Genomic DNA, 144,179 nt, shown 5'->3' with positions numbered 1-144,179 from the left:
CCTGCCCTTCACTTCTTGGGTAAAGGTAATTGGGTGATTAGGGTAATCACCGGGTAATCAAGGATGTTTGCAAGCTTCTGCCCACAAAGAAAGCCACCGTAGGGAGTAATGGAAATGGTGGGAGTGGTGGATGAAGCTGGTCTCAGACAATCAGGTATCTCCATCAGGCTTGAAGAGCAAGACAACCTTCCTCATTACCCCATACTTGGCAATGCTTCTCCTACTTACCTGCTGAGAACAAGAAAGAACCAGAGCAGGCCAGGACACACAGAAGGTTACAAATTCCTGGAATCCCTGGCTCCTGCCTGTGTTGCTACAACAGTGGGCTGCAGTTTCCTCATCTCTAAAATTCATAGAGCCAGACCAGAGGTACTCTAGACCTGGCCCCACTCTGGCAGTCTGGGGTTGTGAGTTTCCGAGCCCCTGGCCTCTACTCTCACTCTGAAACTGTAGGTGCAGGGCAGTGTCATTTGTCTCTAACCCAGTGAACATGCAGCTTAGCCCCAAGGAGCCCTTAAAGCCACATAAGAATGTCAGTAAGCAGCATGGTATTTCTGCTTGTCCTCATCACAGATGGAACATGAAAGAAACTAATGCTGATAGAAATGTCTGACTTTTTTTAGAAAATTAACGGTTCTGGATAAATTATTGACTCTGTTTCAGGAGTGGTGAGGTGACAAGAACGAGTGGCTCATTTGCATGATCTCCGGCTGCAATGGCAACCACACTCAAGTGGGAGTCCTGACTCTTCCACTGACTGCCTGTGTGACCTTGGAGAAGGTACTTAGCCTCTCTGAGTTGCTGGATTCTCATCTCTAAAACTGGATTTAAAAAAATCTACTATCAACCTCACCTATGCTGGCTAGAAAAAGGCAGCACATTTCTCACCTATGCTGCAACCTCACCTATGCTGCAACCTCACCTATGCTGGCTAGAAAAAGGCAGCAGGATTTTCAAACTTAGAAGAAATCTTATGTAGAATTTAAGCACACAGAAACATGCAGACACTTATAGGTTAAAAAAAAAAAAGAGGGAAAATACATTGATAAATAAATTGGGGTGAAGGAGCAGACCAAAGGTGGTCCTTGCAGTGAGAGATGATTGTACATGGCCCTGCTGGAATGTGGCAGGAGCTTGGCTGCAATGTGGCCAGGGGAGCCATTTCCACTGCTCCTGAGGGTGGGGCAGGATGAGCGAGAAGAGAGGCTGAGTAAGGGTGGAAGAGAAGAGCCCATGAAGGCTGGGGAGAAACACTCACCGTGTGTCAGGAACTAAGAAGCTTTTTAACTTGCTGGCAATAAGGTGTGGATGTGGTCTCTTTTCAGGACCTCAGTGTTTTCAGTAAGTTCAGCTGTTGGTGTGATGGACCAGGCAAGTATGTGTGATTATTTATTGGCTTATTTCTTTCTTTATTATGTGGAAAATGGGAAAAGGGGAGTTTCCATCGACTCAATGGGGTGGTGATGGCCCCCCTCAATGTGAAGTGGTGACGGCCCCAGGATCCCACAGCAGGGGAAGCTCTGGGAATTCCCAGAACCTGGGAGGAGCTGCTGGTTTCACCAAGCTGTGCAGCTGGGGGCTTGAGACGCCTCAGCTGGATGTCTTGAAAGGGTGTTGCTCCGCCTGGCCATGGGCAGATGGGCTTCGTGAGCTCCCCGGGACGCCGTCTGTCACTTTCTCCAGCAACTCCGGCTTCTTTGGAGTTGACAGCTGGCCTGGCCGTGGCAAACGCTCCCGTGCCTGAGGCCAAGTCCCTCTCATTGCCATCCCTGCTTGGATGGATTCCTGTGGCTGCAGTGGGAGGGGGTGCAGGATGGCTAACGAGACCATGGAGAACTCCTGTCCTCTACATGGAGGGACAGGCCTCTCTCCACAGACTCCAGGGCCTGGGAGCGAGACCTGGAAGGCCAGAGGTCCCAGCTGGAGTGTGCAGGTGTGTGCATGTGCATGACGTGTATCTGCTGGGGAGTGAGTTGAGAATTACAGGTGTCCCTCTTTCGAGAAGTTCAGTTTCCTCATCCTCTCCTCTGAATCCCTCAGGGAGAGAGAAAATACCCGGCCTCCTTTCCTGGTGCTGGAATTCTCTCCCACTCAGGGCTTCCTAGATCTGGTCCCCAGATGCCTCTTGGAATATCTTAGTGGGAAAATGTATGATGAATGTCCCCAGGCCTGGAAGAACCGTGGAGCCTCAGAGCCACAGGTGAGAGGCAGCCTGATTCTGAGACAGGCCATAGACTTCAGAAACATCCTGCCCAGGGGTCAGTCCCAGCTCCAACTCTCACTTGCTCTGTGACCTTGGGCATGTCACTTAACGTCCCTCAGTTCTTGTTTCCTCCTCTGTAAAAACCTGATAGGTTGTGACGATGAAATTAACACGTGACAAAATGCCCTGTGAATTGCAGGTCCTGAAATGCTGGTTTTGTATCTGTTGCAGGTTAGGTTCTCAGGGAAGTAAATCTGAGACAGAGTTTAACACTCTGGTAGAGTTAATTAGGGAGCGCCCTTGGGGTCAACAGCAGTGAGAAGGAGGGAAGGAGGCTGCTGCAGTGGGCAGAAGGGGAGGTTATCTGTGAGGCAGGCCCAATCACAGCCTTGCTTGATTCCCAGGGAGGTCTGGAGCCAAAATGGTCTTTTGCACCCTGTGCTGGACCTCCCCACGACAACACCTGGGTTCAGTGATTAGCTAAGAGGACTCACAGGACTCAGCATATAGTGGCACTCATGGCCATGACTTGTTACAGTCAGAGGATACAAAATGAAGTCAGCAAAGGGAAAAGTCACAAGAGAAGTCCAGAGGAAACCAGGCACTAACTCCCGGGAGTGCTCTCCGAGCGGAGTCACGCAGGAAAGCATCATTCCTCCAGCAACAAGCTGTGCCTGCACGTGTTGAATGTTGCCAGTTCACTAGAGACTCAGGGCTTAGGGCTTTTGTCAGGACAGCGAAGGGCCAGGAACACAGGCACCCTCTGCCTGCCATGTACCTAAATTCCAGGCTCCCAGAAGGAAAGCAGGTGCTCAGCACACGTGGTATTGTCTGGACAGTATAGGCACAGTGAGACATTCTTATCAGGGAATGGTGGGAAACCTCCCCAAATCCAGGTTCCCAGATGCCAGCCAAGGGCCAACCTGGCCAGCAGGACTTTCTAAGGAGAGCAGTCTCATGTGGCTTTGCTAACACGTTTCTGCACACTCCTCCACCTTGATCATTGGTCACTGGATGTGGTCCTCCTTGGGGAGAGGTGTGACCTTGGGTGTGGCTGCCCAGTACAGCTGAGGCCATCCCTGCAGGGGCTGACCACAAAGCTGCCTGCTCCCAGCTCTGCCAGCAAGATCTTCCTCTAAGGGGGACTCTGCATTTAAGTCTGCACCCCAGGCAGAGATGAATATGGCTGTAGAATGACAAGGATCCCTGCTTTTGGAAATCTGGCCACTCTAGGCCATATCACCTCATGTGGACCCTGGAAAACTAAGCCACAAGGAAGCCACCTGAGAGGGGAGGGAATCCCTGACATTGTTCATCCATGAATCATTTATAGAACGTGCATAGGGTAGAGAGCTTGACTTTCAGAGTGGGCAGTGAGATAGTGCTAGGGAGACAGCTTGTCGGTAAACACAGATAATTGTACTGGAGGATAATAGACTGAGAGGGAAGACATATTTGCTGAATTGAATTGATCCCACTGACTGCCTTCCCCACTCTTAGTGCTGTGGGTTTAGAACCACAAATGGGGCTTGATTTCTGCCCTTTGGTGCTCACTGGGCAGGCAGGGAGGGTGAGCTGTAATCAGAAAGATGTGATGATTGGAAAAAGTCAACCAGGGAGCAGGAGGTGGGGAGGGCCTGGGAGACCCCATGTCTAGTGGGAATGGACTGAGAGTTAACCAAGTGGACAAGGAGAGAAAGGGGATTTCAGAAATGGCCAACACAACAGACCTTCGGTAACTTGAAACCCATGGAGACTGTGATCCGTGGTGTCGCTCTTTTAAGTAGTTTCTTCTAGATCAGGAAAATTTCCTGGAGTCATAGAATCTCAAATTAGAGAGAAACTTAAAAGACCCCCCTTAGCTGAGTGTGCAAGTCATTGGAAAGTATCCGTTTGCATCACTCTGATGACAGGGAGCTCACTACCTACTGAGACCATGCATTTGTGTGGGTCGCTCAACATGTTAGCAAAGTCTTCCGCAGAGCTGGGATCGATTTCCTCGTTTCTCCCACTCATCGATCCTGATTTTATTCTTTGGATTCACCAAGAACAAGGGTAACTTTTTATGGAATCAAGAGGGTCTGTAGGTTTCCTATTGTTGTTCTCTAAGCAGCTAGTCCTTCTGTCCAGTCTCATGAAGCAAGGCAGAGGCTGAGCTGTTCTGCAGGGAGATTCTATGATATAATGAAGAGATGCAGATTGAGACTCTGGAGCTAGATTGCCCGCACTGGAGTCTCACCCATGCCCCTTACTGTATGACCTTGGCAGGTAACCTCTCTGTGCCTCATTTTCTTCATTGGCACAATGAGGGTAAGCATGGTAACCTACCTGATTGGGTGATGGTGAGGATTAATTGACTTAATACTTGGGAAGTGCTCAGAACAGTGCCAGCATATAGCTGGTACTCAGCAATGTAAGAGCTTCAGTTACTATTAAGAAACAACTTTAATTGCCTCCAGGACAAGTGCCACAGACCTACTACCTAAAATGAGATGGAAATGGCCTACATGGATGGATGAGGATGGGGCTTTTGCTTGTGAATCAAAGCCGCCAACCTCATTCATACGTATGGTCTCCACTATTATCCCTGCTTTTGTAACCTGTATGTCAGCCACTTGGCTGTCCCCACGCTCTCCTGTCATGGAGTCACCCTTTCCTATTTAATAAAAGTGCTGCACGTCCCCATTTCATGAATAACGGGAAACTTACAGTCTGATCCCCTCTACCACTGAGGCCCTAAAGCAACCACAGCTTTACGCTGTCACATGTTCTGCTGATGACAGGTGGATCATGGAGTGTATATTTGTGTTATGGCATGGCAGAGGGAACTTCAAATTAAATGTCACTCATTGGTCCCTAAAGATCCTGGCCACACCTTCCTTGGGAAAATTTCCCCCAGGCCTCTGGATCTCCCAGCTCCTCACTCTCCCTGGACCTCACATTTCTCCCTTTCTTTGTTTTCTCGGCCCTTCTACCTCTCTCCCATGGGCTGCCTTCCTGAAGCTCAGGTTTCCTTCGCTTTCTTTAGCAGAGCAGCTTTTAGCTCTCCACATCTACTACTTGGGCTGGGACCTATTTTTGTACATCAAAATCACAGGCTGGACCCAGCAGAGGCCTGACATGCCAATCTTCCCTTTACAATGATCAGTTTCTCCAGTGCGGCCACCCTCCCCCACCAGACTCCGCCAGTGAAAGGCATCTGGGCCACGATGTAGTCTTTCTCTGATATAAATTATTCCACATCCCTGCCCCCTTTAAAGGCAGATGGAGTTACTGTCTTTTACTTTTTAAAGCAATTTAAAATCTTGCCTGCTAAGCCTGGAAGGTCTTCTTTTCTTCTCCCTGGCTCCTCAAATTCTGCCTGTCTCCCTGTAGGAATGAGCTCAGAATCTTCCTCCTCTAGGCAGCTTCCCTGATCGAGTGGCTTTGAATCTTGTGGCAAGGCCCCCATTTGGCCATGACCTACCTGCCACCTGAAGTTAATATCATTCCCAAGCTTTGTTGCCCCAATTATTGTAGAATGCCCTTTCCCAGAAGTCTCAGGAGACTTAAAGTTCACTGGAGGGTGGCCTGGGTGCAGGAGGAGCAAGGCATCAGAGAGGCCTGCATTTATTCCTGCCTTCCCTGTCTGCTGGCTGTGTGGCCCTCCCTCAGTTACTTAACTTCTCTGAACTCAGTGTTCCCATCTGGAAAAGGGGAAAAGAATGCCTGCATCATACCATTGCTGTGAGAATTAAAAGAGGTCAAGTGTGTCAAATGCCCCGCAGAATCTGGTACATGGGAGGGGCTTGATCAATGTTGAATTCTTTCCTTCCTCTAGAAGAACCCACAGGATAAAGGGGCAGGGAGAACAGGAAACTGGCTTCAGATGGTGCCCTAGGGGGACTAAAAACTGAAGGGAAGATGTGCTTACTGAAAAAATGGGATGGTTGGGTAAATGGGTGAGAATAAGACACACTGGATCCGGAAGGCCACCTGACAAAGCCTGTGGGGCCCCTGCAGGGAGCTGAATGCGGCAGAAAAGATCGCAGCTGGCTTCCTTTCTCCTTTGTGGCCCAAATCGAAGAGGACTCTGGATTCCTCTGATGGAGTTCTGCTCCCTAGAGCTGATGCTGCAGATGCTGCTCTCAGGGTCCTTGGGCTTGCCCCCAGCCAATGGGAAAGAGAGGTCAAGACTGTGCTCAGCTTGGTGGACCTGAGACATCGAGGATCCTTCTGAAAGGATGGCTTGAGGCTTGGAGCGTCAGAGGAAGTCTGGGGCCAACTCTGCCTCTCTGAGCTTCAGTTTTCTCTTCTCTGCAACAAGAGCATTGGGCTGTATAATCCCTAGAAGGAGACCCTTCTGCTCAGTAAGCTCAGTTTAGCTCTGTGTGCGTGCGTGTGTCTGTGTGCGTGTGTGTGTCTGTGTGTGTGTGTGTGCATGTGTGTGTCCTTTGAGGTCCCTGAGCACTCAAATGTAGCTAATTCAGACTCCATTGATTCTGAACGTATAATTTTTTTGACTTGGACTAGGCTGGAGGCTACTTTTGCATAATTCACACACAAAAAAACTTGATACGCTCATGAATAGTGTTGCTGTGATGATGGAAGAATCATTTCCGTGACACCGGGCTGCCTCTCATCAAATGCCTTTCAGATTCAAGCAATAAAGATGGAGCTCCCTCTTCCTGCCAGGCACCTCCCCGGCCCTACAACCCCTAGACTCTCTTGAGCCTTTCCGTTTGTGTCCTAGGAGACTTTCCTGAGCTCCACCGTCCAACTCACTAATTGGATCTTCACTGTGCTCATTCCTTTATGCAGTCTGTCCATTATGATTTTAATTCTTATAAGCATATTTTAAAGTTTGAGAATCGTGGCTTTGCATTGCAACTTGTGATTCTTTATTTGTGTATCATCATCGTGAATCTTTCTGAGAATATTCGTTATTATTTTTACTTCGTTGTCTGTTTCCTCTGCTGATGCTCTTCCCTTGGGTGTTCATCCTTTGCGTGAGCTCAGGGATTACGTTGCTGGTTTTTCTAATGCTTGGTGATTCTTCATCGTCTATTCACATTTTTCAATTTGTACTTGAGAATCCCTGTTTGTTCCTCCTGCAACTCCTCACGTCTTGGGCTGTGATTTTTCTCTGTTTTTGTTCCTCTGTCAGCTCAGTTCCTACTGCTTTCTATCTTCCAGGAATTCCTCAATATTTCTGGTCTGCTTAGCTCCACTTCCTCTCCCTCCCTGCCCCTTGTTCCCTCCCCACCTCCCCTGTCCCTGCTTCCTTCCTCTTTGCAGTGCTGGCAATAGACAGATTCTTTTCTTTCCTTCCTTCCTTCCTTCCTTCCTTTTCTTTCTTTCTCTCTTTCTTTCTCCTCCTCCTCCTTTTCTTTCCTCTTCTTCCCTTTCCCCCTCCCCTTCACCTTCCTCTTCTTCTTCTTCTCCTCCTCCTCTTCCTTCCCCTCCTCTTCTTCCTTCTGTTGTTTTTCCTCCTCATCCTTCAAAATGCATGATTTCAGTAATTGCAGGAGACTTTGTCTGGAGGAGGAAGACATGGCCATGCTCATTCTGAATCTCTCTGGCTAAGCTCTTTTATGTCTCTTTTCACATTCCTTAGAATAATCCACAAGATGGTTATCATTTCCCGCTTTTTATGGATAAAGAAACAGAGGGTTTGGATGACTTCCTTGGAAGGTGACGAGAGTAGGCAACAGCTTGGAATCAGCTCCTCAGGATCCCAGCTGAGTCTTTTTTTTTTTCCCTTCTTCCACCTTTCTGAAATCCCAGACATCTTTTAACCTGCTCCCAGTGGTAGGAGAGCCTGGTTAGAATCAGTGGTCAGTGTGCATCTGGGTGCAAAAGAGCAACAGGACGCCATGTGTTCTCTGTGGAAGCTGCCCAGGAAGATCCTCCTGTGCTGTTTTGGTAGCAGAGAGAGGGCTCAGGTTTGCACCTGCTACAAACCTCCTTTTACTTAGAACTAGGCCAAGGTTTAGATTATTCAACAACTCGTACAGACTTTATCCCCCAATAAACTTTAACTCCTGATGATTGGACTAAATTGTCTGGCTTATTAAACTATTTATTGATTTTTTCCAGGCAGTAGTTCTTAATAAAGTAAATTCCTAATTAAGTAAAAAAAGTTGTATAGTCAAGATGTGGGGTACAATCTGGAAATCACTTTTCAGAAATGCTGGGGCACAGGAGCAGCCATTTCTACTCTGGAACCCAGACTTTCAAACAAATGAGGGGAGTTAGAATATGTCCAGGGGGCCAGGAGGCAGTGACTGGGACCCCTGAAGGCTGGGACCTGAGAAGTAGGAGAGAATCAACTCCCTGACACCCTGGGTTGCGCCCAGTTTAGGTTTCTCACCAGTCAGTGGGTACATTTTTCAAAGGGCACTTTGAGCCTTGTGTGAGGCCCTTGTCCTAAGTTCCTAGGAAAGTGGCCTGGGGAGTAGTACACGGGCCCTTGAAATAAGCCGTAGTCACCGGGAAGCATCTGGTCCAAGGGTGGTGGAAAGAGGCACAGCTGCCTGGGAGGATGATAGCAGAGGGGCTGGGGAGAGTGTAAGCTGGAGAAACAGATTTCTGTCATATTGTGGTGGCAACAGGGCCCTGGCCTTCAGGAAGGGTGGGACTTGGGACCTAGAGCCCAGGAAGGGAGCTGGGTGGGGTACAAATCCAGAAACCTGTGGTTCATACCCAAGTCACTGCTGGTGCTGTGGCTGGTAGGGTCTGGGAATCTGGCATCACGAGAGACAGAAGTGTGAAGAAGCAGAAGCCTACTCCATTTGTCCCCTTGGCGTCTCCCCACCATCTGCTCTATGGCTCCTGAGAAGAGGGCTGGATGCCATCTCCATGGCTGCCTGTGGGAAACTGATCATGGTCCCTCCTCTCCTGGACTCGCCAGCTACCAGGGCCACTTGCCTGGGATAAGAGGGTTGTTGTGTCGGGCCTGGATATGAGGCCCCAGTGTCCTGCCCTACAGAGACTGGCTTTTCTGTGGACCCACACACAAAGTCTTCATGGGCTAGGCTGAATCAGGTGCCAGGTGCAGGCAGAGGCATGTAGGCAACAGGTGTGCTCTGAGGTGGGTTACAAAGTTCAAAGAAAATCATCACTATTCATAGCCATTCAAAAAAGGAATGATGCCAGGGCAAGGCGCTGTAGGGCAGATGTACACATGTGTGGGCACCACCTCCTGGGATCTAACTCTATGCTGGAGTGGGGACTTCAGGGATGATATTGTCCCATGAGGTCAAGGGCCAGCCCCTGCCCCAACCTCTATCCTCTATCCTCTCTATCAGTCTGGAGGGTCCCCAAGGGCAGGTGCTGTCTGTCTCCCCTCTCTCCATCTGACAGGCATTTTGGGCTTTTCCAAGGGCATAGTCAGTGTCTTCTCCACAAGACCGGGAGCTTCAGAAGGTCATATGTCTTCAACAAATTGGAGAGCTTCCCAAGGGTGGGAAGTGCTCTCTTCCCTGGGAATTTTCCCGAAATAAGGACAGTGTCTTTCCAACAAAGCAGGTGCCACTGAGTCCCAGTGCCACATTTTTCACTGTTTCCTAGTGTCCAGGACTGATCCCTGCACACAGCGGATCCTCAGAGCTTACTGTCGACTGCCTGGGACCCCTGCAGGGGGCTTGGTGCTGAATTGGAGATGCTCCTGCCCTTTGGTCACCTGATGCAGGTGCTTTCCTCAGATCTACCTCCCTCAATAACCTTGACCTTCCACCTCCATGGGTTCTTCAGAGTGCAAATGTTCTCAGGAAAAAGGACAGTGCTCAGAGCTTGTCAAGAGAATTACACATATGGTTTTAACTTAATCTTCTTCGAATGAAAGTGTGTGTTCCAGGACCTTACCTTAGCCCTGGGAATTACTGAGCAGCCATTATATAATTCATTAGTTTGCTAACAACCTCTCAAGAGCTCCCCACCTGTGACGCTGTGACTGATGCTCTGACAAGTCACCCCAGAGCCTATTTAATTTATTCTGAAAGGCTGTGTATGTGTGCATGTGCGTGGTCTTCAAGGTAATGACAGACACAGGCAGTGGAAGGGAGGCAGGAATAACTGAGTGTCAGGAAGCAGGATTCCAGTCCCACTAGTTGTGTGATCTTGGACAAGGTACTTTGTCCATTTTGGCCCCAGTGAGTTTACAGCCTGGAAACAAACCAACCAGCCTTCTGATCAGCCTTTCTTTTAACAGACTTTTCCTCACCTTTACCTTAATCAGAGAAAATGGAAAGCAAAAATGACTGTTTTCCTTTCTTCCTTCCCTCCCTCCCTCCCTACCTTCCTTCCCTCCCTCCCTCCCTACCTTCCTTCCCTCCCTCCCTCCCTACCTTCCTTCCTTCCCTCCCTCCCTCCCTTCCTTCTTTCCTTCCTTCCATCCTTCTTCCCTTCCTTCCTTCCCTCCTTCCTTCTTTCTTTCCTCCCTTCCTTTTTTCCTTCCTTCCTTCCTTCTTTCCTCCCTCCCTCCCTCCCTCCCTCCCTCCCTCCCTTCCTCCCTCCCTCCCTCCTTCCTTCCCTCCCTCCTTCCTTTTTGGAAGAGGGAGAGGAAATTAAGCTCTCCAGGTCTTGGTCCCTAATTTTCCTCTGATAAAAAGCAGAGGGGAAGATGTTTGAGATGAGAAAGCCAATGCAAGTGTCTGGTGCAGGTCCTCATGGTGGCGCTGGCACTCAAGCCTGGATAAAGTTGCTTATTCCATTCGGGCCAGATCACACAAGGTCCAGGGAGTGAGGGCCACCTGTTACGACATCCAGAGTTGACCACACATTGAATCTGAAAGACTTAGACTCTGAGTCCCAGGACAAGGTGGAAGCACAGCGTCTCCTGTCCTGTTTTGGCTCGTTACTGATTGAGCTCCCCAAGGTCCGTTTGTCTCTCCCAAGCTCTGCTTCAGTGTCCACAGCTCACCGTGCTGGTCAGTGCCTCACATGGGGGTGCCAATGCCCGCTGGCTGAGGGAACAGGCAGATTTGAGTTTGAATCTCAGCTCTGCATTTAGTGTTTGATCCTTTACTATTTATTCAAGCTTTCTGAGCCACAGTTTCCTCACCTGTTTATCACTAGGTGTCCAGTGGGGACTGAATGGAAACTTTAAGCTGGAAGAAATATCATTTTAGAGACACTAAGCCATCTGCCTCCTAGAGTGGGCACTGTGCGGGCCGCTTTAAGCCAGGGCCACTGGCACTCAGCGATCACAGGGTGCTTCCAGCTGGCATTAAGTGTTCTTTTCTGTATCTCCCTTGGCGTGGAGCTGCTGTCCCATGGAGTTAAAGAAAACCATGCCCCTCTAAATTTGAGGAAGTGTGTTCCCTACGTAGAAGTTATTATTTATCTTAGGGATGTGTTTGATGGTGTTTGGGTGTATGTATGGAGCATGTGTGTGTGAGTGTGTGTCTCCATGTGTGAGTGTGTTTGTGTGTTTGTGTCTGAGTGTGTCTGTGTAGGTGGCTGTGTGTGTCTGTGTGTCCGTGTGTGTGTCTGTGTGTGTGGTGTATCTGTGTGTCTGTGTGTGTCTGTGAGTGTGTGTTTATGTGACTGTGTGAGTGTGTTTGTGTGTGCCTGTGTGGCTGTGTCTATGTCCGTGTGTGTGTGTCATGTGTCTGTGTGTTGTGTGCCTGTGTGTGTCTGTATGTGTCAGTGTATGTCTCTGTGTGTGTGTCTGAGTGTGTCTGTGTGAGTGTGTGTGAGTGTGTGTGTCTGTGTGTCTGTATCTGTGTGTGTCTGTTCTTGTCTGCACTTTTGTTCCCAGGAGATGTGAGGTGAAGACCTCACCAAAGTAGGAGTGGCGTGTGGGCCGGGCTTTGGCCCTTCGTGCTGGAAGTGATGGAGAGGCATGGCCTGGCTTGGCACAGCTCTGCCTTGCCTGTGCTGCCAGCCTCTTGTGAGAGATGCCATGTGGAAGGGATTTGGGACAATGCACAGTGTACTCTTCTGAGTGTCTTGTCTGGGCTAAAACTCTGCAGAGTGTAGCTGTGGCTCTGAAACAAATAGAGGCTGGCCTTGTCAATTGTTTTGGGGTGAAGTTAATCCGGGGTAAGAGTCAGAGGCAGTCTAGAAGGCAGGGCATAAACTAGCCAGATGAAGGCCTTGGCTGGGAGTTGGGTTTATACCCCTAGGCCTAAGGAGTAGCCACTGCTAACAACAGTTGTAGTTTTTCCTCTGGGTTGCAATTCTCTTCTCTTGCCTCCAAGCCTCCACTCAGGTAACCTGGCAGTGGGGAAATTGAGAGGCGCAGTGTCCACTCACTAATGCTGAAGGTGAGATGTGGATGCATGGAGCACATTTTGGAAAAGCCCTGGCCTTTTATAAGGACCTGGGCCTTCCAGTATTTTCCTTGCCATCTCACCACCTGCTAACACATGCTGTGCACATAGGAGGTGCCAGGAAAATGTGTGTTATTTGAATGGAACTGAGAAACCGTTCTAGTCTAAACCCTGGGGCCCCCTGGCTTGCCCCCCCCACCATGCCCATCTAGTTTTCAATGCCAAGCTCTCACGTCAGGGTTTTTCATCTCCATCTTCCTGTTGTTCACTTTAGGGGAAGGGTCCTGCTTGGACTATTGCAGTAGCCTCCAAGTAGCTTGAACTTTGCTCAGACTCTCCCCTCCCCCATCTGCTCAGCAGATTGTTGACAAGATTCTCTGCAGTTTGCTGCTTTGATGATGTCCCTCTCCATCTCCAAATTGTTACTGGCTTTCCATTGACTACAGGTAAAATGCAGACTTCTCAGACTGATCTTCCACAATCTGATGTCAGCCTACCTCCTCATCCTGCCTGGGGCTGGAGGCATGCCAGCCAATTCAGACCACTTGCCATTTTTCTTTTTCTCCTCTGCATCTGGAATTGCTGTCAGTGAAACCTTCTCTTCCCCTCAAGGAGCACCTTGAATGCTGGCTCCTCCACATCACCTTCCTGACCCTCTCAGCTCAGAGAGGTTTCTCTGCATCTGAACTCCATGTGTTCCAGTCTCTGGGTCCTTACCATGCACTGCTGGGGCATGCTGTGTGCTGGCCGCCGTCCCTCCTCATGCTCAGAAGCAGAGCCTATGACTTAGTCACTTTGTTCTCCCCAGCGCCCAGAGCAGATATTTGCACAGAAGAGGAGCTCAATAAATGTTTGTTTAATGAATGAATATATAATTCTAACCCAATGCCCTGCTTTCTTACAGTGACATTCAAGTCATCCTAGGCCAAAAAAAAAATGCCTATTTACCTTCCAAAATTACCTCTCATATTGGTCAAAATTAAAATAAACACTTGGCGGATTAAGACCTGGCCTTGTCATATTGTATCTGACACCATTAAGAACCAAGGTTGGGGTGCCTCACAGTTGACTTCCACTGATCTAAGATGTCAACAACAATGTCACCTGCCTGATAGGGTGACATCTGAGCTCCAAGGCATGCACTCCTGTCCTTTGGGTGCTCACCCCTGGCTTCATGCACCCTGTGCCCTGGGTCAGTGCCTGCCTCTCTGATTCAAGCCTTCTTCTGGGCGACTGGGCCTTTGATCTTGGGTTATGTTCCTGTTTTGCTTTCACTTTCCAGCTCTTATCTGCTAGAGTGCTTTGGGTGTAAGCAACAGGAAGTCCTGTGGCTAATGTAGGCATTAAGGAGTTTATTGGAAGCATGTAGCAGAGCCCATGAAACTGAATGGAGGGCAGAGAACCAACTCAGAGCAATTAGAATTGGGATCACAAACAGGGTGGGGTGTGGGTCTCAGAAACAGGAGCTGTTGATAAAAGAACTGTTTTTTTGTTTTTGTTTTTTTTTTTTTTGAGACAGTCTCGCTCTGTCACTCAGGCTGAAATGCAGTGGCGTGATCTCAGCTCACTGCAACCTCCATCTCCCGGGTTCAAGCAATTCTCATGCCTCAGCCTCCTGAGTAGCTGGGATTACAGGTGTACGCCACCATGCCTGGCTAATTTTTGTATTTTTAGTAGAGATGGGGAGCTTTGCCATGTTGGCCAGGCTGGTCTCAATCTCTTGGCCTCAAGTGATCCGCTTGCCTCGGCCTCCCAAAGTGCTCGGGAGGCTGAGGCAGGAGAATGGCATGAACCCAGGAAGCGGAGCTTGCAGTGAGCCGAGATTGCTCCGCTGCACTCCAGCCTGGGCGACAGAGCAAGATTCCATCTCAAAAAAACAAACAAACAAAAAAAAACACTGCTGGGATTACAGGTGTGAGGCACCACGCCTGGCCTGAAAGGACAGGTTCTTAAGGGGTTGCCATTGCTGCTCCTACTGCCAGGGCTAATGAGTGTCAACCATTTTGTCTTTTTGCCACTCTGCTCCAGATTCAAACTCCAGGGAGAATCCAAGTGGGCCTAGCATGTGCTTCTGTTTCACCATCTGCTGCTCTATCCCTGTTATTCTTTCCTGGTTTTTGCCCATCCCTCACAGTCCCATCCATCACCCAATACTCACGCAGACATGCATAGAGCACTCCACAAGGGGTTTCCAGGGTTGCCTCCATGAGGGTGCTAGATTTCTGCCTAGCCCAGGTAACACATCCTTCCGAGCAGTGATACAAGCAGCAGCCGGACAATTAGCCACCAAGGGAATTGTCCTCTGCTTACCCATCATTGTAGAAAGTAAGCGGTTCCCTTGCTTAGCTGAAATTACAGGTCTTTAGTGACCAATACATAAAGCAAATTTGGGCTGGGATTCAATGAGTGACTTTAAATCACAAACCTTATGTTTTCTTTCCCATGGCATGAAATGCATAGGACAATTCTCAAAGCTCAGTGACTAGTTCTTGTACTAGAAATGCAAACTTGAGGACGATTTACTCATAAGCTAATTACTTGTCCTTCCCGGGCATTAGCAATGGGATCTGCAGGCACAATAGACATATTCACATTGTTGATCCCAGTTGTTCCAAGACCCACATAAGCTTCCTGGGAAACGGATTTGAGCAGAAGTCAAAAACACAGTATTCTTCATTTCTACCCATTGGACTTGTGGGTTCACTTAATGCTAGCTTTCTCCCTAATGAAAGGCAAGGGAAATATCAGCTAGAAATTTCATAATCAGAGTGTTTGCCTCATTTGCTATTTTTAAACACCACAGACTTTGGAACTAAGGATGTGCATTAGTCTGGCAAATGCTGCTGGTGGATGTGGACTGAAGCTCCTGTCTGCAAAGGTACAATTGAGAGGACAAAGAGCGGGCATAAATAATGGATTAAGAGTGGCTCCGATGAGAGCCTATTCGTCCTGCAGCCTCAAAATGAAAGCACGCAGCCGATGACTCATTGGATAATAGTAAATATGATGGGCTCATAAAACCACTGGTTCCCACGGGGGCTGTTCGGCAGGCTTTGTCTGGTCTTGAGCTTGTTATGTGCGGAAGCTACCAATTTAAGCTGCCCTTCCCCCAGCAAAGACGTGGCTCCTGGGCAGAGAGTTATTTGGGTGATTTGCAAAGTGTGGGTGGCACAGGGAGAGGCGGATTTTCCCCCAAGGGATGTTCCTCTGCACCCCTGCATGTGCCCTGGCCTGATGCCAGTTCCAGGCAGGTCCCCATCTGGGGAGATCTGGATGCTATATGGACTTCATTAAGGGGAAGGCAGAGACCTCAGCCCCAGGGAGCCAGAAATGGAAAGGAGACATGGCCTTAACATAAAGTAAGGGTTCTGACTCCAACCTGGGAGACGAATAAAGAACATAAACATGTCTTTCCTCCACCACGCTAAGCAGTTCAAGCCAGAGTAGGACTGATAATAACAGAAAGACCTACATTCTGTAGGGATATTGTTGTAGTGAAAGTGTTTGTCTTCAAATAGGGGGAGGCCATGTGGGCAGAGGCATTGAACTGGTTCTCTGAGGTCTCTCGACACCTCACTAGGACCCACAAGGAGAAGGCAGAAGCAGAGTGAGTTGGGAACATTTTCTCAACGTTGATGTTATCTGAAAATGTCACAGAGTTTCCTATCACTGGAGGTGTGCGGGAATATACTCGTTCATTCACTGTGTAAGTTTCCAGCCACCTAACATCCCTTGATGCCCCAGGCATAGATTCGACATCAACCTGTGATAAGAAATAGAGGCACTGGGTGCTGACTTCTCTGCAATTGGGTTGGATGCCCTAAGAGGTAGGTTCTTAACTCAAATATCTCAAGTGCAGGAATACCTGATAAAGAGGGAATTAGCCTCAGCTCTGCCCACAGACTGCACAGGCAAAGGGATGGAGGTGTGAAGATTAGAATGCATTGAGTTTATGAGGTATTGCAGGTATTGGGCTCGACACTTATTATAAGAACTCTGGACCAGGAGTTAGGGATTCAGTGACTGTGTTACCTTGGGTAAGTCACTTACCCTCTCTGGTCTTCAGTTTCCTTAGCAGTCAAAGTGTTACTGGTGGAGAGTGTCCAGGTTCTTGGTGTCTTGAACAAAGAATTGGACAAAACACATGAACAAATCAAGGAAAGAATGAAGTAACAAAAGCAGAGATTTATTGAAAAGGAAAGCACACTCCACAGTGTGGGAGTGGGCCTGAGCATAGGGGCTCAAGGGCCCCCATGACAGATTTTTTTGGGGGGTTAAATACCCTCTAGAGGTTTCCATTGGTTATTTGGCATACACCCTATGTAAATGGAGAGGATGAAGTAAAGTAACAAAGTCATTTACTCGGTGAATGCCCTATGTAAATGGAGAGGATATTTCCTGTCATAGCTGGTGTGAATCAGTCTTATGTTCCTGCCTCCAGACCCTATTTTCCTGCCTCAAAATAGCAATAACACCTACCCTTACTCCCTCCAAAGGGCTATAATGAAATGATGAATCAATGAATTAACCAAGTAACTAATTTATGTATCCATCCAACAAACACTTTTCCATGGCACCTTGGTGGCAGGCATCGTGCTCAGTGCTGATGAAAAAAAACTGGGACCAGGCTCACCTTCGAGTGGCCTGCAGCTTCACGTGGGAGGAATGTGCAAATAGGACAGTGTGGCAGGTGATATCCACTAAAGCGGAATGAGCAAGGACTCAGAGCATGCAGGACATGCTTCTGATGGAAGGTGGGAGAGGGTAGGAGACACATTGCAGCTTTCTATGTCTGGGGGAAGTTGAAGAGAAGAGTAACTTTTAACATCATTGTTGTAAGAACAGACTACAGAATGCAGAAGACCCCTGTAAATAGGAGAGAGATGTCCTGAATCTGTGCAAAGCCCCAGAGTCATGAATATCACCACAGCACTGACAAGGGCCTTTTTTCCTGGGTCATTTTCCAAAAGGAAGCAAACTCTGGATCACTTTCCAATGGTCATTGCAACTGATGAGGAGAGAACAAGAAATGGGAACTGAGAGGCACCTGAACCAGGCTCTCGCTCACGCCTGCTCAATGGTCTCTTCCCCCACACCAGCTTTTCAGAGCCTGGGATTTACATGCAGACCTGCAACTGATTACAGACCGTGGGATCTGGGGGTTGCTAGCAAACAGTCAAAACCAAAAATAGTAAATCTGCAAATAACAAGGGTCAATTATCCTCTAAGGATGCATCTGCCTATGTGACACACAATATTTATGTTGTAAATTCCTAGGGGGCTGGGTGGAGAGTTTTTCTCCCCCCAATCTGGCTCCTGCTCATTGAACCTTATGCACTGTGGATACTTCAGAAGTGCAGATGGTGTGACAAAGCAATGGTTTTTCCTTTGCAGACACCTAACTGGATAATTTGGTGGTCAATGACACTGGGGACTCTGGAGGTCAGCAAAACTGGGTAAAAATCCCAGTTCTGCACCTGACTAGCTGTGTGAACTTGGGCGAGAAATATAATCTCTTCATGTCTCAGTTTGTTCATCTGCAAAATAAGGTAACAACACCACTAACCTCATAGGTAAGGAATGAATGAGATAGTGCATGCACCCTGAGCCAACAGTGAGAGCTCAATAAATGGTTACTAGCAGCAGCATCTTATCGTTTCCATCTTCATCTTGACCACCATCATTCTTGACTCCTGAAGGCCAGGAGTAGGGGGGAGGATGGCCGAGGCCCCCACAGGGTCTTCTGCATGGCTCCTCAGCTCCTGGACTCTCACCTTAGCACAGACACTGGCCCTAGAACCAGTTTTCCTGTTAGTTCAGTGCCTCGCAAACTTGAGTGTGCAGCAGAATCAACGGAAGCACTTGTTAAAACACAGGCGCTGCCCCACTTGCCGGGTTTCTGATTCAGTAGGTCTGGGGTGGCTCTGGTCTGATCATTTGCATTTCAAAGGACTCCTCAGGTGATGCTGTTGCTGCTCGTCCAAGAATTACAGTTTGAGAACCGCTGCTCTAGTTTAGTCCTGGGGCCCCGCCCAAGTGTATCCTATCATCAGCTCCTCTGAATGCCATTTGCCCAACAGCTGAACTGGCTCTCAAAAGTTGGCTGTTCTTACCAATAGGGAAAAGCCATGTGGTCACTTCTGAAAATTTTCCTTTTTTTTATCTAAGATTATTAATCCAAATTCTTGAGCTCCCAAAACACTAAGTGATATGGTTTTGCTGTGTCTCCACCCAAATATCATCTTGAATTGAAATCCCCATAATCCTCATGTATCGAGGGAGGGACCTGGTAGGAGGTGATTGGATCATGGGGGCGGCCTCCTCCATGCTGTTCTCCTGATAGTGAGTGGGTTCTCATGAGGCTTTATAAACGGCAGTTTCCCCTGAGCTTTCCTCTCTCTTTCCTGCTGCCTTGTGAAGAAGGTACTTGCTGCCTCTTCACCTTCCACCATGATTGTAAGTTTCCTGAGGCCTCCCCAGCCATATGGAACCGTGAGTCAATTAAGCCTTTTTCTTTTATAAATTGTTCAGTCTTGGGTAGTGTCTCTATAGCAGTGTGAAAACGGACTAACACACTAAATAAGAGGTAGCTCAGGCTTCCTGGGTGATAAGGCCCATGAGGGCAGGGACTGGTATGCCTGCTTCTCCACTGCCTCTCCAGGATGCAGGGCATTTTTATCAAGTGAAATAAATTGTGGTGGCAGGTGCCTCAGGCAGAAGGGTTTGCTCATGATTGATGCCCATGTCTCTGATGCCTGAGGAGGCCTAAGGTACTTTATGGTGGAGTTGGTACACTTCCCTTTATTTGGTACCCTAGTGGATAGTCCAGCCCTGGAAGCTCTTCTAATATTTAATGCACTGGAAATTGCATGAGCAGCTTTTTATATCTGGAGCCTGTGCATGGTGCTGAGGGCCCCATGGTGAGTCCTACCATGAACATTACCCCATTGTCACCGCCTTCAGGAAGTCTTCCCTGAATGCCCCTCCCCTGTTGGGCATGGTGTTCTTTCTCAGTACTTCAACGAGAGCCTGTGTGTCCTCCTTCACCATCCCACTTATCCCACTGTGTTACATGTTATCCTGTTTGCTTCACAGTCTCTCTTCTGAGAGTTTTTGAGGACAGGAACTGTGTTTTATTGGCATTCAATGACTGTTTGTTGACTGACTGACTTGACTGAATGAATATGGAATCAGCTGAAGTTACATGCCCAATAAGCACATATTCAGCAAATGCTGCTGAAAGATCACAAGCATCTCCTTATCCTCTCCCTGCCTGCAGCTCCCTCAGTCCCTCCTGGGATCCCCACAGGTGGCTCCTGTATGTAAGAGCTGTGAGCTCAGGGAGTGAAGGAGCCTTTAGAGGGTGGTGGTCTTATGACTCTAAAACCTGCCCCCATTCTGCAAGCGAAGCTTTGCCCCACTCACTCCCTCCAGGCTCCAGCCTCCAGGTCTGGCACCCTAGTGGCTGGTAGGGTGGGGTGAGGTCTTGAAGGAGCCCTCCATGGTAACTGGGGGCCGGCCCTGACCTTGTGCCTGGGACAGGGAGTGATGAAAAGCAGTGATCTGAAATATACCTCCACCTCCTCAGACTGAGGGCTGCTTACCTACCTCTCTGAGCCCCAGCTTCTCCTCTGTAAGATGGGAATGATAAAAGTACCAGCCCTGTAACATTGCTGTGAGGATTAAATGGGATATTTGTAAAGTGCTTGGAATACTGTCTGGCATATAAGAAGTGTTCAACAGGTAACATTAGCTATCTGTTGATGATGACCACGACGACGAAACACAGGACACTGTGTTACTCCCTTATGTCCTGTCAACCTGTCTGGAACCTGAACTCCTCTGAGACCAGGGTTCGCCTGTCTCCCGAGACCTCTCCTGCAGGGATCACATCCTGCCTGGGGCCCACACCTGCTGTTTCACCTCCGCTATGCTGGCTTCTGGGATCTTAGCGTCCTACCTGCTCCCGGTACCCCTACCTGCTGGGACACTGCCCTGGCACCTACCTCCCTGACTTGACTGTGTATATGTGACAAGCCACTACCACCTGCTGCCACTCCGACCTGGGGTTCCACCTGCTTGGTTCACTGCCCCTTATTACCAACATCTGATTTCATCCCTAAGCACTTACTCCTGGCTGACCTTGCCTCCACATCCCTCCCCAGACAAAAAACCTAACCAAATGTGGTATGCTGCTGCATTTTACTCCTCCAGACTTTATTTTGTCTTGGGAGGAGCTTCCAGGAGACCCTCCACACCCATACCCATCCTTACCTTCTCCTGGAAAGTGCCACGTGGAGTCCCTGACCTCCAGTGATGCTGGAGGGCCGATTGTTTGGTTCTTGTTCGTTGTATGTACATTGCTATACAACAGTGAACACTGGAGAAGAGATGCAAATCCATCACTTTCTGGGTCCATCTAGGATCCCTTTCCACCAAATCCAGGGAAGAAGGGAGTCTGCAGAAAGTTTGATCTTAATCAATGGTTTTACAAAGCTCACCCCCAACCCCCACAGGGCTGGTTCAAAGACCATATGCCATGAGGCTGAGTTTGGGGAGCAGAGAAATACATTGTTGCTATTATGGATGAAGCAATTATTGCAAATCTATTTTTAATCTCTTCTTCCTTTTAAAATAATCGAGGCTGTCTTTTCATAAGAGGAAGAATCCAGGCTTTGATATGAGGAAAGGTGCAAAAAGCTCCCCTTCTTTTAGCTGAAAATGCTAATTGAGCAGCCACTTATTTTTTTTTTAACCTTCATTAACTACATTAGCCTGCATTAACACCTTTTAAAACCTCTTTTAAATTGTGTTCAATTCACTTTCTTTAATCTCTGCTTTTCCAAGAGTGTGGGATCATTTTGATCCTCATCTTCATCTTTTCTTTGATGACAACTTTGGGTTTAATTTGTATCTGGGAATTGAAATGCAGATTTGCAATTACCCACCATCCCCTTCTCCTCATGCTCTGCTGGAGTGCTGGGAGGCACATTAATGCAGATGCTGTGTGTCCCTGGCCAGAGCACCCTTTCAGGCCTTCCCAGGTCCCATGGGTGGTTGGGGAAGAGTTTACTCTGCTCCTGTAGGTTCTGGGCACTTGAAACAAGTTGTATAAAGTGTTCAGTGCTCTATCTATACGTTATAAGCCTTCACCTAGGAGTAGAAACTGTTTGCTTTTCAAAAATTTTTAAGGAGATTCTCTCTTGTCTCCTGAACATTGTATTTCTTTGTCCTTTGCCAGACTGTCTTACAATAGTGGGGGAATGTTGTGGACATTTTCAAGAGAAGAAATATATAAAACTATTTTGCTGGCTCATTAAGTTAAACATAGAGCTACCATATGATCCAGGAATCCACTCCTGGTGTATACTCAAAAGAACTGAAAGCAGGTGTTCAAAAATACCCTGTGCATGATGTGCATAGCAGCACTATTCCCAACGGCCAAAAGGTGGAAACAGCCCAAATGTCTATCAACTGATGAACGGATAAACACATGTGGAATCTTCATGCAGCAGAATATTATTCAGCCTTCAAAAGGAAGGAAGAACTGGTACACACTGTAACATGAACAAACCTCAAAAACGTTATTCTAAGTGAAAGAAGCCAGGCATGAAAGTCCACATGTTATGTGACTCCATTTGTATGAAATGCCCAGAGTGAGCAAATCCATAGAGACAGAAGGCAGATTGTGTTCAACCTCCAGCTGGTGAGACTTCACTCTGCCCCTGCTAGCACCTGATAACCTTGTTTTCCTTTTTAATCTACTAGGGAAGAGAATCTGAGTGGCCCAGATTGGGGTGTGTGTGTGTGTGTGTATTGTGTGTGTGTGTGTGTGTGTGTGTGTGATCCTTACCCAGGGCAGGGCTTAGGGCATCATCACGATTCTTGGCCCTAGCCCAGTATCCATCAAGGGCTCTTCCCAGAGAATGAGAGTCCAGGGGTAGTCACTCCACTGGTGCCCATGACACTGTCCCTCAGCTGGTGCCAGGCAGGGATGAAATGAGCCAGGACATGCAGAGGAGTGAAGGAGCAGCCCCGGGACCAAGCCTGACCATCCCCTGGCCAGCATCACCTTCTCTTTCTCTCCTCTAACTGGAAGCTGCAGCTTTAAGCATCTTGAGAGTGCAGCACCTTGGCCCACCTGGTTCTCCTTTCACTTTTCGCCTCAATCTAAGACTGACAAAACTTCTCATGCTCAATTCTAATCTCACCTCATCCTTGAAGCCTTCCTTGGTTAGCCCCAACCTGAACTAAGTTTTACGTCCCTCCTCTGTGTTTCTCTTTCCCTGTATCATGCACATGGCTCTGAGCACAGATTCCCAACTGACGCCTCTAGAGTGCAACTTCTCAGTGTGTGTGTGTGTGTGTGTGTGTATGTGTGTTCTCTGCAATCGTGCTGTGTGGGCCAGTCATTTGTAGCCTTCTAGCACTAGCACAGTGCTTAGTGGTGTGGAGGGGTGATTAGGAGTCCATGGTGGCAACTGCCTAAAGGTCACAGACAAGATCTGGATGGAAAGTGGATGGAAAAGGACCCCGCTGCCCAGTGAGTCCCCATCTGTCCTGGCCAAGGCCACAGAAAGCGGGTTGCCCTGCAGAGCTGTGGGCTCAGGCCACTGGGGGTCTATGTGCATGAAGACTAGAAGGACCTCATGGGAAGATCTCATTCTAAGGGGAAAAAGGCAGGGGGCGGAGAGGGCGCACAAGCGTGACCCTTCTCGGAACACAGGGGCAATTTTAAGTGTACTGCATGCTGTTCACTGCTCAGACTCAAAAGGAAAAGCCACTCCTTGACTCCACTGAGTTTAGGGTCCCCACTGGAGAGATAAGACTTCCATGAGGCAGCTTAACTGTGTTTGAATCTCAGATGTTCCATTGACTGGCTGAGAGCCAGCCTTTTAACCTCAGTTTTCTCTTCAGCAAAATGGGCATGAAAGCGCCTATTTTGCAGGATGGTTGAGATGATGAAAGAGAATGGATTCAAAACACTTCACTGCACAGCAGATAATGACTGCTCAGCGAGTAGAAGTGACTGATATGACTTAGGGCTAGAGGGCGTGGTCGGGAACTCCTAGAGTTTAGAGGAGTCTGGAGGAGCCCATGAGTAACTGGGAAGGCCTTGGGGCTCTGGGGCCCTGCCTGGCAGCTGGCTTCTGTTGGCTCCTTTGGGTGTGGTGAACATCTCCCAGGAGGCAGGGGGAGCCCAAAAACCCTGTTTGCTCTGAGGTGATGGCACAGAGACGCATTTGCAGAAGGCAGCCTCCCCTGTGTCCCGCCTGGCTCGTCTGTCCAGGCATGAACAGAGGCTGGCAAGCGAGGAAAGGCAAACCTTATCAGCAAGGGGACCTCTCCCGCTTGTGTCCACAAGTTGTCTGCTCCTATTCTGACCTGAGAAATGACAAAGACTCAGCCAGGCGCGGTGGCTCACACCTATAATCCTGGCACTTTGGGAAGCCAAGGCAGACGGATCATTTGAGGTCAGGAGTTTGAGACCAGCCTGGCCAACACGGTGAAACCCTGTCTCTACTAAAAACTACAAAAATTAGCTGGACATGGTGGTGGGCGCCTGTCATCCCAGCTACTTGGGAGGCTGTGGTAGGAGAATTGCTTGAACCTAGGAGACAGAGGTTGCAGTGAGCCAAGATCATACCACTGTATTCCAGCCTGGGAGACAGAGCGAGACTGTCTAAAAAAAAAAAAAGGAAAAATAAATGATAAAGACCCGTGGTTGTTAAGATGCTTGTGGCTGGGGGCACATCATCCTTGGGTGACTTCCCTGACCCTCAGTGCTCTTGAACCTCAGCAGTGGAGGGACAGGTAGGGTGTTTTTTCCTGGAGACTTTGAGGGGTGCAGGAGGGTTGGAAGTCAAGTGCACCAATTACAACTCTTGCAGACCTTTTAGCAGGAATGAGCGAACTGCAGGGGCCTAGTGTAAGGAACTCACATTCAGTGAAAGACACTAGGCTTAGAAAGGACTGGTTTAAGATGCTAATTGGGGGCCTGGGGGTAGGGGGAGAAAGACAGACTGGAGTAAAAGTCCCTGGGAAGCTGTGAGGGAGGAGAGAAGTCTGTGTTGGAGAAAGGCTTGGGAGGGGGTGCCTAACCAGGAATGGAGGACGCATTCTCATTTTCATGCTTGCTCTGTTTCTGTCTCCTCTTCTCTGCCTCTTTTCGTCATGTCCTAGAGAAACTCCTCTATGAACCTGAGGTCATCAACTCCACCATGTGCGCCCCTGCCTGGGGCAGACTCCCTGGGCAGAGCTGGGGGAAGGGGGTTTGCTGGTAAAGCTGGTTCCCAGTTAGGGCAGTGCTGCAGACCAGACTTTCCAGGAAGCCTCTCCTCTCTGGCGCGTGTGTACACAGGCAAGTGCATGCTATGTGCCTGTGGGCATGCAGGGTGGGGTGGCAGGAGCGGGCACAGGTGGAAGCGTCTGGGTGGGAATCTGGGTGTGCTCCTGTGCTCATGCATTTGTGGGTGTGTGTGTGCACGCATGACTGTCCCCGAGTGCGTCTTTGTGAGTATGGGTGTGTGCACAGGTACACACCACAGGACAGTTGGAATTCGGTATGTTTTTCACAGATATGGCTAGGGACTTGGCCTTATTGCTCCAAGTCACACAGACTCAATGATTTTGCTGCTTCAGTTGTGTATGGCATCTCCTCTTTTTCAACTTATGGGTGGAGAAGTTGCTGCCCGAGAGAAGACTAGATAGAGCAGGGAGTCTTCCAAGCGCTCCACAGATCCCTTGGTGCAGGCCACCTGCTGGCAATGGAGCCTCTGCAGCTCTTGGCCTTTGGTGGCTTCCCTTGTCCTCCTGCTGCCACTTCCAGCCTGAGCTCACTCTAGGTGCTCTGAGGGTGGCCAAGACAGTCCGGCCTTGGAGAAGACTGTGAGGGGCCAGGGGTAAACAGAGTCGGAACCAAGAGAACTGCATGGAGTTTATCCAGTGTGGAAATTCAAGCTGTTTCACTCAAACAGAGGGCAGCTGTTAAAGGACACAGCATATTATTTTCCAGGTGAGGCTCACCAAAGCCTCAACAAATGTGCAAACTGCATGACCAGCATCAGCACATTGCTTTACTGAGCGTTTACTACTGACTTGCAAATATGTGACTGGGGATTGGATGAGTCCCACATTTTTTGGAGGGGTCAGCACATTTTAAAATTGTTGAATTCATTGCCCACTTTTGAAAATTCCATGTAAAATCCGTATTTCTGGCTTCTCTTGAAAATTGAAAGATTTAGCAACATTGGTCCTGCATCCTTCTCATGAGGCAACAATTGGTCAAAACTGGGTGGAGAGAACCCTCTTTATTTATTTATATTTATTTATTTTTGGAGACAGAGTCTCACTTTGTCACCTAGGCTGGAGTGCAGTGGCATGATCTCAGCTCACTGCAACCTCCACCTCTCAGGCTTAAGCGATCCTCCCACCTCAGCCTCCTGAGTAGCTGAGACTACAGGCATGCACCACCATGCCCAGCTAATTTGTGTGTGTGTGTGTGTGTGTATATATATATATATATATATTTTTTTTTTTTTTTTTTTGTAGAGATGGTGTTTTGCCATGTTGCCCAAGCTGGTCTTGAACTCCTGGGCTCAAGTGATCCACCCGCTTTGGCCTCCCAAAGTGCTGGGATTATAGGTGTGAGTCACCACGCCCAGCCTGTTTAAGTTCTTTATAATGAACTTATTTTTTTAAAATGATACTTATACAGTGAGTTTTTTTTTCCGTTTGTTTGTTTTAAAGTTGAAAACCCTGAAAACAACTATACCAAGGAGTTAACAGTGTTTAATTCTGGGTCTTGGGAATGGGATTCTTTCCTTTTTAAAAAATTTTTGTATTGCTGTTAAACAAACTAGATATTTTTCAAGGCAGTATTTTTTCTGTATTTTTCAAATTTTTAGAAATGAAAACTTATTAATTTAATAAGATGACATAAATAAAGAAGAAGCAGGCATTTTGCAGGAGGCACACTTAGAAGGGAAACAAGCTATCTTAATTCTTGGTGTTGACTGAGTCTTTGGAAGTGCTAGGAGCAGAGCTGGACAATGATGTAGAATCCAATGGGTGAGACTAGGAATTTAAAGTCCAACCTGTGAGCAGTCACAGACAGAGCCTGAGAATGCTTTGATGCAGAAAGGTGACCATTTCAGCAAAGATTAGCATGGGATTATATATAAATAGTGTACTAGTCTGTTTTCACACTGCTGATAAAGACATACCGGAGACTGGGTAATTTATAAAGAAAAAGAGGCTTAATGGGCTCACAGTTCCATGTGGCTGGGGAGGCCTCACAATCATGGTGGAAGGCAAAAGGCACATCTTACATGACAGCAGGCGAGACAGAATGAGAATCAAGCGAAAGGAGAACTCCCTTATAAAATCATCAGATCTTCTGAGACTTATTCACTACCACAAGAAACCACCCCCATGATTCAATTATCTCCCACTGGGTCCCTCCCACACCACGTCGGAATTATGGAAGCTACAGTTCAAGATGGGATTTGGGTGGGGACATAGCCAAACCATATCAGATATAGATGATAGATAGGTAGATATAGATGATAGGTAGACAGATATACATAGAGATAATAGGTAGATATAGATGACAGGTAGATACATAGATAAAGAGAAGGAAGCTAGATGGATAGACAGAATGGGATCCAGAGGCAGATCCTGGATGAAAAGGAGACAGATGAAGAATAAGAGTGTGGACTGCAGCTGTTCTTCCCCTGGATACATTTGACAAAGGGGTTCTCAATTTTCCATGTATTTAATGTGGAGTATCTGATAAGACACTGGATTATAAAATCAAGTTGGAGCTGGAAAACTGCCCTGGGGACCTGCAAACATTTGCAGCAATCTAGGATGCAGATTGGAATTCATCATTTTGGCAGTCCCACTTGGTGAGGTCTTTAAGTCGAGGCAGTAGATACCTGCCCATTTTTCTTGAGGAATCTCTGAAACGTCAGTGAAGCGCCCTGGAAGCAGAGGCTGCAGCCTGCGGTGTTCAGTGTCTGTTTAGAACGTACCTAGTGTGTTAGCAGAGCCTGATCTTGTGGCATCAGAGTCCTGCTTACCTCCAACATCTAGATTCACAATAGTTCATGTTGGAAAATTACTGTTTGTCCGCTAGGCTGTTTTCATCCTCGTTTCTTGAATTTTCTCTGGGGAGATCTGAAGCCAAGACTGAACTAGGCCAAAAGAGGTGAGCGAGCTGCATTCTCTCTTCCTCTCAGATGACTGTGCACGGGACTGGGATTGGGTGTTTCTTGTACTTCCCTTATTCAATAGGGTGACCCCTAAAACCAGGAGTCATTTTGATCGTTGGGACTGGGTCCAGGTGGTCAGACCACACCTTGTGGAAGCCTACAATTTCTCCTGAAGGAAAGGGATGTCCTGGGGCATGGAAGGAGGCAGGTCTTGCCTGGGGAGGGGAGGCTTTTCTTCTCTCTCTGGGGCCAAAAGAATGGACGGTGGGGTGTGGTGGCTCCTGGAGACAGAGCTGCTCCCCTCCATATGGAGCCTGCTGGGAGCTGGGCAAACATTCTGAGGTCAGGTTTTTTGATGATGAGCTCTGAGACTAGTAACTTCTAGCAGCAGTTGTAAATTAACCTCCATGTTGTACATAAATCATGCCTAAACCTTCAGTAAAATTGTGTTAACATACTGGTTTGGTCTTAGCTGAGTTTGAGGGTGGAGACACTGGCTCGCATCCAGGACTGAGATGAAACAGTCAGGGAGTGATGCATGCCGTGACCTGGAGAATCAAATTATGAGATGGCAGGAGGTGACCCCCATGCAGCGCAGGTGCAGCCTGGGAACAAATAGCTGGGGGTGGAGGTAATAAGGAACAATCAGTGTCCTGTTGATCCTATTGAACATGTTCGGAGCCCATGAGGAGGGCCAGAAATCCCAGGGAACACTGGCCTCCCTGCTGCCATATGAGATGGCTGCTTGGATGGCAGTGATTGGGTTATTAGAGGAAAGGTGACCCTTGAAATCCAGAGGGCTGAAGGCATTTGGGTTACTTGTATGAGCACTTAGGTAGAGAATGTATCTGTCAGTTCTCATTTCACAGGCAGTGCTCAGCCCTTTGCACTTGATCATTTGGGGGGCACTCTAAAACTCTGCATTTAAAGGCACTTTCTGTCATTGCTAGACAGAGGGCCCTGTGCCGATTGCAGCCAATGACAAAGGCAGTCAAGGTTCCCGAGCAGGGGCTGGGTAGTGAGGATCCCTTAGAGCGTAGGGCTGGGTGAAGTGTGTGCCCCCTTGCTCGCACAGGACCTGGCCAGGCTGCTATCCCACCGCGGTTTGCACTTCTCTGCCCCAACTAGACTTTCCTAGGTCAACCTTATTTTTTGGACAAAGTAGACAGGAGTCGTTCTGGAAACGAATTTTCCCATTCTCCACTTTGTGCCCTGGAATGTAGTTTGTGGAAAATTGATTTTTTTCCCCTCATTCTTCGCCCCACCTCTCCCCACTCTGCACCTCTGTCATTTTTGTTTTTCTGTTAAAAAAAAAAAAGTTATCTTGTTTCTTTTTCTAGCATAACTAATATATGCCACTGATCCCTTTTAATTTGGGGGAGTACAAGCTTGCATTAGCCTGCTAGGTATCGCAATTGAGCTGCTTTGTCTTTGTGTGGCTCAACAAAGGGCCACGGGCTGCTGTGTCCAGGAAAAATCTTCAGTGTTGGAGCCACTATGCTGTGTGTGCCATTTACTTGGGGCCAGCAGAGCAGAGGTGCGGCCACTGTGGGGTGCTCAAGTCTCTGGGCTGCACTGACAGTGGTAGTGGCCTGACTTGGCAGGAAGAGGGTGCTGTAGAGCCAAGGATGGAGTACATAATTTTGGGTAGGGCCAGCCCTACCTTCAAGGATTCACCTGGGACGACCACCTGGTTTGCTGCCAACTCTGAAGGGTGCCCCACCAGCAAATTCTTTTTTAAAATTTCAGCTATTATTTTGAATTCAGGGGTTACATGTGCAGATTTCTTACCCGAGTATATTGCATGTTGCCAAGGTTTGGGATATGAATGACCCTGTCACCCAGATAATAAGCATGGTATCCAATAGGTAGTTTTTCAGCCCCTGCCCCTCTCCCTCTCTCCCCACTCTGGTGGTCCCCAGTGTCTGTTCTCATCTTTATGTCCATGTGTTTATGGACATGTGTTTATGTGTCCATGTTTAGCTTTCACTTATAAGTGAGAACATGCAGTATTTGGTTTTCTATTTCTGCATTAATTTGCTTAAGATGATGGCCTCTGGCTGCATCCATGTTGCTGCAAAGGACATGATTTCATTCTTTTTTATGGCTGCATAGTATTCCATGGTGTATATGTACCACATTTTCTTTATCCAATGCACTGCTGATGGGCACCTGGGTTGATTTAATATCTTTGCTATTGTGAACAGTGCTGTGAGGAATACGCGACTGCATGTGTCTTTTTGGCAGAACAATTTATATTCCTTTGGGTATATACCCACTAATGAGCTTGCTGGGTTGAATAATAGTTCTATTTTCAGTTCTTTGAGAAATCTCCAAACTGCTTTTCACAGTGGCTGAACTAATTTACATTCCCACCAACAGTGTATAAGTGTTCCTTTCTCTCCACAGCTTTGCCAGCATCTGTTATTTTTTGACTTTTAAATAATAGCCATTCTGACTGGTGTGAGATGGTGTCTCATTGTGGTTTTGATTTGCATTTCTTGGATGATTAGTGATATTGAACATTTTTTTCATACGTTTGTGAGACACTTGTGTGTCTTCTTTTGAGAAGTGTCTGTTTATGTCCTTTGACCACTTTTTAATGAGGTTATTTGTTTTTTTGCTTGTTTAATTGTTTAAGTTTCTTATAGATTCTGGATATTAGACCTTTGTTGGATGCATAGTTTGTGAATATTTTCTCCCATTCTGTAGGTTGTCTGTTTACCCTGTTGATAGTTTCTTTTGCTGTGCAGAAGTTCCTTAATTATGTCCCATTTGTCAATTTTTGTTTTTGTTGTAATTGCTTTTGAGGACTTAGTCATAAATTCTTTGACAAGGCTGATGTCCAGAATGGTATTTCCCAGGTTTTCTTCTAGGATTTTTATAGTTTTAGGTCTTACATTTAAGTCTTTAATCCATCTTGAGTTAAGTTTTGTATATGGTGAAATGCAGGGGTCCAGTTTAATTCTTCTGCATATAGCTGGTCAGTTATCCCAGCATCAAATATTTATTGAATAGGGATTTCTTTTCCTATTGCTTATTTTTGTTGACTTTGTCAAAGATCAAATGGTTGTAAGTGTTCCATATGAATTTTTTTCTAATTCTGTGAAAAATGATGTTGGTAGTTTGATAGGAATAGCATTAAATCTGTAGATTGCTTTGGGCAGTATGACCATTATAACAGTATTGATTCTTCCAGTCCACGAACATGGAACATTTTTCCATTTGTTTGTGTTACCTATGATTTCTTTCAGTATTTCAGTAGTGTTTTGTAGTGTTCTGTTTAGAGATCTTTCACTTCCTTGGTTGGATGTATTCCTAGGTATTTTTTTTTTTTTGAGTGGCTATTGTAAATGGGATTGAGTTCTTGATGTGGCTCTCAGCTTGAATATTATTGGTTTATAAAAATGCTGCTGGTTTTTGTATATTAACTTTGTATCCTGAAACTTTACTGAAGTTGTTTATCAGTTCTAGGAGCCTTTTGGCAGAGTCTTTAGGGCTTTCTAGGTATAGAATCATATCGTCAGTGAAGAGAGATAATTTGATTTCTTTTCCTACTTGGAAGCTTTTTGTTTCTTTGTCTTGCCTAATTGCTCTGGCTAGGACTTCCAGTACTATGTTGAATAGGAGTGGTGGGAGTGGGCATCCTTGTCTTATTCCTGTTCTTAAGGGGAATGCTTCCAGCTTTTGCCCATTCTGTATGATATTGGCTGTGGGTTTGTTGTAGATGGTTCTTAGTCTTTTGAAGTATGTTCTTTTGATGCCTAGTTTGTTGAGGGTTTTTTTTTTTTATCATAAAGAGATGTTGGATTTTATTGAAAGCTTTTTCTGCATCTATTGACATGATCATATGATTTTTGCTTTTAAGTTTGTTTATGAGGGGCGAATAACATTTATTGACTTGTGTATGTTAAACCAACCGTGCATTCCAGGAATAAAGTCTACTTGATGGTGGTGAATTGACTTTTTTGTGTGCTGTTGGATTTGGTTTGCTAGTATTTTGTTGAAGATTTTTGCATCTATGTTCATCAAGGATGTTGGCCTATAGTTTTCTTTTTTTACTGTGCCTTTGCCAGATTTTGGTATCAGGATGGTGCCGGCTTCATAGAACGAGTTAAGGAAGGGTCCTCCTTGATTTTTTTCTACCAGCAAATTCTACCATCTTTTGGACTCTCATTATGAGCAGGTCACTGAGCAGGACACTGGGTAGGGTGCCTTAAAAGCAGGATCACATTGTATCTTCACATTAACCCTACAAGAGGGATGTTATTATTCCTATTTTACAGGTAAGAGCAAACTGAGGCTTAGGAGGGATAAGGAACTTGTTCAAGGTCAAGATTATCTAGCTAGCAAGGAGTGGAGTTGAGACTCTCAGCTCACACAACTAACCCCAAGGCCCAAGCCAGAGACCGCTCCTCTGTGCTGCTCCCAGAGCTGGGCTGGGGAGGCACCACACTTCCCACAGGGGAGGAGAGGGAAGGTTTAGTCACAGAAGCTGGAAGCTCCCCAGTCCTGCCCACGTGTAGGTTGCTCAGGGACCTGTTATTTCACAGTGTCACTCTGGTTCTGTCTGAGAGGCATGTGACTGGCTAGGATGTGGAGACTTATCTTCAGGTCACACCTGGCTGGGGATGCTGGTGTGCAGGGCATAGTGTGCAGCCTGTGGGGTACAACTGCTCACCCTGGACGTTCCTGGGCCTAAGCCAGTGACACCAGGGCTGTGAGTGCTGCTTGCTTACTCAGGGCTGCTCTAGGCGTGGGTGCTCCTGGCTTGTTTGCCGGGTGGGGTGGGAGCTGTGCTGAGTCTCCACTGTAGAGGAAGGTGAAGCCTCACATCCAGGAAGGCTCACTCACATGTACTTGGAGGATCCTCTGTCCAAAGCACAGCAACAAGAGACTGATTTGAAATGAGGATGTAGGGTTGGGGGTGCCCTATGAGGAAGCCCTGGGCAAGTCTTGTCAACCTGAGCTTCTTGGGATACCTCCATGGCCAACAGAACAACTTCTTAGAACTAGAAGTACAGACCAAATGAGCCAAAAGAGGAACTTGCAGATCACTTGGTCTGATGTCCTCATTTTATGGATGAGGAAACTGAGGTTTGAGGGAAGCTGTGACTCATCTAAAGTGACAAAACCAATGAGAGATGGAGGCGAGCAATCTCCTGATTCCTTGCCACACCTGCAGGCCACTCAAGGCCTTCCTTGTAGTGATAAAATCTTTTTTCATCTTATTGTCAGCTAAGTCCATCCTCCTGTTGGACTTCCTACACCAGCTCCTCCTGGGCCAAACCAGACAGTCCCTTTCACTGCCCAAGTTGTTCATTCCTCTATCTGGGTGTTTGCCCACATTGTCACTCTGCCTGGACCTGCAGTAGCTGCTCATTTGTCACAGTGGCTTGTCTGCTGAACTCCTCCTTATCCTTTACAACTGGGATCAAAGATCTCTTCCAGGAAGCAGCCCCCTCTACTGCCCCACTGGAAATGGTCCCTTCCCCCTCTTTTCCTGAACCCATTGTTTGGGCTTCTCTGTAGGATGAGTTATCTACTTTCTTTTTATCACAACAGTTTACAACCTGTGCACATGTTCCTCAGGACACTGGAAGAAGAGAGGGGTGGGTATTGTAACCTCTGGCTTGGATGTGAGAAATCTGAGACTCAAGAATGTTAGATGACTAATGAGTGGCGGAGCAGACTCAGACACCCAGGCCTCCTGACTCCCACGCCATTTGGACAGGAGCCAGAATGCATCTCTGGGAATGGTTCCCCCAAAGTTGTGCAGTGCGCAGCCTGTGAGGCTGTATTTGGCGGTCGCACCTCTGTGCCTGGTACAGTGCCCTAAATAAGGCAGATGCTCAGTAAGTGTGGGTGGATTCAGTGGAACCACAGTGCAGAGGCAGCTCTCTTTTCTCTTCTTCCTTCCCTGTTTCCTTCTCAAATCTGTTTTTTTCTCCCCTCTTTAACTCCCTGCATTTTCCACTGAATTTTTCATTGGGAAGAAGCACATTTAGAGATGTGAAGCACACACTTTGCTGGGCTTCAGCTTTGATGAATCTTTGATGCTGACACTGGGGAGGCAGATGCTGCAGCAGATTGGGGGTGGGGAGGGAGGGGTTGGGGAGGGGCCTCTAAGGGCATGATTTCCCCCTCCCCTGCCCCTTCCAGAGGGAGCTCAAAGCTGCCACTTGCCTTGCCCAACTGTGCTCTACAGCATGAATTGTGTGTGAGTGCTGGGGCATGAGGTGGGTGAGAGAGTGCATGCTGGAAGTGGGAGGGGCCAGATGAGGGGGAGGGCAGTTGCAAGTCACCAGTACCTCTGACATCACCCACACTAACCTTAGCTCCCTCCACTTCCCCTCACTTCTCCATGAATGTGGAGGTCATATCAATTTCTAGCTGTGTGACTTGGTGAGGCACTTAATCTTTTTGAGTCTTAGTTCCTCAATAGTCCATTGGAGATGCTAATACCTTCCTCCTAAGGCCACTGTGAGTAAACAAGACACCCTATTTGCTGTGCCTGACTCATACTACATGGTAAATATTTATTTATTCATTCCATTCACGTGTCCCTCTGTTGAAATTCACTTTTAAGAGCCTGGTGAGGCAAGGTTTGTTCAACGCGAGTGGTTATCTGTGAGGCCCTGGGTGAGCCCTGCCTTGGAGAGCTGTTACTCATCTTTTCCTTTTCTTTTCTTCTTCTTTTTTTTTTTTTTTTGAGACAGGGTCTCATCTTGACACCTAGGCTGGAGTGCAGTGGCACAATCACAGCTCACTGCAACCTCAACCTCCTAGGCTCAGTAGACCCTCCCACCCCAGCCTCCTGAGTTGCTGGGACTACAGGTGTGTGCCACCACACCCTGCTAATTTTTTGTGTGTGCCTGTATTTTTTGTAGAGGTGGGGTTTCTCCTTGTTGCCCAGGCTGGTCTTGAACTCCTGGGCTCAAGTGATTCACCCACCTTGGCCTCCCAAAGTGTTGGGATTGCAGGCATGAGCTACGGCGCCCAGCCTGATACTCATCTTTGCACAGTCTACACAACAGTAGTGGATAACGGACAGATGGAGACCCATCCTGGCATGGAGGTTCTGAGCTTCAGTTTTCACCTGACCTGGTGGTTGGACATGTGGCTCCAGTAACCCCTTCTGGGGGAGAGACTCTGCTTGAGTCACACTGGGTGCCCCTCAGTGCCGAGCACAGGTATCTGGCCCAGAGCACTGCTGGGCAACAGACCAAGGAGGATGGTGCTGGAGGACATTTGGGTGTGGTGAGAGGCTATCCCTTCCCCCCGATTTGCCGCTCTATACCGCCTCTGTCAGGGTTGTAGGACCCTTACCAGGCAGGGAGAGATGGTGGTTGTTTTGTGGTCATTCCCCTGTAATTTGCTTCATATCATCTTTGCATGATTTGTAACTGCCCATCAGGTTCATCTTGCCTGCTGTCTAGACAGAGCCAATTTATCAAGATAGGGGAATTGCAATAGAGAAAGAGTTCAATTCATGTAGAGCCGGCTGTACGGGAGACTGGAGTTTTATTATTACTTAAATCAGTCTCCCTGAGAATTCAGGGATCGGTGTTTTTAAGAATAATTTAGTGGGTAGGAGGCCAGTGAGTCAGGAGTGCTGATTGGTTGGCTTGGGGATGAAATCATAAGGAGTCAAAGCTGTCCTCTTATGCTGAGGCGGTTCCTGGGTGGGGGCCACAGAAGTGGTTGGCAGGTCCAGCTGGGGCCATCAGGTTGCCAGACATGCAAAAAACTGAAAAGTTATCTCAAAAGGCCAATGTTAGGTTCTACAACAGTGATGTTATCTTCAAGAGTAATTGGAGAAGTTGTAAATCTTATGACCTCCAGAACAATAGCTGATAATATTTAGAATTCAAGCCCCTCTTATCCTAACTTGGTGGCCTTTTATTTGTTTTACAAGAACACGTTAGCTTTTGGGAAGAGCTGTTATTTAAACTATAAATGTCTCCCAAAGTTAGCTTGGCCCAAGCCCAGGAATGAGCAAAGAGAGCCAACCTGTGAGGCTTGAGACAAGATGGAGTCAGCCCTGTCAGGTTTCTCTCACTGTCATAATTTCCTTAGTTATGATTTTTGCAAAGGCGGTTTCAGATTTGCCTTTTACTAAAACACACAGGCTTGCACTTCATCTTGAGTGAGTGTGTGTGCATCTCTGGCTGGTCCTCTAGAGCTGGGTCCAGCAGGCCAATCCCTGTGCCCCTCTGGAGTTTCTCCAAGGCCACCCTGGGCATTTCCAGTAGGATATTGTTGCTTCACATCAGGGCTCCTGCCAGCAGCGTAGCTGTGCTCCACACAGAAGTCCCTCAGCTGGTGACCACAGAATAATGAATGCCAATCTGGATGTTAGTTTGCACACATTTGCATACCCCAGGGGTCTGCCTGGCCTGTGAGGTCTTTCTGACTCTGAGCAGCTATGATGCTGTGATTAACCTCACAAATGCATAATGGATCTTGAGGTCCTTTCCCGGCAGAGATGTTGGGGAACTAATGCAACCCCCTGCCTTTTCTCTTAAGCTGCCTTCAGGGCTGATATCATGGGTTGGTCAACTGCCTGAGATTTCTTCCTCTATCTGGGGTTAGCAAGACACCTAAAAGGTAATCCTCCCCACCTCTCCCCACCCCCATAGTGCTATTAGTCAGCTACACCTGAGTGTGAATTACTTTAGTCAGATTTCTTTCCCATTAATATCCTCAAGGGAAGGGGATTTTAATAGAAGTAGAGTGAGTGCCTAAATTACTCACGGAGCCCTGGGCAGGTTCTGCCTTTCAGCATGACTCATCTTTGTGTGGTCTGCACAAACAGCCAAGTATAAAGGATAAGAAGGGAGCTGCCCCTGGCACCAGAAGCCCTTGTCTGGGCAGATGGAAGTGTTATGGGGAGGGAAGGCCCCAGAAGAATTGGGGAGAGGGGTATCCCTCATGGACTTTGCTCTCACATGGGGTGTAGTTGGCCATTCAATCACCTCTGGTCTGCTGCCCACTGCCCGTCTTGCTGTCTGGATGTCTAAGACAACCCTAAGATGCCTGGATGTCAGAGCCTGTGGTGCAAACATTTGGCTGCCAGCAAGGGTCACTGTTCTGGTTTTCAAGGCCAAATCAGAGTGGGTTTTTCTGGGGTTTGGGAGCAGCTGGAGCTAGAAGGTATAGGGCTGACACCTTGTTAGGGGTGGGTGGTGTTCACTCCCACCAGGAATTCTTTTGCAGCCAAATAACAGAGAAGCTTCAGGCTTGAATTTGGCCCACAAATCTGAGCCTTCATAATGGAGATGTGGGAGTCCCTAAGCCCCCGTGTTGGGGTGCCGTGGGAGTGCCCCTCAGACGCCCCCGTGCCGCAGGTGGGCAGATGGACCCAGCGGGCCGCTCCCCTCTGCAGTCTCAGCTCCTCCTCATGGGCACCTGTGGGGCACCACATGCAGCTGAAATGTCGGGGCCTGGGACTGCCTCGCCAGGGGGCGCTGGGTAGCTCATGCCCCCTCGTCTGTGCAGTGAGAGGTTCCCTGAGGAACATTCTGGAGCTGGCGTCTTAGCTCCGCCGCTCGTCACCAGGCAGTACCCCGAGGTTCAGGTGCTGGCATCGGGGGAGGAGCTTCTGCAGGTCACACCGGACGGACGTTGGGCTCTGTTGAGCCCAGAGCCTCTCAGGAGCTGGCAGAGTGTGCAGCTGGTGGAGGAAGCTCAGTGCTTCCTGTCCCCAGGCGCTCCCTTGATGACTGCCAGGAACCTTGAGGTTAGAGGGTGCTGATCTGGCTTTCAGGAGATTCCCCCACCCCCACATTGACACAGCCCTGGGAAGAAGCAGCACTTCAGCTGCCCTCAGTGACACTGGGATTACAAAGAAGAAAGGCCCCAGGACACAGCGTGGCATTCATGGGAACAAGACGGGGTGGAGAGGGGAGGCCACCTCAAAGACACATTCCTCCCTGGTCCTGATGTCCTCCCTCTACATGCAGAGCTTCACTGATTCCACCTGGAGCTCACAGTCACTTTGGGGAGGGGTGTTGCTGGCATAAGGCTCTTCTCCTGTCTCACAGATGGGAACACTGAGGCTCATGGTGACTTGCCCAAGACCACAGAGCTGAGATTCAGCAGAGCCAGGCCTTGTGGCTGTGAGTAAGGCACAGCTGGCCCGGGGCCCTAAGTAGACCCGGGGGAATTTAGGGGAACTCTTACAAGTTTTGGGAACCACGTGGCCACTTCAGGGTCAGCCCCTATCCCAGCTGTCTTGGAGGCAGTGTTCCCTGCTGGGGTTCAAGGCTTTAGGGGATGGGCTTTTGGTGCTGAGGGAAGAAACCCCGAGAGCTGCAGGCTGGGCCCAGCTGTGAGGTTTCAGAAATAGAAGTGTTTTCAAAGGTTGACAAAGACAACTCCACCCTCTGTTTACAGCAGAAGCAACTGAGGCCCAGAGGAGCAAAGGCCCCCAAGCAAGGTCTCCAGCAGGCTGGGAGCACGGTGGAAATGGAGCCCGCTCCCCTGTCTTCCACTGCCTGTTTAGGAGAAGAGCAGCCGCGAGGCCCTGGGCTGGTCTCGGGGGTGAGCTCTGCTGTGGATACCCGCCATGGCTTGTCTTCCCCACCCACAGATAAATGCAACCTTTCTCTTCTATGCTGTCCCTGGGCGGCTGCGTTTGTACCCCTCTCTCTATTCTCTGCCCTCCCACTTCACTGCCTGCTTCAACATTTGTTCCTTCATGCATTCATTCATTCAGCTGTTTATGGGTGTCTCCTTGTGCCAGGCTCTGTGCTGGGCAGAGACCGGGTCCCTGCACACTCTAGAAAAGGGACAGAAGCTTCACCTGGTTAACCCCCCATATGTAGAATGACAGGCTGTGATTTGTGGTGTGAAGAAAAGGGACAGGGTGCGAGGAAAGGGTGTGATCAAGTCCTGGCCCCAGGCCAGGGAGCCAGGGGACTCTGGTAGGAAGCTTCTTGCAGGAAGTGACATTATTCTAACCCCTTCCTTCACACCATCAGCTCCCCTGAGACAGGAGCCTCAGCATCCAGCACTCTGCTGTCTGCAGAGAGCACAGAAGGCGCACAGTGAGCGCTCTGCCCAGCTTGGGGGGCGGTTTGGGGAGTGGAAATGGCTTACTTTCTGGCCTGTGATGGTCTTGCTGCATGAAACATGGGTCGACTTCGGTTCTTTAACCTCCTTGGGCCTCAGTTTCTACATTTGAATACTGAGGATGTAAAGGCCCACTCTGAAAGTGGTGACAAATAGAAGGCCCCTTCTCTCCTTCCATGTGACACTGTGAGAATCAGTGTCTCAAGTTTTCTTGCCTATTACTTTTGACTAGTTTCTTTTTCACCTTGTGATGTAAATATGTAAATGAATGTCAGAAAGACTGACATGAGTATGGCTGATATGCAGTGGTTGTTATTGTTGGCAAGGGTGCTCGCTTTGGAATCAGAAGACCGGGGTTCAAGTGCTGCTTCTACCCAAGTAGCTGTGTGGACCTGGACAAGTTGTTCTCTGGACCTTATTTTCCTCATCTGTTAAATGATCTGTTACCTATCTCTCAGATGCTAGAAGTGGCAGGTGCCAGTGCCTGTCATTATTGAGCATTGAGACCTCTCTAGAAGGTTCTTCTGCCCAGAAAAAAATGCTACGTGGAGGAGGCAGTAGGTGGAGGGACTGGTGTGGGCACAGGTGGGATGGGGGTCTGACCAGCCCGCCACGGTAACCTGGCCGGGCAGCCCAGCCCTGGCCATTAGCCGTCAGTGAGATCTGTGGCTCTTACACTGTGAGCTTCAGTTGAAACAAACAAGCATGGCGTGGATGGAGGGGGTGGCAGCAGGGAGGGAGGGCCCAGCTGGTTGCCAGATGCAGCATGGCTACTGCAGGAGGGGACCCAGGGGGTCTCATTACCGGCTCGGCCTCCACTGCTCCAGATCTGGGAAGCACCGTCCTTCCTGCGGGGCCATCAGACATTCAGGGCAGAAGATGGTGGAGCTGCTGGGAGAGAGAGAGCAGCCCCTCCTGGCGTACAGGTTGGCCAGCCCCTCGTGAGGTTGGTGTGGGCACTGGTGCATGGGGACCCTGGAAGCCCCCTCCACTTCAATTCCTTTTCTTTTCTAGGCACCCTCTTTCTTGCTTACCGGTTTTTCTTCTTTTTCCTTTTTCCATGCACTTCCATCAGGACTTGCTCTTCCCATATCAGTGGCCCGCTCTTCCCATAATTCATTCAGCAACTGAACTGACCACCTCCTCCTGACTTGGCCCAGGGTCTAGGCAGATGTCCAGGGCAGTTGGTGGAGTGGTGGTTTTGCAGGAGCTGATTTTGTCTCAAGTGAGAACACCCATGGGGCCCCAATACCGTATCAAACAGACCAGAGAGAGTTGTGCCATCTCAGCCTTGCCCTCCTGGGCCCGTGGGTATGGAGGTGTCACCAAGTAGCACAATTTGAAATCTACAGCTTTGGTCCAACCTTCTTGTTTTATTCAAAGAAGAGCTGGACCCAGAGCGGAGAAGTGGCTCAGACTTGGGGCTGGCGCCCACGGGCCCTGACTCCCGGTCTGGGGCCTCTTCTTCCCTGACTACCCAGGTCCTTTCTGGTGTTCGCTGTCACTTCTCATACAAGCCCATCTTGGTATCTGCACAGAGAGCTGAACCTTTCCTGCAGCTAGGAGGCTTATGCTGGAACATTTCATGGGCTTTCTGCAGGTGAATTGAGGCCAATTGATGACCCAAGATGCAGGACATTCAGGTAAAATGGACACTGAAGACAGGGCAGCCACGAAAGAGGAAGAAGCCCCTGGAGGGTAGCAACTGTGGGCACTGGGGGAGGAAGTAGAGGGGCAGCCCAACCCCTGCCCCTTGATCAGAAGCGTTACCGTAATAATAGATTCCAGATGATCTCAAACAATACCTCAGGCACATTCATTATTATTTAATCCATGTTGACAACACGGCAGGTAGTTTTATTGTCCCCATTTTTCTGAAGAGGAAGCTAAGGCTCAGAGAGGTTAAGTGACTTGTTTGAGGTCACACAGCCTGTGGCAGAGCTGGGATCTGAAACCAGTCTGGCTCCAGAGCCAGGTTTGGGTGACTCTGGGCTATTTATGTGTGGGAGCCTCATGCTCTTGAAGCACCAACAAGTGATGAGGCTCCTTCTCCTCCCTCTGCCCAATCCCCACCCTACCACCCCTAGACACTATATACCACCAGGCCTGAGGAGTCTGTGGGAGCACGACCACTCTGACTGGCCAGTCCGGGTGAGGGGGTGGGTTCTAGGCATAGAGGGCAGGCATGTGGGTGCCTGGGCATCCTCTCAGTGGGAGACGATGGGTGCCTCTATTCGCCTGCTGCCCCCATGCCCTGGAACCCTCCTACCTACCCCACCACCCCCACAAGGAACTGTTTCTTACAAGTTTTTATAAAGGGCTGTTTGTCTGATCGTGGAAGCCACATCTACACGGGCAGATTCAGGGGTTTTTTTTCTTTTTTTCTTTTTTTAAAAAATTTCAATAGAGACAGTGTCTGGCTGTGTTGCCCAGGCTGGTCTCGAACTCCTAGGCTCAGGAGCCTCCCACCTCAGCCTCCCACAGTGCTAGGATTACAGGGGGTGAGCCACTGTGCCTGGGCAGATTCAGGCTTTCTGATGCACATTGTCAAGACGTTTGGCCTGAGGAACGGTCGCAGGGCCAGTCAGAGGAGGCTGCTGGTGCCTCTGACGTCTGGGGACTCTCCAAGTCTTTATACGCATGTCCATGTCCTTTCCCTTGAAATGGGGATGGCGTCTGCCCATTTCCTGATAGAATTCCTCTGTACATTTGGCTTTTCATATCCTGGACATTCCTAAAGCCTAGAAGTGCATTTCGGTGTGAACTCTACTGTAGGATAATTCAAGATATGCTCACCTCCCTGCCTGGCATCAGTGAAGACAAAGGACTCATCTTTTGCTTCGGTGGGCCTGGGGGTGGTGGGACCAGGGAATATCTGCTTTTTCCACCCACCCACCCACCAGAGAGTAGCAGTGAATGTTTTCCTCCGGGGCTGGATTCATTAAAAGCCCAGGAACTTGGAGGTGAGAGAGAGAATTTCCTCGTTTCATAAAAATTTAAAGTAATGCACGAAGGCAGCTGGGGCCTACCTAATTATTTCCTGCCTCCTACCCAGAAATATTTAGTTATCTCCTTTCTTGGTGAGGGAGAGGGGTACCAGAAAAAATCAGAAGCAGCTGATGGAATGGTGCGCTTTGTCTGGGGGGGGTGTTGCCTTACAGGGAACTCACGTGAGGAACTAGCATTAGCCGAGCATGAGCTACATGCCAGACTCTTCATGTATTCTTTATCTTATTTAGTTTATATGAGTCTAAAATAAAGATTCTTGTCCAAATATCACAGGTGGGAAGCTGACATTCAGAGAGTTGAAGTTGTTTTCCTTCAGTTACAGAGCTGGGGGCTGTTGGAGCCGGGACACAGGCCTGGGTCCCAGTGGCACTAAGGCTTGGTCTGTGAGCACAGTGCTGTGTGGCTCCTGCAGGAGCAGCAGGTGCTGATGGCCTCTGGGTGACAGGGCCAGGTTTGGAACATGCTGGCTCCTGGCCACCTGGCTTGGGGATTTCAATTTCCTCCGTTGGATGTGGATGGGAACCTATTCGAGGGTGGGTGGAATGGAGCTTGTCTAGGGAGGAGCTGAAAAACGAGATTCCAGCCCACAAGAACCAGCTCCTTGAATTTGCACTTTGGGGGATGAAAGCATTAGGGCTCTGGAATCAGGCCTGGGGGCTTTGGATCGCGAGTGTTCGCTAACTTGTGGTGGGCCATGTAACTTACATTCTGTACAGCTCAGTGTCCTCATTTGCAAAATGGAGCAAGTGGCAGCTCCTCCCTGTAAGGATCGGCGTGAGGGTCAGCCAGAAAATAATGTCTGCAAACAGCCTTAGCCCAGGGCCTGGCATGCAGGAGGCTCTCATGACACACACGTCATTATCCCCTCTGTATGTTTCCCATCCAGAGGACACTCCCCTTAATTCTCAGCCTCTCGATTTGCTGTAATGATCTTCTGTGCCCACTGCAGCTCTGTGGAAGGGAAGGGGCCTGTCTGCCATTGTTGGGACTGGGTCAGGGTCTTCCTTGGCCACCATGAGGCCTCTGCTGTGCCCAGGAAGAGCCCACACCACTTTATCAGATGTGTGCATGTCAGTGATAGAAGGGGCCTCCACACCCCAGGGTGCTAATAATTCTGGGTGCTCCCTGGCTCAAAGTCTCCGGGGGCTTCAGCTTCCCCTACAAATACTAAAAGGAAGATACCCTTCTTCTGAGGCCTGTCTGAGGAAGAGACGTCACTAAGAATTTGACCAGGTTGCAGAGGTGTCACTGAGCCCAGTGCAGGTGTATGGAGCTCAGGACCTCTTGGGATCATGTCCTGTGCTCTCCTCCACTTAGGAAAGACATGTTTCAGCCTCAGAAGAAGTGATGCATTATCTAAGGGGTGTGCAGAGATAACCTCTGCTCTAACCAGAGCTTTGCAACAACAGGTTGCCCACATCATGGAGGACTGGACCAAAAACCAGTGGAAGACCCCACTGGGAAAGGACATTCAGGCCCATGAATGATCAGTATTGGGAAAGTCCTCAAACAAGAGGTGGGACACAGTCACAGGAGGGTGGGGAAGAATTCCTAGGCCCTCTAGAATTGCTTTATCATCTATTTGTCACCCCAACTTTGAGTCAAAGATTATTTCCATCTTACAAGTGGGGAAATAGAGGCCCAGAAAGGGCACATTATGACCCAAAGTCACACAGCCAGGAGCCAAACTGTGGAGGAGAACCGAGATCTATTTGGTTTTGAGGCCTGCATTATTTCCCCTGCTCCATGGTGTCCTGGGCATGTGGCTTTCCTGGTTGTGCTTGCTAATGGAGTTGCCAGTTAGTGTTATCTCTCCATAACGAGTGTGGAAAAGCCAAGTGACAATTCAGCAGACAAAGGCAGCTACCACGTGGAGTTCACGGGGAAAAGACCACCATAGGGGCTGGCTTCCTTGAGGTCCCTTTTGGCCTTGGCTGTTCAGGATTCTCTGGGGCAGAATTTGGGGCTGCATTTCAGACCAGAGCATGTCGCTGCGCATGTTCACCTGATCTGCCTGGAGCTCCGCTGGGCTTCCCTGTCAACTCCCCCTTGGGAGCTGGTGCCAGCACCACTGAGTCCCTCCTCTTCTCTGATTCCACCCCCACCCTGACTGCCCTCTGGAATCCAGATGGATGGGTGTCTCATATGTTTTCAAGCCAGGCTTATTGGGCAGGTTAAAATGTTGTATTTATTTGGACAAACAAGCAACGTGGGCCAGACACCGTGCATTAGTGAATCAGAGCCCTCCAGCATCTCACCGTCCAGCGCAGGCATGAGGCAAATGACCAGGCCATTGCAGCGGGGCCTATGAATGGACAAGGAAGGGTGCATGGAACCTGGCCTGAGAAATCAGAGAACTTCCTGGGGGAAGGGACGTTTCAAGTGAGCCAGTTAGAGATAGGAGGCCCTAGTTCCCTGTGGGCACCAAGGGGGCCAGGATGCCCAAAGCCCCCTTCCCCATACAGTCAGACCTTCAGTGAATCACTGAACTGCCATGTCGCTGATGGCTTAGATGCCAGCTTGGGGATTTCTATGGCTCAGCTGCTGTTGATGGCTTCACATCAGAAATGGCTTGTTAAAGCCAGGCAGGGCAGGGCTTCAGCCTGGCCCTGCAGAATTGGAATCTGGAGGGTTGGTGGCAAGTCAAGGACTCTGTTTTAAACCAGTGGATTGTCCACAGAGTGCACTTGGTGTAACGCTACTTTAGCGGGGAGGCATGCTCCCCTAGGACTCAGCCCGTGCCTCATACAATGGAAGCATTCAATAAATAAACAGCAAGAGCAAGGAAGAAAATAAAGAAAAAGAAAAGGGAAGATGTATATTTTGCCTTCTTCTGCTGTGAGTTTGTAATCTTTCTAGGTAGATAAATTACCCACACAGAAAAGGTTCCTGCCTTCGCCCATCCTGAGATAACCCACAAACGCTCCACCCCATTAGGCACCAGTAAACTTTCACTACCCAGATTAGACAGGTGGGGCTGAGGGGATTCCTGGGAGGAGGACTGGGTTGGCATGTGAGGCAGGGGACAGGACAAGAAAGCTCTGCACTCAGTCAAATCCAGTTCGGCCAGCATTTATTGAGTGCCTACTGTATGCAGGGCTCTGGGCTAGCTGCGGAGGCTATGGGATAAAGTAAAGGCCCTTGCCATCTAGGAAACAACTATGTATAAAGGAAGATAGATATGCACATAATAAATTACAGCTCGGGCCAATAGAGTGAGAGAAGACAGCTGCCACGTCACAGCACAATGATTAAAATCTGGGCTCTGGAATTAGACAAGCCAGGTTCAGATCTTTGTCCCATCATGGCCCAGCTAGGGGACCTGGAGCAAGTTCTCAACACCATTTAGTGTCACATCCTTCTCTGTAAAATGGGCATCAATTGAGAAGGTAATACAGGGTTATAAGGATGATGGATGTAATGAACTTGGTGCTAGGCGGGGCCTGGGAACCACTCAGCAATGTTGACTCTGTTGATTGTAATGTACAGGAGAGAAAGTGATGAGCTCTGTCAAGGTAGGGGTTGAGGGTTGTGATGCCAGGACAGCGTTTTGAAGGATGAAATGAGTTCACCAGGCAGGTAAGGGTGGAAGGGCTTTGAAGGCAGCAGGAACAAAGGCCTCTCCAAAGCATGTCCATATTGCCTTTGGGACTATTACCAGAAAACAATAAACAGCTAGATGCGGCTGGAGCTTAAAGGGCTAGAGGTGAGAGGGATGGAGAGGAGGGTGAGATGAAGCTGTGGCGCTGTTGGGGAGGGTCTGAAGTGTCATACTATGGAGCTAACAGGGGTGGCTAATAAGCTGCAGTCGTGCCACCACCTTGATGCTGCAACCGAGGAGACGTTGCTAATCAATGATAGAATGTGTCCTTGCTGAGCCAGGATGTGACTTTAGCATCATTCTCAGCAGCCACTACCAACTGATTGGCATTGACATGTAAGTTGAAGGCTATTTGCCCCCTCTGGGTGAGAACTAGACGTTGGTCCTTCTTGAAACCAGACATACATCCTTGCACCCAGCTGGGAGTCCTATCAAACCCTTCCTGTCTTTGCCACACTGTGGTCTGGCTTCAGTTGGCTGACAAGACATAGTTTTTTGTTTTTCTTATGCTGGCCTTCTCTGGATCTGTCCTACCCATGGTCTGGGAGGCAGCCGGAGCAGCCTGCCATTTGAGGTTTGGCTGAGCCTGGGCTGTTCCACCCTGCCTTACCCACAGCAAGGGCAGTGGCACACCCATTCCTGGCCAGCACTGGACTGCTTGGGTGGGCAGATCCCCCTACAGGAGCAGGTTTGGCGTGGCCTAGCCTGGTTTACTCTCCACCTGTAGAAGCTGCAGCTGGGGCCACCACATTAGGTCCAATGACCACTTTCAAATCTCTCCCCGAGAAGCTTCCAGTTTGGGCAGAGCCTATGGGCAGGGTGGGGACCATTCCAAGACGGGCCACTACAATAGCCCAGAGAAACACCACGTAGTACAAGCATGCTCCATTTTAAGCAAACCCTGTATTTGGAGCGGCATAAACTTGAAGTGAAGAGCACAGATTTGGTTTCCAGATGGCCTGGGCTCAAATCCTGGCTCTGCCACTTACCAGCTCTACTACTTATCTTTTTCTGTGTGCCAGTTTTCTCATCTGTAAAGTGGAAATAATAATGGTTATTCCTCTTGGTTTTGTTGCAAGAGTTAACCGAATGATTCTAAGGGAAGCGTTGGCACTTAGTAAACACTAGATAAAGACTGTTCCAAGGAAGGGCAGAATGAGCACAGAAGGGCTTGTGAGTAGGAAGGAATGGGTCTGAGCATACCTTCGCGTGAAGGCAAAGCTATGTAGAGGGGCTGTGATGTAGTACACTGGGTTGCTGAAAGCTCAGAGCTTCCCTTCCAGCTATCAGGGCTGACAGGAGAGGCCTGGACCCAGCAACCCATTCAGCCCTGTCGTGATACCCTGGGGATTCTTGCTTCTCCCCCATTGAAACTGGTCTCCCTGCTCTCCAGAGGCAGAGAACTCCAGTGAACTCCCTGCAGGCGACTCCCTCCAACCTGGTGAGATGGGAAATTAATCTCCCTCGAAACCTATACTTAACATACAGGATTCTGTTCCCCAGTGAGACAATGAAATTAATCTGCCACTAATTTTCTGTTTGCCAACCCTGGGTTGCAGCATTTCTAATTATGCTTTTCCAACTGTCTTGAGTCGGGTGAAACAAAGACTTAATCTCTTCTCTGGACTTGTTTATTCTGTCTTCAAAAAATGAATCACGCTGGCATTTTGCTCTACTGGTTTGGGGAAGGAGGGTGGAATGAGGTTTCCTTATCTCCCCCGGAGGCCATGGATTCCAGGCCTGTCTCTCTAGCCTCTCCCCAGCTTTCTGGGTGTGAGGGGATTAGGGGCCCCTATGATCTGTTTGCTTACTCTGAGTCTGAATGTATCAGTCACAGGGTGACTAACGGGCTGCCTCCTTGGGAACTGGGCGGGAAGGGGAGGCCCCTAAGTTTGAATGCCAATTTCTTGAGCGAGGCTAGGACCTGGGTCCCTTCCTCCCAGGGGGTGTTGTGGGGGAAGGTGGGGGAATCATGACCTGGCCCCACCTGCCTGCCTTTCTAACCTCTATTGCCAGCACCTAAGCCTCCAGCCACACCAACCGCCTGTCATTTCCTGAGCATGGTACCTTCCAAGCCATTCGCTCTGCTTGGCCTCCTTTTCCCCTGCACAGGGTAGGGCTTGACCTCTCTGTGCCTCAGTAAAACAGGAATAATAATAGTACCTGCCACAGGGGTGGAAGTAAGGGCTAAATGAGAATCTCCCCTAAAGACTTAGAAGTGCGTGACATTAGCAAGTGCTTGATAAATGAGAACCAGGATTGTCATCACCTGACTCGCATGTCCCCACCTCTGGGACACCTTCCCAGTCTCCCAGCAGAAAGATCCTTTCTTCTGGAGGCCCCAAGGCTCCCCCTGAGCCTCTGTGGAATCCTCATTCTGCTGCTTACAGTGGAGCCAGGGAGCATAACCTCTCTGCATTTCATTTTCCTCCCGCTGCGGAATAGAAATAATGATAGTGATGACCTCATCCCGGGTTGTCAGGAGGATTAAATGAGATAATGCTCATTAAGGGCTTAACACAGGGCACGACCTCAAGCAGTAAATCAATGTTCTGATGTGTGGTTATGATAGTTAATAATTAATGAGCATGCATTGTGAAGTCTGTCTTCCATCAGCAGAAACTCCCTGAAGGTAGAGGAGGTCCTCAGTCTTCCGTGGGACTCTTGGTGCTCACCTGTTGGGTGGGAACAAGGGCCTGATTCCTGAGCATGGTGGGTGAGGCTAGGCTGGCTGGTGGAGGGTGCCCACCTGTCCTGAGCGCAGGCCACTCTCACTGTTCAGCATAGTGTCCTTGGAGATACCTCCTGGGCCCTGCCTGAGTGAGCTTGGGCCCCAGCCCGGGCCACCACTGGCTTTGCTGTCTTCACTGTTGCCGATGTGCTGCACCGTGCACCTAGTAATGGTCACGACCACATCCCTCTCACCGTTCCCATCACCCTGAGCAGTGTCACTATCCTATCAGCACCAAGCCCCTGTCCTAGAGTGTCACCGCCGAGGGAGACCTTGGAAACCATCTGCTCCCATATCCCAGACTTATGCTTGAAAACTAAAGATGAGAGAGGTGCTCCAACTGGCCTAACACCACACAGCAAGTTGGAGGCAGTGCCAGGATTGGATCCAAAGCCTCTTGACTCCCACTGCAGGGCTCTTCCCAACACTTTGCTGCCTGTCCTTGCTTCACCAGAACCCCTGTCATCATGCTGCAGAAGAAGGACACTCATATTTATTGAGCATCTACTATGTGCCAGATACTGTGTAGGCTTGTGTATTAGCTCAGTTACTCCTCCCAACACATCTGGAAGGGGTGATGTTATGCTCCCCATTTTACAGATGAAGAAACTGAAATCACTTGATCAGGATCACAGTAAGGCAATGAGGTAGGTGGAGTTGAAACCCAGATCTATCTAACTCTATATCCAGTGCTCTTTCCATTCTCCTTGAAGCTTCCTTTGGAAAGACTGGCACAGCTGGGCCCCAGCCCTGAGTGAATGGGTGGGAGCTGCCAGCCCAGCATCTTCATTCCTTGCTCTGCTGTGGACAGACGTGGAGGACCTGCGGACAACCAAATTACAGACAGTGACAGGACTGATGAACAGCCAGGCCTGCTTTTCCTGCTGGGGGTTTCCACTGCCTGGGTGACCCAGCCTGTGGCCCGTCCACCTGGACAGACAGAGTCCTGCCCTGCCCCGCCTGTGGGTGGGTGGGTGGGGTGGTAGTGGGCTAGGGGTGGGCTGGGGCCAGTGGAGCAGCAGAGACTAGGGCCGTGCAGCTGCCACGAGCCTCAGGCCGGTGGTGCCAGGAAAGGGGCAGGAAGTGGTTTGTGGGGAGTGGTGGCAGGGCTTGGGCTGTGCGATGTGGCTCTGCCTGAGGTTTCTGCTCTGGAAACCTGACTCATGTGGACAAAGACCAGGCTGCCCCACTTCCCCAGGGGGCAGTTAGAGCAATTACAGGCCCTGGCACAGTGAGGCCAGGGGGTTGTGCTCTCAGGAGGAGGCTGAATCGGGACCCGGGAACCCAAGGCTGCCCCAGGGGTCAGTGATTTCACCACTGGCCAGGTGGGTGGAGGGTGTATGGGAGGACGCGTCCACGCAGGCAGGCACTGGGCTGAGCAGCAGGGAGGAAGCCGGTGGCCATGGGGAAGCCTGTGCTTGGCCTGTGGGGAGGGTCTCGTGGAGTCTGGAGTTTGGGGCCTGAGCCCCAGCTTGGTTCTGACTTGGGGTTCTTGAGCCCCAGCTTGTGAACTTGGGTAAGGACCTTTCTTTCTCTGAGCCTCACTTTCTTTCTTTATCTCTAAAATGAGGTTTCCACCAACTCTAAGAATTAGATGACTCTGCCCTGCCCCCACCCAATCAAAGGAGCCTACAAACTACAAGCGAGCAAAATAACAACACGGAAAACCACAGCCGAGAAGTCATAACTGCTGGAGACAGGCTAGGCCCTGCTCTGAGCCTCTGCATGTTTCCCATAGCCTTCCAGCAGCCCCGGTATGCCCCTCTCACAGAATAGGAAACAGACCAGAGTATTCCTGGGGATCCACGATGGGAGCCCCGGCCTACGTATTACAGATCGGTGACCTCTTCCAGGTGTGAACCGAGGATGCTGGCAGGCCCCACCTCCTCCCAGGGGCCCCCTCCCCTTACCTGGGTGCACTGGGGGCCTTGTCACCTCCTTCCCGTCTTGCCTCTGCAGCCATTAGAGTCACACCAAATGAGTATGGAATTTCTTCTCCTGATTGTGTTGGAAAAAAGGAACTCTGGACCCTACCCTACAGCAGATATTCTTTTTTTTTTTTTCTAAGTTGTCCCTTACCTTACCAGAACCCCTATGTTCCCTACTGCCCTCCTCCGAACCCCTGTCTCCGGTCATACACCAGGAGGACATGACGGAATCAAAGGAGACTTTATAGACCAAACCGGGAGGCTTTGGAGAGTTCTAGGGAGCGTCTTCAGAGAGCAAGTGGCTGGGAGGGGCCAAGTGCCCAACTCTGGAACCCTGGCTGCTCCTCTACCACTCCCATGGGGGTCTGTGTGTTCCACTTGCAGTTTTATGCGAAGAAAGTGTTGTCCCACAAAACACATTTCAGTATCCCTGATTGAGTTCAATGTTTCCATTTATGGAATGGTGAAACTTAGGCCCAGGGAAGGAAATGACCTACCCAAGACCCTATAGCTGCCCAGTGACACAGCTGGGACTGGAACTCAGGGGTCCTGATGGCCGGCTCTGTGCCTTCCTGAGCTCTGCCCAGGCAGATGGTGGGGCTCAGAGTCAGACCGGATGCTGCCTGCCTTGAGCAGGAACTGCGGCTCCTCTTGGCTGTCAGAACGTCCAAGAGAGACCTTTTGGATTGTGTTAAGCAGGGCAAGGCTACTAAGTCGGGTGAAGCCAGCTCGTGTTTTTCTCTTGGTGAAAGTGGAGCAGTTCTGGCTGGAAACAGCAGATTTTCTAGACGAGATAATGCTAGCAAAGCATTTAGCAAGAGTTTCTGTATGAAGTAGGTGCTTAGAACTGTGAACTGAGGCAGAGAAACAGCTGTGGTTGCCTACACAGAATCACCTTCTCACTGTGTGACTCATGGAGCAGTATCTGAGAGGGAGGACTTGGGTTGAGGACAGGAGGGAAGGCCAGAATTTCCTTCAGACGCTGGGTCCACAGTGGCCATTCTCCCCTCCCCTCCGCACCTTTCACAACCCAGGGCTGAATGAATACGTGGGAACATTGGTTTGTGGGTGCAGAGATTCCTGAATCCAGACCAGTGGTCCTGGGCCCTATCTTGATGTGTCACCAGGTCTTTCCTCTGGGCCTCACTTTCCTCCTCTGTGACACGGACGCTTTGGACCAGATGGTTGTTCTCAACCCTGGCTGCCCGGAGAATCACGGGGGCGACTTTTAAACAATTCTGAGGCCCAAGCCTCACCTTAGGTCAAGGAACCTCTGTGGGTGCTTCTGAGCCTCTGTGGTTTTGATTCTGATGCCCAGTGAAGGGCAAGAAGCACTGAACTGGATGGCTCTGGGCTCCCTGATGGTTGGCACAGGACAGCGACATAGGACCTCACTAGATTGCTGTGAGCTGGGCTGTGCTTCTCTCGGCATGTGTGTGGGTGAGCGACAGAGCTGATGGAGCATCCTCTCAGCCGGAAGCTGTCTCCCAGCATGGCGGACGTTTCTCTCCCATCAGGTCATAGGTGAGGGGCAGCGGCGGGTCCCTGGGTGCTGTAGGAAGGAGGGCACACCAGGGATCGGTCTCCAGGGCTGAGACCGCAGAAACCTTGTTCTTCTCCCTGCTGGGGAGTCTGGCCCCCACTGATGACAGCATGGCCCCCAGGGAACTCCCAGCTCTGAGGCTGACTCCTCCAGAAGGGGTCAGGCCACCCTCAGCCTTGGGACTCCTGAGCCCTGGGTCCGTATCCTGGTGGGCAGCTTGGGCTGGGGATGCAGCAGAAGCCCATGTGGGGCCAGCATCCAAAGCCAGACCCCCAGGATCCAGTTCAGGTTCTGCAACCTCTGGGCCTCAGTGATCTCATCTGTAAAATGGGGCGATAATCCACACCCAATGTGGTGTTAGGGATTCTGATAGAGAGATCTTCAGAGAGAGGGTCACTGAGCCCAAGCCTCAGGGACGGTGACAGGAGGAGGCATAGAGGCTCAGGGAGGAGGGGTCAGATGACATGGAGCTGGGAAAGCTGAAATTGAGGAGTCTTTATGTAGAGAGCAGAGCATCCCTTACACATCTATCTGTGGTTTTCACATGTACATGGGTGGATATTTTCACGAGTGGATCCCTTTAAAAAAGATAATTTTGCAAGGGGCCCCAGTTTATTAGGTATGGATAAGTGGAACTTGGATGGTTGGAGTGGGACCTGTCCCTCAGCTCCCCACCCCTACCGTGGCCTAACTGGGGAACAAATCTGAAACCACTGGTCTAGAGCAGGAGGACGCGCATTCTCCATCTCCTTCTGAGATTCGGCCCCAAGAAGATGGGTATAAAGTGCAGCAGAAACAGGGGTTGGATAGCAGGGAGCACTTCCCAGCATTGGGGTTGGTAAGTGCTGAGCGTCCGGGGGCGCTGGTATCTTAGTCCTCCCCAGGCAGGAAGGGGTGAGCCATAGCCCCTCGAGGGCCTCAGCCTCCTGCTTCTGGGGATGGCAGGCAGGACCCCTTTCCTACTCTGGCACCGGGTTCTGGGGAGAAGTGGAGAGAGCTTCTCCCAGGAAAGTGGGACCTGGGCCATATCGCTGGATCCTCTGAGGGGCATGGAGGCCTTGAGCTGGGGAAAGAAAGAACAAAGTGACTCTTTCTCCTTCCCTTTGTTAACTCAGAGTGCAATGGGGTGAGGAGGACACAGGGGAGAAGAAAGAGAGGGGAAGTCAGAACTGGGGCTGGGAACCCAGCGGGTGTTTGAGGGGCAGAACTGGGAAGGACCAAGGCCAGAGATTCAAAGGGAGCTGCAGGGGAAGGCGGCGTTTCTGCCAGCTCCACCTTCGGGATGGATCCAGAATCCACTCCTTCCCCCAACCTCCGCCAGGCAACCATGCACGAACCGCCATCCCATAGGCACCCTGGCATCCCTCCCTAACCAGCTGAACCCCCCACGTCCCCCCTTCCCCCCTCAGCTTATTCCTCACATGTTTGTCAGAATAATCCTCAAGAAAACACTCATCCCACTCAAGGCCTCCGTGACTCCCACCTTCCCATGTGGGTCTCTTGCTTCATCTCCCACCTCTCTCCCTGCACGGCAGGGCTTCAGGCTCTTCCTGCACCCCTCTGGCCTGGCTGCCCCTCTCTCCCATTCCCCAGTGGCATCTGGTCTAGGGTTGGCTGATAAAATAGAGGATCCTCAGTTAAACTTGAACTTCAAGGTAAACCACACTTAAGTATAAGTATATCCCAAGTGGTGCAGGTGTTACTCACCTGCAATTCACATGGGGCTGAGCATCCTGTATGGTCGTTTGCTAACCTGGCAGCCCTAGTCTAGTCCATCCCCTCTGGACCTGGAATCTCTCAGGTCAAGGATCTTGTGCTTCTGGGCTATTGACTGAGAGAAGGGGGAAAGCTATCTTCCATATATTTTATTTTAAATAAGTATATCTATTTTAAGTAAATTTATTTTTTTTGGAAAAATCCACTTGTTTTAAGTGGGGTGTCCTGGGAACCATGTTCCCTCATCTCTTTCTTGCCCCTTAGTGACCAGAGGGTGGGGATGTTAGGAAAATTGGAAGGGATGGTATTTTAAGTCAGAAAATTCTAGGTTTGAGCGTAGCATCTGTCACTGATTCTGTGACGTCTCAGAGCATTGCTTTCACTGCTCTGGCCTCAGTTTGTTTCTCTCTAGATGGGGGCTAGGACTTCATCTGCCTCCCAGGTGGCTGTGGGATTCATGATGCATGAGTTATGCTCCTCATGGACATATGTGCTAGCCATGTGAGGGGTTAGGTTAATAAGGCCCCATTGCCTGTGGTTCCAGAGTCACTTGGGCTGAAGGGTAGGTAGATGTGGCCTAATCCATAAGCTCCGTGCTGGTCAGAAGTTTGCTGGGCAAGTGAGTGAGTGCCAGATCTCTTAATTTCTTGGGCCTGCCTGGTTGGCCATGCAGTTCAAGGTTCTGGTCACCAGGGGTCAGGCTTGCACACAGATGGCTAAGTTCTGTCTTTTATGGTGCTCCAGGGAGCCTCCAGACTGTGAGCCAAAGGGACGGTGAGGATGGGGGGTGGCACATTTTAAAAAATGTGGATCTTGGAGCTGTAGGTCTGTGACCTGCAGATCCGGGAGGTCAGACGTTATTCTCTCTCATATTTACATCTTGCTTGGTACCTTCTGGAGAGATCCTCATCTCTTTGGCCCTTCACCAGGAGACTCCATGAAGGAATTGGGTTAGGTGGCCGGGGTTTGGAGAGAATGCTGGGCAGGGGTTTTGAAAAGCATTTGAGTCTTAACTCCAAGTCTGCCCCTTACTAGTGTCCTTGTTGGCTCTATTACCTCCTGGGCCTAAGTTTCTTCTTCAGTGGAATAGGGTAAAAATACCTCTTCTGCAGAGATGCGTCAAGATCAGTGAGTAGAGGTGGGGCAGGGATAACTTCTCGAGGCTAGCCCAGCCCTGTCTAGAATAGCTTATGATGAAAATGGAGAAATAAGATAGAAACACAGGGAAAGAGCAAGTGTTGTCACGGGGCATCATATAATCCCTTGCTAAGTTGCAGAAGTGAGCACTAGGGTTCGGAAGAGGGAGAGGGCACTCCAGAGAGGGGAAATTGCTGGCTTGAGCTCACATAGCCAGAGGGACAAGCACAGGGTCCACTGGGCAGGTGGCTGAGCTGGGCGTTGGAAATGAACAGTAGATCAGGCACCCAAGGCAGGTGTGCCCAGCTGATCCAGGCCACAGCATGCAGGCTGCTGGGCCCCTGGAATTTCAGATTCAGTTCTGTGTGTCTCCTGGGCACCTGCTCTGGCGGTGGGAGTACATGCTCTCCAGGCATCTGTGTGTGCTTCCCACGTAGTGCAGTGAGCAGCAATGTGGCTTCAATCTTTGGTCCAGGCACGGACCCAGCACCCAGAGAAAGCAATTTTCCTGCTTGTGGTTTCCTGGCCTCCTCCAAGAACCTCACACGTTCATGTTGCTCACAGAGAAAGATGGATCACTCTGGGGGTTCCTGGAAGAGTTGCTGTCTTTGAACAGTCCCTCTCTTGCCAAGACCCCTGCCTTCCTCCCGGCCCCCAGCCTACTGCCTCTCCGCAGGAGGACAGCATGTCCTGGGCCTCTGCTCTCTGGCCTCAGTCATGGTGTGGCTGGGTTGCTCTGGGGACGCTGAGGGTTCTTGATCGCGGCCTGTCTCAGGGTAGGTCCCCATGGATTGCCCTCCCACCGCTGGCCAGGTTGCTGTGGTTTCCCCATCAGTAGAAATGACTCCTCACCCACAATTGCATCAGTCCCTCCACAGACGCAGTGAATCATGTTGCAAGATGTGGTTATGGACTGCGCCCTGTGCTCTGGTTAGGGGCTGGTTGGGCCGGGCCAGGGGTGAGGGAAGTGTGGGGGGTTGACCATGTTTTGACTTGAACTTGGGAGAGGAAAGAAAAACCCAGGAGAGGGCCTCCAGGGGTGGGGTGGGGTAGGTGTGAGTTGACACTGAACTCATCACCCATGGGACTGAAGCAAGTATCCAGCAACCTTAACCGAGACCACACTGGGGAACCTTCTGGCTTACTCACCCTCTGGCCCTACCGCTACCACCAAGAGAAAAAGAAGTGAAGAGAACGAGCTGGTTCATCCTCTAGTGCATTGCAGCGGCGTGGGGGAAACCAGGGAGATGGGTTGGTTTGCTTTCTTCCTCTTTCTCTATTTGAACTCCCTGGCTTGCTTCCCTTCAGCTGACACATGGTGGCCATGGGCTGAGAATGTCCAACCTCAAGAAGAATTTCTTCCCTCTCTCCACTTCACAGGCCAGGCTCATAGCTGCCCCTGGGTAGGAACTATCTGCAGGGAGGTAAAGACTCCAGCTGCTTGGAGTTCTATGACCCTTCCCAGAGGCAGATCTACCCATTTTTCAGTGGAGAAGATGAGGCCCAAAGGGAAGTTGCTGGACACTTTGCTTCTGCCTCTCTCTCCCATGCCCTCCTGTGCAGCTGAGCTCATGGCATCAGAATCTCAGGATCCTTCAACACTTTCCAGCTGGGCAAGGTGGGAGTGAGTTGGCTGTGTCTTCTTGTTAATTGTCCATGCCTTTATTTACTTATTTATTTTTAATTTTTAAATTGACACAATAATTGTACATATTCATGGGGTACAGTGTGATGTTTTTATACATGTATACATTCTGTAATGACCAAATCAGGGTATTTGGTACATCTATCACCGCGTACATTATCATTTCTTAGTGGTGAGAACATTCACAATCCTCTCTTCTAGCTACTCTAAAATATACAATACAATATTTGTAACCATAGTCACCCTCCTGTGTAATAGAACAGCAGAACTTATTCCTGCTACCTGATTGTAGCTTTGTACCTATTGACCAACCTCTCACCATGCCTCCTCGCCTTCTCCTCTCCAGTCTCTAGTAACCACCATTCTACTCTCTACTTCTACGAGATCAACTTTTTTAGATTCTGCATATGAATGAGATTGTGTGGTATGTATCTTTCTGGGCCTGACTTATTTCACTTAACTTAATGTCCTCCAGGTTCATCCACATTGCTTCAAATGACAGGATTCCATTTTTTTTAATGGCTAAATGGAATTCCATTGTGTGTGTATGTGTGTGTGTGTGTGTATGTGTGTGTTTATAGATAGATAGATAAAGATATCATGGTATCTTTATCTAATTATCCATTGTGGGACACTTGGGTTGATTCTGTACCTCTTCTCTACAGGAGGCAAGGCTGTGCAATGGTTCAGAGATAGCCCAGCAAACGCTCTGTAATGAGGCTTGGAGTTTCAACCTCACTGTCTTGAGCAGAAGAGAAATGGGCAATATGACATATGGAGGTGCCACTGAAACAAAACACCCCAAAATCTTGAGTCAACACAGTGGGGATAGCACTCTGGAGTCCACACTGGAACTGCAGTGGGTTTGTCTGAATGACAAATACACTTGTGTAAGTCACTGAAATGTGGAGGGCTGTTTGTTACTGCAGCATAGTCTACCTACCCTGACTTTGCAATGCTGAGCTAAGGAGATTGGCCTTGATTCTGAAGGTCATGGGAAGAGATTCAAGTCTTGGGAAAGGATGGCAGGGCCTAGATCCAACACTTGGGTTAAGAAGGTGGTTTTTCTTCCTTTTAGATTGTGAGCTTCCTAGGTGCAGCAATGTATCTGGGGTTGTTTTTCACCACTGAGTATACCTGGGGCCTAGAACAGTGTGTGATACATGATAGGTGCTTGTTCAGAATTTGTCTTCTCTCCTTCTGCCTTTAGTTTCCTCCTTCTCCAATTTATTCTTCCTCTCTTCATTATTTAATCCTTCCTTCATGCCTTAATTTCCTCCACAAATATTTAGGAAGTGCCTCCCATGCCCCGGGCACTGTGTTTTACATATGTTATCTCTCTTTTATGCCAGTCTTGACAGAGAAGTCCTTACCCTCACTTGACAGAGGAGGAGTGTGGGCCCTGTAGTCTCTGCCTGCTCCCTGGCATTTTCATCATTTCTTTACTCTCTTCATCTTTATCTGGGACTCACTGGGAGGACTCCCTAGCAGTGCTTAGGGAGAGGTAGAGGGATGCATCTAAGCATGAAAAGGCATGGTTCTGCCCTTAGGAGACCTCAGGTTGCTGGGGGTCACTGTCACAGCAGTGCACAGCTGCCATCCAGCGTGGCACCCCACCAGAAATACACACAGGGTGCAATAAGCACGTGGAGAACCCTTGAGCTGACACTTACGCAGGGTCTCCAGGAGTCTGAGGTTGGGCTCAGGGTGGGGAGTGGAATGGGATGGAGAGAGCAACATGAGCAAGGGCAAAGAGGGGTAAGAGAACCTGGTTTAATTAGGGAATGACAGCTAATTCAATGTGACTGCAAGATAAAATAAGTGAGGAAGACCTCTGGGAGTTAAGGCGGGGAGAGCAGATGGGACCTAAATTACAACATTTATAGACATTTAGAAGGCTAAAGATGGCAAAAACATTTTATCTTAAAAGCCAACTGTGTTGGATTAGTGGTGACTGCTTGAAGCACTGTGTTAAGAAAGATTCTGAGGCTGCATCTGGTCTTAGGAAAAAGTGCTGTGATCCATGGGTGATATCTTCCACGGGACTGGGAGTTTGGAGCGACAACCTGCATGTCATGCATTTTCCAGTTTTGCTTTGCTTTGAGAGCTGCAGAGCCATGGGGAGAATTTAAGCAGGAAAATGATGGGGCCTGGACTACTGATTAGAGAGATCATTCATTCCTTGACCAACATAAAGGAACTAAGTGGAAGAGACATGATTGGAACCCAGGTCAGCCCAGTAACAAAGCCTGCATTCTGAAAACTCCCCTGCCTTCTGAGAGTTTTTTCCCCAGCCAGGGAAAGCGTATTTCAGTGTGGAAGCTCCCAGTTAGGCTTGTCAATCATCTTTCTTCTTGCTGCTTCTTCCTTCCTCTTCTTATCAGCCGCTCCTCCCTGGTGCACCTCCTCCTCTTGTTATATCCCTAGGCCATCTGCTCAAGCAGGGATTCCCACCCAGAGGCTGTGGCTCACTCGTGTGCCACGGACCCTTCTCAGCTGTGAGAAGTCAAACCTCAATCGATGGGTAAAGCTTATTTACTTGTTTATTTTTGTGCCACTATGAGAGAGATGTCTGCAGGAAGAACACTGAGGTGGATGTGGGCTACTATAGAAGAATATCACGGCAGTCCCAAAGCATGAGGCAAGCAGGCTCTGCTCATCACAGTCACTGAGGCTCGGGCTGAGAGAGCAGCCATCACCTTGACCCTCACCAGTCTCCACACCAGAAGGAAAACAGAGCCTGGAGGGTCTCGCACCGCAATTAAATGCTGTGTCTGCAGGTGACTTCCGTGAGTTCTGCTCTGCTCACAACTCATGGGCCAGAACTAGTCACATGGCCCCACCAGCTGGAGGGGACTAGAAGGTGTGAGTTCACCATGTACCTGGAACATGGGGAGCCAGAGGATCTGGTGAGCAGCTCTGTCAGTCACCACCATATACCTTGTGCCTGGCAGAGTAGGGGAGGAGCAAATTTTTGATGAAGATGGTGTCAGCCTGAGCATCCTTCCAGAACAGCTCTTGCTCAGGCCCCAGTGACCTGCATGTTACTCCATCTGGTAGACACTTTTCAGTCCTCATTTTCCTTAACCTTGCTTCTCACACTGCACTGTCCTTCTTAATACATGTTTCTTGGTTCAAGCACACATCGTTTAACTGACTTCCTTCCTACCTCTTGCGTTACTGCTTCCCTGGCTCCTTTGCAACTTTTCCCCTTTTCTACCTGGCCTCGCATTTTGGAGATTCTCAGGGCGTGGACCTCTTTCCTCAGCAGATCTCATCCACTGCCTTGCCTTGAACGATCCCCTTCACCTAGAAGACTTGACTTGCTTTGGAGCTCCACGTTCATGTGTTTTGCTGTCTACTTGACATCTTCTCAAGAATACCTCAACATTATCTCCAATTTATTATGCTTAAAACCAAAGTCATGACCTTTTCCCCTCCACCCCTGGTCCCTTCCAGAGTTCTGCATCTCACTGAATAGCAACACCATCCATCTGGTCACAGGATCCAGAAACCCAAGAGTCTCGCTTGACCCTTTCTTCTCTCTGCCACACCCTTCCATTTTAAGTCCCTTAGCAACCCCTATTAATTTAGTCTCCAATCCATCCACCCTTCTCCAGCTCCATTGCCATCTCCATCACTGGTCCACGTGGCCACTGTGTCCCATCTGATTGCTGTGAGGCACCCCATGCCCTCCCTCCTTGTTCAGTTCCACCCATTTGTTCTTTATGCTGCAGCCAAGGAAATAACGCAAACTTGATCCCACAGCCTTCCTTCCCATGATGCTTTAAAGGCTGCCAGGCTGGGCGCGGTGGCTCACTCCTGTAATCCTAGCACTTTGGGAGGCTGAGGCGGGCGGATCAACTGAGGTCAGGAGTTCGAGACCAGCTTGGCTAACATGGCAAAACCCTGTCTCTACTAAAAATACAAAAATTAGCTGGGCATGGTGGCAGGCACCTGTAATCCTAGCTACTCGGGAGGCTGAGGGGGGAGAATCGGTTGAACCTGGGAGGCAGAGATTGCAGTGAGCCGAGATTGCGCCATTGCACTCCCGACTGGGTGACAAGAGTGCATGCAACTCTGTCTCAAAAAAAAAAGAAAAGAAAAAGAGAAAAAAAGGCTGGGCACGGTGGCTCACGCTTGTAATCCCAGCACTTTGGGAGGCTGAGGCCGGCAAATCACCTGAGGCCAGGAGTTCGAGACCAGCCTGGCTAACATGGTGAAACCCTGTCTCTACTAAAGATACAAAAATTAGCTGGGCATGGTGGCGGGTGCCTGTAATCCCAGCTACTCGGGAGGCTGAGGCAGAAGAATCGCTTGAACCCGGGAGGCAGAGGTTGCAGTGAGTCGAGATTGCACTGTTGCACTCCAGCCTGGGCAACAAGAGCAAAACTCTGTTAAAAAAAAAAAAAAATGCCTGCCACTGCTCTTGACAAAGAGAAAACTTGTGCAAGATGTACAAGGCATGCGTGGTCAGGCCTCTGCTTGCTTCTTTGTCTTACATTCATTGCAGTGCCTGGCACATAGTAGGTGCCTGGTAAATACTTTTTGAGTGAATGAACATATGGTATAAGAGAAATGGCCAGTTGCTCAGATTATTTTGACTATTAAAAAGTAGTGGGGCCGGGCACAGTGGCTCACACCTGTAATCCCAGCACTTTGGGAGGCTGACGCAGGCAGATCACCTGAGGCCAGGAGTTCGAGACCAGCCTGGCCAACATGGTGAAACCCTGTCTCTACTAAAAATACAAAAATTAGCTGGACATGGCGGCATGCGCCTGTAGTCCCAGCTACTTGGGAGGCTGAGGCAGGAGAATCGCTTGAACCAGGGAGGCTGAGGTTGCAGTGAGTCGAGGTTGCACCACTGCACTCCAGCCTGGTGACAGAGCAAGACTCCATCTCAAAAAAAAGTAGCGGACCACCGGGAGTGGTGGCTTATGCCTATAATCCCAGCACTTTGGGAGGCTGAAGCAGGCAGGTTGCTTGAAGTCAGGAGTTTGAGACCAGCCTGGCCAACATGGTGAAACCCCGTCTCTACTAAGAATACAAAAACGTGCTGGGCATCGTGGTGCATGCCTGTAATCCTAGCTTCCTGGGAGGCTGAGGCACAAGAATTGCTTGAACCTAGGAGGTGGAGTTTGCAGTGAGCTGAGATAGCACCACTGCACTCCAGCCTGGGGGACACAGCAAGACTCTGTCTCCAGAAAAAAAAAAAGTAACAAAGCAGCAGGGGTGGCTTTCCTGGATACTGAGGCTGGTTCAGGGCCCCTTGGGAGCTGACATGTGACTGTTGCTGTGTTCTGAGCAGCAATGCAGGCTCATCAAAGCAGGATGACCCTTTGATAAGCCTCTCTCTGGGATTGGAACCCAGGCAGGCTGAGCTGAGAACCAATCTCTTCATCTCTGTGCCGTTCTGCCCACTCACCCACTCACTGCATTTGTGCTCCACATGTGGCACAGAGGTGGCATCTACATAGAGGCTATTTTTATTACTCTTAGACAGCCTGGTGATGGGACACAGCAGAAACAGGGAGAAAGGCCACTCACTGGGGCAGGCAGACAGACTCTTTTCATAGTCACTTTCCTCTCATCCTGGGAGCTCCCTGGGCTGGGGGAAGGTGGGGTGCCCAGAGTTGGCTCAGGGTGGCCTCATTTCTGGGGATGAGGGTGAGTCAGTTGTCTCCCTGTGGTCTGAGGGCAACATCAGGAACTGCGATAGTCATCTCTCTCTTTGTGGCTTTGAGGTCTGGGGGTGGGGGGTGAGGGTTCCTGAGACCCTTGGGGCCCATAGGGGAAAGTCTTCAGCCTGCTGGGCCTAGGAGATGCAGGGGGATTCTGCAGGACCCATAACGGTGGCTGGGGAGCCCCGGCCTTTGGGCCTCTCTGCAGCATTGCCCACTCCCCACTGGCCGCGTGCTGAGCAGAGGAGTGAAGAATCCAAGTGAACAGGGGTCTTAGTTCATCTTTTCAACTCGAGAGGAAGCTGCTCTCATGATCTCTGTTTTACAGACGAGGAAACTGAGACTCAGAGAAATTAAGGGATTGGCCCAAGTTCTCATGGCTATTAAATGACATAGCCAGTACTCAGTGCTAGACCTGCCTGATCCCCACAGCTGGCCCTCTTTCCCAACTGACCTTGCCCTCTCTACCTCCTCTGTTAGGGCCTAGAGGAAGAGGAAGTGAGAGGTAGAGTAGAAGCAAGCCCCTGTCAGGGTCCTGGCAGGGAACGGATTCACTCGGATGGCTCAAATGAGGAGAGTGAATGCAGGGACTTCTTACCGAGGGGTGGGCAGGGTAGAAGGGGTGAAGGAGAGATGCTGCAGCTTCCAGAACCTGGTGACGGTAGGAAGCTGCTACCAGCCCTGGCCTGTTATGGAAACCTGGTGATAGTGGGACCCCTGGAGGAGGAGGCATGGGCACAGAGGATGCAGGGATGCCAGAGATACCCCCTAACTTCTCTCCTACCTCCTCATCTCCTGCTGGGGACTCCCTATGGCTGAACCCCAACTGAAGCCAGCAGGCAAAGGAGCTGGGAAGCTGCACTCCAGAGAGCTCAGTCTGCAGGGGCTGGAGAATGGGAGGGAGGGGCAGGCAGAGACTGGCCACACAGAGACCTGAGGCGGGTGGGTGGTTACGCCATCCACCATTGTGGAAAGAATAGAGGTGTGGCTAGACCCATGGGATGGGAGAGAATCAGTGAGGACCATGTCTCTTTTGTTCCTGCCTGTCCTAAACAGGACGGGACCATCAGCGGGCCTGCCATTCTTCCCCAAGTCCCCAAGGCTTCCAGGGAAGATGAATCCTTCCTCACCCAGGAGAGCGCCCCCGCCTGAAGGCCAGTCTTCCTGCTCAAGGGCTGGCTGCTTCTTTCCCTCATCTTGTTTCCTGCCTCTCTCTCTCTCTTTCTGTTTCTCTTTTCTCTGTTTCTGCCGCTCTTTCTCGTTTCCTTCTGTTTCTCTGTGTGTGTGTGTCTCTGTTTCTCTCTCTGTTTCTGTCTCTGTCTCCCCCTCTCCAGAGCAGTCAGCTGAGGCAGGCCTTCTGTGCAGGGGTGACAGCTGTGGGTTCCCTCCTGGTTTCTGTCTGCCCTCCTCTATCCCGTTCTCCAGGCCCCTCTCCCTGAGCCTGGGTGTCTGTGGAGGACTGGCTGACTGAGCAGGCCTGGAGGCCATCTTGAGTGCCACCTCCTTGCCCCAAGACACCACCCAGGGCTCAGCCAGAAGCATCCTCGGGCCAGATAAAATAAAAACCACCAGGAAGCGAAACCACCTGCTCAGCACATGGGCGGGTGCCTGGCTGAGGAGCCGGTGGGAAGGCCACCAGGCCAGGCGGGGGGAGTGGGAGGAGGGTGGCCTGGGGAGAACCAGCCTCCTCTCTCCTGGAGGCGATAAGCCCTGGCTGCTCCACTGTGGGGGGCATTGAACATTTATGAATTAGTGGCGTTGTGCTGTTTTCTGAGCAATAAGTTTTCATGATGTGTGTTTGGTGAGCGAGGCGGCCGCTCACTGGTGCATTAATCCGGCTCGCCGTCCCTCCCGCCACGCTCCTGTAAATCATCTTGTCCTAGCCATCGGGAGGCAGAGAGGGCAGGGCAGGCGCCCAGAGGGTGGGAGAGAGGCCTGCCTTGAGCAGGTGGCTGGCAGGGGCTGGGGCTCTGGGGTGGGAGGGACGCTGAGGGAGACTTAAGGGGCAGTGAGTGGGAAGGGCCGGGTGCTCCTGTCTGGAGCCACAGGAAAGAGTGGGAAAAGCCTGAGGCAGGGCCAGAGTAATCAAATCCCAGTCGCTGCACCTCATCAAGCTGATGCCCTCAGTGGTATTTTGGCCGGGGAGCCTGAACAGGGTGCAGCAGCCCTCCTGGGACTGGTTGATGTTCTGTGGGGTCTCAGGGGCTCGCCCTCCAGTCTCCAGGCCCTGCCCTGCCATGTGGGCTCTTAGGAGTGGGGTGCTGGGCGGGGAGGCTCGTTTCCATGTCCCAGTTTTCTGCAGGGCTCATGTGCTCTGAGGGGCACAGCCCTACTCTGGGCACCAGATGGCTGATAGGGACAGAGCCTTGTGTCCTTCTTCTCTTCTCCCTCCTCCTCCTCCATCTCCTCCTCCTCCATCTCCTCCTTCTCCATCTCCTCCTCCTCCATCTCCTCCTCCTCCATCTCCTCCTCCTCCATCTCTTCCTCCTCCTCCATGATCCGGGAAGCAATAGAACAGGCTCAGCTTCACCTGCTCATTTCCACTTAGCAGGAAGAGAGTTCCTTAGCCCCTCTGAGCCTCCTGCAAAATGGGGATTAGAAATTGCAGCAAGATTGGGATGCTCTGAGGATGGTGTTAGGTCAAAAGCTCCAGGGACCCTGGATGCTGCCCTTCCCCAGGAGTTCCCTGAGGGCTCCTCATAGCAATGGTACAGAACAGCCAAAGTGACATGTTAGAGAGGTAGAAGCTTGGCACCCAGCAGTGAACAGCTCTAGGAGCCCCTTCCCTCTAACCCACATGGGGACAAAATCTCAGTCTGGCTCTGGCCTCTAAGGGAGTGGGAGCAGCAAAGGGAGGACAAGACAGAGGGAAGGAGAGGGCATTTGCCCCAAGCCTACTGCCCTGGCCAGCCTGAGGCCTCCTAGTCCTGAAAAGATGGTCTTGGGTCCAGCTGCTATGGGGAGGGAATGGGGAGGTGGGGAGAGAGGACAGGAGAGGGAGGAGAAAAAGAGAAGGGAGGGGAGAGCATGCCAATCAGGCATTGACTGATCCAAAGACAGTCTTGCCAGGGAGGAAAAAGAAAAGAGACCCATTTATAGTCCTGTGACCTCTGTTCTCCTTGAAACCTGCACCCTACAAAATGTGAAATTTGGCCCTTGTGACTGACTCATCCTGGGCAAGAGTAAAGGGTGAGGTGGAGTGGGGTTGGGGTGGGAGTTGGGGGAAGGATCCCTGAGCTCTCGCTGGACCCTGGATCTCCACTTCACACTAAGTCACCAGATGGGTAAGACAGTAAAAACACTGCTTGGAGAAGAAACTGCAGGTGCAAAGGCAGGAAGATGTGAAAGGAGTCACTTTTCAACTCTGAAGAAATCTGGCTAAGCCATTTCAAAAGCCAACTTGAAGGGTCCACAAGGGACTGCCTAGAAGAATGGCTTTCAACAGTGTGAAGCCAGGAGGGAGGAGAGAAAGGGGACATGGCTTCTGCAGCCGCCACAACCCTGGCCTCAGTGGGAGCTGGGTGCATGCACTGGAGCCCTTCCCGGCACAGCAGAGGTGCTGATGAGGGGCTGGGGCGCAGGACTGAGAGGTGCAAGGAATAGGGGTCCTTCACTGGCTGTGAGGCCACAGCCTAGTCACTCTGCTCTTTGGGCGTTGTTTCTGCATTTGTAAGATTATTCCCCAATTATGAGATGACCTTGGTTAGCGGGTGGACCCTTGGGAGCACCTTTGAGGGGAGATGAGGTGGATGGGGAGAGAAGGCCTGGCTGTGCCCAGGAGCGTGTGTCTTGAACTAGACCCTAGACCATGAGCCACTAGTATCACTAGTCTCTCAGTGACCTTCCCCACACCTACTCCTGTCACTCTAGTCTATTGTTCATAAAAGCAACCAAGGGGGTCCTTTTACAAATGCAGATCTGATCATGGCACTGCTTAGACCCCATCAATGGCTGCCCCTTGCTGTTGGGATAAGCCCCTGCAGTCATTTCCTTGGCCTTCAGGGCCCAGGCCAGGTTCTCCACCCACATGGCTCCCTCACCCTGGGCACTCCAGGCTCCCTGACCTCCTGTCAGCTCCCCCACAACACCATACCCTTCTTCTCACCCAGGGGTCTTTGCACCAGTAGTTCCCACTTCCAGGAATGCTTTATCCACTGAATTCCTATCATCCCTCAAATTTCTTAGGCCTGTGAGGCCAGGCCAAGTTCCCTGCCCTGTGCTGTAACCACTCTGTCCTTTTCCTTGAGGGCAAGAACCACAATTGCAATGAAAGGATCAATTGTCTACTTCATCCTTGACTCTGTCTTCCCAGCTTAAATGTCAGCCTTGGAGGGGCAAGGACCATGTCAGTCTGAATCACCCCTGTAAGCTCAAGGAACTCAGTGCACTGAAAACATTTGGATATTTATGGAAAAGTGAGCCTTGGAATGACATGAGTATTGGTAGGATGAGTACTGGAATCAGACAGATCTGGGTTCCAACCCCAGTTTTGCCACTTACTAAGTGTGTGACCTATGAATCTTAGCCTCAGAAGCCTTAGTTTCCTCATCTATAAATTGAGGCTAAAGCTGTTGCCCTTATTAAGTGCTCGATAGGCTAAAGCAAGCCACACCTGGGTGAGTGCCCTCGGCCATGTCATGTGTTCAATTAATATCAGCTCAATGAACATCATCTCCCTCCACAGAGGCCCTCTGAAAGCCGGGCACACACTAGACACCTCATTCAAGCCTGGTTGATGGGAATGTGAATTTGCCGAGAGATGGTGTTGCTGGGAGACCCCGTCACCCACCCATCTCCTCTGGCTGCCCATGGGAACAGAACAGCTTGAGGGGGGAGATGTGCAGTTTCACTTTCATAGTTTTCAAACAAAAAGACAAAAAGAGGAAAAATGAAACCACCCGGAAAGCAGCAGGGGCCCATTTTGTCGGCAGCCTGACGTGTTTTGCTCAGCGGGCACCGATGGCCTCCCTTATTTATTTATTTTTTAAGTCCCTGACTCATGAGTCAGTCAGTTGGCTTGGTGGTAAAACGCAACCCACTATCAAGGAAATAGCTGATGAACTACATGGAGGCTGTGCCAACACACCACTCACGACTTCTGAAAATCTCTTGTTTTCTGGCCAGCATGAGCCAACTGGAGCTGTGGTTCCTCGAATTGCTCTCCAAGACCAAATGCCAAGCGCATTTGAGATCCTTCAACAATTGCCTCACAATCGCTGTGCACCGCCAATACATGTTTGCTGTAATTATACAGCGTCCAAAGGAGAGGCACAAAAGACTTGTTGATTTTGGACGGGCTCCGGCCCCGGCGAGGCAAGGGCTGACCTGGGCTCCTGGCAGAGCGTGGGCAGGCAGGCCGCCGGCCGCCCCGGTGAGGACGTGACCAGCTGGAGCGAGCGTTGAACCGGGGCCATTGCGGCCAGCACCAGCGCATTCGCCTCGCTCTCCTGCCAGCTGACTCAAGAGCCGGCTTTCTTTGGAGAATAACCCGAAGAGAACAAAACGAGGAACTGAAGCTCCTATAAAAAGAAGCTCGCTCCTTCCTCCAGCCAACAAGTCCCTGAATGATAATCATCTCTGAAGTTGGCCACCCCTCCCTCCCTCCCTCCCTCCCTCTCAAGTCACTAAACATGCTCATTCTCTCTCGCTCTCTCTTGTCTTTGCAAGGAAACATCTTGGCTTCAGAGAGGACTTTCCACTGTGGCTGGGGAGCGTGGCCCATCTGAGCCTCATTTCCTGCCTTCCCCAAACAGGCAGAGCCCAAGAGGTCACCCAGAGTGTGCTGGAGAGGGGGAGAGAGCGCTCACTTGCAGTTAAGGATCCTGGTTGCCGCTCAGGTGCCACTGCTAGTGCTTCCCGTGAGGTGGGCTTACCGGTTACCATCATGGGGGCTGAGTTTCTCCCTTTGTTGTTCAAGCCGGGAGGGGTGGGTTAGAGCTGTGGTTTCCATGCTCATGCCTTTCAAATTGTTTTAAGTTGGGCCAACACTTATTTGCAGGGAAATTTTGCAGGGAATCTCAATGCACCAAACAGAACTGCTTGGTGCAAGTGGGAGTTGGGTCCGGCAGCCCCATGCACGCAGCATGTCCAGCCCAAACCCCTCCCAGTGATCCCCCCGGGCCCCAAGGAGGAAGACTTGGGTGCCGTGGAACACAATTTGAAAACCATGGTCTCCTTTCACAAAAGCCCCTGCCAGCCTTTGGGTTGGGAGAGGAATCTGTGCCTGCTGGGGGAAATCACCGTGGTTGCCTTTAGCTGTCTCGAGTGCACCTGATTCTCCACCCGGGGATGAGGGGATAAATTCAGCAAGGAGAAGAGGGCCGTCCATAGTAACAACAACAACAAAAATGATTTTGCTCCTGCTGAAGTTTCTTGAGCAACTGGCAGGCCGCCATGAATGTACTTAGGCGGAAAATCACCAGAAAAAAATGATATAATCTGACAGATTTTTCACAGGCTTAAATATTCATGAATTAAAGGAATTGGCAGAATTTTCTACATTATTAGCTTTCATCATGGCTACAGGAGCAGTTGGTATACTGGCTGCTCTTCAAGATCCATTAATCTCGTCCATCATAAGAGCAGCCATTTTAAAATTAGCTATTTTTACTGAGTGATGGTGTACAGGGGAGATGGGGAAATTGACATGCGATTCCAGCGTAAAGGTCCTCCCCCTTCTCACTTTAAAAGCAGCAGGGAAAGCCAAGCAGCCTCTCAATGGGGAGGGGTCAGCGTAACTCCAGAAGAGAGGTCTGTGAAATGTAGGCATGTGGTGCGTTGTAGGGCCCTTCTAGTCCTTTGGATAGGGAGCACGCGTTTGCCTGCCGAGCCCTGAACTCCGGACTGGGGACCAGGAAGGGATTAGCATGGCTTTTGGTGAGGCAGAGACCAAGAGCCCCAAATAGGGGCTTCTGGGTGAGGAAGACATTTAGACCAAATAGCACAGTCTTTCTAACAGATGGCACTTGGGGTGCGGGACTGCAGAATAGCCGAATGATAATACTCATTATGAATGTCGGGGAGTGCGTACTCTGTGCTGGAAACCATGCTATGCCTGCATCTTCTGGTTCTAGCATCAGGGAACTCGGAAGGTAGACATATACATGTGTGTGTCTCGCACACAGGTTAAGTCAGTCGGCCATGGTCTCATGGCCAGTGAATGGCAGGGCCAGGATTCAGATCCAGGTCTTTCTGTCTGCAAAGGGAGTGAGAAGATGCTGTATTGATTGCTGGCCTGTGGCACTGTGAAGGTACATTCTCCCAAACACAGCCAAAACTTGGTAGGAGAAAGCTGCTTCTTTTCAACCATGGAGCAAAGTTGTAGTCAGATCATTCCTGTAGAAACTTGAGGCCCAGGTTGATTTCATCGTCCCTTGCTTTCTTCCTTTTATCCATCCATCCATCTAACCCCCTTCCTTCCTTCTTTTCTTCTATCCACCTTTCCCCTCCCTCCCTCCCTTCCTCCTTCCCTCTACATTGAAGATGTAGGCTTTATTATCATTCAGGTATGGCACGGCCAATAAATCAGGAGCTGATGCCATGGAAAATTTGTTACTCACAGTTCCAGGAGAAGGGAGCATGCCACACCATGCGGGGCCATGTGGGGAAACACCAGGGGCAGTCAGGAGGCAGGGGGCGAGGGGAAAACATGGGCAGGAACCTTTATGGTGGTTTCTATGGGAATGGATGGGCAGGGCAGGGCAAGCAGGTTTAGGATCGGCTAGTTTGAATAATGTAAGGTTCTGGGACACAGTCCCTAGTTGTTTGGTACCTGGCCCTGGGGTGACTGGGGAAGGGGCATAGGGGCCCTGAGTGTGACAGCCCAGTAGAGGAGGTGGGGGGCGGGGGTAGTCTCAGGACTGTTTGCATATTGCTATGGTTAGAACATTTGCATCCTCTCCAAAATTATGTTGAAACTTAATCTCCAATGCAATCATATTAGGAGGTGGGGCCTTTAGGGGGGCTCCGCCCCATGGATGGGATTAGTGCCCTACAAAAGGGCCGGAGGGAACTAGCTAGGTTCTTTTGTCCATTTTCTCTTCTGCCCTTCTGCTGTGTGAGGACACAGTATCATCCCCTCTGGAGCACGGTATTTAAGGCACCATCTTAGAAGCAGAGACTAGTCCTCACCTGCCAGACATGGAACCCACCAGCATCTTCATCTTGGACTTCCAGCTTCCAGAACTGTGAGGAATAAATTTCTGTTCTTTATCTATTACCCAGTCTGTGGTATTTTGTTATAGCAGCATGACTGCACTCAGACACATAAGCAAGGCACACTCGTAGGCAAGTCCTTCACGATCTGTAGGACTGGCTGGACTATCTATAGAGACTGCGGCAGTCTCTCCAGGGTCAGCAAGGCCCCAGATGTCAAAGCACAAGGGCTACAGAAAAAAGGCATGGTTAATATACTTCATCCTGCCACCCACCCATCCATTCACCCACTTACCCATCCACCCATCCATGTACTTATTGAGCTCCTGCACTGCTGGGTGCTGAGCTAGGCCCTGGGTACCTCTGTGGGCCTTGCCTTGATTCATTTTTCAGGACGGTGGTAAAATTTGCTTGCTCGGCAAAGCTCACTCCTTGTCTATCTGACTTCATCTAAGAAGCAGAGTTCTGGGAGCTTGACCAGGATTTCCCCAGGTCACTTTCTGCACTCAGGTCAGCCTTGCTGCTCATGAGCCAGGACTCAAGAAATCACAAAGACATTTCTTGTTGAGGTGATATCCAAAATATTTAACAACTTAGACACAGAGGAGCCAAGCTGAAAAGACGCAGGCCCTAAGCAGACTGAACAGACAGATGGGATGCATTTGGGTGAATGTCACCTGCCTGGGTGAGACCAGCCTGCACAGTGCTGCATGGAGACTGGAGGGAGGACAGTGCTCCCTGTTGGGGTGCTTGGAACCAGCTCTTCTTCTGGGTCCCAGACTTTTTCTGCATGGTTGAGGAGTGATGTCTGTCTGCAAACAGATTGAGTGGGGGAGCTGGTGTTTGGGTAGCATTTCTCACGTTTATCATCAATAATAATGATGATTAGTCATCATAATAATTAATAATTATTTACACTTGTATGATGCTTGTTTATGGAGTATCTACTCCATTGCCAAGTGCCTTATAACAGCTTATAATTACAGCCGAAGTTTACTGAGCTCCACTGGGGGCCAGTTACTGCTGTGCTCAGGACTGTCTGGACATCACCTTGTTCAGCCCACACATCATCCCTGAAAGGGAACAATGGAATCTCCCTTTTACAGGTGAGGGAGCTGAGGCCAAGAGAGGTTGTAAAACCCACCCAGGGCCACACAGTGAGTAAGTGGAAGAGGTGTGTCTCACAGTGCAGTTCTGTCTGACTTCCGCCTCAGGTTTCTCCCATGCCCTCTGGCCTGATCCTGGATCCTGTAGATCCCAGTCCCGAAGGAATCCAAGAGTAGGGTCAGGGCCTAGGTCAGGAGACACAGACGCTCACACAATGGAGGATTCCCTGATCAGTTTCAGGGACCCCAAAGAAGGAGCGGAGATGATGGCCCAATCCTGGCATCTGTGTCCTGGCCAGGGGGAAGCATTGGAAGGACAGGATTTCTGACTCAGACTCCTGTGAAATCTTGCCTGAAGCCCTTGGGGCATAGCCTGACAGCCTAAGGCCCCAGCACTGGTACCATGGCCCCGACAAACAAAGCCACCACAATAAAAACCAGTCTCTCCAGGCTTGGCTATTGAGTATTGGGACTTCTATGGGATTCACAGCTGGCATCAAGAATCTCAGCCACTCTCGTCCACCCTGACTCTGCACACTGCTGGTGCTTGTCACCCTGCTAGGAGACACATGCAGGAACACACAGAGGAAACCCTGGGGTTTTCTATACCAATGCTAGGAACACCCACTGGGCCAGTTCTTATTGCACATTTTAATACCGCTGAGGAATCAGCTGGTGGACTTAGCAGCTTTTAACATAGGAGATAGGAATGCTGACGGTTTTCCTGCAGCCACAGGCTTGCCTCCTATAGAAAGACCTCCCTAAAAAGATTCCCTTTCAACATGATCTCTTGACTACGAAGGGTGGCAGGTGGTGTGGGCTGCTGTGCAGGGAGCCAAGGCTCGGTCCCCCCTGCATCAGTGATCCTCAGCAGGGGGTGAGGATGCAGGAGCTGAGGGAGGATGGGGGATGCAGAAGGCAGTGTGTTGTGCAACAGGGGCTGGCTGAGCACCGGGCCCTGGACACAGCCCTGAGTTCATGCTGTGGGAAAGTGTCGTTCGCTCTGTGGCCCGTGCACCCTCTGCATCTGGCTGTTGCCTCTAGGAATGAGCCTCGACCCCATGGCAGTGGGGAACGGAGAGAAGGGGACCAGATGCTTCATAAGCTGGCCCCAGGCCATCTCTCTGACCCTGCCTCTAGGACTCCTGCCCCCAGGGCCTTCCATTCCACCCTAGTATGCAGTCTGCATTCCAGCCACCCCAGACCACCTGTTCCCTCTCCTTTGTGCCTTTGCACACACTGAGCCCCCAGCCCTTGCCAGCTTCGCTGTCCCCTGCTTCTTCCTGTCCTCCCCAGCACTCTGTTCTGTACTCTCTCCTTGTGCCAGGTGAGTTATGATGTGTGTTTGTCTCTTGCTACTTGGTGAGCTCTGTAAGGGCAGGGCCATGGAGGAGTTTTTTTGAGGGTGGATGATGCTGGGACCATGTGGAGTTAAAAGTGATGCAGTGAAGTACTCAGTCCCCTCTCAACCTGCAGAGTGAGCAGGGTTTGGGGCACTGGAGGGATTGGTGGGCAGGTATGCTCGTGGGTCCCTGACTGTGTGAGTGAGCAGGCGGCAAGGACCAAGTGGACTGCACCATACCATGGCATGGGAGTGCATAGTGAGAGATGGAGATGATGCAAACACCTCGGTTCCTGTGTCCTGTGTTTTATTTGGCTGGGATTTTTGGCTGGAGTGGGATAGGGAGGTAGGAGAGACTTCTGCACCCTCGCCCTCATTCTAGGCACTCTGTCCCTTGACTCACCTCCAAGAATCAGCAGGCCCCTGGTCCTGCAGGATGGTGAACTCCTTGGCTGGGGCTCCAATCTCTGCAGGAAACTAACTTCCTGGGTGACCCTAAACATGTTGCCTCTCCTTCTAAGCTTAAATTTCCATTCTCTAACCTCATTCCTGTAGGAGGTTGCATGGCACACATGAGCATGCTCAGGAGGCCGTGCATGCTGCAGGTAGTGTGGTGAGGCTGATCTAGAGTACAGTCACCGTGATGGAGCCTCATCCTGCAAGTTCCTGGACTAGAAGCAGCCTTTCTGCTCTGTTCTTTGGAAGGTGGTAGAACTCTAGGACCAGTAGAGGCCAAGAATCACATGCCCTGGGCAGACGCAGGCCAGCCCAGCCTTCCAGTAGCAGCGTCAGTGAGGAGAGTTTCGGCCCTGGTGTTCTCTCTCTCCCTATCTCTCTGCCTTGGTCTCTGTCTCTTTGTTTCTATGTCTCCATCTCTGTCTTTCTTTCTGTCTGTCTGTCTCCCTTTCTGTCTGTCTGTCTCCCTCTCCTACCCTTCTTATCCTCAGTCCTTCATCTCCTATTCATTCTCCCACTTGCTTACCCATTCCAGATTGGCAGCTAAGCCAGTTCTTCCTCCCCACCCTCACCCTGCCCCCACCCCCAGGATTTTCCCCAGCAGTACTTGCACCTGTGAAACCCCCTACTCCATTTTATGGGAGCACAGAAGAAATAAAACAAAATGAATCTGCACCAGCTCCTGGGCTTTCAATTCACCAGCAGAGGTTAAACACCCTTTGCTGCCTCCACAGCTCTGGGCAGATGAGGCAGTGATCTGCTGCCCTTCCCTGTGGTCTAGGAATGCAATCGGTTGTGGGCCTGGAGCCGTCAAAGGTGCAATCCTGTACTCCTGAAAGTCATGGTGCTTACTGATGCTGTAAGAGGACAGCTATGGAAATATCCCTTCCAGAGCATGGCTCACTCTGGGAAGGAAGCAAAGGAAAGCCCAGGGGCCACTTTCTTTTGGGGAATATGCAATGTTTTCTGCTCCCCGATGCCATTGGTCCTCATGACAATTCTGTGACATGAAGAGGAAAGATGTCAGGGCGGCTGGCACTGGGTGGGATTTACAGATCTCGATATTCATTTTCCTCATCTGTAAAATGGGGATAATAATACTGACCTGATGGATTTTGGGTGAGGTTTCAAGGAATCAATATATTGTCCAGAACACAGCTTGTTCTACATACATATCAACTGTTGCCAGATTGGTATTACTATTATTGCTATTGTTATTGCTTTGCATTCCATACATATTACTAAGTCGCTGTGTGATGTTGGGGTTTATGTTTCTGAGCCCAGTTCCTCCTTTTTAAAGTGGGAATCTGCTACTTGCCCCCTAGGGGATTGGGAGGTAGTTTATGTAAAGCAACTCTCATAGTGCTTACCTCTTACAGGGTGCAAAGTTAACCACTACTCTTTTTTCCCTCCACCCACTTTCTTCCTCTATGTGAATTATCTATGGAGGGCAAGGGAGGTGGCCACCGAGGCTGGCACAGTGTCCCAGTGGCAAATCTAGAAATAAAACCAGAGCTATGTAGACTTATTCTTTCTCTCCTACTGGACTGGGTCCCTTGGCAGACAATGCCCAGCTCTGCAGCGCAGTCTGAATTTCAGCCACAGATTCTAAATCTGTTTGTCACCACGAGGTTGTGGCTCTCTTGATCCCTCACTGATCAGTGTTGATTGTATCTATGACTTGGAGGGAAAGAGCCCATCCTAATCTCAATCATGGGGACATCTCATAGCTTCATACATTCCTCCAGCTGCGTTGTGGTCCAGTGAGTAAAGACCTTCCTGAACTAGAAAAGAAAGGTAGTATAGAAACACACACAAAATATTCCTTCTGAGAGCATTTAGGCAGGACTACAGCAGGAGACTGACTCATCTCAGATGTAAGATCTCCCTTGGAGCTCTTCTCAATGCCTCCTACTGCTTATGTGCACTTGACTTTAGTGCACCCCCATTTTTTCCTGTGGGATCCAGATTGTCATTGCAGAATAGCCCAGATGCAAATCTCTCCAGGAGACTAAAACTCCTGGGCCTCTGCCCTCACTTGGCCACCACGGCGGAGCATACATAGCAGGGATTCAGTCCCCAGCCCTCTTGCTCTGACATCCTGTATTAGAGCTCAAGCATCTTTGCACATGAGGCCTGTAGGTGGCAGCAGTTCCAGAACCCAGGAAGAAGAGCAGAGGCAGAACAGAAGCAGGGAGAGCAGTTGTAGAGGAGGAGGCTGAGCCCGGGGGGAAGGCCAGGCCTGGAAGTACTTGGAGGTTAAAGATGGGGCCAAGGAATCAGGCATCAGATGAGCATCTAGACGGTGCTCCAAGACAGTGTGTCAGCATTAGGGAGCTCCCGGCAAGGAGGAAAGTGTGTGAGCTTGACTCTAAAGCCAATCTATCTATTGTCAGATTCAAGGATTTGAACTGGATTCAAGGATTTGAACCCAGATTGGTAATAATAATTGGTAATAATACCAATCTGGGTTCAAATCCTTGCTCTGTCACTTCCTAGCTGTGTGACCAAGGACAAATTCCTTCACAGTTTCCCTGTCTCTAAAATGGGAATCATAATAGTACCCATATCAAAGGAGTGTTGAAAATTAAATAAGAAATTACTTGTCAAGGTTAAGTCCTCCCTAGAGGTGCATTCTAATTCTAAGCTAGAAGTCCCCTTGGCCAAACAATGAATAACTTTGTGCACTTGACCCATCTGTAGAAAACCATCTGTGGCTGCATTGTCTTCTCCAAGCCACGGTTGCCATGGTCACCACCTGGCTGGGGAAGTGGCAGATGGAGCGTCGGCAGGAACAACAGGTCTAGAACCCAGGGCCACAGGCTGGGTAACAGGACAGTCTCCAGGCATCAAGGAGGCCTGTGCATTTGAGGGCTATGGCTCCTTCTTGTCCAAACCAGCAAGGATTAATTCTCAGGCACTGAGGCCTGGGGGTCTGCAGGGCTGAGCAGGAGCTCCTGACTAAGCGAGAAGGGAGGCAACAGGGAAAAAGCAGCCAGCCGAGGACTAGCTGCCTTCTAGGTGGCTAGCTCTTGACAGCACCTTTTCATTAAACCATCTCTTTTCAAAGGCTCCAGTCCCCAGAGTCATTGAGGATTTGGTTCCCTTCGCTGCTGTCTGCTTGTCTTCCAAAGAGCGGCCTTGGTGCCTTTCTGAGCCTCCAACAGATTTTCAGAGCAACCATCGTGGAATCTTAAGATGTTTCTGGAAGTGAGTGTGAGTTCATCTCCCTCCTGGATACCTGGTGTGCCTCAGGCCTTGGGAGAGGGTAGATTTTATCACAGCTCAGCCTTCTGGGGCTGTAGAGGTGGAGTCTCAGGAATTTCAAGAAGTGAGCAAGCCCTTTTCGCAGAAAGGTCTGCTGGGCCATGGGGGCACCCTACTCCCACCCTGTCTCCTCATTCTTCTCTCATTCTTGCATGCCAATATTGTACTGGCTTTGAACTTGTATGCCCATAAATACCTTCAATAGGCAGAAAGCCCTCTATCAAGAAGGCTTTGAGCTCTGCCTTCCAAGTAGTTATGAAGTCCAACCACAGGGCATCAGAGGCTCAGGACGACCCTTGTGGATTTTGAAGGCTTCTATTCAATGAATGAATCCCTTTTGCAGTCTCTTCTCTAAGTGGTGCTGGCCTCTGCCTTTAACCTACTGATGATGGAAAACTCAGTATCTTTGGAGGAAGTCAGGGTTTTTATGTTTATTGGTCCCCAGAACATGGAGACAAAGCTATCAGCTACACCTGTCCAGGGATATTCAAGTTGCAGTTTTATTCTCCATTAGGTGTGGGGGTCACATTGAGAGAAGCTCAGAAGAAGCCCATCTTGAAGCCAGTTCTCTGAAGGAATGGGAAGCAGGTTTGGGCAGGAGCATTAGGAGCACAGTGGTGAGCAGACGGTCACAAGTACACCTTACCAGCACCCTGATATGCATGGAGGAAAGCTAATCACACTCTGTACCTTACCTTCTACTCTGTCTTGTGTATACCCAACCTTAGTCTTCAGAACTGCCCTGGAAGCTGGGTCTGATCATCTGCATTTCACAGCTGGAAAAATGGATACTCAGGGAGCTGGGAAGCTCCCCTTAGGTTCCAGACACCTGGCCCACTTTGTGTCTAGATGTGGGCTTGCCACAGAAGGATGCTTCACCAGAAGTGGCTTCTGCCACTTTGGTCTTGAGTGATACAATGCTCAGCTACCACCATTTACAGGTGGGTGCTAGTCATGCATCTGCCCTGGTGTTGGGCAATGGGGTTTTATGTTTATCTGTGGTCAGGGGTCCTTTCACCACCCACTGACTTTGCCCTTCACCACCCACTGGCCTTGCTGAGCTGTCTCCCTGAGTGTTTTCGGCATAATCATTGGCTGGTCTTCATGGATGGGCAACCTCTGGAAATGGCTTTCTTCCAGAGCCATTGCCCTGGGACTACTGAGAAGTCCCGAGGCCCTTCTAGAGTGCCTTACCCCCATGACTTTATCAAGATGACTCTCTCCCTTCTCTGGGGACTGCCATAGTCTCTGGCAGCTGCCTTTGCAGGGGCCTTGCTCTGGGGCTCAAGGACTCCAGAGCTTCTCTTCTTAACTTGACCCTTAAGGACTAAAATCTTTGAATGGGGAGTAGTGGTATCAGATGGACCTGGATATGAATACCAGTGTTGCCATTTCTCTTTTTTTTGGCTGGTTTTTGGATAGGATCTCGCTCTGTCACCTAGGTTGGAGTGCAGTGGCAAGATCATGGCTCACTGCAGCCTCCACCTCTTGGGCTCGAGGGATCCTCCCACCCCAGCCTCTGGTGCAGCTGGGACCACAGGCGTGCACCACCATGCCTGGCTAATTGTGTTGCTGTTTTCTAGCTGTGTGACCTTATATAGGTCACTAGCCCTGTCTGATTTCCTCAGCTGTAAAAGAGGGTAATGATAAAAAAAAATCATAATTAATTAACACTACTATTTTATTCTCAATGTGTCAGGCATTATTCCAAGTACTTTATATAAATGACCTCATTCAATCGTTGTAATTACCATATGAAATAATTATTATTGTTTAGTTCCTATGTGATAGATGTGTAAACTGCGACCACGCAGATAGTTAGCAGCAGAGCAGGGATCTAGGAAGGGCTGTCTCTGCAGCTGCCTTTCACGTTTATGTTATGCTGTGTCTTAATGATGTACACGCAGAGTCTAAAAAATCATGGATGTGTCACTTCATAAGGAAAAAAAATGATGCTTGTGTGTGCCCAGCTTTGAGCTTGGCACATAATAGATGCTCATGAAATCTTGTTTGCCTTATCCTCTCTTGGTCTTTTTCCTTCTACTCTCCTATGTGAGCACACACTGTGGTCACAGCAGAACAAAGTGGGGCTGTGGCAAGGAGCTGGCAACCATGTCTGAGGAAGGCTGGTGGGTAGCATGGGCAGGTGTCTCTCATTCTGTCCTCTCCCTCTGCATCCAGAAGAGCTACACCCCAGCTCATGAGTAGGTGTGGGTCTAGTCTCCCCTGGAGCTGACATGTAACTCTGACTGTTTCCCAAGGCAAGAGAGTAGGAGGGTGTAGCAATTGCTCATTAGAGACAGCCAATGAGCCTAGGGGGTCACAGGGTTCCTCCCACCTGCTCTGGGGAGGTTGTCTGCCTATATTTGTGTTCATTTCCTGATAGAAACACTGGGGTCAGAGGCTTATCTGGCCTGGCTTCTGGGCCAATGGGGAGCTGATAAGGAACAGACCCATCCATTGGGATCTGCTGGGTGGATTCCTATTGTCTTACACACCATACAGATAACCAAGGTCTCAGGTAGAAGTTGTACTTTCCTGATCTCCTTCTCATGGTTTCTCAAGTCCTCAACCAGCTCAACCCCAAGGGGCAGCCAGTTACAGTTCCCCACAGACAGAGTAAACCCTGCTGGACCTCTGGGGAAGTTTCAAGAACCAGTCTGACCGCAAAACCAAGAAGCAGGTCTGTTGGGGCCTCTCTGGATGAAGTGGTCATGGGTGGCTGTCAGATGAGGATCTGAATTAGTCACGAGAGGAACAGGAGCCAGGCTAGGGGTGGAAACAAGGCCAGCTCCCCTCTGCTCCAGGGCTTAGGATCAGCTGGGGTGGAAGCAGAGGCTGTGTTGCAATTTCACTGCAAATCAACTGGGTCATCTCTTGTGGGTGACACCATGCAGGCCTTCCAACCCTTGTGTGTGTGTGTGTTTTGTAGATGGGGAGATGGTATCTCCCAACTGCCTTTAGCATCTGGCTGTGAGATGAGGCTGGGGGAAGATGGAACGATATGCATTCCTGGCAGAGCCAGTGCCTCCGGAGGCATGGGGTGGAGGGGACAGGGTGGAGTCCATGTTTGAACAAGTTGAGAGCAATTGCTGGAAGAACCCTGGGCAGAAGTCCCCTCTCCAGATCAGACTTGGCCTCTACATTTGTTCTCAGGGAAATGAAACACGTACCATCTCCCCAGTTTGGACTGTTGCAGGCTGTGACACACAGTAGCCAATTCATTGACTTGGGGCTGTCCCCTCCCACCTGGGATATTCAGTGCCCTGAAAGGCAATGAGGTGTGGTGGGAAGAACGTTGACTTTGGAATCTGACCAACTTGAAATTAAATCTCAGTTCTGCCCTGAAGCACTGGGTAACCTTGAGTAAGTCACTTAACCTCTCCGGACCCCATTTTCCTCATCTCTGAAATGGAGATAGTAACAGCTTCTGGGCAGGGTGGTTAGGAGAAGTAACAATGATAATGTGGGTGAAGGAAAATCATAGGGCAGGAACTCAATAGAGGTTAGGCACTTTTCTCCCTCCCCTTAGAATACACCCTGTCCTTCAGCCACTGCTAGGCTTGTCTTTACCATCTTGGTGGCTGCTGAAAAGCCTCATTGACTGGCTGTGCCCACCTACAGCAGTGGCCAGCAAGCATTTTCTGTAAAGGGCCAGAGGATAAATATTATAGGCTTTGCAGGCCATGTGGTCTCTGCCACAACTACTCATCTCCACTGTTGTTGCTCAAAAACAGCCATAGATGATACCAAATGAATGAGTGTGGCTCTGTTCCAATAAAACTTTATTTATAAAAATAGGCAGTGGGCCAGATTTGGCCCTCAGGCTATAGTTGCCAATGCCTGGCCTCGAGTTTCAAGTCCAAAGCCTCTGCTTTTCTCTCAAGGGACTTCCCTAGCCTGGTCTTACCTTCTTCATCCAATCCAGTTTCTAATTACTCCCCTGAGTGTTCCCCAGTATGACCCAACAGGACTCCCTTTTGGCTCAGGAAGTGTTTAGCTTCCACACCTTTGCCCATGCTTTCCTCCCTGCTTAGAACACCATCCCATTTCCTCTTCACTCTCTTCACCCTTCTAAATTCCATCCCCAGGGAACCTCCTGGGTGCCCTGTAAAATACAAGGCTCAGACCAAGGTCTCTTGATTCAGCATTGGACAAGCCCATCCTTCAAGGCTGTGCTCTGGCCAGCTGTCCACAGTGATTTCTCCCTTTGAGGACTCCACGGCCCCTGCTGTTGATGCCAGGGTGGCCCTCCCATGGATCCCTGGGTTGAATTTGTGCCTCAGTCTCAATGAGGAACCCTGGAGGCTCAGTCTTCAACTTTTCTTTTCTTTTCTTTTTCTTTTTCTTTTTTTGAGATGGAGTCTCTGTCACCCAGGCTGGAGTACAATGGCACAATCTTGGCTCACTGCAGCCTCCACCTCCCAGGTTCAAGCAATTCTCCTGCCTTAGCCTCTGGAGCAGCTGGGATTACGGGCACATGCCACCATGCCCAGATAATTTTTGTATTTTTAGTAGAGATGTGTTTTCACCATGTTGGCCAGGCTGGTCTCGAACTCCTGACCTCAAGTGATCCACCTGCCTTGGCCTCCCAAAGTGCTGGGATTACAGGAGGGAGTCACCACACCCAAGCCAGTCCTCAACTTTTCTATTAATACATGCAACTCACAACAACCTGCGCTTTCATCCTGCCTAGAATCTTTCAGTTTTCCTGCATATGTGGGTCTGGAAAGTCTCAGGCATTATCTCTCCGAATATGACCTCTTTCCCACTGTCTTTTTACTTTTTTGAGGGAGCACAGATTAATCATAGCTTAACCATTCTCATATTTTCCTTGTCTTTTAACCTCTCTCTCAAATTTTCCATTCTTTGGCTTCCCTGATGCATTTGTGGTAATTTCTTCAAATCTCTCTTCTAATTCATTAATTCTTTCTTTATCTGTGTGTCAAGCACATCCATTTAATTTTTAATTTCAAAGATTTCTTTTTTTCTTTTCCAGAAGTTCTACTTGATCCTTTTATAAACATCTGCCTGTACATTTTGTTGTCCCTTATTCCTTGATCCTTTGTTTCTATTCCATCATTTACTTTTTTAATACCTTGTTATTTTATAACCTATCTGATTATTGTATTATTTGAAGTCTTTGACAATCTAAATCAGTGTTTTTCAACTGGGGGCAGTTTTTTCCTCTAGGGGACATTTGGCAATGTCTAGAGACAATTTTGGTGGTATTGACTGGAGGTAGCAGTGGAGACTGCTACTGGCATCTTGTGGGTAGAAACCAGGGCTGCTGCTAAACATCCCCGCAGTAAAGGATTTTGGTCCGAAATGTTTATAGCATTTAGATTAAGACATCCTCGTTTCAATCTGTTGCTTGTTGGCTCTGCACTCTTGCTAATGGTGACTCATTGCTTGGTCTTGAACTCCTGACCTCGTGATCCGCCCGCCTCGGCCTCCCAAAGTGCTGGGATTACAGGCGTGAGCCACCGCACCGGCCTTTTGAGTGTTTTGTTTGTTTGTTCTCTTTGATAAATCAGACAAAACACTTCTCTACAGAGGAGATTTGCATTTGCTCCTGCCAGCCACCAGGGGGCACCACCAACCCAGGCCTCCACCCACGTGGGTAGCGTCAACTCAAACCCCCCTCTCATGTGAAATTTTGCGAAATTTTGCAAAATTTTGCGTATTAAATCCTGATGCCCTAGAGCTGACTTTCATATGCTGACTTTGAATTTCCCCACATCGACGCACAAATGAAGATCGGAGACTGCGCATGGTCACCGGCCACGGCTGGTCGGCCGGGAGCCAGGGTTTCAGTGGAGCTTGAGGTTAGTCCATCCTGCACCACGTGTGTCTGCATGTGACCATGTCATAGTGGGCTTCCTGCATCAGGTCTTGGAAGTGAGACAAAAACAGAAAGAGGCCAAATGCTGGTGATCGGAACTTTCCTCAAATCCTCAAACCAGGTCCCCTGTGGAAATAGGCGGATTCCATCCACCCGGCTGGCAGGGAAGTGCAAATGACCTCTGACCTCCTCTTCTCTCCTGGTCTTCTACTCTGGAGTCCAGGAGCGTATGTCAAGCACACACCTTTTCCCATGCTTCTTGTATGTGCAAAACAGACCTCAGTTACCAGGCACTCAGGTGTTTTTAATTCAGGGACTCATCAAGCCAGCCCGGTGGGGTTCTGTAAATCCAGTTAGAAGCAGCCAGAGCTGGCTGACAGCAGCGCATGTACCCATCCCTACAAAAGGCAGTTACCTGGCTACCAAAAGCCACGTTTTGCACTCAGCACACACTGACCCTGGTGTGGTGTCCTTTCCCTAGGCGCCATCTTACCCAGCCCATGCCCTCAATTAGCCTTCCTATTCATGATACACTTAGTCCAAAGATGGAAATCACTCCACATGACTAAGGCCAGGCCTCTGGGACAGCACCGCTCTGCTCCCTTAACTTGGGTTCATCCACTGTGTGCTCAACTATGACAGGACAGACTGAAATGAAAGAGCATTATGCAATCAGAAATGGCTTTTAAAAGGAAAGGCCTAGTGAGGGGTCTTGCCCTTATCCACAATTCCAAGATCCCAAGAGTTCTCAAAACCAAAAATTTATTTTGTCAATTTGGCACAAACTCACGTGGCAGCAGAACTGGAACTGAACTGACCTGTGACTATTTGTAGTGTTTATATTCAGTAGAAATATTCATGCATTTTGCTGTGGAAATGTTGTGTGTTGATTGCAAGGTGCTTCCCCAGAATGCTAGGAGTATTGTGTAACATACAGATTTTGCACAGTGGCACCTACTAACATCATATTTCTGATTTTCAGCACACATCGGTTCCCAGCGTTCTGGATAAGGGGTTAACCTACGTTATTTACTAACTTTCAGGAAAAGATTCCCTATCCCTGCCACACACATAAGAATACATTTGAATGGGCAGGGCATGGTGGCTCATGCCTGTAATCCCAGCACTTTGGGAGGCCAGGACAGGAGGATTGCGTGCATCCAGGAGGTCAAGGCTGCAGTGAGCCATGATTGCACCACTGCTCTCTAGCCTAGGTAACAGAGTGAGACCCTGTCCTTATGCACTTAGATGTTTGTCAAATGTTTTCAAGTGCATGTTGGATGACAGCAGTGACTGTATGTAGAATGATTCATACCTCATGATCATGGTGAGGTAAATGTACAGGGATTTGAATGGGACCCACTTCTTTAGGTTTCTTCACCCCGTCCCATGATGCTGGACATCTATTAAGCACTAAACGTGTTTAGTGATTCCTTAACAAATCCTTAGCATTAGAGACTGCCGAAAACCTTTTTTGTTTGTTTTTAAAATTACACCAAAAATAGGAACACTATTTTATTTTTTTGTTTTTTTTGAGGCTGGGTTCTCCCTCTGTCACCCAGGTAGGGTGCAGTGGTGCAGTCTTGGCTCAATGTAGTCTTGACCTCCTGGGCTCAAGCAATCCTCCCACTTCAGCCTCCTGAATAGTTGAGACTACAGTGGTGGCGCAGACCACCACTCCCAGCTAATTTTTCAGTTTTTTGTAGAGATGGGGTCTTGCCAACTTGCCCAGGCTGCTCTCGAACTCCTGGGCCCAAGTGATCCACCTGCTTCAGCCTCCCAGAGTGCTGGGATTACAGGCGTAAACCACTGTGCCCAGCTGGAACACTCTTATTGTATTAAACTGGTGCAAATGTAATTGTGATTGTTGCCATTAAAAGTAATACTGTGGGCTCAACTTTTGCCATTAAAAGTAATACTGTGTGCTCAACTTTTGCCATGAAAAGTAATGGCAAAAACTGCAATTACATGTGCACCGACTTAATAAAAGCAATGCTAAAAATATATAATACAATATGAGAAACTTCTGCTTTACCAAACACCCTCACATCCCCCCGTCCCCAAAGTAACCCTATCAATACTTAAGGTACATTTTTCCTGTGCACTCTCTGAATACCTATATAGGTATGTATGTAGCTGTATACACTTAGTTTTTATAATAATATAAATGGGATTGTGCTATGCTATATATTATTCTGCATTTTGCTTTTGTTCACTTATAGGTCCTTTTATATTGGTGTATATAGATCCACTTCATTCTATGGTACAGAAATACCATATTTTAAATAACTCTTCTTTTGTATAGGTTTCTAGAAGTCAGATTGCAGTATCAAAGGGCATGCAGTTTTAAATTTTGATAGGCACTGCCAAATTGCCTTTCAATAACCTCCACCAATTGATAGTACATGAAAGTTATTATTTCTCTGAATTCTTGTCAGCATTTGATATTATTAATCTTTTCTAACTTTTGCCCACCTGATAGGTAAAAATAAAATCTTAATGTTTGAGCATGCATTTCCCAGCTTACTTGTGAAGCTGAACATCTTTCTTCATTTGTTTGTTGGACATGCATGTTTCATCATTAATGAGTTGTTTGTTCATAGTCTTTGCACATTTTTCCAGGATACTTATTATCCTCTTCTTATTGATATTTTAGGAGCTCTTTATATGTGTTCTTTTAATTTATTGTCTTTTTAATTGAGATGTACTTTTCACACAGCAAAATATGCAGGTCTCAAGTGTGGAGTTTGAAGAATTCTGACAAAGATATAACTTGTGTAATCATTGCCCACATCAAGACATAAAACATCTCCATTGCTCCTGAAAGTTCCCTTGGCTCCTTTCCAGTCAATACCCAAGGGCAACCATTGTTCTAATTTCTATCACTAGTGATTACATTTGTTTCTTCCTGTACCTCATATAATGCAGTCATACAGGTAAATTCTTTCATGAATTCTGTAAGAAAGAAGAGGCAACCACAGTATGTATTTATGTATGTACTCACATGAATAACACACACGTAAAGGAATACAGGAAGAATAAACTGGAAACGAATGGAGGAGGATGGGAGGGAATTAGCATGGGAATGAAATGTCTCCAAATAGGATTTTAAATATAGTTTTGTGTTTTGAATCATTTGTACATAATTTGTACATGATTTACATGTTCAAAAAATTAAATCAAATTTAAAAAATAGGAAAAAGAAACCCTCCCCAAATTGTGCACGAAGAGAAACAAATAAACCTAATTGTAAATTAGAGAGCTTAACCACAGAGCAAAACAAACAAAAACACCAACACACACACACACATACACACGACCAAAAACCTATTCAAATAATTTTGAAAAAAATACCCTAACTATACATCTGTGGTGGGATATATTTTAAGGACAAATAAAACTACAATGATGTCTTCAGCTTTACCTAGTAGGTTTATGATAAATAGTAATGATATGGTAATTTTGAAGGAAGTTTATGTATATTAAAAAAATAAACTAGTAAATAAGAATATATTAGGAAACAAGATTCTCTATGTAAAAGAGACTCAAGTATTACAGTTTTAAGAAAATGAATAAAAACCCACCTGGATGTTAAATTTGAACAGATTCTATAATTATGAGCTCATTTTATTTTTCCTAACTCTGTCCACTGAAAAAGCCTTGACGCAATAACAGCCCAGGAGCAGAGAGACCAGCTAGTACCCAGATCTTGATTTCTAAATGCTGTTACCCACCAGGAGGAACTAAAATTTTCTGCAGAAATGGCTGACTCCGGATCCATGGAAATGAAGCTCCATGTTAAGCCTGGGATGTCTTATGGTCCCAAGAAGGAAGGATATGCTTAAAAACTACTGAGGTCACATGGAAAGGACGCGGAAGCTGACTGAGGGATCTGCCTCGCTAAGTTTTGGGACTACTGAGCATCAAAAAGAATGACTGTAAGGGGGCCGAGCTTGGTGGCTCATGCCTGTAATTCCAGCACTTTGGGAGGTCAAGATGGGCGGATCACGAGGTCAAGAGATCGAGACCATCCTGGCCAACATGGTGAAACCCCGTCTCTACTAAAAATGCAAAACTTGGCCGGACATGGTGGTGGGCCCTGTAGTCCCAGCTACTTGGGGAGGCTGAGGCAGGAGAATCACTTGAACCTGTGAGAGGGAGTTTGCAGTGAGCTGATATAGCGCCACTGCACTCCAGCCTGGTGACAGAGTGAGACTCCATCTCAAAACAAAACAAAACAAAACAAGAATGACTGTAGTTAATTAAAATGCATTAAACAAATAGAAAATTCATGAGTTCACAGTGTATGTTGGGGGGGTGGGGGAGGGAAGTAGGCAGGAGGAAAGTTCTTTGCAAAAGAACGCCACCTGATATGTGTAGAAGGAATGAGACAGAAAGCCACCATTTTGCATCCTCCAATGTAACTCTTGATTCAGGCAGGATCATCAATAGATGCTAAATACCACTGGGTGAAGGGTTATTAGGGAACAGGATATTTGTGCAGTTGCAAAGAAACTCCCCCCAGATTACTTACTGAGTACAAAGGGGAAGAGGTACCATTATAATAGGGAGAGATGATGGTCATGCGTTTAGCCACATGCTCAGACTTAGTATCCTTTGTTAGTTTCTCAAGCTGACATCTCAGGCCTCCTGATGTAAGGTGGTGAGAAGACAGTATCACCTGTGGGTATTTTTGCCAAAGTGTTTAGCCTGATATAATTAAGGCATTAGTCCCAACTTTCAGATCACAGAATTTACAGGGTATGGAGGAACAGGTTTAATGACAACAAGAAAAAATAATCGGGCTGGACCTGTAATCCCAGTACTTTGGGAGGTCGAGGCTGGAGGATGGCTTGAGGCCAGGAGATTGACACTACCTTGGGCAACATAGTAGGACAAAAAATTTTTATTAAAAGAAAAAGAAAAGAAATTGACAAAAAAGCTGACATTCACATAACATAAAATTCACCATTTTAAAGTGTGCAATTCAGCGGCATTTAGTGCATTCAAAACATGCACCCACCAAACAAATTTTTATTTAAAAAAACTCTACAAAAATGTACAAAAAAATTTTATTTAAACACAAAAAAAATTTATTTTAAAAAAAGAAAATAATAGGGCAAATCTACAGTGTGGGCCATTCTACAAGACTGTAAGGTTTGGATTCTTCAAAAAGTCAATGGTCTGGAGATAAAATTTGAGGATATTTTAGCATAAAAGAGGCCCCAATTCCACAGGTGCTGTGGGAAACAACATAGGACCCTGGTGAAAACAGTAAACAAGACCAGATGCAGTGGCTCATGAGCCTGTAATCCCAGCACTTTGGGAGGCCGAGGCGGGCAAATCACTTGAGGTCAGGAGGTCGAGAACAGCCTGGCCAACATGGTGACACACCGTCTCTACCAAAAGTACAAAAATCGGCCAGGTGTGTTGGCATGCGCCTATAATCCCAGCTACTTGGGAGGTTAAGGCGGGAGGATCCCTTGAACTGGGGAGGTGGAGGTTGCCGTGAGCTGAGATCGCACCATTGCACTCCAGCCTGGGCAACAAGAGCAAAACTCCGTCTCAAAAATAAATAAATAAATAAACAAAACAGTCAACCAACCAAACAAGAAACCTATGAAAGACATATTTGGGAGGATCGGGAAATGTGAATATGGACTGGAGGCAGAAACTATATAGAATTATGGTTGATGTGGTCATGCGTGAGAATGGGTCCATGGCTATGCAGGGGAACATTCTTCTGTTCTTCTACAGAAGAGGAAATAGTAAATAGAAACATATTAAGAACACGGTTTTCTATAAAAAGGAGACTCAAAGAACTGAGGATGAAGCCTTTTTTGGTCTGTAACCTGTCTTCAAATGGTTCAGCAAAACAAATGTTTGTAGAATGAAATATGTTGCAGTATGGCAACATATTAAAATTGTTGAACAGGGCCTGGGCTATGTTTGGGCCAGCGAGGTGCCTCAGCCATGACCTTGCAGGGTCCACCGTGCCCCTTGCAGGCCCCAAGAGTGAGTGTCTTCTTCAGTGCAGTGCTGGAGGCACTTTACTGGTCTCACCCTAGTCCTGGCCCTGTGGCTGAATCTGGGTAGTGAGAAAATGAGTGTTCATTATATTATCTTTAAACTCTTCTGTATGCTTAAAAAAGATAAAATGATCCAAATGTCCATCAGCGAATGAATGGATAGACAAATGTGATAGACCCATATGATGGACTGTTATGCAGTTACAAAAAGGAGTGCAGTACTGATGCATGCTGCAAGTAGATGAACTTACAAAAAGGCATGAAATACCGATGCCTGCTACAAGTAGATGAACATTGAAAACATCACGGTAAGTGAAGGAAGCCGCTCACAAAACACTACATATTGTATGATGATTTCTTTTATACAATATAACCAGAATAAAACAGGAAAGAAAGAAGGAAAGAAAGAAAGGAAGAAGAAAGAAAGAAAAGAAAGAGAAAGAAGGGGAAAGGGAAGGGGAGGGGAGGGGAAGAGAAGAGGGGAGAAAAGGGGAGGGGAGGGGCAAATCCAGACAGACAGAAAGCAGATTAGAGGTTATTAGGGGTTTAGGGGAGGGAGAGGGAATGGAGAGTGCTTCCTTAATAGGTATGAGGTGTTTTTATGGGGTGATAAAAAAGTTTTGAAACTAGAGAGAGCTGATGGTTGCACAACATTTGGAATGCACTAAATGCCGCTGAATTGCGCACTTTAAAATGGTTAATTGTATGTTATGTGAATGTCATCTCAATTAAAAAAAATGATCTGAGTAAAAAGTTAAGGAACAAAATGGTCAGATGTAGGTATAAAAACGATGCCTTTTCACTTTGGGAGGCCGAGGCGGGTGGATTACTTGAGGCCAGGAGTTTGAGACCAGCCTGGCCAATATGATGAAACCCTGTCTCTACCGAAAATACAAAAATTAGCCGGATGTGGTGGTATGTTCCTGTAGTCCCAGCTACTCAGGAGGCTGAGGCAGGAGGATCGCTTGAGCCCAGAAGGCAGAGGTTGCAGTGAGCTGAGATTGCACCACTGCACTCCAGCCTGGGTGACAGAGCAAGACACCATCTCAAAAACAAAACAAAACAAAAAGATGTCTTTTTAAGCCAGGCACAGTGGCTCATGCCTGTAATCTCAGCACTTTGAGAGGCCGAGGCAAGAGGATCCCTTGAGCCCAGGAGTTTCGATACCAGCCTGGGCAGCACAGGGGGACCCCGTCTCTGTAAAAAAAAAAATAACAGAAAAATTAGCCAGGCATGGCGGTGCACACCCATAGTCCCAGCTGAGGAGGCTGAGGTTGGGAGGATTGCTTGAGCCTGGGAGGAGGTCGAGGCTGCAGTGAGCCATGATTGCACCACTGCACTCCAGCCTGGGTGACAGAATGAGCCCTTGCCTCAAAAAAAACATATATATGCCTTTTCAAAAGTGATGAAAATGGCACATACATGTAAAGGAAGATCCCTCAGAATTCTGGCCTGCGGAAAGGTAGCAAAGCAGTGACACGGGGTCATGTGATGTGGCCGAGCACTGGCTGCGCTGTGACACTGGGACAGTCACTTGCCCTCTCTTGAGCCGGTTTCTCCACTCTCTAGCTTTATCCCAGCTGTGGCTGCGGCTGCTCCAAGCGTTTGATGTCCCACCGGGGCCTCAGCGAGAGAGACGCCGTGCACCCGCAGCTTGCCTCCCCTTTCACCTCGCAGAGCACCTGCGCCCAGGGGGCGGAGCTTCAGGGAAATGTTCTCCTGTTCTGGGAACTCACTCGCAAGCACAGTTTCCTGACCTGACCTTAGGAGCCGGTTCCCTATGGGTGACACAGTGGTGCCAAGTGTCCCACAGGTGATGTTGATTTGGTCAGGAGGTGTGGTTGGTGAAACAGCCTCTGAGGGTTCCAGCGCGGGCGGCCCCTCCACCTGGCTCTTTCAGGGGCCTGGGGGCCAAGGCACTTGGGGCTCCAGAACAAAAGAGGAGAGCCTGGTGCTTGTGATTGGCGTGGAATAAAAATAACAAAAGAACCGCTGAGCGCTTACTCCATGCCGGTTGCTGTGTTAAATGCTATGCTGGCCCCTCCTAATCGCCCTCGGATGTGGGACTGTCACTGGGTCTCATCACCAAGAGGAGGTGGAGGGCCAGGCAGGCTGAGTTAGTTGCTGAAGGCACACACAGCTGGTCAGCGGCGGGGCTGGATTCAAACCTGGATGTCTGACCCCAGAGCCTGAGCTGTCCATGAGGGAGACCCTGAATCCACCCACACACACGAAGAGAACTGTGGCCTGTTGAGCCCTACTGTGCAGTGCACCCTTTAAGCTCAGGATTGAAACTACCTCACTTACTGCTTACCACTGGCGCCATATAGCAGGCATTCTGGTATTACCTCTATTTACAGGACAGGGACTAGGGGCTCAGAGGAGTTCATTTGCCAGACATCACTCAGTGGGGACCCAAGCCAGCTCTGTCTGCAGTCCCATGGCTGACCTGTCTTTATAGGGGGCCTCCCCTGTCATTTGCTTCTCTGAGGAGCATTTCACTCCATTTTCTGGAATGAGAAGAGCAGGAAGGCCTGTTTCTGTCAGCTTGGGTGGGCCGTCGGGCAGAGGCCTGGCTGTGTCTTTGCAGCGTGGCTTTGATGCTCCCTGGAGGAAGGAGTGTGCATGGTGGAGGAGATGGAAGCTTCCAGAAGGGAGGACACCTGAGGCAGTCTGACTGCCCATAAGCCAGGGACACAAATAGTTCTCTGAGGGAGGCCAGGGAAAGAACACAGCTGTGGACAGAATTCTGGGGACAGCCACCAGAGCTCCCTGGTGCTTTGAGGTCCCTTGAGGCAGGGAGCTGGGGACAGGAAGTCTTGGTTTTGTTTTTGAGTGTCTCTTGTGTCCATATTGGGCTGTGTCCCTTGAGGAGCCATGGAGTGGGGGCTGGCTCTGTTTGTATGTTCAGCAATGGATCCAGCAGAGAAGATGCCCAGGCTTCCAGACACCCTTGGCCACTCCAGCTTCCTAGGTGTGAATCCCTTCCTTCCTCCAGTGCTCAGAACCAGACAGAGCCAAGCTGGCTGGTTCTAGCTTATACCTATTCCTGTCAGCCTTGCGCACCTCCTGGCCCCTGCCTGTCTACTCTGGCTCATGGCTGGCATTGCTCTGGTTGGCTGATGCCTGCACTTCTGAGGTGAAGGATCTTCCTGGGGTTGGGCAATGATGTGACCCCAGTCCTGGGCAGGAAGGGCTTTTAGTGGGGAGATGGAGGGCCTGGAGGATTCCCAGGGAGCACTGACTGAGGCCTGCTTGGGGAGTTGTTGCTGGAGCTGACCTGGGGCCAATCGTCCCACCTTCCATCTCTGGGTAGAGCAGGCAGGGTTTGCCAAGGGGAAGGGTCTGTAACCTTCTGGTGTATTTCTGAGGAGAAAGTTGGGCTCCCATGACCCCCTCTAGGTATGGGGTCCAATCCACTTCACAGGGATAAAGTACTAACGAGAGATCCAAGGCATGAGATTACAAGGGTGGCAAGGAGAGGACCTTGGCCAGGGCCTCTGATGTCAGAGACAAAGCAGAGGCTTTATGGCAGATGGGGGGACTCAGGCCTCCAGCATTGGAGGTAGTACAGGTCCTCAGACTATGCCTGAGGGGGAGGTGGGGGGTTTGGTGGGCTTATGAAGACGTTTACCTGCTTGTATCCTTCCTTCATCCTTCCTATCTGTCCATCCCTCCCTCCATCCCTTCATCCTTCCATCCACCCATCCCTCCATCCCTCTATTCATCCATCCCTCAATCTCTCCATCCATCCATCCCTCCATCCCTCCACCCCATCCATCCACCCATCCCTCTCTCCATCCCTCCATCCCTCTGTCCACTTACCCTTCCATCCCTTTATCCACCCATCCCTTTATCTCTCCATCCATTCATCCATCCTTCCCTCGTTCCGCCCCTCTATCCATCCACCCATCTCTCCCTCCATCCTTCTATCCACTCATCCTTTCGTCCCACTATTCACTCATCCCTCATCCCTCTGTCCACCCATCCACCCATTCCTCCATCCACCCATCACTCCCTCCATCCATCTCCCCATCCTTTCATCTCTCCATCCATCCCTCCTTTTCTCCATCCCTCTATCCATCCACTCATCCCTCCATCCACCCATCCCTCCATCCCTCTCTCCATTCATCCCTCTGCCTTTGCCTCCCTCCATCCTTCCATCCCTCCATCCCTCCACCCAACCATCCCTCTATCCCTCCATCCACCCATCCCTCCCTCCGTCCCTGTATCCACCCATCCTTCCATCTCCCCATCCATCCATCCATCCACCCATCCCTCCCTCCATCCCTCTAACCACCCATCCTTCCATCTCCCTATGCATCCATCCATTCATCCACTCCTCCATCCACCTCTCCCTCTCTTCATCCCTCTATCCATCCACTCATACTTACATCCCTCCATCCATTCATCCATTCCTCCCTCCCTCCTTCCCTCCATCCACCCATCCCTCTGTCCCTCTATCCACCCATCCCTCCATCTCTCCATCCATCCATCCCTACATCCTTCCATCTATTCATCCATCCCTCCCTCCTTCCACCCCTCTATCCATCCACCCATCCCTCCTTCCATCCCTCCATCCATCCCTCCCTCTCTCCATCCCTCTATACATCTCTCCCTCCCTCCATCCCTCCATCCATCCACCCCTCCATCCCACCCTTCATCCATTCATCCCTCAATTCCTCCCTCCCTCCATCCTTCTCTTCCTCCATCCCTCCCTGCCCCCCTGCCTCCCTGCCCCCCTGCCTCCCTGCCCCCCTGCCTCCCTGCCCCCCCTGCCTCCCTGCCCCCCTGCCTCCCTGCCTCCCTCCCTCCCTCCCTCCCTCCCTCCCTCCCTCCCTCCCTCCCTCCCTCCATCATCATTTCATTGAGTGCCTGCTACATTCCAGACTCTGAGCTAGACTTTGGGAACAAGAGGTAAACAAAGACATAACCCTTTTTCTCAGCACTTGGAAGGGAGTCAGACAGGAAAACAGATGGTTTTGATGGAGGGGTGTGTAAAGTAGATGGCTGCTGGGGTTGTGTTCTGCCCTTGGGAGTCAAGGGAAACTTTACAGAAGAGAGACATTTGAGCAGGGTCCTGAAGGACAGGCAGGCAGGAAGGAAAGGGAAGAGCATTACGGCAGAGGAAGCAGCAGGTACAAAAACACTGTGGCATCAGAGCTAGCGTGGGGAGAGGGTGCTGAAAGGGCAGGCTGGCACCAGGGTGGGCAGGACTTGGGTGCATACTAAGGAGTGAAGCTGTCATCCCCTAGCCCTGGGTTATCTGTGGCTCCCGGCCTCCCTGAGTGTGCCTGAAACCACCCACCTGGGCCCCTGTCAGGCTCTCCCTCCCGGGCATCATCCTTGTGCTGTCCACCCTGGCCTGCTACCCTGGAGGCTGGGGTCATGTCCATCCTGAGATAGTGAGGAGGAGGTGAGGGGACAACTGCTGGGACGGTCTGGAGCTGACTGTCACTGCAGGTGGCAGGCACATGTGGAACCCCAGGGAAGGCCTGGCCGGGGCTCATGTCTATTCCTGTCACACTCTCACCCCAGCCACGCACAAGTGAGTTCTTCCAAGTGGGTTCATTGTCTCTGCTCAAAAGCTGGGGAGGCATCCTCTGTGTGTGCTCCCTTGCCAGAGGGGAAGCGGCTGGCTCCCCACCTCCGCCAAGCCCTCCTTGTCACTGCTGCCGACTTCTTGGCATGGTGCCTCGGCCTTGTTATCACGGGCTTTGTGCTGTCACCTTTTATTACAGAGCCTTCAGAAATTCTCCGAATCGCCTCGCAGCTCGCCGGTTATCGCGCTCACCACAGCGCGCTCGCTCGCGTGAACCTGTGGGCCTATACCGCAAGGCAGCTCGGGCGCACCAGCAGCTTCTGCTCCAGCCTGGGGCCCCTTCCCCTCTCCTCCCGCAGCCCAGCTGGGCCCGCCAAGCTTCTCTTTCCGTCTTTGCCTCTAAATCTTAGAAATGGAAGTGAAGCAGAGCCAGGCAGGGGCAAGCAGGTCCAGGGAGGGCCTGAGGGTCAGAGGAGGCCTGGGGAGCTCTGTTTGGAAGAAAGCTGGGTGGGGGGAGTGGACTGGGGGTGTGACAGGGTTGGGGTGCCTGCCAGAGGCACAGTGGACCTGTTCTTCCAACTGGGTTCCCACTTGCTCCAGCCTGTCCAGAAAGCATGCCTCGGCCTCAGCCAGAGGGCCTCTCAAGAGAGCAAATGTGTGTGCCAGGGAGAGACAGAAACCCAGTATGACACGGACAGAGAAGAATTTATGTGAGAGGGAAAAGAGACAATTAGTCCAGATTTTTCTTATCCTCCTCCTCTGATCTCCTGATTCTTGATGACTGTCATGGGGACTGCTTTATAACAACTGCTCAGAAAGTGTTTATTGAACAAATAAAGAACTCAGCATTTGACATCCTACTACCTGGAGATATAGTAGGCTCAGCAAGGGTGCCAGGGATTCAAGGCCCCTGCACTCCTTCCTCCCTCCAGGGTCTGACCAGTGAAGCTTCCACACACAGCGAGCACAGTTCAGAGGAGGCAAAGCCTGTATGTTAAAGGCCAGTGGGCACCTGGCATCCTTGGAAAAAGAGCATGGCCTCCACGTGAGTGCAGGAAGTGAAAGACGTGTCTCCCTACCCTGAACTGGGCCAGGACTGGTGGGCTCACAGCTCAGATTAGCAGCTTGTCCAGGTCCTCAGTCCCAACTCGTTTCTAAAGTGGGCAGGGGACACCCATACTCTATGAGCAGGGATGCAGCCTGGGGAGAGGAGGAGGAAGCTCCCTCTTCCATGACTGCATCTTTAGAAACACAAGTGCTTCTCCAGTGGAGATCCTTTGGGTATTTTAAGAGAGATGAATACAGTTAGATGGGTGTGTGCTTATCACTTAATAATAATGATTATGATGATCATGATAACAGTATGACTGTTTGCAGTTTACAAATCACTTTCACATCTACTATCATGTCTGAGCCTCCCATCAACCCCATGGAGTAGGTGTGCCCATCCTTGTTTTACAGATGAGGAAATGGAGGTGACCTGCTTAAGGTCACAGAGTATGGTGAGGCTGGGATGAGGTCTCGCTGGGCTCAAACCCCACCTGTGAGATGAGCTGGGCTAATGAACCCCTGAACTGAGAGAAGGAAAAGGGGCAGGAAGGTTTGAGCTGGTATCGTGTGATGTAGGAGTGTGGGGCTGAGGGGAGTCACAGCCTGCTTGACTGGGGGTCTGGTTCTTACTGTTTTCTGTGTCCCCAGAAAAAGGTATGTGTGGGTTTACAGGCAATTTAGAGGCTCAAAGGTGCTCACCTGTTGGGAAGGAGCGAGTCCCAGAAAGTGAGGGAGGACAATACCAAAGCTGATGGGTGGCTCAGCCCTTCCTGACTTCCAGGTAAATTTTTATTTTTTATTCTTTTGAGACAAGGCCTGGCTCTGTTACCCAGGCTGGAGTACAGTGGTGTGATCACGGCTCACTGCATCCTCCACCTCCAGGGCTTGAACCATCCTCCCATCTCAGTCTCCTGAGTAGCTGGGACTACAGGTGTCCGCCGTCATGCCTGGCTAATTTTTGTGTGTTTTGTAGAGATGAGGTTTTGCCATGTTTCCCATGCTGGTCTTGAACTCCTGAGCTAAAGTGATCTGCCGGCCTCGGCCTCCCAAAGTGCTGGGATTACAGGTGTGAGCCACCGTGCCCGGCCCCAGGTGAAATTTTTGACCCCACTTACAGTTAAAGCAATTTCTGAGAAAATGTGATTTTTTTCCCTCAAGCTCAACACAAAGCATGTGTAATTCAGAAACACCTTGATTCCCTTAATAGTTTGTTCTTAGAAAGTAAATGGAAGACATTTCTCCAAAAGAGCCATGCAATGATTGGGGATGATGTTGCCAACAAACATCCCAATGACAACTAAATCAAAGCAGTGACCAATAGTTGTGTCATAATGGAGGCAGCAGCTGTAGATGTCTATCGTCATGTAAAATATAAAACTGTGCTTCAAGTCCTATAAAATGGATGTAAATGTTTACTTCACACTGTGATTACAAGAGGAGCCCTGATTTGCAATAAAATCTAAAGATAGACAATAAAATGGACCTCTGCTGTATTATAATTTCAACCTGAACTAATGTACTATCTTTCATAAGGGTTAATTAAAATTTTATTTAAGGAATTTTTTTTTTAACAACTTCGGAAGCATTCTTGAAGGCATAATTGTCAATATTTGAGAAACAAAAACCACGAAAAAATAGTTGCAGCAGGTGCCTCCTTTTTCTTTTCGATGTATTCCCACAGCAAACGTGCCCTTTCTGTTGTACTTTGCGGCCTTTTGGGCTGGGTCCCAGGGGCAAGCAGGGGGAACAGTGATACCAACAGCAGTGATGGCACGGGGCAGACCTGCACCAGGAGGTGGCTGACCTTTAAGTCCTGCCTGCCCCTCCCAACCACCTTGGTAGGGACCGTTACCATCTCTGTTTTTCAGGCAGGAACCCAGGGTGCCCAGAGGCACCTGCCCAAGTCCCCCAGGTTTCGAATGCAGGCCTGCGTCACTCTACAGCCAACACTTTCTACTAAGCCATGGCCTTTCAGATACTGGCAGAAATCATGGAAGGAACAGCAAAAAGCAGAGAAAAATGGATATTGGCATGAATTAATTGCAATGAAAATGGAAGTTTTTGGAAAAAGAAGCAGCTGTGTTTTTGACCCTTTGAAAGGCAGAAAGGTCAAGGTAGGACAGAGGCAGATGCTCAGGTCCTGGAGTGCGCTCCAGCTTGAGAGGCAGCCATGGGGAAGGGCCGATGCTGGCCATCCTGGAGCTGGGCACCTATTCCCCAGGAACTCCTGCTCAGCTACTCATCTCTGTCCTTCTGTCCCAGCTTGGCTCTGGGAAGCCCCGTGGCCTAGGAAAGGGAACACTTTTTTTGAGAGCCCAATTCAGTGCAAGGTGCCCTGTGGCCCTCTTTGGTCCTCACCCAGTTCTGCAAGTTCAGTGTTGCCAGATCTGTGAATTTGCTAAGTGAGAGGCAGTAGGGGCTGTCATTCAGGGCATGGCCTCTGGCCGGAGCTGCTAAAATCCCGACTTTTCTGCTCACTAGACCGGAGGCAAGGAGACTTCACCTCTTTGCATGCGGTTCTCTCTCCATCGTCTTACGAAGTATTTTGCAAGCATCTGGATCTCAGAGCTCCACTCAGTCCCAGGGGTCCCGTATCTTCTCTCTTTCTCCTCTCGCCCCTCAAACCAAGCCCCCTACCCCACATCTCCTTTCCTTTCTCCCTTACAAAACAAAAACACCTAGGCACATCAAGGGATTTCAAAGGGCCTGGGAAATGTAGGCGGGGCCATCACCTGCCCTAACAGTGTCTGGCCTCTGGCTCAGCAATGTTTAGATGCCATGTTACGCCCCTACAAAAATGCTGTGAGACAGGCGTTATTAACATACTTTACAGAGGAAGAGACTGAGGCTCAGAGGGGACAAGCTTGGGCCAAGGTCACTCAACCAGTTAGTGGCCAAACTGGGATTCAGACCCAGGGCTGTTTGGTACCACCCTTTTTCCAGAAGCCGGGCAAGTGTCAGGCCGGCTTGCTGGCAGGGGTCGGTGGGCTCTGGGTCCCTTCCCTGAAGTCACACAGACATTATTTGATGCTCTCAGACCTACTTTCCAAGTGCATCTGATGGGCATCCCAACCTCGGGTTTAATTGTACCTGCCCCTTGAGGAAGTCGGGCAACTACCACCTTCACAGAAATGTGGGCTCTGCCAGTCTTCAGGTTCACTTCAAACTGCAGAAGCCCTGAGGTAACTTCATGTTCTTGTTTCTCAGTAATTAAAGCTGCCTGAGTCTGCGTCTGAAAAAGAACTTTCTCCCACCCTTTCTTTCTACTCGTTCCTCTTTCTTATGTTTTTGAGACTTTAAATGCAAAATGCCCAAGATAGCATACATTCTGTCTCCCTTTTCTTCCCTGCCCTTTGTATCTCTGAATCCTTAAATCACATGCCACACCAGCCCGTTTAGCATAAAAAATTAAATTAATTTTCATGCTCCAACTCCAGATGTAAATGCCTTTATTAATAATTTAAAGCACATTTATTTATGCAGTTTGATATTTTTTCAGGTTCAGGGAAGCAATTAAGTTTTGCTCAAGTTGCTGATCAGCACACAGTATCACCGCTGACTCTTTTTCCCTGTCTGCCCCTCCGGAGGTGCTGGGGGAGGGGAAGAGTGCAGGCAGAGACTGGCAGGGACGCCCCTCCTCACCCTCCAGTCTGCCTCCACCCCTGCTTCTGGGAGACAGGTGCTTGCAAAATTGAAGAGAGCAAATGTATTTGCTCCAGTCCATCTCAAGAAAGGCCAATTTCTTTCTCCAAATTGCCTTGGAAGATTAAACTGGACCTTCAGAGGTCCTGGCCACTGAAAATTCTTCCTTAGCTAGATCCTTGGGAGACTGTTGTCATCAATAAGTCACTTTTAACTTTTAACTCAGCAAGTGATTTCTCATCTATTAAGGGCTTGGCTACCTGTGGGTGAGAGGAGCTGGCTCGGCTGCTTAGGATCTGGTGAGCTGGGGAAATCTGCTGCAGTGCTATTCATCTCCGTTTCCTTATCTGAGAAATGAAAGAGTGATTTTACCTGAATAGGGCTGTTGTGAAGATCGAGCCGCAGGATAATATATACAAAAGCCCCTTGTGATCTACCTGCCACCTCCCTGCAGTGGCCTCGCGCTTTCCCCACCTCATGCCTTTGCTTGGGCTGCACCCACCCCTGTCATGCCGTTCCTTCTCAGCTTCCTAGGCAGCTCCTCCCTGTGCTGTGCAATGAAAATGTTTTACCATGTACCATGTATTTGCATGGTACCATGTACCATGCAAAACCAAGTACCATGGCTTGGTACTACTCAGAGGGCTTTTGCATAACCTGATATGATTTCATCCTCAGAAACAATATTTTAAACAGGGTTCCCAAGAGGTATGACTTCCTGGGGACAGATTAGAACTCAGACATGTTCTCTGGATCCCTGGTTAACCATACTAACCCAACACATGCACCATCGGGCCCCTGTACGCCAGGACTGTGTGTGATGCCATGGGGCAACGGGTGGGGGCCCACCTGGATGACTGGGGCCATCTCTGTCTGCCAGGGCTGTTGGTCTAGGGGCACAAAGAGCCAGTGGTACCCTGCTCTTCTCGGCATGGGCTGCGTGTTGAGAAAGATGCCGAGAAACAGAGCTGGAGTCCGGAATCCAGGATCAAGCCTGGCAGTGAGACCTCGAGCAAGTCTCATCCATGTGGGCTGCAGTTCCCAAAATCAGATCTTCCCACCTGTGTTCGCTGACAGAGTAGAACTCAGACCACCCTTAGTCTCCCTCTTCCTCATCCCCACCTCTCAATTTCACCTCCTGGATTTCACGTCTCTGGAACCCATCGCCTGTCCCCCTCTGACTGTTACCTCCTCGCTCTAAGGCACCATCGTCTCTCCTGGGCACCACTCATAGACCCTGACAGATGTCCTGCTGCCGTCTCTGGCAGATGTGCAACCGCGCAGCTGCCGGGCCATCTTCTAAAAGCTCAGGCACGTCGAAGAGCTCCAGGGGCTCCTTGTAGCCTCAGGATCGAGGCCAAATGCTTCCCCGTGTCCTACAGCCCACTGCACACATGGTGTGGCCCCTGCTGACAGCCCCAGTTCCAAATTCTTCCATCCCTCCTCGCTGCTTCTACTTCTAAGCCCACCCATCCTTTTCCCAGTTTCTAGAACACACCATGTACCTTCCTACAGGCTGCTCCTTCTGTTGTGTCTCCTCCTCCCTCTAACCCTCCCCTTGCCTGTTCAATGACAGATCGTTGTTCCTTCCTCAGGGACCCTCTGGAATCCAACAGTTCTCCTATCAAACGCTCTTGTGCCACCCTGTCTTGTCTTCCACAGCCCCTGCCCAGTCTGGGATTCCATACTGACTTCTGTGATGGTGGGCCGGATGGTTGTGTTCTCACTGGAGTGTCAGACTGCTGCTGCTTCTTGTTTTTGAGACAGAGTCTTACTCTGTCATCCAGACTGGAGTGCAGTGGCATGATCATAGCTCATGGCAGCCTCCACCTCCCCAAGCTCAGGTGATCCTCCCACCTTGGTCTCCTGGGTAGCTGGGACTACAGGCACGTACCACCATGCCCAGCTAATATGTTTGTAATTTCTGTAGAGAAGGGTTTTCGTCATGTTGCCCAGGCTGGTCTCAAACTCCTGGGTTCAAGTGGTCCTCCTGCCTCGGCCTCCCAAATTGCTGGGATTACAGGTATGAGCTGTTGTGCCCAGCTATGGAATGCCAGGCTTCTGCCTGCCTCATTGTATGCCTAGCACCTCACCGAGAGAGTGGCACATAGCAGATGCCAAATGCATATACACAGCTGGATGGAGAGCACTGACCATGAAGAAATGACAACTCTGAATGCCTTCCTATGAGATGGCTCCATCAGCTGGACTGTCTCTGGCATACCTCGGTGAGTGCTTTCAGCCATGGCTGCACATCATGGCCATTTATAGCAGGGGTAGGAGCAGGGAGGCTGTCACAGGTTAGGGGCTATGTGGGCTGGGAACAGGAGAAATGGCTACAGCCCCATCTTGAGCATGGGAGGCAGTGTGTTTTGGAAACAGCGTTGGACCGGATGGGAGTCAGGAGAACTGGAGTTTGCTTTGGCTCCTACGCCTTTGAGCAGCCTCTCTTACCCTCAGTTTTGTCATGTCACACTGGGGAGAATCTCTACTTTCCACAGTCAGTATGGAAGTTCCATACAACATCACACTCCAAAGGGCTTGGCCTGGCGTTTCTTTCCTTCCCTGTCTTCCTGGCACCCTCCTCTTCCCCTCCTGTGATTGCTACCCAGGTGAAGTGAGGGGACCTGTGAGGCCCTACGCAGGGCAAGACAGCCGGGGACAGGCTGGAAAGCTCACTTTGCTTTTGCCACCTTCTTGACACTCTTCACTGTGAGAGATGATCTTACTGATGTATTCATTTCCTTGCCTCCCCCAAGTAGGATATCAACTCTGAGAGCAGGGAGCTTACTCTGCTTAGTCACCTCTATCTCCAGCACAACCGGAGTCTCTAGCTTGCCCTGGGCTCTCAGTACCTGCTTTGAAGATGGAAGTGAGAGAGAGGCAACAAGGAGCCCTGGACACATGGAGGGTGGGGATAAAGAAAGAAGAGTATGGGAGCTGGGACTGCCCCAGGCTGAGAAGGGTCCCAGGGCCATGCCCAAGGCAGGCCTGATATTAACTGTGGAGAACGATGGGGGTCCCCAGAGGCTGGGAGAAGCGATAACTCACAGAGCTGCCTCATGCAACTGGAGTCTAGACAATGGCGGCAGCACGTGCAGGGTCTGGTGAAAATAGGGGCTTTGGAACAGGCAAGCCCGGATGGCCCGGATTCCAGCTCTTGCTGTTGCCCTCTGGGTGCCTTTAGGTGAGCCGGCCAGCCTCTGAGCTTGAATTTCCTCCTAGGAGGGATAAGAGAACTAAAATTGGTTTGGTTCATCTGTGATCCCTGTCCCCCTCCCTTCTAGAAAAGCCCTCTGAGGGAAGAGCCATGTGCAGGGTTGGGTGGCCTGGTTTCTAAAGCAGGCAAACCTGTTTTTACTGGGCCAATTTTAGGGTGGTTGCCTAATGGGTCTTAAAGTAATTTCTGATGGACCTTTAAAGCTTACTGGGAGGAAAGGAGATGGAGGGCTTTTTCCTGTGGGAGAGATGAGATGGGCAACAGTAGGGGCCTGGAGAGGCTTGGTGGGAGGAGCGTGGAGAAGGCATGCGAGGTGGGGGGCAGGGGGAGCCAGAGCCTCCTAGCCTGTCCCTTGAGCTGGGTCCCCACTGGGGCTGTGTGCCAGGGGAAGGCTGGCCCGAAATCTGGGTCCCAGGCTGGCTCCCCACTGGGGGTTGGTTACATCAGCCTGCCTGACCCCACCCGCCCTGGACCTCATATGAATGGGAACCCCACCCAGGCTTCCCAAACTAAACCCCCTGTCCTAAGTGGACATCCCCACAAGATACTCTAGACACTGGGGAGCCGGGGGAACACTGGGGTCCAGGGCACCTCCAGCTAGGCTAGGAGTAGATGGGCCCCACCATTAACAGGTGAAATATGGGGTGTTGAGCAAGTGGATGGGTGACACCTACTTCCTAGATGTCTTGGTCAGTTCAGGCTGCTGTAAAGGAATAACACAAACCAGAGGGCTTAGATGACAACTTATTTCTCGAAGCTCTGGAGGCTGGAGATGAGGGTGCCAGCATGGCTGGGCTCTGGTGAGGGCCCTCTTCCTGCCCGTGTCCTCACGTGGCTTTCCCTGGTCTGTGCAGGCAGAGAGTGCACCCTTATCTCTTTCTCTTCTTCTAAGGACACTGATCCTATCATGTGGGCTCCACCCTCACGACCTCATCTGAACCCAGCTACTTCCTGGAGCCCTTGCCTCCTAACGCCATCCCATTGGGGGTTAGGGTTTCAACATAGGAATTTGGGGAAGACGTGAACGTGCAGTCCAGAACACTGGGTTTATTGAGAGTGTGGTGTTCAGTAGCTTGTAGCTGTCATCCAGAAAGTTCTGTGCTCTCGAGGACTGAGTGACCTTGGGCAGGACATGCCACCTCACTGAGCCTCTTCTGAAAAATGGGGGCAATGGTATAGTATCTACCTTGTAGAGTTATCAAGAAAGAAATGAGACCAAATTATAAAGTGTTTAATAGGCAGAAAAACCCAGGAAAAAATAGTTCTCTGATCCCCGACTTTCTCCCCAGCCCCCTAAAGGCTGTGGGGTGAGGGGCAGGGCAGCTTGAGCCCCTTCTGTGTCTTGGCTCCTTTCCCCCAAGGGCTGGCTCTGCAGACTCAGGCGCCCACAGGCCCTCTGCCTGCCTCGCCCGCCTGGAATAGCAGCCGCCAAAGTGTTGACGTGCCTCTGACATCCCTCCACTCAAGGAACCGCCAACTGATGGTGGCTGGGGACATGTGCTGAGCTTCCCTCTCATCGCATGACTGTCACACAGTGGCAGGCACGCAGAGAGCTCCCAGCCAGCTGGGTGGGCTCCAGGGAGCAGTCCCTCCCTCTGACAGGGCGAGAGACTGGTTTGCACAGGGCCTGAGCCAGGGAAGCTGGGGCTCCCCAAGCTTTGGCCTGTGCAGACCAGCTGGGTGAGTTAAACCTCTGCAAGCGCCCAGTCTTGCCCTGCATTCTTATGTGGGGCACACAGCTCGAAATACCTAGAAACAGAGGGTGACAGGGCTGAAGTGGGGAGAGGGTGTCACTAAGCCCATAAAGTTCCATAAGTGCCTCATTGTCCATATGGAGAAACCGAGGCCCAGAGAGAAGCGTTTTGTCCAAGGTTGCACAGTGCAAAGGCCAGGCCAGAACTCAGATTTATTTCTTCAACAAATGTGATTCAGAATGACCTGCAGACTGGGCATTTTCTGGGACTAAGGATGTCAGAACCCCAGTTTCTGGGGTCTGCCTCTGAAGGATACTGTTCCAGATCTCTCATACGGCTTTGGGGCCACATGTAGGTATGGGTTCTGAGGGCCACACGATTTTGTGATGTGAGTGGCTTGGACTCATGGTTGTATTAGTTCTCTGAAGGGCTCCCAGCCCCCTAATTCCACCCCGGCCATGCACAGACCGGGCCTGCTGCAGGTTGAAGCTGTAAATCTGTGGATTCAGGGATCCGGTCTGAGCTTTGCCAGGGCCTGCCTCTTGTGCTCATTTGTCACTTGCAATCTCTCTTGAAAAGCACAGACAGTGCTTGAGGGAACTGGATGGGCCCCTCTGACACCACCAGTAAGCTGATGATCAATGCTGCTCGGGATGGTTTAGCAAACCACTTTGCATTTTCCAAGACCTGAACTCCTTGGCTCATTTACTGAGTCACTTAAGCCTCTCTATTGTGTAAGATTTAGGGATTTGGGATGGCCTGGGGCCATTTTACATCTCCATCATTCCTGTTAAGCCCTGCTTGTTCCCTCTCCAACAGGTGGGGCCCAAGGTCTCCAGGAGGCCTGAAGGAAACCTGCACTGCAGCAGCTCTTATAGCCCCAGCCCAGGGCCATGGGCTGGCTGGCTCCCATAGCGGGGCAATGACAGTGGAGTCCTGGATTGCCCTTTTGCTTGCAAAAGCTAATTTTCTAGAACTGAGCACAGCACTGTGCTAGCAGCATGGGGGATGGAGTTTGGAGCTAAATAAGACAGGCCTCCCTGAATTAATTCTGAGTTAATTTTTGAGATGGACCCCTACCCAAACTGAAGGTGTGCTGGTAAATGTTTAACAACTAACTTCCCTAAGGAAAAAAAAAATTGTAGCATTTGTCATTTCCCATGGTATAAATATTCTCTCCATGGCCGATTCCAAGACACCAATATGACATCTTGGGAAGAGATGCACAGACTCAGGTCTCAAGAGTGGAAAAGGCCACCGGCTCCAGCATGCCACTGACCCAAACTCACCACAGTGCAAAATGCACAAAAATCTGGCCTCTAGATAGGGGAGCAATATCTCCTGACTGAGCTTCCTGGAGAAGCTGCAAGGAGCAAGGTATTTTTGGTTTGGTCCTTGAGGAAGGCACAGGGTTTCCACTGACGGAGCAGTGGAGGGAGGTTCTCCAGCAGGAGAGAGCGCCGGAACCCAGGCGGGAAGCACAGAAACATCTGCATGTTTGAGGACCAAAGTCCTCCGGCAGGAACACAGAGGCCACATGACAGAAGGGCTTATAAACTGCCATAGAGTTTGTCCTTCATCCGGTCTGTGGTGGGGAAGCCAATGATGCATCTTAAGCAGGTGAATGACACTGTGAGATTAGTTTCATTTCTTTTGAATACTGACATCATTTTTTAAAAGATACTATTTTTTCTAAAAAATTCTGTATGTTCATTACAAAAACAAATCAAACCATGCATCAAAGTACACAAAGATGCCTTTTCAACAGGTAAACATCTTCCCAAACTTCCTCTATGTATACACACAGACAAAAAGTTAGAAGGATATAGTAGAAATAAAATAAAATAAATGAAGATTTAAAAAGAGGAAAAAAGACAGAGAAATAAGAATTAACTAGTCTACCTTCTTTCACTGGGTATAGTCAAGGCTGTTTGCAATGCTTGGAACTCTGGCAACTGTCTTGTAACCATGAGGAAAACTAGTCTAAGGCAGCCGACAGACTGAGGGTAGCAGAGCAGGAAGATGGAGATAATCTGAGTTTTGGTGATGTAAGGTAGCTGCTGGCCTTCACATACAGACCACCATGTGATAACTCTGGTTGTCACATGTATGCTTTTCCTGCCTACCTAGACTCTAAATTCTCAAGACTCAAAACTGAGTAATAATGAAGCCAGTCTGTGGGATGTAAGGGCAAGAGCGTGGGCTTTGGAGTTGAACAAAGCTGCCTTTGCATTACAGCTCTGTGAGGGGGAGTTACTTAATCCCTTGATGCCTCATTTTTTTAAATCTCTGAAATGGCAATAATAAACCCGCTTCCAGAGAGGTGGTAAGCATTGCATTAGATTGCATATGTAAGGTTTCTACCACAATGCCTAGGACAGGAGGGACTCAGAAAATGATATATACATGATTATATATGAATGAATCTGAGAAAATATGAAGTATGCCACTGAGTGAAAACACAACATGGTACTTTTATTTCTTCAGTCTTTTTAGCACAAACTAGACAGACTACGAGAAGCAGAGTTCTATCTCTGAAACTTATGGGCAGATTAATTTGGGGCAAGTTCTTTTACTTCTCTAAGTTTCAGTTTCTTCAGCTGTTAAACTGAGACAAGAATATTTGAAGATTAAATAAGGCCATGCCCAAAGCACTTGCAACATGGTAGGCTCTCAGTAGACACTAGTTTCCTTCTTCATGCTCTGCCCCTCCACAACACACAAGACATAGATGTGTGTTCCATAAACACATGCTCTCTCTCTCACACACACACATACCTAGAACACACCCGCACAAATGGACATGCACAGACACATGGACCCACACATGTGCAGACACACAGATACACAACTTTCTCAGCCCCAGGATCTTCCAGGAGGTTTTAGAAGTAGCTGTTGCTGTGTCTGTCTGCAAGACCTGTTTACAAGGCAATTATGAACTCTTTTCGCCAAATGTAGGATCTTCAAACAATGAGCACTGTTGCTTAAAGGAAGACTATTCCTGGGGGAAAATACTTTAAATGTAATTATGTCTTAGCTGCACATCTAGTAAATAACTAGACATGCACTGCTTTGAATATAAAATGTCACATTTTTGCAGATGGGACAGACAAATTTTGGCAGTCAGAGGAAGCCAGGAGAGAGAAATGAAAGAAGAAACCACATACTTCCTTTTTATTTACCTGATGTAACTGGGCCTGGCCCCGGGGGCATGGGGCTGGGAGGGCCCTGAGGGCTGGCTTTGGCTGAGACACAGGTGCAGGGAAGGTGAGAAGCAGGCTGAGGAGCACAGAGAGGGAGTCTGTGTCTTGATTTCCTTTCTTGTTTACTTCTTTTGTGTCCTTTCCCACCCTCGTCACCCTGGCCTCAGTCTTCATTGAGTCTTCCCTGGGCCGCATCCTCACTAGTTTCCCCAATTGCATTCTTTCCTCCTCTGACCTGTTCTGTGTAACATCACTAATCATTTGTTCCCTGAAATAGCACTTTTCTCTTGCCACTCTTGCTCAGAAACCTCCCTATTTCTCCCTTTCGCGTCTTTGCTTCCTTGGCTTCTCAGTGGAATGAAACAGTCTTTTCACCAGGACTCCCCAGCACGCAGCTGGGCAGTGCAATTTCCATGGTCTCCAGAGCAGCCTGGTCCTAGAAACCATGAAGTCCAGCCTTAAGCCACAGAGCTACAGTCATGTGTCTTTCAAAGCCCAGAAGACCTTGTTCATTGCATGACCTGGACAACTCTCCTGACCTACCTTGTACTCCTCTTCCCAACCTGTCTCTTCTCTACTGATTTTTCTTTCTGTTTCACCTACCTTGGCTACTGGGGCTGGTTCCTTTCCCCTGTTTACCCAACTTTGACCTTTGGCTTTCCTCCTAGCAGGAGGTTTGGATTTTCCCTCTGGCCAGGCTTTCATTCCTTTATCTACTAAGTACTTATACAGGATTTACTGGTGCCAGGCTACATTTATGGAGGCACAAAGAGTGTGTCCTATCTGGAAGAAGAGGCCATTAGACAATTCACTGTGTGTGTGTGTGTGTGTGTGTGCGGAGCGGGGGGGTGGTTGGGGGTAGGAAGATGCACAGAGGAATAAATTGTTGTCCTTGAACTCTGGCAACTAACCAGAGGTCAGCCAATAGTATTTTATCCTTAATTGATTTATCAGATTAAGCTTTAATGGAGCAGGGAGGAAGTAGGAGCAAACCAGGAAGCCATTACAATGGAAGAGATTGTGCTCAAGAATTCCATTTGATCTTCAAACAACCCCAAGAAGGAGGGGTTTTCCCCATTGTCCACCCAGGGAAGCAGGCTCAGAGAGGCCAGCTGACTTTCCTAAGGTCACCCAGCTGGCAGTAGAGGGTCCTGGCAGCCTGATGGCATTGTTGGGTGCACTCCTGAGGCCACACTGATCCCAGGGCAGGGAAGAATGCCAGGCACCCCTGGTCAATGTCGCTTCCTGATCAGCCTTCTAAGGATCGTCCGGGTCTGCAAGTCCCTTCCACGGGTTGACTAAAGCTGCCTCTTTGCTCTGGAAACCCTCTACCTTCCCTCACTGGCTCATCTTCCTGGCTTCTCTTTGCCTTGGCCCTGGGGGCGGAAGGGGAACAGCTGAGTTGTCATCTAAGCTTGCATCTTCCAGGGCAGCAGAGGAAAAGGACATTGATTTATGATCAAAAAGGCGAAGGAGGATGCCGTGGGGAGGAAGCTGGTCGGCAGGGGTAGGTGGGCGATAAGAGAGAACTAGAAAGAATAAAAAGAATCCCTAAGCCTTAAAAACAGAGCCTGCCCTCTGATTCCTGGGTAGGCGTGGGTTGAAAATCTTTCATGTAAAACTGAAATGGAATCACGAATGAGGAGAAATCATCTTGGGGCTTGGGTGTGCCTTACAGGCCTGAATTAAATTTAAAATGTATTGATTTCCCCTGCTGATTAACAGGCCTGGCACGCGAGAAGGGCGGCAGCCCAATAAGCAGCTGGCACCGCTGTCCCAGCCCACCAGCGTCCCCTGCTGCATCCCATGTCACCTTGAGTCCTGGCAATTTTCTAATTAGCCCAATGGGTTATGATTTGAAGCCGGAAGAGCCAATTAGCAGGCATCTCCTTTGACCTCCAGTTTGGGGTGATAGGAGACGAGGTAATGACTTCAGACAGAGGGAGGGAAAAAACAAAACTAAAAATAAAAATAGAAAATATCAAGAGCAAAGACCGAAATCTTTTTGGTTCCCTGATTAATAACCCTGTCATGCCGATCACAAGCTCTAAACAGCAATGCTGGTTGCAGCTGAATTTTTTATACTTTCTATTAATCTTTAATGATAGCTTGGTCACCTAGTCTCTTTTATCTTGTCAGATAAATGTATGGTTAACAGGATAATGAGATTTCTAAAGCCCCATTCCAGCTCCCAGCTATCGAGTGCAGGCGGTGACCTCTGACCCCTGGCAGACAGCGGCACCAGGGCGCTCGTAATTGGTAGGTGTGCTGGGAATGCATTGGAAGCTGACTGATGGTTTAAACTTTGATTTGAGGTCAGCAGGGTCACCGAGCTCTGGAAGACCAGCCTGGTTTTATTACCAGCTGCCTCTGATGGGGATATAATTAGATTTAGCTATTGCTTTATTAATAACTAATCGCTTCCCCCACTGCTGTGGGTGGGCAAATGTATTCCTTGGATAATTTGAGGACACTAGTCTGGCTTTATTAATAAGAATATATCATGTGTATTTGGCCAGGGGCAGACACCCATCTGGATTTCTGGACTTTGCAGGAACTTTATCATTTTTACTCATTTGCAGTATTGAATACATCAATACATCGGAAGGCTGTGCCTTCCGAAATCCATCCTTGCCTCAGGGACCTCTAACTTTCTGATGTCATAGGGGACCTTTGTTTTGGTCTCTTTCCAATGACTTAAGAGTAAAAAGTATAAAAATAATTCCATCCAGCTATCCACTCATCCATTCACTCATCCATCTATCCATTCATCTGTCATCCCTTTATCTACGCACTCATGAGAGCGCAGACAGTCCCCAACTTACAATGGTTTAACTTACAATTTGAACCACTGTAAAAGTGATATGTATTCAGTAGAAACTGTACTTTGAGTACCCATACAACCATTCTGTTTTTCACTTTTAGTACAAGATTCAGGAAATTACATAAGATATTCAACACTTTATTTTGAAATTGGCTTTCTGTTAGGTCATTTTGCCCAACTGTAGGCTAATATAAGTGTTCTGAGCATGTTTTGGATAGGGGAGGTTAAGCTCTGATGTTTGGTAGGTCAGGTGTGTTAAATGCATTTTCAACTTTTGACATTTTCAGTGTACAATGGGTTTATCAGGACATAACCCCACTGTAAGTTGAGGAGCATCTGTACTTGCTAAATGCTAGTTGCAACCTTAGATGAAGGGGTTTAACTCTCTTAACAGAGACCCAAAGACCTAACTCCTGCCTTAAGAGATTTACAAGCAGAGAAGAAGTTAAAATTCAAGGCAGGGTGAGTTAAGAGCCATAAAAAGAGGATTCACAAAATTCTAGACTATGCATGGAAAGTGTTGAGCATTGGACCTGATGATGCCAGTGGCTGCTGCTATCACACAGGCTGCAGCAAGGAGGCACGGCTGGGGCTGCACACTCCATGGAGCTGGTGGGAGTCCCGCCCTTTCTGAGTTGTGGTGGGGAGCTCCCCGGGTGCAGCTGCGGCCACCCTCCCAGGCATGGGACCCGGCATCTCTGCAGCCTACACCCTTGGGGACCCAGGAAGGCCCCTCCCTGTCCCTGCAGGCTCAGGGGTATCTGTTTCCACTGCTTGGCCTCTCTCCTCTCCCAGTGCCTTCTCTGATCTTGGAGTGGGGCCAAGCCCTGGGACCATGAATGGCCATGGGAAGCAGACAGATTCCTGGGTGGAAGGAGGCAGGTCCCCAGTAAGGTCCCCTGGCCTGAAGGCTGAGGGCTAGGCTGTCAGTCACAGTGGAGAGGGGACCTGTGATGCCTCCTGCAGGCCCATCCGTGACTGCCCATGGACCAATTGGCATGCACTTCCTCCCCTCTGAGGTCCATAAAAGCCCTGGGCTCAGCCAGAGCAGGGCAGAGGATGGAGAGATGGAATGACCAGCTGCAGATAGGAGCTACCCTCTCTGCTGAGAGCTTCAGAGACCTGCAGAGATGTCTGAATGACCTGCCTGCAGAGAGGAGCCAACCCCTCCAGGGATTCCTCTCTGCTGAGAGCTGAACACGCCATGAAATGACCTACCTATGGAGAGGAGCTACCCATATGGGTCTCCTCTGAGCTGTTCTAACACTAAATAAAGCTCCTCTTCATCTTCACTCTTCGCTTGTCTGCGTACCTCATTCTTCCTGGACACAGGACGAGAACTTGGGCAAAGGCACCACTGGCCACAGAGGTTTCCAGGAAGAAAATCGACAACTCAAAGAGCCTGTAACACTGACAAGTTGAAAATGTTCATATTTTGGCAATAGTTACGAGCTTCAGAGAAGGGCTGGGAAACAGGAAAGAAGTGGACCTGAAGGCTGAGAAGTTTCTTGAAATGTTTAAAAATTTGAAGTTTTCCCCAGGCATCCCATGATAGAAAATTAAGAAAGCACAGGGGAGAAGGAAGAGAAACAAAATTTAAGATGAAGAGAATTAAATAAAGATTACTCATTAGACTTAGACTCTAAAAGTAATTAATTAAACAACCATTTGTTGAATGTCTACTACATGAAAGGCATGTCCTACCCATTTTCCCATTTACCTAAAGATAGTCCCAATATAAAAATTGTAGTTCCAGTGTTCACTACTCCAATATCACATGCATAATTCTACTCTGAAATACTGCAATCTTCATTTTTTTGTTGTTAAATACCACCATGTAGGTATTTTTTATAAATCTGAAAATTGCTATGCTTGGCCACTCTTCTCCAAGTGGTGACTCAGAGATTTAGCTCCTGCTATCTTAATATATACCTAGAGACTTAAATGCCCCATTACAATTTCTAGTTGAACACAAGAATGCTCTTTTTAAAAATGATTCTGGCTGGGTGCAGTGGCTCACGCCTGTAATCCCAGCACTTTGGGAGCCAAGGCAGGTGGATCACCTGAGGTCAGGAGTTCACGACCAGCCTGGCCAACATGGTGAAACCCCGTCTCTACTAAAAATACAAAAATTAGCTGGGCGTGGTGGTGCACGCCTGTAGTCCCAGCTACTCGGGAGCCTGAGGCAGAAGAAGCGCTCTACCTGGGAGGTGGAGGTTGCAGTGAGCTGAGATCGTACCATTGCAGTCCAGCCTGGGCAATAGGAGTGAAACTCTGCCTCAAAAAAAAAAAAAAAAAGATTCTGACTACATTTCTACCACATTTTTGTCTAATCTAAGACGTGATTATTGTATGTTCCACAAAAAATAAAAAGCACTGCTAATGACACTGTGACATGCTATTGGCTGTAATACACATTCTGATTTCACAATGTCAGATTGTGAAACGTGTCTTACAGTTGATAAGATACAGTAGGTTAAACCTTCCCTAGGTATGTTGTAATTCCCATTTCTCAGGATTCCTTGGGAGATGATTCATAAGAACATGATTTTTTATGTCTATTGCCCATTCAACCTCCAGAGTCTGCTAAGCTTAGATCTACTTCCCAAAGTCTCTGATGGCATCTCCTTCAAAATGAGGATGGAGAGGGTGGTGGTGCAGAGATGGGGGACAGAGGAAAGGAAGGTCCCAGGACTGATCCCCCACTCTTGCCTACATAGACCCTGCCCCTCTCTCTTGCTCGCCTCCTCTTTCTTCCTCCAGGGCCACACCCATTCTCCTAGGGCCTGACCCTCTCTCCGGGAATAACTTGTCTTTATGAGGAGATCCTCAAGAGTAGTAGACAGGAAAATCCCATCAAGAAGAACTCAAGCCAGGACCAAGAAACCTCAGTCCTGGTCTCTCTCAGATGGGATGATGTCTAAGGGGAAACAGTAGAAGGAAAGTTTGGTTAAGTTAACAACCATTTTTCTTAGGTTGTTGTAACCACTCTTGGCTATTAATTCTCAGTCCTTCAGTGAATTTCCAGGTGAAGCTAGAAAGGTGTATATAGACATATACCACAGATCCTATCTGATATTCACCCACAGAAGTGGTTCCATTTTAAAGGCCCTTCCAGTAATGAATGCCATTTATTGAGTACCTGAGAGGCATTGAGTACCATCTTCCCATCTTTGTCAGTCAGGATAGGCTGTGTTGTGCTGCAGTAACAAGCCCCAGATTCCCAGTGACTTAACCTAATGATAGTTCATTTATCACTGCTGCAAGGTCCAATGTGGGTATTGCTGTCAGACGGCTCTGCTGGGCACCTCTCCTCCAGGTGGTGACTAAGGGATCTAGTTTCTTTTTACATAGCTTAGGCTCTGCTAACCCTTAGCAGGCCCTCAGTATTTCCAAGTCCTCCTCGAGGTCTTTAGCGGCCCAGCCAATGGGCAAGGTGCATCTAAAAAGGGGAGTTTATTGAGGTTTTAGGGGCAAGGCCTGGAAGTGGCAAATCTCCCTTCCACCACACCACATTTTTTGACCAGAGCTAGTCACATAGTCCTGTGTAGAGGCACACGAAATGTTTGGGTGAACATTTAGTGTTATCTCATCAAAAAAGCCCTAAACTGGCAAGTGGAATAATGTTGCTAACTCAGAATAATGTTCTCTTACTTATACCATAGGCCTATAATCTGCTGTGGGGACAAAAAAACAACAAACAAAACAAAATAATGCTGAGAGAAACATACACACACACACACTCACTCACACAAAGAAATAGCTCTGAGATCCCACAGTTATTTTTTTCTTTGTAACTTTTTAGAGTTATTGACTGCCTTAAAAAGTAGATAAAAGATTCATATGGAAGCAAGAGGCACTGGATTTGAGTCCTATCTTCATCATTGTTAATTTAGGATGGATTTTAAGCAGTCACTTCCCCTCTTTGAACTTCAGGATTCTCCTCAGTGGTAACACTATGGAAATAGAGATGCGGTTTCCTGACTCTATACTGGGACAGGGACAGATTCTGGTGTATCTATGGAGTCCACGGGACACTTGTTTTGGCATCAGGACTACACTGGAAGATTGGGCTGAATAGCACTGTATTAGTTTCCTATTGCTGCTATAACAAATTACCACAAGTTTCGTGGCTAAAGCAACACACATTTATTCTCTTAAATGCTGGAGGTCAGAAGTCCAAAATGAGTCTCACAGGGCTAATATCAAGGTGTTAACAGAGGTGGTTCTTTCTGAGGGCTCCAGAGGAGAACCTGTTCCTTGGCTCTTGTAGCATCTAAGGTGGTTGGCAGCATTCCTTGGCTCCTGGCCACAACTCTCCAGTGTCTTCTTTTGATGTCACATTGCCGTCCTCTGTTCTGCAGTCAAGTCTCTCTCTTTGAAGGATACCTGTGATTACAGGTACAGTCTTCCTGGATAATCCAGGATAATCACCTGTTCTTGAAATTCTGAATTTGATCACATCTGCAAAGTCCCTTTTGCCATGTAAGATGATACTCATGAATTCTGGAGATTAGGATGTGGATATCCTTGGGGGCCATTATTCAGCCTACTTCAGGGACAGACTGAGGCAGTGAGAGGAAATTTAGACACTTTTTTGGAGTAGAGGGTAAAGGGCAGGAAACCCAGCACAATCTATCTAATCTGGCCTCACTCTTGAAGCCTTTGAGAGGAGACACAGTAGAGAAAGCCCAAGGGCCTGGGAGAGGACAAGCCTGGATTTGCATTTCTTCTCTGTTAGCTACCAGCTGTGTGGCCTTAGGCAAGTTAGTTTACTTTCCTGAGTCTGTCTTTTAAACCAAGGAAAGTCATGCTAACTTCCTTGGCTACTGTAAAGATGAACAATAACCCAGGAAAACTGTTTGGCACAGTGCCTGGCACCTAGCAACGCCTGGTGGCTGCAAGTATTATCATAAACTCCCTATCCGGTACCTTTGTGAGTGAACGAGAGCATCGATGGGGGAGGTGCAGGCAGAGTGGAGATTCCAGCAGGGACCCACATCAGCAAGGGGTGGAGGCAGGTGACATCCAGCAGCAAGGATGGCTCCATCATTTCTGAGCAGGAGTCCTGTGAAGGGCCTGGCTGTAATTGTCCAGAGCTACAGAGGCAGAACCTGTGAATGGGAGGCATTGTCTGCAAAAAGCAGGGACAGGAGGATCCTGAAAGGGGGAGTCTTCTGGAGCAAGGTCCCAGCACCCACTCCCCCACTGGCTCCATTTTCGGGAAACTGCGATCAGGACTGCAGAGCAATGCTGGGGCAAAGACCTAGTGCTGGGCTCAATGTTCATAAGCTATGAAAGTCTCTCATTCACCTCCTGCTGGTGTATTCTTGCCATGCTCTAGACTTCTCTTAGGCTGAGAACAAATCTCCAGCAAAACGTTTAAGAGAGTGGGCTCTGGAGCCTGTCTGCTTACATTTTTTTGTTTGTTCGTTTGTTTGTTTTTTTGAGATAGAATCTCACTCTGTCACCCAAGCTGGAGGGCAGTGGCGCAACCTCGGCTCAGTGCAATCTCCACCTCCCGGGTTCAAGCAATTCTCCTGCCTCAGCCTTCCAAGTAGCTGGGATTACAGGCACCCGCCACCATGCCTGGCTAATTTTTGTATTTTTAGTAGAGACGGGGTTTCACCATGTTGGCCGGGCTGGTCTTGAACTCCTGACCTCAAGTGATCCTCCCGCCTTGGCCTCCCAAAGTGCTGGGATTACAGGCATGAGCCACTGTGCTCGGCCTATCTGATTACATTTAATTCACAGCTCTGCCACTTACTAGACCTATGACTTGAGAAAGCTACTTAGCCGCTCCATGCCTCAGTTTCCCCACCTGTAAATTGAGGGTAATAGTGACAGCCATCTCCTAGAACCATTGTGAAGACTCTGAATATTAACACAGAAAGTGGAAAGGATGTTTCAGGGCCCTGTGACCCCCTAGATCACAGGCTCTGTGCACTCCCCACCCATACCAACTCCAGAGGAGAGGAGTGAGTCACATCCAAGTCATCACCTAAATGAACCAACTTCTAGATCAGTTTATTATCAAAACACAGTATAAATATTGTTTTTATGCTCAATAAACAGTTCCTCAGCTCTGCAAAATGAAATATTCCTTTCATTATGAAACTGAGAAGCCATTTATCCCGTGTCTTAAGTGGTATAGATAGACTGTGCAGCAGCCAGCGGAGGGATAATGACACTGTTTATTTTCACTAGCTCAGGATGGGCTGACACCGTATGTATGCCGGGGAAGCGAGCACGGCTCCTGGAAGGGGACTCGAAAATCTGTCATTCTCGCCAAGAACAAGGTGCTAGGCATCTGTTTTTGGGCTCCACTTGCCAGGCCTGAGGAAGGCGGAAAAAATGTTGGGATTCCACCTGGCACCTCGAGGAGCCAGCGCTGAGCCGAAGCCGGAGGCAGAGGCGCCTCTGGGGAGTGAGTCGACGGACCCCCGAGGCGGCATGACACTGGCCATGGTGCTGCTGGAGATGGCCAACACGCCACTTGGGCACAAACCTTCACACAACTTTAGAACTTAGAAAGCTTCTCCTCCCCATGTCAGTGTGGGAGGACTCGGTAGAGAGCCTGAGAATCTGGTCCAAGGTCAGGCTCCAGTCCTCTTGAGCTGTGAGATGCTGGGCAAGTCCTCAACACCCTGGTCCTCGGTTCGCTCCTTTTTGCAATGGGGAGAATGGGACCTGCCTTGCCTGCTATGTGATTGAATGAGAAAGTGTGTGCGTAAATATTTTAAGGTATTCAGCTCTGCACAAATATATTTTGCAGAGCTCTGATTTTTTGGGAGAGGAAACAGAATATCAGAGAGAGTCAATGGCTCATGTGAGATCCCAGATCAGGCCTGGGTCTCTTAACCCCCTGTCATGAGCTCTTTCTAGCAATGTATTCCTTTGGATTCAACATTGTGTCTGGAAAGGCAGGGCACTGTCTAAATGTGCAATGTACAACTCTAGGTGGATGAGGAGGGCTATTCACGTGGCCCATGCCATGGATGAGACCTACCAGGGTGGTGCAGAGCACAGCCTGCACAGCTGGACAGAGAGGCCCTGCTGAAGGCTTCAGCTAAGAAACAAGTGTGTTTCTAAGGAAGAAAGGACACACTGACCCACTGATACTTTAGTATGAATTAGGTTTTTTCACTTCCTTGGCAGAAAATAGCAATTGACAGAGATAGAATCCAAGACATTGTGCTGTTTTGGGATTCAAGATTGGAAAAGTCCAAAATATGGGACTCAGCCTGAGTTGAGGGCTGTGTGTTGCTGAGGGGCGTGTCGACCCCAAGAACACCTGAAATAGGGCAGAGGAATTGTCAGGAACTGACAGGAGGAAGTGGTGAGTGCTGATGGCAGATGGGAGCCTTTCCCAGAAGACAGCCATGAGCAAGTCACTTTAGAGCTCATTTGATGTGGTTTGTACCTGTGTCCCCTCCAAATCTCATGGTAAAATGTGGTCCCCAAGGTTGGAGGTGGGGCCTGGTGGGAGATGAATGGGTCGTGGGGGCAGATCCCTCATGAACGTCTTGGTGCCATCCTTGTGGTAATGAGTGAGTTCTCATGGTAAGTCCACATGAAATGTGGTTGTTTTAAAGAGTCTGGCACCTCCTCCCTCTCTCTCCTGCTCACTCTCTCACCATGTGACACACTGGCTTCCCCTTTGCCTTCTGTCACGATTGGAAGAAGCTTCCTGAGGCTTCACCACAAACAGATGCGAGCACTATGCTTCTTGGACAGCCTGCAGAACCATGAGCCAAATAAACCTCTTTTCTTTATGAATTATCCAGTCTCAGGTATTCCTGTATAGCAATGCAAACAGACTCACACAGCAGTGTTTTCATCTGAACAATGGGCATAATAATATCTTGCCATTCTTATGAGCAGAGCCTGGACTAGAAGATCTCTACAGGGCTGCTCCAGCCTCAGAGTCACCTCTGAGTTGTGCTGGGCACCCATCCTCATAGCAGAGCCGTTCTCTTTTCTGCTTTGTCAAATGGGTCAGCAGGAAGCTGCACACATTCTAGGATTCTGTCCTACCAGAATGGCTGGGAGCACCTGACAGGGGTGGGGAATGAGTGAGCTGAGGACTGAGGGGGCCAAGGCTGGGGTTGGTGGGAGAAAGTGCAGTCGCGTGTTGCTTAACAAGGATGTGTTCTAAGAAATGCATCAATTTCATCATTGTGTGACCATCATAGAGTGTACTTACTCTAACCTAGGTGGTGTAGACTACTACACACCTAGGCTAATGGTATAGCTTATTACTCCTAGTCTACAAACCTGTACAGCATGTTGTTCTACCAAATACCACAGACAACTGGAACACAATGTGTGTTTGTGTATCTAAACATAGCTAAACATGGAAAAGGTACAGTAACAATTTGGGATTATAGTCTTATGGTATCACTATTGTATATGTGGTCCATGGTTGACTGAGATGTTGTTGTGTGGTATCTGACTAATTAGAACAGAAAGGCTTGTCCCCTTGTGGAGAGGAGGGCCAAGGTCTTGAGTCACTGATCCTAGAAATAAGGTAAACTGAGGCTCGAGTCTGGGTCTGCTCTGAGTGTCAGTCATGTGGGGGTGCCTAGGTGGCTCTGGCACTGAGGAGGGCTTGAGCTACAGTTCAGTGGAGGATGCACAGGGTAAGTGAGAAATCCTCCAGACGTGGGCATCCATTGTCTATGGCATCTGTCCGTGCCCAGGCAGGAAGACAAGAGCTACTCTAGATGTTTCAAGCAGATTTAATAAGGGGAATTGGTTACAAGGGGGCTAAAAGAGTCAGAGGGGCAAAAGGAAGATGAGGGTTCTTACCCCTAGACCAGGAGGAAGCTGCTCCTGTTCTGGGCAATGGGGCCCACAAGACCCATCTGCTGGAAGCTCCCACCCTCGGAACTGGGGAGCCTGCAATAGTGCCAAAGGGCCTCTGCCAGGAGCAGACAAATGCCTTCTCCCTCCTTCCTGCCTTCTAATCTCCCACCAGTGTCTCCTGTTGGCTGAACCTAACAGGAAGCCAGCAGGCAAGGGAGCCTGGAAAATGTAGTTCCCAGGGGGTAGCCTCGGGGGTAAAGAGTGAAGACCAGAGAGTGTGGTTGCTGATGCTAACATAAACTATTGGGCACAGGTACCCCCCTACATTCCAGAATGATCGGTGATGACACATGGTCTTGTTTGAAGGTTAATTTTGAATTCCTCCAACCATCTTGTGAGTGAGTTAGTATCATGATTGTTTTACATATGAGACTCAGAGAGGTTAACTAAAGTGCCCAGGATCACACAGCTAGCAAGTAACAGAGCTGGAATTTGAGCACTGACCATTTGCTCCTTCACTTTCAAGGGCACTGCTGATCACAAGGTTCAGCTGAGCCAGGTATTTTGACCAGGGATATGGGCAGAAGCCAGGAAAGCAGATGAGCCCCACTAAGTGGGAGTTAGGATGGGGAATGTAGCCCCCAGGAGCTGAGTTCAGCAGGCTACTGGGCAGAGGAGCAGCAGATGTGCCCACTCCCCTCCTGGGGATGGGAAAGCAGGGCTATGCCCTCTTGGTCTGGTGTCTCATGCCCAGAGCTGGGTTTGGGGAGACGGGGACTGATCGCCTCCCACTTTGGGAGGAAAGCTGTGTGACCATGAGAGCATGCAGTGATGCAGTCATTCCTCAGCGAAGCGGGGTGTCCCTTGGCTGTCTGCCCCTCTGATGTGGAGGAGCTATAGAGACCCAGGGCCCAATCCCAACTGGATGGAGGGGTGATTTGGTACATCACAGACATCCTGGAGCTCTGGGGCCACAGGAGTCCTATACCAACCATCACTCTGGCTCATGGGGGCAAGACAATTAGTGTGGTAAGGAATGCAGTAGAGCAAAATCCAGAGATATGGACCGAAGGTGAGCTGTGTCATCTCTTCACTGAGTGGCCTTAGGCAGATCAAAGTCACTTTTTGTTTTGGGTCTCTGTGATTCTGCCAGGAAAAGGGGAGGTGGCAAATATTGCCTATAAGGAGCATGAAAGACCCCCAGAGGAAGGCAATGCTGGAGGCTGCATTGAGCCCTCTTTCTTCCTTCTGTCTCCAGCAAATGTTCCTTTGACTGCTCAGGGATCACTGTTGGGTTTCCAAAGCTGCATTACCATGTCTCATCTCTCTGAGTCCCAGCCTGGTCTTCTTTGCTTCCGTGTCAGCTGACTTGGCCTTACTGTGTAACCTCCGAAGTCCACACCATGGCTGGCCATGAGGATTGGAGAGGGGCTGAAACTTGCTTCAGGCCCCACCATAGCTGTGGACAGTTGAGTTTTGGAGCCTGGGACTCCTGAATCCCTCTTACAGGGCTTTTTAAACTGGAATAATTTTGACTCTCGGGAAGACACTCTCATTTTGGAACCAATGCATTAAACAAACATCAGTGGGGTTACTTGGGAGAAACAGTCTTGACATCAGCCTCCTAAGGATTTTCCTCTCCACTCACAACCCCAAACACTTCCAATGTGTTCTCACCTGTACCCTTTCCACCCGTACCATCCTTCCCTGTCCTAGGGTAGATACTACAGTGGCTTACCCCAACATCCACTCTGCCCTCCTTCCTTAATAACAGAGCCTTGACATTTATCTGGGCTCAGAATCATGACTATATTTCCCAGCCTCCTCTCAAACTAGAAGAGACTATATAATAGGTTCTGTCCAACAAAATGGTAAAAGAACTTAGCCTAAGTTCTTTGTCCCTTTCACTTTACCTTCTTTCTTCCTGGTGTGTGGATTCTGATTGTAGTGGCTGGAGCATAAGCAGCCATATTAAACCACGAGGCAATATACTAAAGATGGTGGAGAAGCAAGATAGAAAGAACCTAGGTCCCTAGCAACTTAATTTCTTTTATATGAGAGTAAAACAAAGTTTTGTCTTCTTTCAGCCATTGTTATTTTGGCACTGCTGTTACTCACAGATGAACTCAATTCTAGTTAATAGACTTTCTTCCATACACTGATTGCTTTTCACCTTTTTATTTAGTATAGTTGTCCCCATCCTTCAAAGCTTTCCCTGATTACTCTCCCCTCCCTTTTTCTGGAGTCTCAGGACATTTCATGTTTGTATAAGTCCTTGATATCCACCCACCAATCTGGCCTTGGTTTCTAAGTTCTGTCTGTTTTGTTCATCTTGGTATCTTATATGCATTATTGCTTTTATTTTATTATAGAGCTGAGATCTGTAGTCTCCTTTATTGTAGAGCTGGGAGCTATAGTCTCCTTTGTATTCCTCTCAAATTCATTCATTTATTAACTCATTCAAAAATGTTTATGGAGCACTTTCCATGTGTCAGGTACTATGGTAGGCTCGGGGGACCTTAAAGTTAACAAAACAGAATCACAATCTTTGCCCTCATAGTACAGAGGATTTAGTGGAAGTAAACAGGCTTTGAGCAAATAAGCCACTTACCAAGTGGGATAAGTGCCAAGATGAAAAGTGCCAGGGACGTCTAGTTTAGATCAGGTGCTCAGGGAAAGCCTCTTTAAAGAGACGGCACTTAAGGTGAAATTGAAAGAGGGGGAGAAAGCAGGCAGATGGAAAGAGGAAAGAGTGCTCCTACCGGAAAGATAGCTTGTGCAAAGACCCTGGGGCAAAAAAAGAGCTATTTAAGGAGTATTTAAGGAGCTATTTAAGGAGATGAAAGAAGGTCCATGTGAGTGGATAGCAAGTGGGGGAATGGAAGGAGAAGAGATCAGAAAAGAAGCCAGGAGCCATATCACACAGGACTATATGAGCCGCAGCAAAGAATCTGGATTTTATTCTGCATGCCATCGGAAGGTTTTATGCACCAATTTGGTTAACTATTAGGATTAAGTTCTCCTGCCTATAACCAATAACCAAAGTAACAGTGGCTTAAGCAAGCCTGGAGGAAGGCAGTCCAGGGCTCACATGGAGCCTCCAGGATGCCATTAGGGGTCCAGGCTCTGTTAGCTTTCTGTTCCACATTATCGCATGGCCCTATTCTCAAGTCTTTTCATGACCCGAGATGGCCGTTGGAGCTCCAATCACATCCATATACCAGGCACAAAAAGGAGGAGGCAGAGAGGCCTCCCAGCCCACTCAATCTCCTGCAGAGTTTTCCAGGAGCCCTGCTGAGGGGGTTGCATGGACATCTCATTGGCTACCCTTGGCTGCAGGGAAGCTTGGGAAATGTAGTCCTTTAGCTGCACATTTTACCACCTCCTATAAATTGGAGTTCTGTTAGCAAGAAGGAAGGGTAAACTGGGTGTGGCTAGAATTGGGTTCACAGGAGGCATTTATTAAAAGCCCATTTGTTCCAAAAGCCACACACAACATGGATGAGTCTCACAGAAAAGGTTGAGCAAAAGAAGCCTGATGGGAAAGATTACTGTGATTCCAGTCAAAACTAATCTATGGTGCCAATGGTCAAAGGAGTTACTTGTGGTGGAGGGGTGTCAGTGCCTAGGAGGAGGCATCAGGGAGCTTTCTGGAGAGCTGGAAATGTTCTAGTTCTTGATCTGGGTGGCAGTTATGGGTGGATACTAATATAAAAATTAGTGAGGCATCCATTTAACATTTATGCACCTTATGTATACTGGCTATGCTCCAATAATTTTTAAAAGCATGTTCATTTCAGAATTATCTGTCTTCTAGGAATTAGTCAGAATATACACACACATTTTTCTATTTCTACTTGTTTGCTTTGTGGAATACTCTAGCATCCCTTTCCTAAGGCCCAGCTTGAGCCTGTCTCCTGCAAAACGTTCTCCAATCCGCTGAGCTGGACATGTCATCTCTCTACCCAGAATGTCCCCAGCTGTATATCCTTTGATAGCATATCAGACCTTGAATGAGCCCCACATCCCTTACTCTGAGCACAATGGCTGGCGCATGTTTGTTGAATGAATGAACAACTGTATGACCTCCCCACCGCAACCCAAGCATTGCACATTTTATGTAACAAGCCTTCATTCAGTCAATTCGTTATAACAGGCTCTATGTTCTTGGGGTAGAGAGATAAAGACACCATGAGCCCTGTCCATTATACAACCTGATATTTGAAATAGCATAAGTGTTGACAGATTTTTTAAAAAGTAGTAATAGTAGAGAAAAAGAAATTGTCCTTGGTGGATCAAATCCCAAGAGGCTTCCTGGAGGAGCTGCCACTCTGAACCGGATGTTGAAAGTGAATGGGAATTTGCTACTGGCTAGACCTGGTTGGAGAAGGAAGAGGCAGCGGAGAGAATGGTGGTGTGTGCATGCGGGTCTGAGGGCCGAGTGACTTTGCCTAGGAGCGGGACACAGGCGGCAGCAAGCCCAAGCCATAGCATATCTTCCCTCAGCGTTGGTGTCTGTTTGCCAGAGAGAATGGGACTACGCGGGGCTGGGCAGGCTGGCCCGCCGGGAAGCCTGCTTCCTCCCCTCCCTCTCCCCTCCTCTCTGCTTCTCACAAAGTGGTCCTGAAATGACACCGAGAGCAGCTGCTTAAGCAATTTTGCCAATTAATGGGTCTCTGAAATTAAACCGCCTACACAGTCTGGATGAGCCTTCTCCAGGAGGGATTGCAGCAATTGTCTTCATGATAATCAGGCTTGACTTGCCTTCACACACATTAATAAAAAAGCAAAGGCGTCGAGAGAGATGCCCTTTCATGGGGAATATCGACAATATCATAATGAGGCTCAGGGAGAAGAATTCTGGGGCATGGCGCTGCATGCTCAAAACCGTTTCCCTCTGGTGGCAAGAGCCAGCTCTGGCTGGAAGCAGCTGGGCTTACAGTGAAGGAATATCAATGCCCGGTAGCCAGGCGGCTGGACCAGCCTGGAGAAAGGAAAGCACAGACCAGGACATGCTTAGGAAGAGCAATCAGGAGGGCCTCCTGGAGGAATGATCAGGGTGGGAGGGACAAGCCAGTGAGTGCTGAGCACAGGGAACCTCAGCACAGGTGGGCGAGAACCAAAGCACCCAAGCTGCGGTTCTTCAGCCCTCTGCCCCTACACCCTACAAGAGCCAAGGACTTCCCTCCCCTGTTCACACACATCCCCAGTTGATCACGCATGCCTTCTCCCCAAGCTGGATGTGACCGTGGAATCCTTCTCAGCACAATATCCTCAATACAACACCCCCAGTAGCCTCTAGCAATTGGTTGGCATGAGAACTCAGGGTGAATCTACTTGCCATCCAGCCTGAGAGTAGTTATGAGTTTGCTTTTGATGTCCCCCAGCCTTCCTTACTTTGCACTCTTTTCACCATGCACAGCCTGCCAGGTTTTCTCCTAACGGACGTCGTATTTTCACAAGGATCAAAGACCGAAGAGATGAAGTTCCAACGGTGGAGATTCAAGAGTGGAGAGCAGAAGTGGGGCTGCAGAGCTACCCGGATCCCAGGAAAAACTACACATGAGAAAAGGGGACTGACAGCTATTTAATATCTACAAAATCACTACATGGTGCTTCCATCTGTAGTCTTGTTGAACCCCTGTATTCATTCTCCTGATAGGTATTCCCCCCACTTTGCTCACGGTGAGCCTGAGGCTTAGAGAGGTTACATAACTCATCCAAAGCTATGACGAGTAAGTGGTAGAGTTGGGATTGGAATCCAGGTCCATGTGAATCCTAAGTTTGTATGCTTCCCACCCTATCAGGAGGAGACACACACCCCATTCTGGCTCCCAGTGGGTTGGTGCCTTCAGGTTAGTGCAGCAGAATTCAGTAGAGCAAAGGATGTTCTCCATATGTGGGGTGTCTCAACTGCCTGGATGCTGGCAGTGGGATGAAGAGGTGAAGGAGGAGGGAAGGAAGAGGCAGGTGGGGAGAGAACTGGCCTGCAGCATCACTGATCCAATTCAACCATGCATTAAGCCTTTACTGTGTGCCCAGCAGTCTCTAGAGTATGTAGGCAGTTCCCGAGAGCTTAACAGAACATTCCATTCCCTTCTCATCAAGTGGGAACTTCGTGCAGCTTGTGGAAGGCCGACCAGGTATCAGACCCTTGAATGTACTCTTTACACAGATTGACTCTGATTCTCACAACTGTCAAGGTCATGCGGTTCTCAAATGACCCAGAGAGGATCAGAAAGCCAGCTCGTATGACGCTGAGCCAGGCTAATTTCACGGTGCCATTCCCTCCTCATCCCATGCCCATCATCAAGCAAAGGGGCCATCCAGGAAGGTGACTTTGTCACCTGGTAAAGGAACCAGTGCTTTGCTGGATCACAGCAGAATCCCTTGCTCTCCCCTGGAGTTGTCCCAGCTGTGGTGCCAGCATTGATTCCAGGGACAGGGCTTTTATTTAAATGGCCCGCATAGGCTGCCGTCTCCCTCCACTCTGTCGGCTCTTTGGGAGCTGGACAACACATCTCTTATTTTTGTCTCTCTCAAAACTCTTAGCCGGGTAATTATTTTTGGAATTGAAATACTTGCTTAAACCCTCAAATAATGTAAGGCTGTATATGATTGTGCCAAACCTACACTAAATATAGTACATAAGCATCTATGGCTAAAACTGCATCTTTTTTTCTGGAAAAAAAGTCTATTTATTTGTTTCTCTTCTTTCTGTGTGATTGTGTGTACATATTCACTGTCTGAGGGAAGGTGTTTGGTATCAGTTTGTTTTTGCTTGAGTGATTTGAAACCAAGCACACATACACACACAGTTCTACCTTACTAGGCTGTGGCCGGGCTCAGTTATGAGAACCACGGGCTGGAATTTAAGGATGCCTGCTAGGACAGAGGTCAGACTGCCTCCCTCTCACGATCACATTAACTGCCTCTTCCCTGGCTTCACTGGCTCTAAGGCAGACTCCCCTGCCCCAGCCCTCCCTATCTTCCTTAATTAACTTTCACTGTGCAGGTACCACGTGTGGGGGGTGCTAACATGCACCATCCCATTTAAACTGCATATCAACCTGAGGGAGTGGATACTCTTACTCATTCCGTTTTCCAGTTGGAAAAACTGAGGCAGCAAAGAGCATCTTTGTGGAGTCACCATCATTCTTCCCTGGCCCCTTGGTGACAATGGTGCCCTCTCGTGGGGCAGACGCCAGGACATGTGGAGGTGGTGGCTACAGCCCACAGCAAAGAGGACTAGCTGTCCACCATAAATTTACACCCCCCAGCCCATATGTGAGGCTACTGCTCAATCATGGGCTACATCTCCTCTCCCAGGCTCCCCTTCAACATCACAGGTCATTTCTCCAGTTCCCACCAATGGGGTGAGCCAGTCAGGATTCTCAGAAGCCTCTGTACCTTTGGTTGGTCTTCCTCCCTTATCTGCCAGGGGATACAGAAGACTGCGAAGCCTTAGAGGTGGGCAGATCCACAAGACCAGTGGAGCCTGGATCCCAGAATCACTCTGTGGAGGAGAGCTGCCTATCAACCAGAAACACCCTCAGGGAGCAAGACATAAACTTACCTTATGTTAAGCTCCTGATGATTTCAAGTTTATTTGATACAGCATCTAGCATTGGCCTGACAAAAACACAACCTATGGCCAATAGAGAGCTCAAGATTCCTGAATGATTTGTCCTCACCTGCATTTGCCCAGGGTACATCTGGCTGAGGGGACCCTGTCCTCAGCGTCTTAGAATCCACTCGCGGACTCATAAAACTTCAATGCCTCAAGGGCCTATGTAATCTCCACCTGGTCCCTCATTTTATAGATGCTGAGATTGAGGCCCAGAGACAGCAGCAGCTTGTCTGTCATCATGATTCCCTGTCAGGTGCTTGCAAGATAAAAGTAGGACCCTCACCCACAGGAGCACACACGTGCAACACTCACCACACAAGAACAGAAGGGAGAAGATGGCTCTTCTATGTATGCATCTGGAGGTCTGTGTCTATTTCCTCCATACAAACAAAGTCTCCCTTCAAGGATCCCCTGCTGTGCCATTCTCTCCTGACACCTTTTAAGGGAGCCAGGAGGGCCTGAGCTGGGGCTGATGGGAGAAGGGGTCACCAGGGAATCCAGTTACCAGACCCTGACCTAGACACCTAGGGTCAACCCGGCTCCAGCAGCCAAGGTGCTGGGAGGAACCGGGACTTCAAGACATAAAAGCAGAAAACACAATGTTTTATTAGTGCTTGAGACATTTATTTCCCCAGTTAACAACAATAATAAACTCGTTTACGGCTGTGAGTTTCATTGCGTTCCCCGGTGGGGCTCCCACCTGCTGCCGCTGTTCAGAGCTGTGCGGCTCTGGAGCACGGAGAGGCCAGCCTGGCAGCTGGCGTGGGCGGGCACCGCCTCCTGGCAGCTGGGAGGGCCGGGCGGGAGTCCCCCGGACACTGTACCAGCAGCATGAATCCCACCTTGGTGAGGGGAGGGAGGCTTGCTCCCCACGGTGGGACCACTGGCAAGCAGGTGTTAGCAGAGGTTTCTGGGCTGTCACCTGGCTATTGTGCAGGTGTCTCCTTCAGATCATGGAATGAAACAATGGTTCTGACTCAGGTGACTTCTTTGGGGGAAACCAAAATTTCAATGTCAAGTTATGGGCTGACCTTCAAGTAGGGTGGGGCTAGGGTGCAAAGTTTTAGAAAGTATTCACTTGCAAGGCCAGGCAAGGGTCTCCTTAAATGCTGTGCTCCAGGCACTTGCCTGTCACCCTCTAGTCCTGGCCAGGGGGGTAACATGCTCCCTCCATTGACAAGCATGTCAGGCCTTGCAAGTGTTTTCTTCCAACCTACCTTGGAAAAGAGGTTTGTCTTTCCTTTCCTGGGTCTCACTGTGGCAGCTTGGACCCCATACCCCCTTCCTCGTGATGCCGGGTTGCATGGGCTGGAGAAATGCAGTGGACGCAGCTCACAGTCTTCACACAATCCAGTGGCCCTTCCTGGGACTGGGAACCAAGGCAGGTGGGAGGGAAATTTTATGAATTTATAAAGATATGACTCACCTTATGTTGTTGTTGTTTTTTAAAAATGCACTCAAAATAACTATCCTCCTGTTCCTGCCAACTTCCTCCCTGGTTCTAATTGCTGCCTTGCGCCTCATCCGCTCAGCTCTCATAGACTTGCTTTGCCTGATATTTCTTTGCATGATATTTCTTCATCATGAGGAAGGGGTGATGGGGTCCAAGCTACGATAGTGAGACCCAGAAAAGGAAAGGTTAACCACTTTTCCAAGGTAGATTGGAAGAAAACGCATGCGAGGCTTTAAAAAGTTCTGAATTTTTAAAAAAATTTTAAAATTTTTATTTATTTATTTATTTATTTATTTATTTATTGAGACAGAGTCTCGCTCTGTCGCCCAGGCTGGAGTGCAGTGGCGCGATCTCCTCTCACTGCAAGCTCTGCCTCCCGGGTTCACGCCATTCTCCTGCCTCAGCCTCCCGAGTAGCTGGGACTACAGGCTCCCGCCATCATGCCCGGCTAATTTTTTGTATTTTTAGTAGAGACGAGGTTTCACCGTGTTAGCCAGGATGGTCTCAATCTCCTGACCTCGTGATCCGCCCACCTCGGCATCCCAAAGTGCTGGGATTACAGGCGTGAACCACTGCACCCGGCCAAAGTTCTGAAATTTTATCTGCGGGTGGGAGCAGGGGTGGTCGGCAGGTGTGTGAGTGTCCTGTTGAACCTCCCTATACTAGGGATCCTCACGCTTGAACACCATCAATCCCCTGGAGGCATGTGGGTTGCTGGACCCACCCCAGTGTTCCTGATTCAGGAGGTCTAGGGACAGGCTCGAGAACTTGCATTTCCAGTGATGCTGATACTGCTGGTCGAGAGACCACATCTTGAGACCCGCTGCCCTGAGGTGTTCCGGTAGAAGAGCTCTGGGATTAGTCAGAGCTCAGTTCAAATCTACCTCTGCTGTTCATCAGCTATGTGACTTAGGGCAAGTCATTCAAAACCCCCCAAATACACAATAATAATAACTCATAAGAATAATAATAGTGCCAATGTTTTAATCATATGCTGGGTCTTGTGCCTGGTTCTTTAATTGGCAGCATCTGTCAGTCCTCACAATGACACAGTGAGGTCAGTGTTTTGAACAGCTCCATTTCACAGATGCAAAACTGGAGGCTCAGGAGTTAGGAGATGTTCTCAAGAGCACACTGCTGACTGCAAGTGGTAGAGGCAAGAATTTCAATGAGGTCTGACTATGGAGCCCACAGAGGTGGTATAGTTAGCGTAGATCACTAGAACTGTTTTGAGGATTAAACAAGACCTACGTAGAGCACCCAGCACGATGCCTGGCACTCGCAGCCACAGCTCAGGGAGTGAGCCTCACCTCCCTAAGGAGAAGAGCCTAGATGAAGCAGGAGAGGGAGGGAGATGGGGGCTGAGCTCATTGACTTCTCAGGCTCCGTGTGAGCCCAATCTGGGGAGGGGATGAAAACAGGAAATGGTGAATGAGGCATCCCAGAGCAACACTGAAGGAAGCAGACACAGCTCTGCTTGAGTAGGGGGTCAGGGCCTGTTTCTGACACATGGAGAAGGGAACTGCCCATCACCATGGCTAGACCTGGATTTCCTCCTCATCCATCCAGAGCTCTCAGCAAGGCCAGGGTGTTCTCCTGGTCAGAAGCCTCACCGCAGTGCCCCAATGTTTCCAGGTGCCCTTTAGGACTCCCATGGGAGAAACAAGGCCTTTAGCTCTCCTGCTGTGTCCCTGGCAGTTGGCTGGGCCCAACCAGGAAACCTTTTCTAAAGCATTTCCCATAGCAATAGTCAACCCAGCCATTGGAACCAGCCCCCAGGCAAAGACAGAGTCTCATGATTTTTGCATATTGTTTGCTCACTCCACTTTACAAAAATACAATTACCATCATGTTTGCCCTGCAAAGGAAGCATGCTTATGTATATAGTAAGATAGGGTGTCCCAGAGTACAACCTCTAAGCAGAGATATAGCAGGGCACACCCAACCTCGGAGCTTGAATGATCTCTCAGAGCACCTGTTTAGGCCATGTTCACCACACTGGATGTGCCCTTGAAAGACTCCCACCTTTGTGATGCTTTACCTCCTTATGGGAAAGGGGCCAGGGAACATCTAGTCAATGAGCCCTGACTACAGAGCCTACAGAGATGGCATAGTCATTGTAGATCACTAGTACTTTGCCAATACCTGGATGACAAAGGCTGGAGTGGGGTCTTGCAAGGTGAGGTCCTCCTACCCCCAGCATTGACATTCCTGGAGAGGCCTGTTAAATGCAGATTCCTGGGCCCCACCTGGGGTCTTCCTGGTGATGAAGAGGTCTTATTGCAAAGTGAGTGCCTCCAATGTGCAGAGCCTGGAGTCTGGCTGTTGATCCTGGAGCCAAATCTACCTGCTGGGTGCCATCTCAGGCATGAGCCTCCAGGACCATCCAGCTTTGCTCTCCTACACCACCACCATTATCACTAAGATGCCACCACCTCCTTCCTAATAAGCCTTCTTCACTAACCATCTTGTAAAGGAAGGCCTACGGGCTGAGTGCACATTCTGCACAAATGGAAGCTATTCAAAGACAAGCTCCTGGGTGGCAGGCTGTGTCTTCCATCTCTTCTTCCTGCCCCAGAGGACCCTCATAGAGCGGACACCCAGCTAACACATGGTGGAAGGAGGCAGGCTCACAATCCCTGTAACCTGGGGCGTCCGTGCCTATGTCCCTGGGCCGAGTGACCTGACAGCCATCTGTGATCGGTTTGCTGCTTTTCACACCATTGTTTTTTGCCTCCTAATGGTCTCCATAGCATATATGCCAGCAGGCATTTTTAATCAGAAGAAATTAAAATGAGTTGCTTTGGAAATGTCACTGCCTCTTTGGACACAATGACGGTCAGATGGAATGTCACTAACCAGTGGAGAGAATCCTGGCTTTGGTGAAAGAAAGAAAAGGCTGCACTGAAGGATGCAAAGTGGAAAGAGGATTTCTCTAAAAGCACACAGAACCTGCCTCTCACTGCCTGTGTGACCCTGGGCAAGTCATTTACATTGCTGTCTTCTTGGTTCTGTAAAACAGGGATGAGAATCCAGGGCCTCCAACAGTAATTACACAAGGTGATGCATGGCAGAGCACATGACCTGGAGTAGACGCTTAAGGAGGGTCAGTGGAGAGAACAGGTCCGTGTAATAATTATCCCGCATATTTGAATAGGACTTTACAATTTTCAAAGCACTTTCTAATATGTTACAGGGCTAATTAAGTGTCAATGATTAACAGATACCTAAGCGGAAAGAGAGACAGCCTTTGGTCCACTTGACAGTGGGGAATGGTTTTGTGGTTCTCCGGGGAACAGGCAGAGCTGTGAGTGTTTGATCTTGGCACAAAATGATTCTGACCGCTACTATTCTTTCTATCAGGAATGGAGATTTAATTAAATACCGATTTGTCTTTAACAACTTTGAAACACCCTTTTCACCATGAGAGCTCTAAGTGATTTGCAAGGAAATAGGAGGTAGCTTACGGGGGCCCAGAGAAAACATTCCAAAGCACAAGTCTGGGTTTCTGTATTTATTTACTCTTTGTGTCTCTGCCTCTCCAGCTCTGTGTCATACACACACACATCCCTACGGATGGCAAGTGAGGAAGACACACTGTTAAAAACACTCAGACATGGTCAAGCCAGAGAAAATGCCACAGCCCTCCAGAACCATATTCTGTATACCAACAAAGCCTGAGATGATTTTTTTTCCTGACCTCCAGATGCCCGTTTTACCAGGTTACCAGGCATCCTGAGGCCCACCCTCTATTAAGGAAGTCAGGGTGGGGGTCCAGGAGCCTGCATTCAACAAGACTTTCTGGTAATGCTAATGCTGGGGGTAGGAGGACCCCATCTTGCGAGACCCCACTCCAGCATTTGCCATCCATGTGTTGGAGAATATATGGACCAAGCCAGCCTAGTAAATCATTTTCCCCTCTTCCCCATTTTGAATCCCTCAGGATTTACACCTTGGGGGAAGCTGAGCATTTCCCTGACAACGGATGACTAATATAGAAGTACCTGTGAACAGGTGGAAGACAGGGGTAGACAAGAGAAACAATGTGGACATGTCTCAAGTTGAAACATCAGGCTCTTGACAGCCTCAGGCACACACACTGGCAGGGAGGGGCCCTGAGGCTCAGGCAGGGGAGACACTGCCTAAGGAAGCCCAGTGTTCTCTCGGGAGGGAGGGAGGCTCTAGTGAACTCTTAAGGGCAGGTCAGGTCAGGTCTCACCCTGAAGTTTATTTTTGGAATGAAATTTATAGAAAGAGTGTGGTCAGAAGGACAATTGGGTACCTGGGGCTAGAAGCTGGCTAGATGTGGGGCCCCCAGAAGGAGGACTTGGCAGGCAGGTAAGTCTAGGGAGAGCTCACCCCTGGCAGCAGCTGGCCCCAGGTTCCTGACCTCGTTTCTCAGAAAGTTCTCTGTGGCCACGTGGGTTTGGTCCCTCGTGTTTTCTCTCACCACTCTGCTCTAGGGCCTCTGCTCCTGCCAGCCTCCAGCCTCTGCTCATGTCTTATGATGCCCTGCCTTCCTTGCAAGTCACTCTGTCTGTACAAATTCTGCCCATCTTCCTAAGGCCCAGCTCAGGCCTGCCTCTGTGGGGCCTTCCCTGACCATACCAGCAGAATGCTCTCTCCCTCTCACAACTCTCATCACCTTATATCTAACATCAGCTGAGCCTTAATGCACATGCAGGGCAAAGGCTAGAGCCTTCCGATGGCCTTTCCTTCAAATGAGGAACAGGAACCTCATGGTGGGACCTAAGTCATGAACTGGATGTTGGATGTTGCTTCGTCAGTTGAGCTTATAGTAGGCACAAAGACCCTCAACCTTGGCTGCACATGAGAACCACGTAGGAAGTTTTAAATAACACTGATGAGGCCAGGCACAGTGGTTCATGCCTGTAATCCCAGCACTTTGGGTGGCCAAGGTGGGTGGATCACCTGAGGTCAGGAGTTCGAGACCAGCCTGGCCAACGTGGTGAGACCCTGTCCCTACTAAAAATACCAAAATTAACCGGGCATGGTGGCAGGTGCCTGTAATCCCAGCTGCTTGGGAGGCTAAGGCAGGAGAATCTCTTGAATCTGGGAGGCAGAGGTTGCAGTGAGCAGAGATTGCGCCATTGCACTCCAGCCTGGGCAACAAGAGTGAAACTCCGTCTAAAAAAACTAACAAACAGAAAAAAAAGAAACACACACCAAAATAATGCTGATGCCTGTCCCTGCCCCAGATCAACTGAAACCAGTTATCTGTGGGGTAACCAAGTCAAAAGCTCCCTGGGCTATTCTGATGCACAGTGGAGACTGAGAGCCAGTATAATAGGCTGATCCTCATTCTTAGCCATGAAAGAGCAATTTGAGAACAAAGCTACTTTCCCTTCATTCTAATACCATGAGAATTCAACATATGGGGTAGTTACTGTTGTTCTTTTGTTCTTTTTCTGATCTCCACTCCTTTAGAAATGGGGGAAAAAATATTCAAGACTCAATGTAGGCTTAAACTAGCCAGAGACCAAGGATGGCAAATAGCTATGTAGCCACTCCATTCCATGACCTTGACAGGCACTGCTAAGCAATAGTGGTACATGTTCTTTCTGAACCAGAAGTGTCCTCACAATGTTTCACTACTCTGCTCCAGGCAGATCCAATCAATTAGAGTTGGCATCTTAGTTGAACGTATTTGTTACTCCTGCTAGAAGAAGCAGAAATAGAAATGCCCTGATTGCTTAAGTTTCGATCAAGAAAGTCAGTGGTAATGGTAGTCTTTTTCTAACTATCCTTGGATGTCCTCAGGGCCTAACTTTAGATGGGAAAGGCAATTCTGAGTTTCTTTAGAGTGAGCCAATGTATTCATCTTTCTAAAGAAATTTAGCATGGTTTCCCATTGGATCTCTTGGCTGACCCAGGGCAAAGAAGGCTATATAGAGAGGAGTAGGGCATCTGAGAAAGATGGCCAAGTGCGTTTTCAAACCCAGTTGACAACATTGTCAATTTCCCCACCACTTGAGCTTGGTCTAGAAGTAATCAAACCATTCCTTTGTCTCCAGGTGTATGGGATTCCTCATGGTCTTTCTTCTCTAAAGGCCTGACTGTCCGCTTGTTAATGGGGTGACCTTAACTGTACTTTTCCAAACTATATTTCAAGTGTCCTGGATTGTTCTTCTAATCAGGACTGCACACCACCTGACCCCAGCCTACTCTTCCAGTCTGATCTCCCTTTTCACCCTCAGAACCCCAGGTTCTGGCCACAGCATTGCTGCTTTCTCCTGAATGTGTGTCTCTCCTTCATGCTATTGCCAGCACCTAAAATGTCCTTGCTTCCATTTCTATCAGCTTTGGTCTTACACCCACATCAAGACCTACTCAAATCACACTTCTTGCCTAAGGTCCCCCAGCCTCACCCATTATCCTAGATCTCTCCTTCCCCTGGTCTCCCATTGTGCCCTTCTATTTTAGCCAAGGGAAGCACACGACTATTAAGCATCTACCAAGTGCCAGTCACTGTCCTAGGTAGTAGTATTAGGAATCTGATTTTATTTAATCTTATCAGCACTTCTATTTCTTAGATCTCACCATCTGCATTTTATTAATGAGGAAATTGAAAACCTTCACAGTTCAGTGATTTGTCTAAGGTGGCAGAGCCCACATCTCCTGTGCTTTTCCAGGCTCTGTTCTTTCTTCTGTTCTCCTCTGTCTCCAAGGCAGAATTTCCCCTTGTCTGCCTTGTACATAGAAACTGGAGTCAGATAATCTAGGATCAAGGCCCAATTACCTATTTAGTTACTCTGTTATTTTGGCAGTTTACTTAACTCTTCGGCCTTGTTTCTTCATTTGTCAAAGAGGATTAAAATAATACCCACCCACCTTATCTCATGGAGGAGAGCTCCTCTATCCACAGATTGTGAGCCTCCTGGGATGAGACCTCAATGCACTCATCTTTGTGTCTTAGTACTGGTTGGCACTGGGCCTAACACAGTAAATGCTCAATAAATCCTGGTAATTCAATTACATGAAATTAAATTGAATGAGTAAACAGGTTAGGGAAAGAACTCAAACACCTAATTTTTTGGGTCCAGAATTGATTGTTCCCAACAGTGTCACCTGGAATGGATTTTGGTCACATTCACTCGTAACTGGTTTGCTATTTGCTTTGTTTAGCAAATTCCTTCACAGAAAGACAGGGAGGGAGCCTGGGAAGGCAGGGTAATGGTGTGGGAAGATGCTGGAATCTGAGAAGGAGCTCAGATTGTTGGTTGAACATATTGCTGTCTGTGTGGAAAATGTTCACAGCAGTTACAACTTTGGATGAATATGCATTAGCGGCGGTGCCGCAATTTGCTCGCGTGTGCCACGCTACACTTGGAGACTTGGCAAGATGGGTAATTATCTCCACATTATGTGCCTTGTCTCTTTCTCTTCTTAATTAAGTAACTAATCTGGTGGAGGAGAGCTCTGTTTGTGTTTGTTTGGCAGGTGCAGCCTCGTGACAGTTGTCTGGAGAAGTTTCTTGGAAATTTATGAGACTTTCAAAAAACAAACTGCTCGGAGCCGAGCCGACCTGCTGGAGCCTGGGAGAATCAGAGTCAGCCCTCTCCTGGAGCACAAGACAGTGTGGCAGTTGCTGCTTCTCCCAGACTGAGTGGCTCCTGCTAGGGGGGCCCGCTGGGGGTGCCGACCTTCCAGAGCTGTCCCAGGGCAGCGGGAAGCAGGTCTCTCCCAAGGGCAAGCTCTCCTTGTAGGGAGGAGGGCAGTCAGGGCCTGGAATTAGAATAACAATGGGTTCTTCTTTCTACTTTGCTTCCCCCTGGATTTCTGTATTTGGGTAGTTTTTTTCCCTTCAGTCCCATGGAACTCTCTGTAAAGGAATTGATTAAACAAGCTAAGTGCTGAACTTATTGAATACTGATCACGTGGCTCATGGGTAAACCTGCTGACATAAGGGTGCTTGGCTGGGCTGGATTGGTTGAATCCAGATGACGCAGGCCAGTGACCTGGGAGGTGTTGGGTTCCATGCTGCTGCAGTATGGTCATTCAGCAGAGGGCATGGGTCATCATCACGCTGATGGCTCTTCCAGGCTGCACAATGACCAGCTCAGGCTGGCCCAGGAGAGTGGAGGTTGGTGCAGATTCTTTCAGGGCCATGAGTTAGTTGCAGGAGAGGGGTGGGGATGAGCCGGGCCAGCTAATGGTAGGATGTCACAAATCCAGGGAATGCAACTGAAGGAGTTACCAAGGAAGTGCAAGTGACCATGCTGAATCTTGCCAGCACACTTATGTGGGTCACAGATAGTGCTGCCAATCATGAGGAGAATCCCCTAAACAAACATAGATGCCCAATGCAGACAGATACAGCTGTGGGCTGCTTAGCTCAGATAGCTGCCCTGGGCCAAGGGGCCCTTGCTTTGAGCTTTGAGTTCTGGTTCTTTATTTGAGGTGATGGGCTTGTCTTCTGCGTGGTCATATGCCACCCAACACACATCCCACTTCAATGACATGAGCTGTCAGACTCCCCAGTTAGTGGCCCATGCCGGGGGATGGCAGTATGTCGCTGTGGGAGGCAGAACTCTGAGATGATCTCTAAGATTACCCTGGTGCACACACACCTTCCCCTGTTTGTCAAACCCGTCTTGGTACTGCTGTGAAGGGATTTTGCAGATGTAATTAAGGTCCCTAAACAGTTGACTTAAAAACAGGGAGATTATTTAGGGAGACTGACCTAATCTCATGGGTCCTTTAAAAGCACAGCGTTTTCTCCAGCTGGTTGCAGAAGAGAAAGTTAGAAACTTGAAGTATGGGAATGATTCCATACACCATTTCTAGCTTGAAAATGGAGGAGTCCATGTGGCAAGAAATTTGGGTGGCCTTTGAAAGCTGAGAATAGTCCGTAAGAAAAAAGACCTCAGTCCTACAACCACAAGGAAATGAGTTTTACCAACAAGAAGAATGAGCTTGAAAGTGGATTTCTCCCTAGTGCCTCCAGTTGAGAACTCAGCCTGGCCACACCTTGATCTCAGTTGTGTCATTACCTGATCAGGCAATAGCAACGCTGTGCCAACTTCTGACCTATAGAGCCATGAGCTGGTAGACAGATGCTATTTGAAGCCACTGAGTTTGTACTGATTTGTTCTGCATCAATAGAAAATAAATACAGACGGTTGGCCTCCCACTTACCTATGAGAAAAGTTGCTAAAAGATTCTGACATTTCTTTTACAGTCTAGGTACATGTGGACCTGGACTCTAATCTTGACTTTGCCATTGGCTTGCTTAGTGATCTCAGACAAGTCATGTCCCTTCTCTGGCCCTCAGTTTCCTCTTTGGTAAAAGTAGGAGTTGGACCCAGTGATTTTTAAGGTCCTTCATAGGATGCTCATTCTAATTGAGCCATATTCTGCTCAAACTCCTTTTATGAATCTCCACTGCCTTTAGGAAAACGGAGGACCTTCCTCTCTCTGCTATTCAGAGTCTCCGTAATTTGGGCCTAGCCTCATTCTGGACCTTGCATTCCACTTCTCTCTGAACTCCTGTGCTTCACCCAGATCCCACATACCACCTTCCATATTGGCGTTCATTCTCCTCCATTTTCCGTATTGTCCATCCCTGTCACCAGCCCAAAAATTGAACACACAAGTTTCCGTCCTAATCACTTTGGGCTTCTGTAATGGAATACCATAGCCTAGGTGACTTAAACAGCAACAACTTATCTTCTCACAGCTCTGGATGTTGAAAGTCTGAGGTCAAGGTGCCGGCATGGTTGGGTTCTCAGTGAGAGCCCTCTTCCTGGTTTATATAGGGCCACTTTCTTGCTGTGTCTTCATGTGGTGGACAGGGATCATCTTTCTTGCGTCTTTTTTTTTTTTTTTTTTTAATAGATAGGGTCTCATTCTGTCAGCCAGACTGGAGTGCAGTGATGTGATTATAGCTCACTGCAGCCTCAAACTCCTAGGCTCAAGTGATCCTCCTGCCTCAGCATCCCAAGTAGCTAGGACTACAGGTGCACATTAGCCACCATATCTGGCTAATTTTTAATTATTTTTGTAGAGAAGGGGTCTCGCTACATTGCCTAGGCTGGTCTTGAATTCCTGGGCTCAAGAGATCCTCCTGCCTTGGCCTCCCAAAGTGCTGGGATTACAGGCATGAGCCACCGAGCTCAGCCATAATTGCATAATTATAAGGGCTCCACTCTCATGACCTAATCACCTCCCAAAGCCCCACCTCCTAATTCCATCACAGGGGCAGTTAAAATGTCAACATCTGAATTCCGAGAGGATGCAAACATTCAGCCCACTGCACTACTCATCTTCCAAGGTTTAGCTTGAGACACATCTGCTCCAGAAGCTTTCCTGATATCTCCATATGAGTAAGGCTGTCTTTGGTGGTAACTATAAAAACCTCAACTCAAGCTAGGTTGAGAAGAAAAATACGGAAGCTAGTGATTCATGTAACTGAGGAGTCTATGGTTAACCTGAGGCACAGATGGATCCAGGGAACAAATTATGCCATTGGGACTTTGTCTCTCTCTAGCCATCTCTTTTCTTGGCTTCCCTTTTTGAGTCAGTGTCCTTCTTTATGTGGGGTAAGGAGTATGGCCCCTGGTAGCCTGAAGCCTGATTCCTTATGGATTGAAAGTCAAAAGGAAGAAGTTTCCTGTCTCTCCCAGCATCTCTTTCCCCCCTCAGCACCTCGGTTTTTAGAGGAAACCCTAGCAGTCCTGCTTGGCTCACGCAGCCGCGCAGAACCAATCACTACATTCACATAGGCGCCACCTCTCTGATTGGCCAGTGGAGGGGGGGTCACTTACCTGAGTCTTGGTAGGAAGGGGACTGTGACTGATAACCTCACCCTGACCACCTGGCCTGGGGGAGGTGTGTCCTCCAAGGAAGAGCAGATGACTGGAAGTGAAAAAGTGGAGCCGGTCAGACAGGAATGAGAAATGTCCACTCTCTCCTCACCTGGTCTTGCTCTGGGCTTCTGCTGGCCTCCTATCCTTCCATTCATTTGGCCATCATCACACACTCCCCTGCACAGGAGATATATGTATTCATATATGCAGAGAAAATATAACTGGTTGCTATTTTTCAATAACTAACCAGATCTTCCTCTCAATACTGGTGAGCAGGGGAAAAAAACAATTTGAATTTTTTAATATGACTGAATGTAGTTGGCTCTAATAATTTTGAACAGCCCCCCTAGGAAAATTTTTGCTCGTTGGAGTAAAAATACTCAACAGTTGCACTTGCTAAGGTGAGGTCCACATACATGGGAAGAGGGGCTTACAAATCCATATGGTGACGGTGTGGGGGATGAGTCTAAGCCCCTGGATGAGGTGTCCTGTCCTCCTCTGCCCTGTCCACCTGGGTTTTGTTTGCTCTGGGGTCATTTGCTGCCAGAGCCTGAGGCAGGGGAAGACTGTGATGGGTCTCCATAGTTCAGTGGCACCTTTTGGCTGACTCTGCCTCTTCTCAATGCCCATGGATGCAGACCTGCTGAGGTCAGCCAGTCCTGTGTCTAGCCCTCTGGCCTGCAGTCCACCCCTAGCCTTGGTGAAAGGTTCATCACCCCCTGCTGCAGCCATTCCTATGTTGGGGGAGAGTGAGGGGCTCACACCCATTGTATTCTCCCTCTTTCCACCTCCAACTTTTGGCTGGGTCTTAATGTGTCATTGCTTGACCAGATTGCTTGAGCCTTAATGGCAAACGGGGCCCATGTTTTGTCCACTGATTAGGAAGAGTGTGAACTATCCCCTGGTCTTGGCGGTTAGCATGCTAGTGGAGAAGATAAAGGAATTTTAAATATCCTGTCTGAGGCAATAGCTGGGTTCACCACTAGACTAATGCTCTCATGTGTAATCCTATTTTGTCTGTCAATAACTGAATATTGCCTCAATCTTTCTTTCTGCATCCCTTTGGAAACAAAGTCTAATCTCTCTCCAAGCAGACAGTTCCCTGGGATGGACCAAGGTCACCCTCCAAGAAAGCAAAAAAGAAAGCACATTAAAGACTAAAAATATCATCATACCACATGTGTGCTGCTTGTTTCCTCTGCTAAATTGCCTGCGCCTTGAAGGCAGGAGCCATGGGGCACCCTATGGAAAGCTACTTACCAAGCAGTTACTCAGTGAGTGTACCCTCGCTGGGTAGAACTATGAGCAAGACTGGATCACTTTTATTTTGTAAAGGGATTAATTAATTCCTTCAGCAGACAGTGTGTGCCAGCTACTGTGCTGGGCACTGAGGGAATACAAGGATGGATTGAAGCTGAAAAGCATGCTGTTTGCTTAAACCCACAATTCAGACAACCACCTTAAAGTATGGGAACTATTGGATGATTAAATGGATATTGAAAAGCACTTGGGAATTCCTATCTACCTCCCACAGTGCCCTCCAGGTCCTCAAGGCTGCTTGAAACATTCTGCAGGTCTCCAGTGCTCCATTTCTTTCACTCCTTCCCTGTTGGTGTCGAGCACGCAAAGACCTCTGTTTCTTAGAACGTGCTTAATGTGTCATTGCTTGACCTGATCTATAAATATTGGTGCCCGCAGTGCCAACTCCCTGATGCATGATGGGGAGCCACCCTGGAAGTGTGGTTCAGTTGAGCACCTGATTTATTTCTTGGGTTACAGACGAGTGAGAATTCTTAATGGAAGTAGCTTCTTTAGTGACCCAGGGAATGTGGAAAGTGCAGAAGCCCGCTAAATCCTTTCCTCCTTGATATTTTTTTTGGCCATAACTGGCCTGCATTTTATGGTCTCCACTCAAAGACAGGCTTGCCTGGGGATTGGGGATTGATTCTGGCTTTTGGGCAACTCACACAAGCTGAGTGTAAATTGCAGACCCATTGTAGCTAAAATAAGCAAATGAGGCTGCAGTAATTTTAGGACAGCAAATGGATGCTTGCAAAGTGGTGTGGAAAGATGTTGTTTTTGAGGACAAAGGAAGGGCGAAAGTTTGCCAAAGGACTTTGCCAGAGATGACTCAACGGATAAGCCATTTGGGATGGGGAAGCATTCTCCAGCATAATGGGATGGAAGGAACATCATACTTGGAGAACGGAATTTAACTCTAGGCCTGGATCTGCCACGGATTAGCTGTGGGACCTTGGGAAAGTCACTTTTCATCTATGGGTTTTGTTTCTTCATTGGCAAAATGAAGTTTCATTCTTAATTTTGGAATTCTCCAAAATTCTTTCCAGGTCTAAGAGGACGTGGTGTCATGGTTCTGCTGAAATGTCCTTGTCTTGGCACATTTGCAGATCTTCATGGTCTTCAAATTGGCTCTTTGTCATGGAAAGCACTCAAAACACCATCACTGCCAACCTTTGCACACAAGGGAAATGGCTCAGAAGTAGCTCAGGAGTGAGTGGGGAAGCGAGAGAAGGCTGGGCTTGATACTTGAAAGAGCCTCTTTTTAAAGGCAGTCTCTAAAGATGTGATTGGGTTAAAGCATCCTATTGTCAGGGGAGGCGGGTTGGGGGCGGGTGTGTGTGGAGAGCTGACCAATCCAGAGGGAAGAGTTGAGAGATTTTGTAACTGAGTTGCTTGTTCTTGCCCTGATGTTCACGAGCTATGTTATCTTGGACAACCTTTTCTGGACTCAGTGTCCCCATCCAGACAATGGAGAGACTCTCTCTAGGATCCTTTCCAGCTCTCTCATGTTAGGGATCCCTGATGGTATGAGAAAGCACCTCCCTCATCAACACAAACATAAATCCTTAAACTCTCCAGGGCTAGAAAGGAGCAAAGTGTTCTGAAAGAGACTTGAAGATCTCTCTGGGCAGCAGAAATCAAAGTTAATCCTGCAGGGAGGCAGAGCTGAGGGAGAACAGCTGGGAACTTGTCAGTACAGCGGCCTCTTCTCACCAGGAAGCTTCCCTGGTGGGTTCTGGGTTTGGCTTTAATGAGGCCTGCGGTTCCTTATAGAAACCCACTGGTCAGTCACAGTGTGAGGCATGGGACCAGAGAAAGTCAGAAAGACAACTTCATCATGCGCTGTGAATCACTCAGCTTCCTTGAGTTTTCTTGAGCAACTACCAAGCATCAGCCTCTCTATTGGGCACATTTCATATGCGGTATGTATTAAATAGTAATATTTTTCGTTCTTTGGGCTGCCAAAACGTAAGTCCTCTCCTAGCGATGAGTCTTGGTGGAAGGTAAAGCCCTGCCTTCCACCTTGGAAAGCAAATGGGGCAAGATGCTTCCTTGCTAGTCATCCGGGGGCATTTCTGGTGAGGACACCTGGCCTACTTCCTATAGTTCAGACACTCCCACCTGGACTCTGAATCATGAGCAAATCATCAAAGGTAAAGGGACCATTAGAGTGGACTCATGACAGAGCCCCACAGCAGTGGACCTGCTCATTTTGCCACCTACCGCTTGACTGTCAGCAGCTACATTTGTTTTCTCCATTTTGCAAGCCTTGCTCTTCAGTTCCCTGTTGATTCTGAGGTCCTTTCTGCTTGTGATAACCACAGCTAGTTTCTGTTGCTTGCAGCCCTGATTCTGGGTTGTTACTCTGCTCTTATCCCATAAAAACCATACAGGGAACTCTATCAGATACCTTATGAAAATCTTGGTCCCACCTCTTGCTCCAGCCACTGTGATGAGCAGTTCCAAGCAGGTTTTAGCCACTATTCTGGGGGCTTTCACTTCCTATCCCAGGGCTTCTCTGATGCCAAAGTATCAGGTGGCTTGGGGACCCCATGGGCAGGGGAGGGAGCTGTGGAGCTACCCTTAACCAGGGAGGAACAGAAGCCAGCGAGGAATGTTTTCTCCATTCCTCCCTGCATGGATGTTTCTGTGTTGTATTCTCTAGGGTGGCTCAGAAGGTGACTGTAGCAGTGGCTTACTCCATAATGGATCCTTGTATGAGCTTCCCACCTCCCATGTTCCCCTGGCTGGTCCTTCCTTCTGGATCCTTTCCAAGGTAAATGACCTACAGACAAGCCTGTTTCTTGGGCTCTGCTCTTGAGGGGACTGATGTCCAGACAGGAACTGAGACATTGAGACATTTAGGAACTTGTTCTTAGATCACACAAAGAGCAGAACCAAAGCTTGGACCCAGGCCCCTTTGACTCCAAGGTCTCTGGTCTTTTCCCTTGCCACAGGGCCTGAGTTAATAATGAGTGGGGAGTGTGACCAAGTCTGCACTCTGGGGTGGGCTGGGAGGGGACTCTAGTTGGCCTAGGAGAGGGGCAGTCCTGGCATCCTTAACCTGGTGCCAGCAGCTTGCACACTAAAGCCTTTCTGACTTCTGAATATTTTTGTTCCTATCTAAAGAAGTTTATATCTTTTTCTTGGTTGGCTTCCCCTTCCCCTGTCTTTGAGCCTTGCCCTGCTTGGGGAACATACTAGAATGTGAGTTGAGAGACCCAGACTTCAGTCTCAAGCCCACCACCAACTTGCTGTTTGACCATAGAACAAGGGACCTCTCCTGGCCCCCTGGGTCCCTGTCTGGCCAGTCTAGTGGTTTCTAGGTGCCCATATGGCTAGGCCAAGTCAGTCACTTGGGTGAAGGGTGGTGGAGTGGTGCCAGGGGAAGCTTAGTAATTACATTCCCAAATTTTACCTCCAGAGTTTCTGATTCAGGACCATCCGGTGGGGCCCAGCCTTCTGTATTTTTAACAGGCTCTTTGAGTTTTAATCGATTTCTCTCCGCTTTCTTGATCTCTCCCTCTCTCAATCCCCTGATTTGGGAATGATTAGGGAATTCCAAAAAAGCAATTCCACTCCTAAATATCTCCTCTCTCAAATATCTCCCCAAATAACTGCATTTCCACCTTCCAGAGCAGGTGCCGTTTTCTGGAGGCCCCTGTGAGATACCCACAAGCTACCCTGGAGGGATGGTGCAGCCACGCATTGCCATCCGTGGCATCACACAGACTGCTTTACGCTATTAGGTGCAAACCTCCTTCAGAGATCAGGGTCTGAGGATGTTGGCATTTTGGCCATTGTCAGCACATTTCAAGACACTAAAGAACCCCAACAGGTATGGTATTTTCTGAACAGTGAGGGGACAGCCTGTGAGCACTGAAGACCAGACTCTGGTGCTGAAAGGGAGGTGATGGCATGGAGAGAGGGCAAGGGGAGTGACAATGAGGCTCACTTAGCTCATACAGGACCCCAGGAAGACTACTGAGGAGGGCTCAGAGGAGGCTGAGGCCCACAGTGTTTTCTCTGTCACTACTGTCTAACCCTGGGTGAGTTACTGTGCTTCCATCTGTCTGAGAACATACACACACTTACACACACACACACACACACACACACACACACACACACACACACACACACACCAGCCATGCACAGGGCTATGTTCCCCATAGGCATGGCTGTTCGACATGGTCTCACCCCCATAGCTGATTGGACTGGGTAGTCACTACTTAAACAAAGCCACCTGTGGTGTCTCACCTTGAATTTGGAACTTGGCCAAGAGACAAAGTCTGTAGGTAGCTGGAAGTAATATGTCTCCCATGGGTATAGTTGGGCAGATAGCTGTGACAAAAACTAGAGACAGAGCAAGCTGGTTTGCAAAGAGACAGCATTAAACAGAGACTCAGAGGCAGAGGAAAGAATGAGAGAGAAAGAGAGAGAGTCATGGGGCTGTCTGGGCGATAGCATCAGTACTTTTGTGAAGCAGCATTTTGCCTGTAGGTTCTGGGAGCCTCCTTGCATCTTTACGGAAAAGAAACAATCAAACGATTCATGTTTTTTCTTAGTCTAGTCTGATTTCTGTTGCTCGCAATCCGACAGTGTCAACCAAGACACCTCCCCTCACAGCCTGCATCCACTGTCCCAGCAGGCAGCAGTGGCCAGGCCCCCAGGAGCAGGACAGACACAGTGTGAGGTTGCTCTGTTTACCCCGAGAGGCCCTGTGGTCCCAGCTGAAACACTGCAGCAGACCCCCAGCTAGCCACTCTTCCCAAAATAATGTTTTCAAAGCATTTCTTACAGAGTCTTACCTTGAAGAAAGATAATGGCCCTTCTCTCTTTACCTCTTTGCTGACATGCTGAGAGAATTTTCCACCGCCCAAACTATACGGTTCAGTGCCTCTCAAATTCTATCTGAGAAAAATGCTAAAACAAAGATCCCGATTCAGCAGGTTGGGACAGGGCCCGAGAACCTGCATTTCCAATGGGCTTCTATGTGAGGCTGCTGGTTCAAGGGCCACGCCTGGAGTAGCAAGGGTTTA

This window comes from Pan paniscus, chromosome 16 (genome assembly GCF_029289425.2).
Source record: "Pan paniscus chromosome 16, NHGRI_mPanPan1-v2.0_pri, whole genome shotgun sequence".
NCBI classification, from domain to species: domain Eukaryota; kingdom Metazoa; phylum Chordata; class Mammalia; order Primates; family Hominidae; genus Pan; species Pan paniscus.
This window is presented reverse-complemented; position numbering follows the sequence as displayed.